The sequence below is a fragment of the Numenius arquata genome, chromosome 9 (genome assembly GCF_964106895.1).
Source record: "Numenius arquata chromosome 9, bNumArq3.hap1.1, whole genome shotgun sequence".
NCBI classification, from domain to species: Eukaryota; Metazoa; Chordata; class Aves; order Charadriiformes; family Scolopacidae; genus Numenius; species Numenius arquata.
Window position 1 is genome coordinate 10,690,156 of NC_133584.1, and position 118,716 is coordinate 10,808,871.

General features: G+C 40.3%; 2 protein-coding genes across 2 annotated transcripts; one reads left to right on the forward strand and one right to left on the reverse strand.

Moving 5' to 3' along the window:
- The first annotated feature begins 4,932 nt into the window (after positions 1-4,932).
- Positions 4,933-71,300, forward strand: WWTR1 (WW domain containing transcription regulator 1). The gene is made up of 6 exons (XM_074153227.1): positions 4,933-5,348; positions 44,000-44,136; positions 61,641-61,840; positions 69,055-69,188; positions 69,734-69,846; positions 70,949-71,300. Exons 1-6 carry the CDS (start codon positions 4,957-4,959, stop codon positions 71,131-71,133), a joined length of 1,161 nt encoding a protein of 386 aa, XP_074009328.1. The 5' UTR covers positions 4,933-4,956; the 3' UTR covers positions 71,134-71,300.
- A 9,407-nt stretch (positions 71,301-80,707) lies between these two features.
- TM4SF4 (transmembrane 4 L six family member 4) lies at positions 80,708-85,053 on the reverse strand. Its single transcript, XM_074153365.1, has 5 exons — positions 84,880-85,053; positions 84,521-84,610; positions 82,247-82,380; positions 81,009-81,198; positions 80,708-80,725 (listed from the first exon to the last, which is right to left on the reverse strand). The coding sequence occupies exons 1-5, from the start codon at positions 85,051-85,053 to the stop codon at positions 80,708-80,710; spliced, it is 606 nt and encodes a 201-aa protein (XP_074009466.1).
- Positions 85,054-118,716: the final 33,663 nt, after the last annotated feature.

A 118,716-nucleotide genomic window follows, 5' to 3' on the forward strand; every position in this document is an offset into this window, starting at 1 on the left:
TCAAGAGGTGTTAAGAAATACATGACACTGCCTTTTTATTTTTTTTTTTAATATATATATACACACACACACACTTATTAGGTGACAACTGGTACATTTTACACTAAAAGCAGTAGCAGGATGTCGGAATAATTAGGCTCTGTTTCAAATCACCCCAATGAGCTTGAGCAAATCATACACCCTCTGTATTGGACACAGGAAATTCAAGCTGGAAGACCCTCCCAAAATATCAAATCTGATTGTAATTAAACTATTAGCTTTGTTTTCTGGCAAAATCTACATCAGAAAACCCTCTCCATGTAGATGCAGTTTTTATTAACCAAAAAAAAAACTGTATCTTACTGTATCTTTCTGCATCTTTCTGCAAGTAAAATTAGTTAGGCTAGAAAAAGTACTTTTCGTGCCCGTGCAATTCTCAGCACTGTTCTACGCTACCCTACTGCTAAAGTTTGCAGAGCTATTCCAGAATAATTTTTTCCTCTGTAGCTACTCCTGTGTATTTTAGTCTTGTTGGCTGGGTAATTATTCTGGTATTGTCAGCAGCCTTCGTGCAGGGAGCCAGACTGACATAACTGTTCCAGAACAACTCTTGCCAATAAGAGCATACCGTGTTAAGCAATTTCTTTTCTTCTTTTTGCAATTCTGGACTCTTATTCTGAAGCACCAGAGCAGATCAGGTCCCAGTTTATTTTACATGACTATTTTAGGACTTATTTATCCCACAGAACTTGGCCAAAAATCATCTTCCAAATCCGTCTTGAGTAACTGAAAGTCTTAAAGACTAGCTTGTTTTTCTGTCCTTCTGTCCTTTAGACATAACCATCGTTTCCAGTAATGTGACTTTGTTTCCTGATTAATTTATGCAAAGTCAGCTGTCTTAGCAAACCTCATTTTCATCAGCAGTTTAGGCTACCTGAGACAAACTGATTATGGTGTGCCCGTGTATTCTGCTCCACTGTCTGCTTGGGAGGGGGCACGCTAACCTCAGTAAAGAAGTCGAAACAAGCAGCTCTTAGCGTGGTGACTTCTGATACGGCTTCAGCTCTTGCAAACTAGACACTACGGCTTTTCCCAAATCACTGCTGCAAACTGTTTAAGTGTAATCTGACTGTACCGATGCGGATGAGCAGTGTTTGTATCTCCCATTCCACTGGCTTTGCTGTAAGGGGAAGAACTTCTGAGACACAAACATTGGGGCAATTTTCTGGTTAGCACAGCTGTTTCTGAAATGCATGTCTGAGCAGTTATCTACTATAGATGTTCACAGAGCTTTCTTGCCAGTAAAATTACATCAACTTATAAAACAACATGAACTAAGCTGACAGGAGTTAATTTTTTTATTATTTCTTTTTTTTTTTTTTGCTAGCAGACTGTGTCCACATAGAGGTTTTGCTGGCTTGGAGAGGCTGGCGGGGGAGGTATGCTGACATAGCTGTTTTCGTGAAACTTTGCAATATACACCAGGTCTTCGCATTAAAGAAACCACATCAGAGTTGGCTACAGAGGGTAGGCTTTGTGTGCATTCTGAGGTGCCAACCGAAGTCTGAAAGCTGTTAGCTACCTGAGAAACGAACAGCTGTGAAATGCACACAGATAAACCCCAGAATCTTAAGCATTGACCCCGTTGTTAAAAAACACCATGTTTACTGAAGTATACTTTTCCAGAAGTCCCTTGAAAATTAGATTAATACAGAACTGTTAGCAAGAGCATAATATAGAAAAATCTCTATCAAACAATAACCAATTGCCATAAGTGCAAATAAAAATTATTAATTTGCTTGACAAACTGTATGTTTTTTAAAGTGTAAATGTGTATGTATGATGCAGGTGTATACCTTTGCATAATGAAACTTCATGTAACATGTTTACTGTTCTATTTTATTCTCTGTTCTCCATTTATTTTGGAGGAATAGAAGCTTTCTTTTTATATATGGCTCTTCCTCACTGAAGTATACGAAAGCAAGTAGCTGTAGTTAATGACCACTTCAACTCCCTTTGCGTACTGCACACCCAAACAGGAGGCAGGAACTCTGCACGCTCTTCCTGGTCTGCACTGTGTAACTGTTACTCAGTTACCCAGAAAACATGAGATTTTTCCAGGGAATCCTGAATGCTTTATTTTATAACAGACGTCATGCACGCATCTTCACCTATGTAGGCATTCTCAGAAAAATTTTAATGCACGTAGGGCTTTGACACAAAGCAATGATCATCAGCAGTGATCACTTTAGAATTTAATCCAATCCCATTGTGATGGAAGTGTAGTTTTCTTCCATGGACTTAAACACAGTGAATCATTTTCTATAAATGCTGGTGGTCATATCCTATTTTTGTGTTTAAAGAAGGAAGTTACTATTTCCTAAACAAAGAATAGTAACAACAATACTATGAGAATTTATTCTTACAGTTTTAACCACTTTCAGATTAGTGAAGAAAGATGCTTTAGCCTACACCAAGTGGTACAATAACAGCTAATTATATTAATCAGTAAAAAGTTAAGCTGCAGTACTCACATCTTTCTGAAGAAAACAGTTCTCGCTGTAATAAATACTGCTTAAGTTTAGAACAGATGGGCATATACTTACTCACGAGATGCCACGCCATCTTATGGAAGTGGTCTAATTAATGTAGATGAGATGGCACCATGAATGAGATTATCCGAGCCTTGCCTTTAATGGGCATGTCATCTGAAAAGGAATGTAAGAGGTAGATGGGTGTGTCTTTACTAGAGGATACAGAGGCCTGGAGGAAGCAAAAAAGCCCATGTAAAGGCTGTATGAAAAATCACTCATGTTCAGATCATTATCTGTACAATAACCACATGCACACATACACAATCATCTAATATCCAAAGGTTTTAAACAAGGAAATTGGGAAAAAAAAAAAAAGATATTTAGTATCTGCATAACCCTGGAGCAGATGCTGTAGTAAGCACAGCTGTCTGGGCTAGTAAAAATGCTAGCAAGCGACCCAGTAAGGAAGCAGCAGAAGAATGGTACAAAAGATAGCATGGAAAATTCTTAGGGAAAGGAAGCATAAACAAGTCTCAGGAGTACTGGGTTTCCTGACCAGAAATATAACAGATGTGGCAAAAAAAAACCCCCAACAAAACCAAGGAGAAGATCTGCCTTGCCAATGGAAACATGAACAGGAAATGTAAGGAAAAAGAAATGACAGGGAATATTTGTTGAAGCAAGGAAGTCAGGAAATGCACAAGCAAGATGTGTTCCCTAGAGCTAGCTGATCCTAATCCGGAGTTCATGTACAGGCTTAAACTGTGAATCTCAGAATCTGCATCACCAATATTAAAAGTAACAATGACCAAGGGACAAAGATTGTTCAAGGGTTGGATCCAAGTTCTAAACTGGAGAAGCCAAACGAAGTTCAGAATAGTTGATGCTGCTTTGTAAGAAATAAGTAAGAGAATGAAATAAGTTCAGAAAAAATGTACTTACCTAAGACTTTCCTAATGTAGATTCTGATTACTGAGGATGTGTTCTTATCAATCAGCACTGTCTGGAGTCTGTCCAAAATGCAGAAATAAAATGAAGAAATGCATTACTAAAATAACGTGTTTCTATAGCCAATGTGTGATACTTCTATGTGTGTAGTCATAAAAACACTGTATACTTCCTGTTGTAAAAACCAACATTGAAGTTGGAAAGTGAACAATATTATTCTTTATAGATGCAGCTACTAAATTTAAGCAGATGCTGGTCACATCACCATTCAGAAGTTGTTCCAAGTGTACCAAAAAATGAGACAAGATGAAAAGAAGTGGTATGTTTTACATTTACTTTATAGAAAGCCTCAGGAATGCATTCTGATGACAGCTCTGGTTTCTAGTATAGAATAGAGGACAAGTGACTGAGCGACTGTGGACAGGCAGTCAGGGTAGATCTGCAAAGTACCACAGCTGTATTTGAAGTACCACCTATGGATAATGAGTTGGAAACATTTATGATGCCGCTCTGCTCCGAATTTGTACCTGTCAGCAAAAGGCTAAAGCTTACCTAAACTACAACAAAGTCGTGACACGGAATACAACTACAAACGCCTTCTTCCTTTTCTCCCCGTTGCCACAGCATCACGAAATTATGCCATGAAGCTTGCACGTGAACTAAATTAAGCATCGTCTTGCTTCCAGAAATTGGTATCACCCATGAACTTCCTGACGAGTGGTTTTAAAGCAAAACTAATTAGAGTGACAGAAACTTAGGCGCACCAGGAGAGAAAGCGCCCCGAGGTTCCTTGAGCACGAAACCGGCGCTTTTCACCGCGCTGCGGACAGGGAGCTGCCGCTGCTCCGCTGCCCCGGGCGATGGCCGGGCTGGGCCCGCCGGGGGGCCGCCACCGCTCCCCGGGCAGCGGAGGGCTCCGGGCCGGCGGCGAGCGGGGGGGCCGCCACGCTCACCCGGAACCGCCTTCCTCCGGCCTCGGCCGGCTCCGTGCAGGACGGGCTAAGTGGCGGGGCGGGAGGGATGTGAGGACAGACCCCGGCTCCGAGAGACGCCCCGGCCGCGGCGGGCTCTGAGGGACGCCCCGGCGGACCCGGCCCAGCCCACGGCCCCGCCGCCGCCCCCAGGGCCCCTCTGCCGGCGGAGGAGCAGCCACCCGCCGCCCCACAGCGGTTCCGAGCACCCAAAGTTTCGGCGGCGCTTGCATAACTACGGGCGGGGCGGGGGCTGGGCCCGGGCCCGGACGGGAGGGAGGGAGGAACCGGCGCGGCCCTCGGCCCGCCGCTGCCCGGCCCGGGGGAGGGCGCCGCGCTGCCCGGGGGCTGACCCGCCCGCCCCTCCGCCGGCCGCCCGGGACGCCGACACTGCTGGGGCGGGCGCAGAGGCACTCCCCGCGCCGCCCGCCCGCTCCAGCAGAGCCCGCCCGGCTCCGAAGGGCACGTCCGCGGGGGCCTGAAGCGGCCGGGGGGAACGTCCGCGCCCGCCGCCTGCTGTGAAGATGAACCCCGCTCCCGCCGCCCCGCCGCCGGGGCAGCAGGTGATCCACGTCACGCAGGACCTAGACACGGAGCTGGAGGCGCTTTTCAACGCGGTGATGAACCCCAAGCCCAGCTCCTGGAGGAAGAAGATCCTGCCCGAGTCCTTCTTCAAGGAGCCCGACTCGGGCTCGCACTCCCGGCAGTCCAGCACGGACTCGGGCGGCCCGCCGCCCCGGCCCGCCGCCGCCCAGCACGTCCGCTCCCACTCCTCGCCCGCCTCGCTGCTGGGCTCGGGCCCGGCGCCGCAGCACGCGCACCTCCGCCAGCGCTCCTACGACGTGACGGACGAGCTGCCGCTGCCGCCCGGCTGGGAGATGGCGCTCACGCCCGCGGGACAGCGGTACTTCCTCAAGTGAGTGGGGCGGCAGGTGGGGAGCGCGGATGGAGCTCGGGCGGGCGCGGGGTCTCGGGACGGAGGGAGGTTGCCGGGGCCCGCTCCGCACCGGGGGAGGGTTGTCGGCCACGTTTGAGGGCGGCCAGCTGAGGGTAGCGCGGGGGTGTTGAGGGGGGTCGCCGTGCCGGCCGGACGCGAGCCGCGTCGTGAGGCGGCGAGAGGTCAGCGCCGTGAGGCGGCGAGGAGCCCCCGGAGGGACGGGGGGCAGCGGCGTGAGGCGAGGGCGGCGGGAGCCCCCGGAGGGACGGGGGGGCAGCGGCGTCAGGCGGGGTAGCGGAGGACGCCGAGGCTTTCCAAGCCTGAGGTGGGTGCGAGAGCCCGGGAGGAAACTCCTTCCCCGCTCCCCGGAGGGAAGAGGAGGCGGAGCGAGTCGCGGGGAGGGCCGCTTCCAGAGCCGGGGGGAGAAGCCCGGCCTCCAAATTGTCGGGTCCTTCTTTCTTTCCTGCTTGGCCAACACGTCCGAGATTCAGAAACTAAGTTTTTAGAAATGAGTTTAATAGCCGTTGTTCCAGGGAGTTTTCCAGAACGTGGGAACAGGACAGTGTGTGTCTGTGACCTGCCGGAGGTAAAACAGGCTGTGGACGGGGGGAACCCCCGCGCCAAGCTCCAGGCTTTAACTGGGGAACCGCCGCATTCGTATCCTGGGTGGTTTCTCACTAATGGAATGCACTGCTGCAGGACAAGTGGTGTGCATTATATTTATAGCATCCATATCTTTAGGGGCACGGGAGGAGGCTTCCTTATTTTAGTGACAGGTTTTGAGAAGTGTGGTATAACGTAACTGCCCAGTCCCTTCTGGCCAGTAATTTTGGCCAGAGTGTTCTATTGATGACATTTGGAATTCGATTCAAAGTGGTTTTTATAGGCCCCAAAATAGTAATAATTGTACTATGTGGTGAGGTAAGAGTGCCTTATTTTGGTAGAGACTCTATCTCTGCTCCAGATGGATTGCAGGTCAAGTGGCACTGTATTAACCTGGTGAATATACAGTGTCAAAAGGTTTAGTAATGAAGTGAAGCGGTTACTGATGAAGCATCTCACTAAGGATATCGGGGGAGTAAAACTGCCAGGGCTGCAGGTGGTCATTTACTCCTTCGCTACAGCCTTCTCAGTCAAAGAGTAGTATCTTGAGTTTGCCTTCAGCGCTGTGTGTGTGCGTATTCAGCCATAATAAATGGCCAACAGACAATGTGTGGTAGGGCTCAGGGGAAAGGTAGAGAATGTTTACTGTTTAGAAAAATGAATAAATGCATAATTTACATGATTCTATAATGATTTATTTGCCTTGTGACTTTGGAGTCTCCAAGGGATTACTCAAGAGCCTGGTCTTTGAATTACTATGCACAGAGTTTAGATTTTTGCCTCTTGTCACACTCTGAGTTACTAGCAAAGCACAAAAATATTTCAGTTCTTTCTGACGTTCTGTATGTTACTGTACATGGTTTATAATACTGGGTGGACATATACCAGGGCCCAAATTTAGGAGCTTTTTATTAATCTGGTTTATCACCTCAACTAGAGCTTCTTGTTCTGCAGTTTGCATATATTCTTCTCAATGGAACAGGACAGAGAAGCAGCAGCTGACTGACAGGAGCATTGTAGCAGATAATTCATAAATAAATATTTTATATAAGTTCTTGCTAGGGCTTGGCTGGCAGGTGTTTTCATATACCTCTGGCTAAAAATTACACAACATAATCTTTGTCTGCTGTTTGACTTTTGACTAATGTCAAAATGAGCTCGTGGTTTTGCCTTCCTGTCACATATTTCTGACGTAGAGACAGGGTTTTCCAAGCAGATGGATTCTCATTGCTTAGGCCAAAATGCAAGTCCTTTACTAAAAAAAACCCCCATGGATAAAAACCCCAGGTGTCTTTAATTTTTTCCAAATTCTGTCGTTAGCAGTAATATTCTGATTAACAACATCCTTTTCTTAGATAAAATTTTCTTTGTGTATGTAACTTGCTACCTGAGTTAGTCTTTTATTTCCCCAGTTTTATTTATCCAACAGAACTTTTCTTATTTCTATAAAAATTATTTGGAATAACATCTTTCTCTATACCTATAATGTATGTCTTAATACCTCAATGCTGCTGGGAGTAGTACTTAGCTGTAAAATTATCACATATAAATTATAATATTTGCAAGTAGTCCAGTGTTTTTCAGGTGAAAATAGTATTTTCTGCAGAAATTTAAGATTGTTTATGGAAAGCAGCATTTAAAACTACGGGCAGTAATACGTAGGGTTCAAGTCAGGTGATGTGCTTGAAAAGCCTATTTAGTCAAACCAGGGATACACCACCACACTTTCCTGCATTTAAGGCCTGTCTGTCAAAAAAAGAATTGCCATTTCTTTCCAGCTTAATGATAAAGATTTGTTTATAGTCATTAGCAAAAGAAAATTGAGAAACAAACTAAGAGCAAATGGCCAAATTAGGTCCTGTTTAAACCTTTATTTTCTGTTGAAGTTTAGAATGCAATTTATTGTATTTAAAGATATTTTCAGCAATTGTTAAACAAAAGTAGTGATGGGACTTTCAATGAACAGTGAGCTAACCGTGTTGACCGGGAACCAGCTCTAACTTGAAGCAGTTGGGCTTCTGCATGTCAGTTCCTGCAGAAATTTTCTGGCTGTGACTGGAAGAAACATAAGTAGCCTGGGGACCACTCCACCCTGTAATTAAATACCAAACCACAGAAGTGGGGGGTGGAAAACAGACTAATGAACACGCACTTACGGCAATGTTATCTAAAGCATTTTTCTGTGTGTGCATGTGTGGAAAAAAATTTGTGTGATTTATTTCTGATAAAAGGGGTTTCTGGAAATACAGGCAAACTGTCTTGTGTAGCTCTTATGTTGGTAAGTGGGAGTATCAGTTGCATATCAATCCACATGCTGAGCTGTGTACACATATTCTGGAAAAAGAATTTTTTCAAGTATTGCTTTCCACCGATTTGTTTTTAAGTGGTACAGCCTCATACTTCAAATGAAGACTGAGGTTTTAATGTTTTCTCAGTGTGTGTACAGTGCTTCTTGGCCAGACTCTGATTTCATTCCAGAAGGTAAACAGAATATAGAGAGAATAACGTTTGCACTGAACAGATTTGTGAAACTGTTGCTGCTGTTATCTTTACCACAGTGTGTTTTTTAAATTATTACTGTGAACATTGTCCTTAATAGGACATATTTGCCAGTAAATCCTGCTTAAGGGGAAAGAAGGCTAATTGCTTTCAATATTTTATTTACTTGACATACTTAATTTTTTTCCTGCTGGTTTCTGTTGGTGAAGAAACTTGATTTAACACGTGATCAGCTTTGTATTACTGAGCCTGGTCAGCAGGACAACAGGAGAAAAGTAATGTAAATACTATGAAAATACTTTTTCTGAAAATGGCAAAACGAGTAATATTAAGACAGTTGAAGTGCTCAAATGATTTCCAAATATAGCCTTTCCCTGAAAGCCATTTGTATTAATTCTGTAGAGATTGTTATATATTTGTATTTATATTTATATTGTGCTTGGTGCATTACAGTATTCATAATAGACTTTTCCGCCTCAGGAATGTAGTTACACTACTAGAAATAAGGGAGGAGGTTGACAATGCATGAGACAGTTAGTTGAGTTCTGATAAGAATGTGGAAAACACTAACAACTTTGTACGACACTTTTTGCAATTTGTCCCACAGATAGGACCACAATTACTTGTGGACATGATGCCCTGTAAGGTGGGGCTTCTGTGGAGGCAGCTTTCTCTGTTCCTTGTAGAAAAATGGTGCAAAGCAAGAGGCCGCGCAGCCTCTGGCCGGTTTTGTTGTCACGCATTAGAAAGAGACATTTACGAAAGCATATGGCTTTTTGGAGCATGTAATCCACACTTTAAGGGATTTCTTTTGTTCCCTGTCTCCAGTGGTTGTTCATGTGGGAGTTTGTGCCTGATCTGCTCCTCTTGGAAAAATAATAGGAAAAATAATTTTAGGATTAAAAAGAAATTGTTATATCCTCTTGATTTAATAATCTCTGGTACTATGTACAAGCAAGAAAAACAATGGAATTCCAAAGTTGTGTCTCAGAAAGTTATTTTAGTTTGCTAGCTAGCTTATTGCAAATATTAGGCCTTGGTAGGACTCTTGCTCAACTGAGAACAGAATAAGAGTTTTAGTAACTGACCTTATATGTTGTTTAGGAATAACTGCTTTATTTCAGTACAAAATATTGTCTAAATTTCTGGTAAGGGAGAGTTACATAGATAAATTTGAAAATACTCCCAAAATCATGTGTGTAAATCTTAAAAGTACAGTAGAAACACTAGAATCAGTAATCACAGGTGTATTTGATAAGTTTTATTAGAGAACTGTTGATATCGGAAGTTATTACTGGGACATACCAATAAAAACCATAGACACTAGTCCATATTCTTAGTGTTACATACTGCGTAGGCTGTTCTGTTCCATTAGAATTGCATACCAGTGACTCCAGTCAGAACTTGCATTTCACTCATCACAGCTTTAGAAGTTTCTCAATTTAATACTGAATTCAGAATGCAACCATATTTCAGATACATCTGTATGAGCTTAATTTAATTACTGTACTTGGCAAATATATTAAATAATAAACACTGAAAACTATAACAGTAATTATTTTATAATAATATGCATACAAAGTTAAAAAGCTTTTTTTAATATTACATGAAGGAAATGTTTTCTGGTTGTTTGTAGGCACCTTTTTGATTTATAATAATGTTTTCTTATCAATACATTCCACTAAATAATGAGCAAGTTCTCATGATTTATTCAGCTTGATATAAACATGTAACCTGATAGGAATGTTCAGACAGAACAAACAATGAAGTTCATGTGATCACTTGAAAGCCTACACTGATTTTTTTGGTTTTAAAGATGTTTGCTAATTTTATAATTTAGATGGCTCTTTCACAGGTGCATTTAAACAGAGTACATATTCTGCCTAAGAAAATTCTGTATCATTAGCTCTTAAGTACATCAGTACCAACATGGATTTATTTATTTACTTTTATTTCTTTTTGTTGTTTTGAAAGGTTTAATAGATTAACTTTCATATTCAGTTCTGCATTAGAAGTAGTGAATTGACCTAAAACCAGACCTGGAATGGTCCACACAGGGGAAAAAAAAAAAGTTTGACTATAGTAATTTAATTTCGTTGTGCTTCTGTCAGTGCAAAGGAGTATATGGGAGTAAAACCTTGAGAAATAAAGTTAAGCTTAGAAAAAAGTTATTCATATGTTTAGTTAACTTTATGGAAATTAAAGTGTTTTTTCTCTCATTGACAATTATAAATACTTGGAATAGATTTCTTTAAAACTGGACTGATTCACTGGAGGAAATTTTGACCTGGATAAACAAATAATTTCTTTTGATATAAGTTTATAAAGCATAGTTGAAAAATCGAGCTAATTTCTACATTGATGTTGGAATCCTTCTTAAAAAAACACCAAGGATTTATGAGCTACTTTTTTTTTTTTTCCTCGGAATTTGGTAGTAGCAATGACTACAGAGCTTCCAATGAAAGCTAATAATTATTGCTTTTCTGGTCCAAGATGGTGTCTTTTCATGATTAATGGACTAATTTCTCAGAATCTAAAATTGTGTCACCTGTGGTGCTTAATAAAATTTGGTGTTTAATGTGGTGCTTAAAATATGGTGCCTAATAAAATCTGAGGACAAAAGCAGATCTGGAATAAAATTGCTTTGAGGACATGTTTGACTTGCAGGATGTGATCCAGTTTCCTCTCTTGTTGGATTTTCTGAGTTAGGATACAAGCTACGTTTTTTGACATAGCTGTAAAGTGTCAGTGAAGAAAGCTTTAAGCAAGACTGCACTGACCCTAGAAATGTTACCAAGAAAGGGTTTCCTTTGAGGAAATATTTAAGAAACTTATTGTAAAGGGCTATCTAGACACAAAAGTTGCATTAAATCTAGGTGTATGCACTTCTAAATGGTTTAAGGAAATCTATGATAACCCTGCTATACGCACTATTGTGTTGATATAAAATTTGATATATTGCACTGATGTACACTTCTAAGCTAATAAATGAATAATGTGCATGCAGAGGATTTCATTGATTTAAACATATTTGTCTTAAATGAATCCTGTAGTCTTAGTGTTAAACGCTAAGTCCAGGAGTGTTTGGGCATTAATGGATGACAACTGTCATGCATCCATCTCAGGATATGAGCCGAAAATGCTCTTGCCTTATGCATTAGCATTAGAAAAGAATATAACTTAGCAGATTTTTAGAAAGGTGTGTATAGAATAGGTACAGGTGTTAATTAAGAATACTACCATGAAAACATTTTTCTGGAACCATCTGAAAGGGTATTGGCTTTACTAATGGTTTGGGTTGCTCGAAGAAAGAAAGATGAGCAGTAGGTATAATATTAATAAGTAGGTATTTTATAATTTTTGTGAGCATTTTGTCAATGTCTAAAAGATGGTCTGCCTGGCCAGCTTTACTCCATAGTTGGTAAATAGATGACAGTTTGCAGAGCCGGCTGCTTCCTAAATTGATGAATGTGTCCAACTTCGAACAGGTTTGACTACATAGAATTCGTAAAGTCTGTCCTTTCCAGCTTTTTACTGTTCACTCCTTCAAATCATATTGGACGAGTTGGAGGTTAGGCTTTGACTTGTTTCCTGTTTGGATGCTTTGGATGAAGTTGAAAATTGGTTTTACCCATAATTCCATCTCTTTGATTAATGAGGTTATTACAGGACAAGAGCTTCTTTGTAATAGCGTATTTAGTGCTCTGGGGCCTAGCGTGACTAGCAGATGCAAATTGTATGGAAGCAATTAAATCCAAAGGAAATGTCATGTGGACTGAATTTCAACATACAAACTTGTGATATTTTCCCCCTTCATTTTAGAGAGGTGGGTGTGATGTGGGGTGAGGGTGGTTTATGTGTTTTGTTTTGTTTTTTTTAGTTTGGGGATTTTTTTACATTGATTTAATCAAAGTCCAGACCTAGCGTGAATGCTACTACCTGTGACTGTTGTATGAACCCTTCAGGAATGTAAAACTTGGGAAACATTGCACTGTACTGCAGTATTCCCCACCTATGACTGTTTTTGAGGCAGATGTGACTGAAGCTACAGTGAAGAGACAGATACAGACTTGCTTAGAGAACTGAACAGAATGTATAGTGTTAAAACTGAAATAATTGTTTAGACTGTCACCACAAATTACTACAACATAAGGGGAGGCATGAAAGAGGAGTTGGCTATCTCGCATTTCCTCATGGCTAATAGCATGGTGCACATAGGCAGTTACAGTGTAAGCACAGCAGAAGTAGAGCTGCGAGTCCAGACACAGCTTTTCCTGCAGTAGCTTGTTTGTCTGCCCATACCCTGAGCAACGTCTGCTGGTCCCTCACTATTTTCTTGGTCAGAATGCTCCTTTTTGTTCCTTGGGTGTTACCTCTTGCTAATCCTTCCTGGATTCAATATTCTGACAGTCTTTCAGGTTTGTGAGTAGAAGGACACAAGTCTTGGAGCACAAGTCTTATGAGGAGAGGCTGAGGGAGCTGGGGTTGTTCAGTCTGGGGAAGAGGAGACTGAGGGGAGACCTTATCGCTCTCTACAACTACCTGAAAGGAGGCTGTAGAGAGGCAGGGGTTGGTCTATTCTCCCAAGTTACAGACGATAGGACAAGGGGTAATGGCCTCAAGTTACGCCAGGGGAAGTTCAGGTTAGATATTAGGAAATATTTCTTTACTGAAAGGGTTATCGGGCATTGGAATGGGCTGCCCAGGGAGGTGGTTAAGGCACCATCCCTGGAGGTATTCAAGAGAGGAGTTGACATGGTGCTCGGGGATATGGATTAGTGTTGGGCAGTGTGGTGGTGTGTGTGTGGGTTGTGTGTTGTGTGTGTAGGGGGTTTTTTGTTTTGTTTTTTTTTTTGTTTTTTTTTCATTGGTTGGACTAGATGATCTTAAAGGGTCCCTTCCAACCTAGGTGATTCTGTGACACTTCCATGGTACATTTGAATTTTTCCCTGTACCACAAGCAATCCTTTTTCTACCTGTGATCAATTTTCCTAGTCTCTCTACTGTTGGTGGTTTTATTAAGTGTTCTACATTTCTATTTTTCAATGACTGGTGAGCAATGGCAGAAGCATCACAAAATGGAATAATAGTCTTCTGTTAAGAGTTTCTTAAAGGTTCTATTAAAGTATATTGTATTTCTGAAATCAAAAACTGTCTTTGAACTGTGAGATTTCTGTTTATGTGAGATTATTAAAGGTCACAAGCAGACTTAAATTCTGTGTGCGTTTGTGGTTTTGTTTTTTTTTTTTTTAAAAGAAGTTCTCAAAACTTCTTGATTGCCGTGTATTCTTAGGCTTCACCTTCACTGTGAAGTGCCTAAGTAGAGCAGCAATCAGAGAAGAAGGAAGTACAAGTCTTTTGGAAGCTGACCTAGGTTGAAGGAAGCAGCAGTGCGGTTCCTGTTGTGCTGCAGAATGTGACTTAGGAAATCACGTAATCTCTGTGTCTTCATTTGTGGTATGTAAAACTAGAAGAATATGTTTTCCCGCTCTCTAGTAGCTCATGTGAAATAGTGTGAAACCCAGAAGTACCTCTAGTGATGTTGATGATGCAGGGCATATGCATTAAGAACTGATCAGTGTCTGTTCTTTTCCATGAAAAATTTCTGTGTATTGAAGAAGCAGACAATGTGCAGGAATAAACACCGAATTTTTGCTCTGTGGAAGTTGTTTCTTACAATGTAAGCTTACATCCTTTTGCAGTGTTACTATTCCAAGTGGATCTGAAGCTTGTGTTTCCATAGGGCAGCTCAGACTTCAACCATCAGAATATTGTAGTGGAGTCACTGGTGATTCTTCACCATTCTGCCAGCAGCAGGAGTTCGAAATCCCTGGAGAGGGCTGCAGATTGCTCTTTGATAGCCACCTCCTCTGGGCTTGTTTATAAAAAGTAACTCTAGTTCGTGTAAACTACAGCAGCACATTTGGAGCTGGAACAGAATTTTTCATAGGTGCACACTTCACAGATGTAAGAGGAAGGCAGCTTGCCCAGCTGGAGTTTGTTAGCTTTACAGGCCATATTTTCTCTCTTTACCTGATAAATGTCTCTTTACCTGATAAATCATTTGGGGGATGTGGGTTTGGAGTCTCCTCTTTTCAAAACGGAAGAAAGAAAAAGAACAAAACCAAGCTGTTTTGTATGATTGGTTTGTTTAATAGCCTTTTGTACACATTCAGATGCAAATGTGAATGTTGTTTTCAGAATTTTCTCAAAATACGGTATTTTCAAAAGCTTCAGGAATAAAAGTAATTATCACTTGAGAGGCTTTGGATTGTCTGCTTAGTTGGACAGTTTGGACAAAAGTAGCTTTTTTTCATCTTAACATCCTTTCTGTCTGATTTCTTTTAGAGCCACAGAGGAAGTTACATTGTGTGGATACGCTTCTCTGCAGGCTCTTGCCAGTGCCGTTATTCACCTAGGTTAGATATCTGGAGGCTCAAACAAAGCAGCCCTTGCATCAGTAAATGAGTACAGCCTGCTCTGTGTGGTCATCACTATACAGCTTTGTGGGGAATGTAGTAAAAGGTCAACATTTTTGAGCTTACAAGAGCAGAATTTAGTGTGGGAGTTTTTCACAAAAGGATTTTTTATTTCGCAGTTGATTTTGACACTATATTTTCCTACTTGTGTTTGTCATTTTACTCATGCTCCTGTATATATTTAAATAGAAATGTAACTGCTTTTGCCTTGAGAGGCTAGGAAGAAGTATTTTTTTGAGAATATATCTGGCTTAATTGCAGAGGCACGTGAAAAATGAGGATTTGATGTGATATGAAGTTAATGTGAAAATTGTGGGGCAGATTTCCATGTTGAATAAATGTGTGTATATGCAATCTGCAACTCCTCTGACATGGCAGCCCTGCTAGCAGAAGGGGTATAGTGATGCCAGTGATTCTTACCATCCCTTCATACTGCTGAGGATATACCCAATATAATTTTTTGACAGCATTTCCTGTAATGAAGAATTTTCCATGGGGTGATCTTCTCAGAAATGCTGCTGTCACTGTGTCTCAGCCCTGATATCACCCAAATGGTAAATTAAAATTTTAGACAAAACACCCTTTTTTTTTTTTTTTTTGAGGTAGCAGAGGGTTGTGCTGCTTTATTCATGTTTTACATTTGGCATTTTGATTTTCATCTGCTTCTGAAAGACTTTATGGCAGTGGAGAATCAATGAAATTATGCCACTGCAAGAGTGTGGACACTGTAAAATTGAGTAACTACAGTAAAAGAGATTTCTAGTGACACTATTTAAAACTTACTGGAAGTGGAACATTAGATGGTTGATATTTAAGAGAAATTAGGTTTTGCTAAAGATTGAGCACTGAGGGTAGTCAGTAAAGGTATGTATGTTGTAAAGGTGTCTTGTCAAAGCTAGGAAAGATCTTGGTTGGAGATTTGTGGCATTCCCAGGATTAAAAAGGCATCCTTCTTTAAATTTTGCCAAACTTAAAAGCAGAAAAATCAGTTGTTATATTAAAAAAAGAGGGATACAATTCCAATTAAAAAAGACATGTCTTCATGAAAATTTCTAGAGCTACTGACTTCATATAACTTTATCTTCTGTTTAGATTTCTTGAATTTTTTAAAACGTTTTGCCCTAAGGTCCCTCCAAAAATAGATTAAGAATATAAAAAGTTCAGTTTCAAAGTTATTCTTACAGCTTTGTAAAGGCCTCTGTACCCAACTGTTGGTACGAAGATTGTGTAGAGACAACTCCTTCATATAATCCACTTTACCTTTTTCTAGAACTTTTTTTTTTGACCCTGCTCTTCCTATTAAGACGGTTGCAGAAAATTCTCTGATAGGCTGAAATCTTGTTTTTTATGTTCTGCCTTTTTACAGTGTGCAGAGTGTTACTGTGTGTAATGAGAATATTACAGTAGGAATATAAATTTGTAGGCTTCTGTATGTCTACTGTAATTCGATGTACAGTAATTTCACAAATAATTTTATGATTCTAGTCCATGAATTGTAAAGAGGAGGATACCTCTTAGCATTAACCATGCCAATAGTCACCCAAATCTATGGAGAAACATTATTTTAAGCAGTCATCTGCAGTGATTAAATTATTCATTCTTATGTTTGTTTTCTTTCCATGCTCTCGGGACAGAGGGATCATCTAACCTTGATTCCTTAAATTCTGTTTAATTATATCAACAACTAGATCTACCATCTCTTGTGAATTACTTGACAGAAGCAGCCTTGCCATGATGCCGGACGTTTGGATGAAGTTTGATGCTGCTGTGGCGGGTCACAGTTTTCTCTTGCAGCATGGAAGTGTATGAACGGTCTATGAAGGGGTTTCAGCGCTACACATTCTGGAAAGCAACCTTTCCATGATCTGAGGTTGTGCTAGATAAAAGGAGTAATTCTTTTCATATCTGATGGTTTGCTTTTTTAAAAATGCTTCAGATTTAAGAGACCCACTAGATTATCATATGGAGAGTCTTGTGTTGATTTTCTTGTCAAATAATTGCCAAAACTTAGGCGTTGTAATTGATTCCAATATTCGGTGCAGTATATTTATAGTCAAATACTTCTCAAAACATCCATTACATTTTGAGGTTTTGACATGCTGTTTTTTAGCAATTATCCCAGCTCTTTCTTGTAACAGAGAATAGTACATCGAAAGATGAAAGAGGAGCATGCGTTAGCTTGCATCTAAAACAAATGTGTATGCAAGTAAGACACAGGAGCACTGTTAGTTACCGTTTTGTGCCACTTTTCCTGTAGATACAGATATACATTTGCATTTATTTGAATAGTTTTGGGGTACTGTCTGGTTTGCTTTACTAAAAGTATGCCTTTTGCTGAGGATATTGTCTCATGAACATTTCCTTTTTCTGTCAGGATGGCCTGTACTAGAACAATATTTTCAGTAGCCTTTTTTTATCTTGGAGAAACAAGTGTCTGATTCTTTTTTTTTTTTTTTTTTTTTTTACAAAAAACCAGGAAGCTGTGAAGAAGACAAAGAAATGCATACTATTACTTACAGTTTAATTTGTAAAGGTATAAAGCAAACTGGAAGTAACTCTTTTTAGCATACTGAGGGGATATTACAGTTTTACTGTTTTCCTCATATTATCTGAACTTCACGTGAAGAACTGTGCAAGTTAAAAAACAAAACCAAAAAACCAACTACACATATGAAAACTTCAGATTAAAGCAGCTTCAGCACAGCAGCAGGTATTTTGAATAGATCCAGTCTGTGCACCTTTGTGAACTGTGTTAACTATCAGAGTGTTCAGTAGTAGTGCTGCACTATGGCTGGTACAGATGCTGACTATAACAAAGTGCTTTTCAAAGCAAGAGAAAACACTAAATGGGGAAATTTGAGTCGAAAGTTCTTTCTGGCCTGTATGAATTTGAGATATTTTTTTTTTTAAATGAAATTATATGATTAATGGATAAAATGTTCCTATTAATTTTAGTAGACTGAAAAAATGCTGCATATTAATAATCATGGCTCTTTTTGCTGTAGAAATGATTAATCCTAAAGGCAAATTCTTCCTAGATCTGCATACAGATCTGTTATTCCGGCCTTCCTGTGTGCTGGAAATAACCATGGACATTTTGCACTTTTAAAGAGCAGAGTGACTGCATGCTGAAAGGGGAGTATTAAAAATCACATCCCACAGTAACCACTGCAGTAGGATGATGGTTCTAAGTGTATGCAATCCCAAGCAGTAACCAAGTGATGAGATGTTGGTGTTCTGGCATATCACTGGTACTAGTCTTGTATTTATCTCGCTGTGCGTAATCTGGTCTTCCACTCTGGTACCTTTTACTCTTCTTTTTCCCTGGGGGCAGTAGTCTTTACTGTTGCAGTGTATGTTGGTGAAAAATTATTCACTTAATGTAAGCATTGTTAAAATTTATAGATTAGGCCTTCATGTTTTACTACCCATGACAGTGGAAGGAAGCTTCGAAATCTAACAGGAATGCATCCTAAGGAAAAGTCAAGTTAAAAAAAAATAAAAAATCTGTTATTCTAATGCTTTTGCCCTCTGATAGATAGGAGATGAACTCCCTAAAAACTGTAATGAAATAGCTGTATTGAAAATATGTGAAGTTCAGTTTTCACTTCTGCAGATAGATAAAATAATCTGTGGAAAGATTATCTCGACTGTGTTTAAAGAGTGGTTGCAAAGTGCAGAACGATCAGAAATTAATCTGACCCTGTGTATCTGAAGTCTGCCTTTGGGGTAGTGTAGGGAGAAAACTGTAGATTTATATCCTAATGAGGAGCAGTGCCACTTGGTTCACATCCTTTGCAGATTCATTGTACAAAACCATTCAAATGTATTTGATAGTTTGTAACTACCAACAACCTGCTTGTCTGGTACTAGCTCAACTCACTCAGGCATCTTGATCCCAAACTCCGAAATTGCTTTTAGGCTTTGGATTGCAGAACACAATTTTTCTTATAATAATTAAATTTAACTGTTTTGAAGTGGTGTGTTGTTTTTTTTTTTTTCTTGATGACTGTACTAGGAACATTAGGGAAGAAAAAAGTCTTAACTAAAGTTCCCCTTGGGGCCGTACGGAAAGAGTGTATCACTGCAAATTTCCACCTGATACAGATACGACATTTGTCCTGACTTTGTTGTGCATGTCAGTGTTGCAGCTTGCCTTTTTAGATAGTGTTTTAGATCCTGACAGAAGGGAAGTGTTTTCTAGTTGGTCAGTGTCCAGCCCTTTTACAAAAAAGCAAAGTTGCGAAGACTGCTTTTGGTGTTTTACCTTAGGGTCTTCGAGACAAAGCTTTGCCAGTCTTTAGAATTTTAATCGATATGTGAAATCTTACATAAAGCACAGCTTTAAAAAGAAAAAAAGAGAAAAGAAAAAGAACAAGTGGTGAGAAATTGCAGTTTACTAATGACTCATTCCTTTGAGTCATTTGAATGAGTATTCCTTTGATAGTGTAATTCCAGAGGGAATATGCCAGAGTCTTGACCTGCCAGATCATCTATGCTAGACCTGTACAAATCCTGCAAGCTCTTCCCTTATACTGAATTCTCATTTTTAAGAACGTTTATTTTATTTCATCTCAAAATCCTGGTAAGATCACCTCAGTGTAAAGCATTCAAATACAGGTATTTCAAAATAAACATAAAAAGCTTGCTGATTTGGTTTAATTCTAAGACAATTTGGTTCTTATATGGCAAAGTTTTGCTTTCATGAATATTAAAGTAGTAATACACAATGCAAGCCGTGTGTAGGTTTCTTAAATTGTATGGTGAGTTGCTTTGAAAGGAAGATCATACACCTGAGTTTTATATGAAAAAAGTGCCTGTGTGTTTTAATTCAATCTGCATCCAGAAAGTAGGCAATAGAAGTACCATTTTTCAGTATTTGATATAAAGAGTTTTGTCTTTGACTTGTATGTTTGGAATTTTTTTTTAAAAAGTGAGCTGTAATGAAGGTTAATAGCAAACAGTTTAAATAAGCATAAGAAGTTGATGATGAATGTCTCTTAATATATTTTGTAATGAATTATTAGTCCAACGTGAAACAATTTCTAGTATATTTTAGCATATTGATTGCCAGTGGTTGAAACAGAACTGAAAGCTACCTGATTAGTGTTCCATTCCAGTCCATCATTCCAGTCCATTCCAATCTATTCCAGTCCATCATTGCATGATGACTGAGTACATTTGGTCTCTATTTCCATACTTTTTTAGTTCTTGGTAAGCCAGGAAATTTTAATACTAACTGGGATCTGGAACTGAGTCCCAGAAGTAATTAATTGAAAAGTGCTAGGTGAGTGGAATATTATTTATCATTATAAGAGACTTAAAAGATCTTTATAGAACTGCCACTGAAATTGGTGGGTATGATCCATTAGTTTTACTTCGTATTTTTGAGAGTCACCTTTAACCGATCAATTTCTTTGTATCACACCTCATCTTGGTGAGATCAAAATAGCTTTTTTTGTTGACATGACATTTGTGATTGGTGTAATGACTAGACTGTGTTTTAGTCCTTAATCTGTAAGCATTATGACGCTAATTCTACTTTCACTTAATGCTTATCTGCTTAAAATAATCTAAAGCAACAAGTTGATCACTTCAAACATAAGCAAAGCATACATACTTGTGCTTCAGTTCACACAGCTGGTTTGGCCTTTCCTTTCTGTATGAGGTCAAACCTCGGACATCGGGGCTAATTATGCCATAAAAAAAGGACTACAAATTTAAATCCAGAGTTGGTGAATGACATACCTTCTGCCATGATCACACGCATGTGGAGCCCAGGTTGTTTTTGCTCACTGTTGCTGAAAATCCTCAGAATATTTTTCTTGAGGTTAATAAAAAATCGAACTGGTAAGATACAAATAATTTCTTTTTCTATGTCAGTGAGAAAAAATAAAATGTTCTTCACAGATAAATCTAAATGCCGTAAATGGGAGCAAGTGAAAGAAGATCCCTTTTCAAAGACATCTACCCACTTTAAACAATTGCTGCTTGTGACCTGAACTCTTTACTTACAGAGTGTTTGAATAGTTTACTCATTTCTGGCTAACATTTGTAGGAGGGCTGATTCTGAGGCCTCATTAAATGAGTCTCTACTGAAATACAATGGGGTGTTTTGTAGTTCTTCCAGTGTTAGAGGCTGTGCTAGTGATGTAAATGAATATGAATATCTTTAAAGGCTTTTCTTGAAGAGGGAGAATGTGAGATTTGCTCATTTGAAGCACTTTTATTTTTACAGTACCTTATGTATATCTTAACAAGAAAATTCTGAAGAGCTCACTAAACTTGCAACCTAGAAGATTTTTGTTTGATTGCTGATGAATGCAAGTTTTAATTGTTAAACTTTTTGTTTAACTTATTTGTTGATCTTATTGTTAGCAGTCACATTACTATTAACTGGTAGCTTTTCTTTAGGGAAAGAACTGTTGCTGAAGACTTAGGAAATATCTTTTATTGAAGGCTGATAAATAACGGCCATTTTTTAAAGGCTATATAATTCAGCAGCGCACTCTGTGTTCCTTTAGCTATTGAGAATTGCAGTGCACCTAAGAGCTGCAGATCTGTGCCCTATTGCTTGAGAAGATACAAGCATTACTTCTCCAGTAGAAGAAAGTACCATCTTGGATATGCTCTGCTTTATCTTGCTGCAGGTGACCGCTTCTTACTTGCCCTGAAGTCATTGGATGTTTTGTCATTCGCTTCAGTGGAAATAAGACTGGGGACTTCAGTAGAATAGCTATGGCTAGATTATCTCTTTAATAAAATATTAAGCATTTGTTTAATGGGTTAATAAGAGTTGGTGGATCTGGCTGTCACTAAGCAAAGTATTGACTGAAATCAGTTGGAGTGTTGGATTAAAGTCCACAATATTTGGTACCTGAGAGAAAACAGCTGAACCCTTTATGGAGGAATTTTTGCTTTGTAGAAAGGTGAAAGAGAAGTGTAAGTATTTATCAGAAATTGTTCACGTAGCTGCTCATGTGCAGACAAAAGTAAGCCAGTGCTGCATAATATAGGAGATAATTGATTGCTGTCCTGGTTTCAGCTGGGAAAGAGTTAATTTTCTTTCTGGTGATTGCTGTGAAAGGAATGTCAATAATACCTATTGTTTTTAGTTGTTGTTAAGTGATGTTTACAGTATTCAAGGACTTTCTTCAGCTTCTCATGGAAGCCTAGACAGAATGATGGAATGGCCAAAGGAATATTCCATACCATAGGCATCACACTCAGTATATTGCCAAGGGTGGGAATCTGCAATCTCTGCTCGGGACAGTGCAGTGAGAGTAACCCGTGTCATTATTGTTATTTTTCCCTTTCTGCTATTGTTTCTATTAAACTGTCTTTATCTCAACCTACCAGGTTTTTTTTCCTCTCTTTCCCCTCCTTTTTTTTTTTTTCCCCTCTTCCCCCCGACCCTTCTTTGAGGGGAAGAAAAGGGGTGATGGGCGAGCGGCTGTGTGATTCTAGTTACTGGCTAGAGTTAAACCACAACAATTTCTGTAACTGCTGAAGGATACTCTCCAGCTCTTGCTGTGGGGAAAGTGCTTTGTTGCAGGAGTTTGGCCCAGCTCCTCCCCTCTTCCCCCAGTGTCATTCTGCTGATGCCAGGTGGGACTGTGGAAGTGGGTTTAGTTTTGAAGAATTGAACAGGCGTGTTAGTATGTATGACAGAGTTGCCATCCAAAAAAAAGCAGCAATTTTGGGTTTCTTTCCTGTGCTTGTCTGTTTTTATTTATATGCTTTATGTCAACAAATCAGTACGTAAGATTGTATTATGCGATGCAGTCTGTTTTAACGGGAATTAGCATAAGTACTGACATTGACTTGAGTGGAAATAACAGCACAGCAATACCCTTGGTGGTAGTGGAAGATAACTATGAAGTTGGAAAGTAAAAAATGAAGCATATACAGCTAGTTGAACCCACTAGATGGGTGAGACTTGACCAGATTTTAAAAGGAAAGTGTAGAAAATAATTTTCCCCTCCTTTTTGCTGGTTCAGTTGGCAGTGACCTACAGGCTGTCCCTTAAGTTACTTATAGTCTGCCTCTTGTTCGACTGTTAGTCAGTTCCCTCCCTGGCAGGAGCAGAGAGCTGCTCTGCTCTTAGGTCTTCATTCCTGCTGCTGGTTTTACTAATGGAGATAAGGGGCTGATAAGCGGCCAGACATTGAAGTGGCCTCCCACTCCTCTTGGTCCGGTATGACCCCTCATGCAGAGGCTGGTTGATGAGACAAGGAAATAGCTCCATTTCATTGCCTGCCTTGGCTTTGTTAAATGCAAGATCATAGATGACCACACAAAGCTATCTGTGTTAAGGACAGTAATGCCAGCACCCTCTGACTTCACTGTTGTAGTCGTGGCTCCAAGGCACATATCTGATGTATATCTCAGGTCACAATTCAGTTGTACCCAAAGAAAAAGACTGTGGGATTTTGTTTTGGCTGGTAGAAACTGAACTGAAAATGAAAATACAGGATATCTCAGTCAGCTAATAATCCAATCACTTTCATTATTGTAAATTATGAAAGTGCGAACATATGGTTAAATTTTACAAGTTAAATTTTTAAATAGGACTGCTCTGTTCCTCTCCTCTGAACTCAGTATGCCAATAAAACATCACAAATCTTCATTGAGATGACAGTGCTCCTTGCAGGTTATATCTTAATCTGAGTTCTCACAGATTTTCTATTGCTTCCTAGTAGTTTGGTTTTTTTTGGTCAAGAGTTCATTTTCATTTACTATTTCATTTAATTTGGATATTACAAATTCTTTGCCTGTTTTTTAAAGACCATAAAGGATTTTAAGGCTTTGAACTCAAAAAAAATACAGTCTATCAAATATATTTACAATATGAAATTGTAAAGGAGGGCAACAAAGGTGGTGAAAGGAGTAGAGGACATGGCTTATAAGGAGCAGCTAAGGTACTAGGTTTGTGCAGCTTGGAGGAGAGGAGACTGACCTTCCTCTTGGAGGGGGGCAGAGAGGGAGGTGCAAATCTCTTCTCCCTAGTGTCAGCTGATAGGACGCAAGAGGGTGGCTTAGAGCTGTGTCAGGGAAAGTTCAGATTGGGTACCAGGAAAAAGCTCTTCACTGAGAGTGGGGTTAAACGCTGGAACAAGCTCCCCAGGGTAGTGGTCATGGCCCTAAGTCTGTTGTCCAAGAAGTGTTTGGACAACTCTCAGGTATCTGGCTTAACTTTTAGGGTGCCCTGTGTGGAGTCAGGAGTTGGGCTTGATGATTCTTGTGGGTCCCTTCCAACTCCAGATACACTATGTTTCTGTGAAATAATTCCACATTTATTTAATAAGAAGTCCAATTGAAATACAGGGAGAATTCTTGCCAAGCAAGAAGCTGCTTTAAAATACTTCGTTCCTACTAGATATCGAAGATCAGGTTTTAGATACCAGATTTTAAATGGTTTATTAGGAAACTTCACAGCATTCTATGACACTGCCTTTTAAATGTTTTTTCAGTCAATGTCAGCATTTTTGGTAGCTACGGTACAGCATTCTACTATTAAAAACATAGTCACACCTTTTCTGAAAATAGCAAGCCTCTTTCTCTTCCCCCTGCCCTGAAGTTATATTTGTTAGCCAGGCTTAATGCATTGGCTAAACATTACCTGATCAGTTGCTCTCCTTTGCGTTACTAGATAAGCTTACGGTCTGTCTAAACTACTAATAATGTAGTTAATATGTGCTGCTTCAATATCACAGCATTATTCCTTTTAAATCCGGCGCAGTATAGTCCTTTGAAATGTACACAACTTCTCATACATGTACCAGTAATCCTCATAAAGGTGTGCACTTGTACTTCTAATTGAGCAGTGTACCCCATTGTAAATCAGTGAGATGACCCTACATTTTTAAATGTCTCATATTTTTACAGATTATTCTCAATTTAAGGGAAGTCTTGATTGTGCACATCTGTACTTAAATTTTAAAAAGACGGATTTCCTTTCAAACAGACTATGTTTGATCAGAATATTACTACAGTGTCAGAATTGACAGCAGTTTCTTATGTTCAGCTAAATCTTATTTGAAATTCTGGCCTCATTTTAAAATTCTCAAATTACGTACAGAGAGGACTAATGCAGAGCTCTCACCCTTCCTCAGCTGAGGTCAACTGTCAGCTACCAGACATTGTTTCTTTATTTTGGAAAGGTTTTGTTTGGGCAAAGACTTGGTCTTTTAACCAGATCCTGCTTTTCATCTGTTTTTCATGGCAAATAATCACATTTCCCAACCATTTGCAAACAGTGACTGTCTGGCAGGATTTCCTGGATACGCAGTAGCTTGAGATTGTAAAAGGCCAACTTTCTGAACTCTAGTGATTAGTATGGTTATTTGTACTGCCTTTTCTTCCATGGGAACTAAGCAGCTCATCATATGGAAGGTAGAAATAAGATCCAAGAAAAATTTGTATTCTAGTTAAATCACCTCCACCCCAAATTGTAAAGAAAAAAAAAAAAAAATTGAAATAGGACACCTCCTGACCTTTGTGTACTAAAACTTTCTGAAGAGCTGGCACCAATATATTTGGGAGTCAATGTTTTTTAAGAAACTCCTGAAAAAGTTATTTATAACTCGATCCCATTTTTGGCTAGTAGACTACTGAGGACCTTGCAGCACATAACCCATGAGTTAAAGTTGCGTGAACCTGGATAACCACTGCTGACTCTGAAAAGAACCATTTCTTTATTAAACTTCGTTTTATATTTTAGGCTGACCTTCAAAATTAGAAGCAAGAGGGTAATAAAAGCATGTAAACCCAGAGATGCTATGAGAAATTTGACCAATTTTAATTTGTTTCCTGTGAGTCAATTCACTGGAAGAAGCGATGGGATTTTTCTCATGTGCACATGCCATATAAGAGATTGAACCCTTTGAAATTTTCCCATGTTCTGAGGGGAAGCCTTCAGGGAACCCCTTACATGGGTAATATGGAATAGTAAAGAAGATGTTGATATTGATGAGAGGCAGGTGTTTGTCCTTATTTTCATAGAATCCATCAGATGTTTCTTCAGCTCCTGAAAGTGAGGGTGTTTTTTGAATATCAGGGCTCCTAAATGGATTTCTTCTTAATCTGACAGGGAAGGGGAAAGAGCTATGCTCCATTTTCCTGAGCATTCAGGATTTTGGTTGATTGTTTTCCTTTTCCTCACCTCATGAGGACTTACAAAGAGAGTAACATTCTGTTCTCCCTTCTGTCTGTTAAAAATTTTGTTTATTCTGAATTGTCTCTTGTTCTTACTGTATTCTCAGTAGTGATAAAAGTGGTCCAAACAGAGGAAGCAAGATCAGGCAGTCCTGATTCAAGTTCAGGGGCATCTCAGTATTAGTTTAAATGAAGTAGATTTTCTCCTATCGAATTTATTTTACAGAAGAAATGTCAAAGGTATCCCGATATCCTCTTTCTCTGCCCGTATTGTCTAGAGTCTAATTTTTTTCCACTGTATGGATGAGATCTAAAAGTTTTGGGTTTGTAGGGTTGGCTGGTTAGTTGATTGGTTTTTAAATACGTATGGATCCTCCACCCCTCTGGCTGTGACTGTCTGCAGGAATGTCATCGCTGCATGGTTACCACTGACTAGAAGGCTGGTTAGTACAGACCCTGGTGCGGGCGGGCAGGATTCTCAAACCTTTTGAAAATGCTTGGGCAGTACAACTCTTTGAAGTAACTACATGTCCACGTCCTTATATACATATTACACATTATGAAAGAAATTTAAAACTGTTTATTTAACTTCAGACACATAGGTTTGAAAGAATGCTTCTTGTTCTACACCAGATAACATTGAAAGGAGAGCAGGAACCGAAAAATGGAGTTTGGTGGTTAGATAAGCAGCATGAGGCACAGATTCTTTCTTACCGCTCTAAGTGATTCCATACTCTTTGTATAAGCATCTCTCTCAGTGGAATAAATAGATTTGCTTCCAAATCTTGTAACACAGCTGTGAGCTGCCCTTTTTCAGTGTCTGCTGCTTTTATTAGATAAATCTGCAAAACAAGTGTTCCATTGCATCACTGGCACGTTGATAAGACTTCAGCACCTACAATTAACAGTCACAAAGTTGTTCCTGACAATCTTTCAGTAACAAATAAAATTGTTTTCAAAAATACTGAGACATCCGAGGGGCTTGAAATCTGAAATAATGCTAGCTACCTTGTAGCCACTATTATCCGAAGTAATTTTGTTCACCTGAATAGTTATATCTGTGATATAGTGAATGAAGCTTGTTGCCTAAACGTTATTTTCAATTTCTTATGTTGTAACTAAATCATAGAAGAAAATGCTTTTGCCAAAGGAATTTTAGCAAACTAGTTAAAGTCTTATTGAAGAGATGTAAATCTTGATCTGAAGAATTAGGGATTTGGGGCTTTGAGGAAAACCAAAAAATGTATTTTGGTTCTGCATGTCTGCTGTGTTGTAGCCATTGGCATTCCTATTAAAATGCAAAGATTGCTGCCTGTGAAGTTCAGAGAACAGAAGCTATTTTGACTTTTTTTGGAGCTTAATAAATGTACTGACCTGAAAGCTGAGGTTGTGAGAATGATCTGTGAATGAGAGTTGCAGTACCAGGAACTGCTTTGCACAAATGTGTGTATTTTGAGCCAGAGTGCTCAGTTTCCAGTGAGGGAGAATCATCTGTTTGGGAAATATATTCCTCAAGCCAATTCATGTTATCGTTTGGAAACTCTGACCAAGCAGAACTGGAAAAAGAGAGCTTGTCATAGGAAAAAGTTAGAACAACTGCTGTGCATTTGTGGAAGGAAATTCTGGAGGCTGTGGTAACATCACTTTGTTGTCTTTTGAAGAAATGCTGTTCCCTGTATGATACCAAAACCAACAGGTAGACAGCATTGCAGATGTGCTTACTTTTGGAGTAGAAAATAATTTTTTCTGCAACAAAACCCTTTTACAAATGTGTGCTTGAATATATTGCAGTGATCTGAAGCTCTTGACAGTTATTCTTCAAATTACAGAACAGATGGAACATGACGATTAGTTAAATAGCAGAGTTCTATTGGTATTATGATGAGTTCAACCCTATTAGTTCTCTCATCCAAAGGGCACCACTATTAGAAAAAAAATTCTGTTTTTTTTCTGCACATGCAAAATGTACAATGCTCTGGAAACATTAATGGTACTTTTCTGACAGACTCAGAAGTCAAAACATGAAATAAAAATCTGGACTGCAGAAAAGAATTCTGGGACCAATTTCTGCAGTGTCATACATTTCTCTGCTTCTTGCCAATGCATTGGGATAAAATTTAAAAAGAAAATTTCTGTAACTTCATAGGGATTTTATGTCCTGTTTTGTTCTGGGTTGTTTGTCTGTTCTACTGTCTGTTCTTGCCTGGGGAAGATTTTGATTATTTCCCTATAAGGGGATTCTGCATAGTTGAAGGGGGGGTTTCTTGTTTATTTATTTATTTTTTTACTGGAATGCAGAATATGTTAAAACAATAGCAGCTTGTCTAGAAATACCAGCTTGGTAGTAAAGTAATATGTATTAGATGGGGAGCTACTTCTCCCTTTCTTGTTAGAAGAGAGTACCGTTCTATATTTCATCTGTGTAAACCTGGATTTGTTCATAAATATGGTTACTTTTGACATGGCTTTTATATATTGTTAAAGAGAGGCATTCACAACAAAACCTAGTTATAGCCCTCTGGCTCAAGTAGAGGACAGTTAATTATTTTTCATTCTGTAACCTGTTTAACAATTTCTGTAACTTCATTAGTCTGAAAATGTCAAGTATCTCTCACAAAAGCATATTTTGTCTCCAGATTATTAATTTTTTCCCAAAAATAAAATAAACATGCTTTTAATAGTATCATTAATATGTCTCCTTAAATAGGAGTGCTACAGGCACTCATCAAATGCATTAATGCTATTATATATTGTATACATTAAAAAATTGTATAAATTAAAAAATGTATACATAAAAAAATTAAAAAAAAAAAAAGAATGTTCTATATAATGGTTTCATTCAGTACCTATTCTTCTTTTTTTCAAGAATTGGGATTTCATCCAAGTTCTAAAGGTTGGCAGTAGAACTCAAAGGGTGTTTTGTTTCCATTTGTATAACTAGTTTAATGTGTTTTTAAGTCCTCTTCATATACCAACAATGGAATCAGTCAGTTACAGGGAAGCTTAGCAGGACATTCTTAAAGTTCTCTTCACAGTAGCAAATAATGCTGAAACTAATTCAGGAAAAGAGCAACTCTCTTCACTGCAGGAGTTATTTTAATTAGTACTTAGCATAGGATAATAAATATTCAAATACCTATGTAATGTTCCAGCTTCAAGATTAGAAATTATGATGAACATGCAGTAGGAGAACAAAGTCCACGGTTCAATCAGTTTAATAATTACATTGTGTCTCCTTGTTAAAGCTTCATGAAACTTTCATGAAACTTTATCGTTGTCTGAAAAATAAAGTGCCATGAATTTTATTAGCTAAACCTGCAGGTTGAAATACTGTAGACAGAGGCTTGAACCTGCTACGGTAATGAATAGTTCAACTATTGAATGTTAGTTATTAATTTCTGCACTTTCAAAGGAGAAGTGATTGAGAGATACTGAGGTTTTTATGTGTTTGTGGGCTTTTTAGTGATATAATGAAAGATAAAATCTTATTCTTTACAACTGTTGAAATGAACAGTATAAATAAAATCAAGAGCTTGCAGCTTTAAGCTCCTCCACCGGGTGGGTGTTTTATCTTCTTATATAGAAGCTGTGCACATGATCTTTTGCAAAATTTTAACATTTTGACTTCGAATAAGGCAAACTTTTTCGCTTTCCCGATGAACAGTGAGTAATGTCTGCAGATAATTAAAATGTTGATGCTTGAAAATAATACTTAACAGCTGTTCTGGCTGCCCACCACCAGTTGTGTCAAGGATATCATTGGGGGCCACTGGGAGTGCTTTGCAGCAGCTGTAGCCATGGGCTAGCTATGCTAGCTTACTCTGACGTGCCAGCGAGGGCTTTGAGTGTGAGTGCCGTAAGGCAAATGTCTTCCATTTAAGAGAGAGAAGTTGTAACAGTTCTTCATACTAAAAATCTAGTAAAGCATGTGTTCATTGTTTTCTGTTTTTGGTATAAAATGAAGATATCGCTGTAGATTTCCATTGACCTTTCCTGCTCTCCCTCCTCTGTCAGAAACCAGTAGCCCGCAACTGAATATGAAATAGACACTACCCCAGCTATCTCGAAGTTTAAGCTGCTCTGGCCTCAGGGTACTGCTGGAAGGAGTGGCCTGGCCCTGCCCTCATATTTCCAAACCTTTTTCTCCATTTTGTTTTTGACTAGCAGTTATGGGGCTGCAGGGGCAGGCAGATCAGTTAATCTAGCTGAAACAATCAGCAAGGTTTGTTTCCCTAGGTTCAGTGAGTTGACCAAGGCGTTCATTCATTTCCCCTTGCCGCTGCATGGCTGTTGGGAGTGATGGAAAGGCAATGGTGAGAGCGTGCCATGCCCCGTAGGCCACCCTTTTCAGCAGTGCGGTGGCCGTGAAACCACAGGGAGGTTCTGTTAGCCAAGTGTAGGCTACCTGCTTGTGGATTTTTAATGCCATCTACCAGGATTGAATTGTGACCTTAAACTGCCTCAAGTATTGTTTGTGATTTAGAACCACAGAAGAAAAAAGAAGAAACCTTAAATTTGTTTCCGTTTTATTTGCAACAGCCCAAGTGTCCCGTGGTCTGCCCCAGAGGCTTGGAAACATCAAGACGCATCACTGTTAGTCAAGCCACCTGTGCTAAATAGCAGGGAACGCACTGCAACTGTCTGATTTTCCTCCTTCAAAGTATTGTCCCATGAAAGGAGAATCTTAGCCATTTGTCAGGTTTACCAGTGCTCTGTACTATATGCCTGCAGCGGGCCCTGGACACAGGCCAGTGCCAGACAAATACTCTGTGTCTGTACTTAGCCAACCATACATACACCAATAATCTAACTCATCCTGTCTAGATTCTTGTGTAATACCATCACTATGGTTTTGTACAAGAACTTTTGAACAAGATACTACTTTATCACATATCTTCTTAGAGGAGGTGGGACCCATCTAAAAGTAAATGTATATTCCAGTTGTGTGTATGAGAGAGAAGGTAATGGGATTCTTCTTCGAGTACCTGGAAGAGAACCAGACCTATCAACTTTTCTTTATATGGTGTTGGAAAATGTCAGGCTAATAGAGAAATACTTGTTCTGCAGGTAATATTAATTTTTTATGTGGTTGTTACAGGTGATAAAGCTACAAGAGAAGGATAATATGTTGTCTGTGGGGAATGCTGTTTTTACCCATTATTTCCTAAAAATATGTTTGTGATTTATTGTGTTTTCGTAAGATAGCCCAAAGAAAGGCTCTACTCCTTAATGTTCTGTTCATCTGCTTTAGTGCTTTCTGTATGAAAATGATTTTTTTTTTATTTTTTTGTTTTTTAAATCTCCATTTAACTGAATGAAAGGGTGTATGTGTTTGGGAGAAAGAACTCCCTGACCTACACTAACCTCGCTGTGACTTCTGAATACGCCAGGCACTCACAGTGATAGCTGAAGTCACTGGATGCTGTGGTTAGAATACAAAAGTGATCCCCGTTTTGTAAGGTCAGGGCCTATATGTCCCAAACTTCTCCCTGAAATTACTGGATACTTCTAAATACATTGTACCCTGATCTGTAAAATGGGGACAGCCTTGCAAAAAAGAATGGTAATCTCTGAAGTTGCAGTGTGGTGATTTACTCATTATCTTTTAAAGTATCTTCTAATCTCATTACCTGTCACTAGAGCAGAGTTTGAGAATTTTGCACTAAATACAGGATGAAACCGCATGCTAGATAAACAGACACAATGCTGTTATTTTCTTTATGTAATTATCAGTAGCATCACAATGCGCAACCATAAGAGGAGCAAAAGAGGCTGACACTTGAGTGCGTTATTTTGGTTCATTGTGTTAAACTTTTCACATTCCTTTTTGTGTGTGTAATGTAAACATAAGCTAAAAGAAAAGACTGACAACTGCAAACCTAATGGCATTGATGCTTTGTCTGTACAGTCTGGCACGTAAACTGTCTATATCAATAAGGATTTTTCCAAACGTGTTCTGTGGGGGCTCATGCCAGAGTGAAGCTCATTGTCTTTAACAAGATGTGATTCAGATCATGATTTAACTCAGTCCCTTTTCCACTTAAGTATGCATTTAACAGAGCTATGAACAAGTGACAAGCCATAAAAACAGGCCTATCCTACTGAAATTATTGCATGATCTTCAAGCTTCATGTTTTTAAGAGAAGTGACCATCTCTTACGTGTTTGGGAGGTAGGTCTCATGTTGTGGGGACTGTTGCAGTCTGCTTAATGAGTTATCAGCTGTACGGGTGGGTGCATGATGTTAGGACATGGTGCTGTAGTTTCTGTAAAGCCTTTTCATGTTGTGATGAGAGGCAGAACTTGGTTCTTGAAATTTTCCAGTCTGTGGTGTGAGAGGGGGAAAAGAATTGTTGCAAAGGAAAAGGAATCCGACTGCGCACTACAGACAGAACAGTGTGTTCTCATACAGTTATTGACCCACGTCTTGCCCTTCTTTTGTGCATGTAATTGCCATGGAGAAGACAGAATATCTGCAAAGAAATATAAAATATTTGCATATATACATTACAATATATCCAGTACTAAAGGCTCATCTTTTGAAACTAAAGCTACTTCAAGTTGAGAATTAACCCATTAGTATTTTGTTAATAATTAAGAGTGCTTAATGGTGGATTCTTACAAAGAAACATTCCCAAATTCTCTTTGGATATCCACTATAGTGAAGGACCTTCATGGCCCTTACCTTGGTTTTCTTAGCATAGTACAATAGTGTATTGTCTGTGTACACACACAAATTCCATTAATTTCTGTGGGAATTGAACACATGCACATAGGGTAATTGTTTCTAAAGCTAAAAATCATTCTCATTCAATTAATATCTTTTCTCACCTATGACTCCTTGACATAAAGGTCACTTAAAGAATAATAGAGCGAAGATTTTTAAGAAGTTGATGATACTAGACTTTTACAAATGAACAAGATTCTGTGAGGTTAGTGAAGCAGTTCTCAAGAAGTACGTGTTAAAAAATCATGACTTCACACTTCAGTTGAGTTCTTTTAGCATTTGAAAATCTTGAAGTACTATGTAGTTTAACTGGTAAAATGGGTAGATTGGCTTTTCAAAATGTTGATTCCATCTATGTTACCATGAAAAATAAGTGAGTTAATTTCGGTACCTTTAGGCTTTCTTTTTTAATGCTATATACATGCACTTGGCAAGGAATAACTGTGATATGAAAAAATGGCAAGGCTTAAAATAAATTTCACTCAAAGTGAACTGCAGGTAGAAAAATAGCTGTTGCAATATCTTCAACAATGTCATATTTAGAAAAAGGGCTATAAAATTTATACTGCATGAAGCCTGGAAGAAACATTTTTTGAAATATTCAACATTTGGTAAAATCCAGGCAGTAGAAAGAAAATGTCTTGTAAACAGCTTTTATGTCAAAACCATTTTGGAGCTAGAAACATATTTATGTGTCTGATATCAGTCTCTAACAGTTAAGTGAAAACCAAACCAGACTCTTCCAAACTCATCTGTGAATAACCTGAAACAACTGTTCCCCAACTTGCTGAAATATAACAAAGATTTTGAAAAGCTAGACAAAGTTTATAGTCTTAAGAAAAAGGATCTCCATCCTGAGCACTGACAATGAAAGATGCACACTGCTTTTTTTTTTAACCTTTCTGAAGAAATTTACCAAGAAGCTGACATTTTTATTTGTTTGTTTATTTCTGCTTCTTAGTATGGCTATTCCCTTTCTCTCCAATCCACAGCACAGCTCACCAAACTCCCACATCTGTTTGGCTGTTTCCCTTTTGGTAGATAGGATCTATAATGCAGTCTGTACTAAATGCCGCCTAAAGCTGTTTTTGTGCAGTTGTGAAGTCAAACCCTAGTGAAAGGGCCTAGAGCGTGAAAGAACTTTAAAAGTAGAGCAAAGGAGAAAATGTTTAAGAATATTTAAGAATTTTGAGGGAGCTCAGAAGGCAAGGATATTTAAGATGTTTCTTTTAATGGAAAGAGTTGCAAGAAAACCCCTCCGAAGGTAGTGCCTTGTCTGCTTGAGACAAATTGTGAGAGAGGGAGAGATCGAGCCAAAGCTAGATATGCAAAGACATGGGGAGGGGAATAAAAGATAAAGTGCTGTGAAACTGGCTGGGTCAAGTGCGTCAACAGCTCTAAAATGAGAAGTCATTTTGCTCTGAACGTGGAATAGCAGAAAACTAGTGAACTGTTTGCAGATGGGACTGATGGGGTAAAAGATACTGTTGTATAAAAAGTACTGTGAAGGATGAAAGGAAGCTACTCTATTTGAATACTCTTCTGTAGGAGAGGAAATGAGGGACTGTCTCAGTGGTGGTTTACTGTCTGCCCTCCGGCTATTGACAAGAATGTACCAGGACTGATGAATAAAGAGTTGGCATTTATTGTTTGGTGCAAAGACAGAGCTAGTAGGTACCACCATAATAATGAGTATGGTAAGGCACACTATTTCTCAGTTGGTGTATGCAGATTGAAAGTCTTGATTTGCTCTTGATCCTCACTTTTTTTTTTATGAATGTACTGTATGAATCTTTCCCCAGACCAATAGCTGTTGAATATTTGAATTAGACTGAGGTTTTAAAATAAGTTTAATTTAGAAAATAATTGGAAAGAGTTCACTCTTAGAATCACAGAATAGTTTGGATTGGAAGGGACCTTTAAAGGTCATCTAGTCCAACTCCCCTGCAATAAGCAGGACCATCTTCACCTAGGTCAGGTTGCTCAAAGCCCTGTCCAGTGTGACCCTGAATGTTTCCAGGGATGGGGAACACCTGCAAGTGTGATATGTCCCATAGCTGGAGTAAGAAGGCTTCATCAATAGGCTCCCCTTGATCAGGTGGCCTGTAGTAGACACCACCCAGAAAGTTCCCTTTGTTCCCTTGGTCTCTAATTCTTCCCCCCAGGCTTTCACCCTACTCCCGGCTATTCTTTAGAGACAGCTCTTCACACTCTTTCCATTTCTTGATGCAGAGGGCAACACCTCCCCCGTCCTTCCTCGCCTGTCCCTTCTGAACAGCCTGTAGCCATTGACAGCTGCACTCTAGTCATGGGATTCATCCCATCAAGTTTCGGTAATGGCAACTAGATTGTAGCTTTCTAGCAGTAAAGTGGCTTCCAGCTCCTCCTGTTTGTTGCCCATGCTGTGTGCATCGGTGTAGAGGCACTTCAGCTGGGCTGTTGGCCATGTCGCCACCTTAGTGGAACACCCCTTAATTCCTTTGGGGTGTTTCACTAGTGTTTCCCTCTTGGCTCCTGTGACCTCAGGAGTCCCTGGCTCATCTCCATAAGACTTTAAGTGTGCTGCAGTGTAGCCAGCACATCTCAGAGCGACAGGCTGTGGGCCCTCGCTAGCACCTTGTCCCTCTAACCTTGGCATGTCAGCCCACAGCTTGTCATGGGCAATCCTGATGCTCCCCCCCTGCCCCTTCCAGTGTAGTTTAAGGCTGTGTCAATGAGCTCTGCCCCCTTGTGAGCAAAGACCCTCTTCCCCCTTTCAGAAAGATGAGTCCCATCCGATGCCAGCAAGCTTGGTGCCGTGTAGGCCATCTCATTATGGAAAAACCCAAAATTGTGGTGGTGACACCAGAAATGGGTTCATGTGCATTCAGGAGCACATGGAAATACACTTCTATTTAGCAATTACCCGTTGTGTTGTGAGGTTAGTCCTCCAAGCTCCTTCTGGGCAGGGAGCAAGTGTCTGAAGATCAGAGTGGTGCAATATCCTGAACCTGCCCCGGCTTGAAAAGGAAACGACAACAGTAATAGTAATAGCACGGGTTCCTTTCATCTCTGCCGTCACCTTATGAAATGATAAAAGACAATTGCTGGAAAATAGGTGAGAGGACTTTGCATGTTTAAAGGTAAGCAAATGCAACTGCCTGAGCCTACAGTTACCCCCCTGTTCAGGGTTCTTTTTTAACCCACTTAATTTTGCAGGGCTGCACTATAATCCAGATTCACAAAACTGTAGTGTCACTGAAGGATGGAGGCAGCACGCTGCGCTGAGGATGTAGGGGTGAATGCCCAGGGACAGTGCGTGATCTTGACAGACCACCTCTTGAGGGGAGCTGCAGGCAGGTCTCTGCTGAAGCCTCATCTCTGGAAAGTGTGACATTTTATTGAGCCCAACATAACAGTCCGTGAGGAAGTGTGTGAAGAGTTCCTGCCTTCACCAATCACTCCCACTTTTGTAGCACCTTAAGATGTGCTAATTTGATCCCATATGTTAATAATTATTTTGATTAGGTCTGTTTTTAATCTGAATCACTTTGCTGGTTTGAGTTGCTGTCTGTAGCCTACACCAGTTGAACCAACTGAACTGAGGAGGTTGCAGAAATGGGAATGAGCAAGGTGCAGAACTGACTGTGACATTGTGTTTGGCCTCATGAAGTGTACTGCAAAACAGGTGGTAACTTTAAACTCCACTGAATCTTTTATATTTTGAAAGGCTGAATGCTTAGCACCCTTGTGAGTTAGGACCCTACACAGATGAAGGCATTAACAGAAATTAACGTGAATTTTTCTTTGTTATTTCCACAAGTTGTCTTCAGGCTGTGCTGGAGCTGTGCTGAGCCGGTGGTGATGATGAAGGTGGGCTGCTCATGTGGGTCGTGGTGGGTCATGGTATCTCAAGAATCCTGGGCCAGCTGACTTGTGATTGCTTTCATCAGGATCAGAGAGAGCCAAAATTACTCGCTTCTGCTCAGGGGAGAAAACCTGCCCTGCCTTGTGAGACTGTGCCCTACTTCACAGGGACAGTCCCACAGGGCTCGGTACTGGGGCGGGTTCTCTTTAACATCTTTATCAATGATCTGCATGAGGGGATCGAGTGCACCCTCAGTGAATTTGCAGATGACACCAAGTTGGGTGGGAGTGTCGACCTGCTGGAGGGTAGAAAGGTCTTGCAGAGGGATCTGGACAGGCTGGATGGGCTGAGACCAACGGGATGAGTTTCAATAAGGCCAGGTGCTGGGTCCTGCACTTGGGTCACAACAACCCCAGGCAGCGCTACAGGCTTGGGAAAGAGTCGCTGGAGAGCTGCCTGGCAGAAAAGGACCTGGGGGTGTTGGTCGACTGTCGGCTGAACATGAGCCAGCAGTGTGCACAGGTGGCCAAGAAGGCCAACAGCATCCTGGCCTGTATCAAGAACAGTGTGGTGAGTAGGACCCGAGAGGTGATCGTCCCCCCTGTACTCGGCACTGGTGAGGCCCCACCTCGAGTACTGTGTCCACTTTTGGGCCCCTTACCACAAAAAAAAGACATTGAGGTGCTGGAGCGGGTCCAGAGAAGGGCAATGAAGCTGGTGAGGAGTCTGGAGAATAAGTCTTATGAGGAGAGGCTGAGGGAGCTGGGGTTCTTCAGTCTAGAGAAGAGGAGGCTGAGGGGAGATCTTATTGCCCTCTACAACTACCTGAAAGGAGGCTGTAGAGAGGCAGGGGTCGGTCTCTTCTCCCAAGTCACAGGTGATAGGACAAGAGGAAATGGCCTCAAGTTGCACCAGGGGAGGTTCAGTTTGGATATTAGGAAAAATTTCTTCACTGAACGGGTTATCAAGCATTGGAATGGTCTGCCCAGGGAAGTGGTTGAGGCACCATCCCTGGAGATATTCAAAAGACGAGTTGACATGGTGCTTGGGAATATGGTTTAGTGTTGGTGGTGCCTTTTTTTTTTTTTTTTTTAAGGTTGGACTAGATGATCTTAAAGATCCCTTCCAACCTAGGCGATTCTGCAATTCAGAGCACGGCCAAGGCTGCTGGCAGGGCAGGAAGGGAGAAGCTGCTCCTGTGGTTACTGGGAGCATCTCTGGTTTGTGTCAATAGATTGTTTTTACCAGCATGTTTTAAAGTAAGTTTCTAAGGCACTGAAAGCTGATGCACAATTTCTCTTTTGCTTCATGATATTGGTTACTGAAATACTGTGTGGCTTGGCTCTGGCTGTAGTTTTACCAGAAATTGCACTGCAGTACCATGAGCAAGCTCACACAATAGACTGGGATGTTGTGTCCCCAAGCTAATTTTCTTAAATTTAAAAAACTTTCCATCTGTATAAAAGTATACGTGTCGCATCATGCAGCATCAAACCACTGCAAGTGGACTCTTTCTTGAGACAAGCTTCCTTTTTGTCCCTTTTTTGTTTACAGGGAACAGAGGGACAGAGAGAAAAAGTTGGGCAATGATTTGGCTCTGCTTGCGGAGATGTAAACAGATTTCCCAATGTTTAGCAATGGCGGTGTAGCGGAAGCGGATGGTTGGACGTGCTGGATGGTTGGACGTGCTCCAGCCCAGTGTGAGCTGTGGCCCTGTTGGAGCAGTTAATGAGTCAGAACATGAGGGCTGTTGGTGCTGATGAGTCATCAGCTTCCCACTTGCCCTGGAGCAGTTTTACTTTGATGTGGCTCAGTCACAAAATCCACTCTCTGGTCTGTATGACAAAGCCCTGACAAGGGACTCCATACAAGTACTGCAGCATTAGCCAAACTCTAACTTTGTGTTATTTCAGGTGAGAGTGCACTTATGGAATAAGTAAATCAGTTCTTTCTCCTCAATTCCCTTTAAAGCTTTTTAGATGAGTAGATCTGAATTTCCTAGTACTAGAAAAAAACCAGTCTGAAAATAGAACCCACTGAGATACATTTGTTGTTGGAGTTAGTACAAGCAGAAGGAGAATTAGTCTAGTTCATGCTTCTCCTTGCTAATTTAAACTAACTGAGCTGTCTTGGCAAGGCTGCAGGGGAAGTCAGGGATTAGAGCCTACCAGTTAAAAAATGCAGTACACAGCAGTAGCTCAAATTCTGAAGAACATTGACATTTCGAAGTGGGAAGCAGACACCCAAATAGGAAGAATTTAACAAAAGCCTAAGGTACAACAGGTGGAACAGAATAAAAAAGTCATAGTAAAATATTGAGTTGTTTAGAGCTGAGCTTTGCTTTTGTTTTTTTTTTTCTGATGAGAGGCCCTGTTAGGATACAGTTTACCACTTCATGAGCTTGTGCATCGTAGGACTTTATAGGTGTGAGTGCCATGATTGGGGCAGCTTGGGGATGGAATTTGTAATAGCAGGTTCTGTATCATATGTGACAGATACTTGGTGTATCTCGTTTGAGTTGTAAATATTTAACTTTGCCTGATTTCAGTGGGAACAGTATTGGCCCTCAGCTAAGTATTCTTGAAAATCTTATTTTCAAAACTTCTTGTTTGCCTATGAAGGTACCTCATCAGTCTCATCTGAGATGCAGAAATAGAAGTTAAAATGAATGTCTCTTCTTTCCTACCCTGCTTAATTATGAATTAAGACCTCGTTGAGAAATGGCCTGCTCCGATACTAGCATTTATAATAATAGGAAATGCAAAGATTGCTTCTAAAAAAAGCTTGAAAATGAGAATTTGAATATGTATTTTGGGGCTACTTTGTCATGTGTTTGGATATTCCTCAAATAAGAATCTTATGAAAACAAGTCTAAGAAGTTCATTACTTTTCTACATAGCAGTTCTCCCTACTTCACAGTGACGCTTCAATATTGTAGATTAGGCAAGGTATCTTTAAAGTTTGGGGCTCCTCCTTTTTGGGTTCATACACATGTAATGGAGACACTTATCTTCAAGATTTATAGCAAAGAACTGTTTCACTAATGCTCTCCCAAACTCTTAGGCTGTCTCTTCGGATAATGTGTGTAGATGATGAACAGAAAATGGCATGCAATGAAAGAGGTAATCATAAAAGAGCAAATAATTAGAGGATTAGAGCACTCATAAAATTATTTTTCAGAATTGTTCTGACATTGAGTTTCAGCTTCATCTTTGGTCGAGCAATCAGTATAGTAATACTTGTTACAGAAACCGTATTTAAATGTGATTGGCAATTTTTATTCAAACGCATTTTTAAATAAAAATCGTGTTGTTGCTCCATCTCTTATTTTTCTCTCCCCCTGCCTTTTGGGGTAAAAAAGAAAGTAAAAATAACAAGGTAAATTGAAAAATATCCTTTACATAACTTTGGAGCTATTTTATGAAGAATTTTTGAAAGTGAAAATGTTATTAGCATTTGCAGGAAATTATGCAAAAATTAAAAGCATAAACTAGCAGTTATAGGAAAATACTTTCTTCTTAAGGGAAGAGGAAATTTCTTACAAGTTACAGAAACAAAATATAGCTCTTAGGACTGAATGGAAGATGTTTTTATGGTATACTTAATAAAGTATTAATTTAGACAGATTTGGTGTAACAGGTTATTTTTCTGTATAGATGCTGCTACACCAGAATTAAGTGTGTAAGGTGATGTATAACAGTATAATTCCATTGATAAAGTGGGTAAAACTAGCATACAGGTCAGTGCCTAAGGGGATACTTAGACTAGGTGTCCAACTCAGTGATACCTGATATGTCTCAGTGATCCTGAAAGTTAAAATCTTAATCTTTGTTCAGTACCAGCGTAAAGCTCAGATGTTGGGAGAAGTAAAAATTTTACTGTCTTCCAAGCGGGTTGCCCACGTAGTACAGTTTAGCAATGAAGGCAAGATTTCTAGCCTGTGTTACTTGCCTTTGCCTGGAGCTTTGTTTTCTGTCTTATTGTTGTAGGCTGTGTGACGTGTGCTAAGAAAAGAAATCCTTCTGGGATTAGTACTTCTGGAAATAATAAAACAAGGAACAGATGGATTGATAGAATCCCAGATAAGGATATTTAGGGGTTCTCTCCGTAGTGTTTTTCTTTCTTGTGTACAGATACACATTTCAGAGCTGAATAAATGGTCTTCCTCACAATGACTTTTCACACGAGTGAAATTATTTTTTTTCCAGAGCTGAAATAAACAGTGGTAAAAGGGTGTGGATTCACAATCAGAAATGCTGCTTTTCTGCCGCTAAGCCTCTGAATTGCCTCTCCCTTCCCCATGCAACCGTACAGCTGGTTGGACAAGAGTCCAGCAAAAACAGAATCGGCAAAACAGAAAAGGAGTAAGAAATTAGTATCAGCCATAAGGGTTTGCTTTGCCTGATCTGGCAGACTGTGGGATCACTACTGTCAGCCCAAAAAGAGGGATGAGAACACATGGCTGGAGACTTGGGACTTCCTCTCCGAGCTATGGAGCATTTAGTCCAGAGCTAAAAGCTACTCTTATGTCTGCTGATGGTGACCAAATCTCATCTGGCTGCTCAACACAGGGTACGTTACTGACTGTTTGTGAGACGGTTGTGGATGGGAGCCACCTTTCATGTGGTGACTGTAGACTGGTAACTGCCTCTGAATGGCTTTTGTTAGTGAAGGTCCTGAATTTTAGGACAGCTTTCTGCATTTTCGCGTTTGAAAGCGAAAGAAAGTAATGTTTAATGTTTTACCTATTGGCCTTTGAAAAAGAGGCTGTTCTGAATTGAATTTTGTCAGTTCTGATACCCAGGAGGCTATAAGAATCTAAAAAAGGCTAATTTATTTCAGTACTACATTTTTCTTTTATTCTCCTGTATTAACAGGAAGATACTGGGCCAAAATCTGTTATCCCAGTATAAATCCAATACATTTCAAGTGGAAAGAACTGGTCCCTGTTTCCGCAAAGGTTTAATGTAACCTTTTCCGATACCTATGTAGAAATACAGGGTGGGTATTTACATAGACAATGGAAGTTGGGAACGGGAGGCTTCTCTGGACTGAAAGCAAGCCCTTTATTTAGAATCTTAGTGCTGATTTTAGGGAACCATTGGGTTTTCAATTCTACTATCTTAAGTTGTTAAATAAGCATTGTCTAACATCTAACAGCCTTTTCTTTAATAACTGGATAAAACCAAATCGGTTTAGTGGTCATAGTAATAAATTCTAGTAACAGCCAGCCATTATTTGATCTTGAATCTTAATATCAATGCCATATTTGAGGGTTCTGTTTCAGACACTCTGTCTGCATGTTTTTTAATGAAGAAGATATGTTTGTACACTGCCAGAGTGGCACCAAGAAGGGCAAGCAAGGCCACTCGTGGATCCTGGCTATGACTGCTGAGAAGTTATCATGTTTACACAGAAGATTCCTGTGGTTTGGTTTGGTTTGTTTTAAATGCAGTTGGATTCCTCAAGGTCTATGATCCTTACATTTTTTGATCAGTGTTTTAGTTCCTCTGTAAGTTAAGAAGCATTGCTAAATGGTTGTCATTGCCCTGCTTCTCACATGTGTAATTGAAGAACAGATTGTTTTCTCTATAAAGAGAATTTCAACAAAAGCAGTATTGAGTTTTCAGCTACAGTTTCACTGCTGGTTGCTTTGCATAGCAATTTGCAGAACATTTTTATCTTTTCTCATGAGAACTTTTTATGTGAGAAGAGGCTTTATGAATTTATTAAAACTTGATTGAATATTTTTAATTTGCAACTCATTTCAAATGAAAAAGGAGAAAATCTGCAAGGCAATAAAGCTACATCCCAGAAAGATACTAACTTAGAAAATATTTCCTTGTTTACTGATTCTAGATTATGGGTTTCTTCATGTTGGGTGCTGGCTTGATTCTGCCTGCCTCACTGTGTCAATAACTAAGAAAGGACAAATACTTCAGGGAAAGCAAATGGCAGAGCAGAGCTCTTCCTCATAATCCTTTCCTGCCTGTAATTCACATTAATTTTGGTAATATCAGAGACTTACTGTAAAGAGTTTGGACTTGGTAATATCACAATAGACAGAAACTTGCTTGTGAAATGGTGATCAGTGGAGTCTGAAGGTGTGGAGTGGTCGCTGCAGTAATGGCAACGCTGATAATGTACGTGAAAGTAGCAACGGGGAGTTCGAGTTCAGTAAAGATGATGTTAGACTGTGTTTTTATGAAGGGTGTACTAAAATGGTTTTCCAGACACAGAATATTTAAATTTTTATCCTTCTTTACAAGTTCTTCTTGAAGATTAACCTCTTTAAAGTTTTCTAGCTAAAAACTAATAGAGGAAAACCCCTCCAAGTCCAGCTGGTAATCAGTAGCCTGGTTAGTCAGTTTGGCATAAAGCTGGGCGTAGAACCAGGCAGTCCCTCAACAAATACCAGACTATTGATTGCTGTAAGACAGTTCCTTTTTCTTTTCTTGTTTCAAATAGAATTATGTGCTGATCCTTAAAATCTTCGTCCTGATAAGTTTCTTTCAAAACTGCTTCATTTTAGTGAAAACCTTCAGTTGCAACAAAACCACAGTTCCTTCACTACTTTATTCTATGGCAAAAAATAATTTACAGAGATCACCCTTTATAGTTATCTCACTGTAAAGTCTGATGCAGTTTTATGCACTACTCCGTAGTTTTCAGGGTAATACAGATACATGAGGGCTCACATACTAGGGTGGTAGATACATTGACTACATTGCAATAAAAGCTGTTAGTGCCTTTACAGAGAAACTGGTGGTTGCACATGAGTCACGAGGACATAATCTACCCCTTTTGGTAATGAGAATATATTCTGATATTCTTGGAGACATACAGAGAGATTAGTTTTCATGGTGTGGTAAGGAACAAAGCAGTTGGATTTGGTGAGACAAACACTTGCTTTTCAAAATTCAGCAAAATGACCATATACTGCTGAAAAGTATGGCCATATATTTGAGTATGTAGAAAAAGACAGGTAGTACAGAAGTAAGCAACTTGTGGACAGTTAAATAATCTGGAAGATGAGTTTGTATTACAGGTTTTTCAATGTCATAATAGAATTCACCAGTTTTTCAAGTAAAAGTAATTATTCAACAGTAGTGCATAAAAAGTTAGAAGGGCAGGGGCAGAAGATCAGAGGAAAAATAAATGACAAGATGATAGATAATTTCAAGTGGGTTAGGGTGAGATGAGAAGGGTAAAAAAATCACAGCATAAGAAAAGCAAATAGAAAAGCATTATGCTTAACCATGTATATAATATGCTTGGGTATTTTATGTTAAGCTTGTGTTTTATCTTTTCTTTCTCAGTCACATAGAAAAAATTACAACATGGCAAGATCCTCGAAAAACTATGAACCAACCGTTGAACCACGTGAGCCACCATCCTGCAGCTACTTCCACACCAGTACCACAGAGGTCTATGGCAATGTCTCAGCCAAATCTCGGTGAGTATGGATGTCATCTCTATGGTGAAAACACAAGAGAGCACCGCCTTTCACTAATTTGTTTGCAAAAGTAATTTTTGCTTCAAGAAGGGTAGCTCCGATTCTGCTATCGGGTCTAACAATATGTTCTCCGCTTCCTTTTCTTATTTTTCCCTCTGTAGTTGGCAGCAAGTGAATTTGTACTGTTTGAGGTGAAGTTCTAACATCTCGTGCATTTTATTTTAGAGCCTCTGTGACAAATTTTTGATGTAGTATTGAACACAGAAAAATAAGCTCTTCCTGTGCTTTGTCATTCAGAGGTAGTATAAAGCCTCTACAAGCCCACCATGTAATTTTCAAAGCTTACTGAGAGAAGTGCTGTTAGCTAATCTGTCTGCAGTCCTTCCTGGGTTTCTTCAGGTCAGAGATTGTAGCTAGTTTGTTTGTTTGTTTATGATGGTGGGATTTTTTGTGTAGTTAGGTTCTGCACTGGAAGCTACCTGCAAAATACTAATAAGTCTATTTTGCAGTATGAATTATCCAAAGACTTACTATAAATAGTGGTTTCATTGCTGTTCCTGTTTAGCACTTCAAGCTTGAGTTTAAGCATCAATTTATGTTCCTCTGATTTTGCCAGAAATGAGCCTTAGTGAAAATAAAGCTGTGAAAATTCTGAGAATTTCAAAGAAAAGATGTAAATGGAAGAAAACGTGCTCATGTATAATTGAGAACTTCAAATAATCCCCTTCAAATAATTTCACTTCTGCAGCTTTAACTTTTATACCGCTCAAGAAGATGAGGAACAGATAGGTCAGCTTACAGGCTCAAGATCACAAAACTATGTCGAAACACAGTCCAGATTCTTGTTCAAGTTAATTTTTGATAAATTGGTCTCATGATTTCATGATTATTCATTCGCAGTGTGGTTCATCAGGGCTGTCTCTTCACATACCAAGAAAATGGTAAACATTTGGCTGCCAATGGTTACCAATAGCAGTAATGCAATAAACCTATTTACTTTTGTCTTAAATTTATTATAAACTCCTAGGCTGTCCCCTGAGGTAACTAACTTCCATTCTTCTGCCTTTCTCTCAACAGCTGTTCTGTTTGAGTATATTCAGTAGAAGTATATTGTATGTTGGTATGTTATGTGGTTTAGTGGACAGTAGCAAATTGTATCGTGAGAGTGGATATCGTTAGAAGAAACAGGAGTAAAATCCAAAAGGTTTAGGGTATACGGCAGTGTGTTGTACTACATGGTAAAACTAACAATTGCTCTGCGCGTGTCACTTCAAACCACAGCTGCGTTTAGGTCAGTCTGTTTATAGCAATGCTGAAATGGCCAAGAGGTAAGAATAGGACAGTGGGGTTTTTTGTTCATACCAGCTCCTCAGATTATGTTGACATCTGTTACATTCTCTCTAATTAAAAAACAAAGGGGGTACCATAAATCATGATGGTGTACAGCAAGCTTCCTGCCCCCTCCTCCCTTTTGTCAGTGGAAGTGAATCAAAGCCAAATCCTGTACTGAAATATAGTATACCGAATTTTAGAGGAGGGCCTTTCTCTCGATACAAAGGATAAGAAATAAAAGCATACACCTAATTAAGAGTCTGTTCTTGAAGGGACTTCAGGTGCCCAACAGGGGCATTTCCACAGACTTCAAAATCTGTCACACCAAATACAGACTATATTTCACTCAGTACCCTTCTCATTTATAGATGAGATTCCAGGTTCAAAGCCAGGCTGGATGAGGCTTTGAGCAGCCTGGTCTAATGGTTGGTGTCCCTGGCCATGACAAGGGGTTTGGAACAAGATGATCTTTAAGGTCCCTTCCAACCCAAACCATTCTATGATTCCACTGTTTCATAGGTGTTTATAGAGTGCTTGGCATAGTGGTTCAGATCTGTGACTGAATTTCCTAAACATCAGCCCACTAGAAATAGTGTGTAAAAATTTCCACAGTGTCCATGTTCATTTAATTGAGAAAATATTTTGTCAAAAATGTTTTGGTGAACTGTTTCTTACTTTGGTGGCTTTCAAAAGACGTGCTGTGACAGTTTGAGAGCAAGCAAATCTGTTTGTACAGCTGAGTAGCTCTTTCAGCACCATATTATTAAATTCAGCATCACAGTCCCCAATGTTTCAATCCACCTGTTTGAACACACCAAATGTGACACTATTTTATTTTAAAATATATTAAAAATATTTAATCTAGAAACTACATATATATACACAGAGAAATTACAAATTTGTAAAATCTGAAAAAAACACTAGTGTCTGAAGACTTCATGTCACAGTTTAAAATAGTTTTCAGTACTAAAGTAGAATGTCTCTATTTTGAAATTATCTTGGCCAAAAGGAAGGGCCTTTCTGCTCTTTTGTGATGTTAACAGTGTTACTGCTAAACCTGCTTTCTTGGGTCAGCTCAGACATCGAAGTGAGCGATTAGTTGGTCTGGCACTCAGATTTCTAAGCCAGAAGTGATTGTGCCAACATCTTACAGACATCAGAGGAGAAATGGAAACTGGATACCAAGTTAAGCCGCTCTTCTGGCTATAATTTTGTAACTTTTTAGCAAATGAAGTCTATGCATCTGTCTTGACATAGTGTTTTTTGGTACTGTAGGGATTGAAAGAAGTTTTTCTTTTGAAGATGTGCCACTTAAAAGGATTTAAGTATTCCAGGTCTGCATACTGGTCTGCACTTCCAATTACTAACACATGTGTTTTCCTCGCTGTGCTTCTTGTGAAGAGATGGAAAATATGGTCTGTTCAGTACAGCTTGTTGCTTTGGTTTATAAACTCCTCTCAGCAATATTTGCTGGGAAGTGTACAAAGGCACTTATAAACATTCTATCAAAAGCACAGAGTGTGACTAAGTGATACCAAATCATAGTATGCCTGTGCCTGAGACACAGAGAAACATACAGTGAAAGTTGATTGAAATTAGTAGATATACCTTAAAAATCTGCTGTATTTTTCTACCTTTTTTTTTTTCTTCCTGTGGTTTTATGTTGTCTGTTTATGAGCTACACATACCGGTTTTCTTATAACTTCAGCAGTGTTAGTTTTCTCACATTTGTTGTTTGAATGCAACAGGGAAACTGATCAGCCTCTGACTAAAGACAACCAGAAACACTGTATCTCTTGCGTCTTCATAAGTGCTTCATTAATCCCATTTACTTTGGTGCTGAATCTGCATATGTATTAGTTTTCTGCTCATTCTGAAACATAGTCTTGTTCATCTGATTGATAGAGTATTAACTATCTGTTGCCAGTCAACTCCATTATTGTGGTAGAATCAAAGACCATATGTGGAAGGAGGGGTATTTGTACACCCTTATTTTAGGCATCTATCCTAGGTCCCTGAATTAGGAGACCAAGCTCCATGGACTTCTGTGAAGCAAAGGAAAGAGAGCGCAGTTGCAGTGCACCTAAGCTAATGGTCAAACTATTGCCTGACTTAAATGACAAAATTGTTCTCTGGAAGGGCCTAAGTCCAAGCTAGGGAAGTTGTTCTGACTTAATGACAATCACTGGTGTAAGAAGATTGTGGAGGATGGTTTTTAGCGATGTGTAGCAAGATTTAGGGGGAAAATTAGGTCCTTATAAAAGTTTCTTTTGCAATAATTTTTAATTAAATGTTGCTTGTTGTGTAGTCTTTCTCTGTCCTACATTATGCAACACTCAAAAACCATTGTTATTTTCATCCTCTTCCTTCAAACTGTTTTAAAGAGATTTCTTTTGTGATTGTACTGTTCATCCAGTTAGTGAGCACAATCTGGTCTTCATTTAAAATGTTTTTCAGTTTTACAGTTTGCAGCTTAATTTGACTTAAAATAGTCAAACCCTCTGATAGTATTTATGTTTTCTATATAAATTAGCTTGAATTTATATGTGTGAGTTCCTTAAAAAGCCCGTATGAAAAGAACTGACTTTATCTACACAAAATCTGAGAGGACCTCCTGGGCAAAGTGGCATACATCATGGTACAGTCAGTTGTAGAATTTAGGCCTTACAGCAAATACCAGTTGCAGACTGCAGGGCATGGTTATTCTAGGTCCTGTGTGAATGACTAAGCTGTGTGTTAAGTAGTGCCCAGAATTTGGTGGTTTGAGAGTTTTGGATGCTCTGCTGCTTTGTAAAATGCCTTTGAGTTTATTTGGGCATGGATAGGGGTTTTCAATTTATCTAACTAGAACCTGTGGGTAAAAATGTGTGTTTGGTCTAACTAAACTCACTCAAGTCCAACCAGGCTGGACGTCCCTGATTCTCCACCGTCATCTTTGCCTCTCTCTTCAGAGTGGACATTCCAGCATCAGAATAACAGAAACGCATACTGGTTTTACCATTTTGTGTTTTCCACTTCTGGTGCACAAGAGAACTTGTGTTACTCATCAGACTTTGCATAGAGATGGGATTGACGGGTGGAAAGGCTTTTAAAAGCTGCAATCATGTATGAGCTGGCTGCCAGGGAAGAATTGATGAGGAGTGAAGCAGAGAGATGAGCAGAGCCATGTTTGTGTAGATCCCTTATGCGTTAGAGCTGAGCCATCTTCTCTCACTCTTTTTTTCCCTCATAATCTTTTACTTTCCATGTAAGTTTGGACAAGATGATCTTTTGAGGTCCCTTCCAACCTGGACTGTTCTATGATGATGGTTGATAACTTAATAATTTTTGAACTTGTAAATCATTATCTTAGTGCATAGTATCTATTGGCCCAGCTAATCCTGCCTTCAGAAAATGTACCTGGATCACTCTTAATTCTGAACGCTGACATAATACCTCCTAAGTTCTCTCAGGTTCTGTCAAGATGAATTCATTAATATGTATATATGCAGGGAAAAAAATTACGAGGTGCTTAATGTCATAATTCTGGACGTTTCCAGTGTTCCCATATTCTTTCTGCATCTGGACCAGATTGTTCTAATCTGTCTCTGTGCTGCTATTTTTTTGTCAGTTATCTGCTAGTGGCATCCTCAGAATGGTATTGTAAGAAACTATGAACTCATTCAGATGTACTGCATTGAGGGACAGCTGCTAGAAAGCAAGTAATGATGTTATGAGCTTGCAAAGGTAAAGATGCCTATTCTGACATAAGGAAAGAAGCTAGATGAGTTTTCACATGTGGCTGAGGGTTGGGGCTTCGCAAAATTTAAGGTTCTAGCCATCACAGAATCATTCCAGTGAGAAGGGGCCTTTGGAGATCTCTAACCCAAACTTCTGCTCAAAGCAGTCAGCTAAGAGCCTACAGAGGATGAAAGCAAGGACAGGTAGCCTGGGAAGAAAACAGAGAAATTGTCCAAGCAGCCAGGGATCAGGTTGGAAAGCTAAAGCCCTGATAGAGTTAAATCTGGCCAGGGATGGCAAGGGCAACAAGAAAAACTTCTGTAGGTATGTTGGTGATAAAAGGAAGATTAGGACAAATGGCAGCCCTCTCCAGAAGGAAAGGGGAGGCCTGGTTACCCAGGACATGGAGAAGGCTGAGGTACTCAAATTACTTTTTTGCCTCAGTCTTCACCAGCAGGTGCTCTATCCACAGTGCCCAAATCGCAGAAGGCAAAGGCAGGGACCAGGACAACGAGGAACCACCCACTGTAGGAGAACATCTGGTTAAAGACCATCTAAGGAACCCAAAGGTGCACAAGTCCATGGGACTTGAGATGCGTCCACGGGTCCTGAGGGAACTGGCGGATGAAGTTGCTAAGCCACTGTCCATCATAATTGAGAAGTCACGGCAGTCCGGTGAAGTTCCCATCGACTGGAAAAGGGGAAACATAACCCTCGTTTTTATAAAGGGCAAAAAGGAAGACCCAGGGAACTATAGGCCAGTCAGTCTCACCTCGGTGCCTGGCAAGATCATGGAGCAGATGCTCTTGGAAACTTTGCTAAGGCACATGGAAAATAAGGAGGGGACTGGTGATAGCCAACATGGCTTCACTAAGAGCAAGTTGTGCCTGACAAACTTTGTGGCCTTCTACACGGGGTCACAGCGTTGGTGGATAAGGGAAGAGCAACTAACATTGTCTACCTGGACTTGTTCAAAGCATTTGATACTGTCCCGCATTACATCCTTGTCTCTGAATTGGAGAGACATGGATTTGATGGGTGGACTCGGGTAAGGAACTGGCTGGATGTTCACACTCAAAGAGTTGCGGTCAATGGCTCAATGTCCAAGTGGCAACCAGTGACAAGTGGTGTTCCTCAGGGGCTGGTGACGGGACCGGTGGTGTTTAACATCTTTGTCGGTGACATGGGCAATGGGTTTGAGTGCACCCTCAGCAAGTGTGCCAGCAACACCAAGCTGTGTGGTGTGGTCGACACGCTGGAGGGAAGGGAGGCCATCCAGAGGGACCTGGACAGGCTTGAGAGGTGGGCCTGTGCAAACCTCATGAAGTTCAGCAAGTCCAAGTGCGAGGTCTGACACATGGGTCAGGGCAATCCCAAGCGCAAATACAGGCTGGGTGGAGAATGGATTGAGAGCAGTCCTGAGGAGAAGGGCTTGGGGGTATTTGTTGATGAGAAGCATCATTTTTTCCCTACTGAAGAAAAGAAAGCTCCTTACCTTAGAAGCTTGCTCAGTCAATATCCACCAGCAGGCATGACCCAAGTGACACAAGCAGAATAGTTTTAACTATTAAATACGCTGGTTCTCTAAGGTGAAAGACATTATGTATTACACAATAGAATTTAATGTGGAGAGCCTCTTATGCTGACAACTGTTTCTGTTGTATCTACGTTGACCTGTGAATCTGAAAAGTTTAGCTTTCATCTGTATTGCTAACAGTAATTTAATTAGGTCTGGATACAACTGGGGGTTATGGCACTTTGCCTCTGCTTTCATTTTTTTTAATCAGCCAGGAAATCCAACCAATAAAACAATGCAATAATCCTGTCCTAAGAGCAATAAACACATGAACCAAAGTTTCCATATCCTGCCATGATAAAAGAGGTGTAGCTGCTATTGTTTGAGGATGATAAAATGCGGTTGTGATTACCGTGTCAAAGTGAGTCTCTGGAGATAAGAACACAGAAGCTCCCAAAGCCTTTAAAAACAGGTGGTACGTAGCTGAGTGTTAACTAACATACATGAAATGGTGTAGATTTTGCAAGGCTTGGTTTGCATTGGCTGGAAATTTGGCTACAAACATGTAACATTGAGGAACACGTTTTTCCCTTGGTGTAGCCCATACCCTCCCACCACCTGCATGGTGGAAAGGCTTCCTGTTCCAGGTCATTTTTAATTACTGGATATCCTGAAAGAAGTGGACACAATTCATTTGTGGTCAATGTGAATAATTTTGGCACCTGCTTCTGGTTAACGAAATAATACTTACAGGAGAGCTGAAAGCATTGTAGAGGACTTGCACATTCTGTGGGAATGAGAATTTTATGACACAGCTCTGGAAAAGAACAGGTTTTTTTTGTTATTTGCAATTAAAACCTCTAGGAAATAATTTATCAGGCAGATTTCAAACTGAATCATTTACTTTTTTAAGAACAGTGGTTAATAGTTCTAGAGACTTAATAGGGATTAACTTCAGTATCAGGTAAATTAAATCCAGATATCTCAAAGGACACACACCTTTAAACAAGCAGCTCTCTCTCTCTCTAGTGTATCTGAAATGTTAAAGGTTGATGTGTTCAGAAGAGATGTTGGTATGCTTTCAAAATCTATTAATTTTTAATTTTAACACAAAGAAATTCCTGTTGGTGTAAGTATTCCCCTTCAAGGTTAGTAATCCAAACATGTCCCAGTGCAAGAGTGGCATTTTCAGACTTTCAAAGTGAGTGAAATGCAAAAGCTGAAGATGCATGAAACAAAAGTAAAAATAATTTAATAAATATTTTAAATACTAGTGGTCATTGGTAATTGGTCATTAGCATTAAAGCTGTTTTTCCAGTCAAGCTGCCCCCACCTGTTATTTTTTGTTATTGATGTATTTTTAAAAGTGCTTACAAAGTAAATCTAATCTTTTAAATAACTTCCTGCTAACTCATAGCTTTGATGCTGCACCTGCAGGTAATCCGTTTGGTTTTTTTTAAGCTTGAATCATTGAAGACAGGAAAGATTAGTTAAATGTGAGTATCACAGAACTTAACAGTTTAAACTGTTGAGAAATTTCTGTATAGCTATTTTCAGCCCTGAAATCTGAATAAAGGAGTCTCTGTGCACTGGGATAGTACAACCTTTTGGTTTAATACTTTACAGATTTTTGGAACAAAATGCACCAGAACTGAAAAGCAGCATTTTTTGCTGACCTTGTTGGAAGGCTAATGCTGTTTCTGGGAAGTAAGTGAAACAAGCAGTTCTTTGTTGGCAGAAGCGGACAGAGAAAAGGAGGGGAGCCCAATCTTTTTTTCTTCACAGTGTCGTGACTAAGTCAAAACTGTAATATGGCTGGGTTCGTTCTCTTTTTCTTTTTTTTTTTTTTTTAACCTCTGTAGACATTTGTTTTTCATCCGACTGTGTTGCATGACACCTGACACTGGCCAGTTCATATGAATTAGGCTCTGGGCTGCCTATAAACAGAGTAGAGAAAAAGATTCACAGTTGCATTCAGACACTTCAGACACTAAAATAATAAAAGTTGGTACAGTCAGTTCAATGCATATGTCAGAAAAAATTTACACTTGCGTGTTTTGGCCTCTGCGACTTGCAGGGTCTCTTGCCAACAAAATAATCCTTGTTTAGTATATATCCAGCAAAGCCATCAACAGAAAGGTCTCCTACGATGTCAGAAAACCTAATTCACTAGAATATCATTATTAATTTAAAAGCAAACAAAAGCAATAAAATACTTTTTTTCATTTTTCATCAAACTGGAAAAAGAAAATTACATAGGTCTAACTTGAGATGTGAACTAAATAGCTGTAATTCCATGGACTGCAATGAAATTGTGGCCACATAGTCCAGGTTTGGAACTTCGCTCTACGTTTTTACTTGCTTTCATTTGAGCTGGAAGATTGTGTAATGGCTGTTTATTGAAGAGACTTACTTCATTTTGCAAAATAAATTTGTTTTTCCCCAAGAGAACTGAATTCAAGGCCACCCTGAATCTGTCTGCTAGAATGATGAATATGTGCATCTGAACAGAAAGTATTTTACAGAACCACTTAGTTTATATTTAAGTGCTATGCATTCATAGGATTTGTACTGAATGTTGAGAGATGTTAGTTGTTTGGCTTAAATAAGTACGTTTTAATTAGAATAAATTACTTAGGGTTATAATATGGTGTGATTTATGCTGTTTACCTAGCCTTACTTAGCATGAGCAGCTAGATTTGCTGAAGCCTTTAGACCACAATGGAGTTAATTTTCTTAGTAATTTTCCTAGTAGCTAGTACAGTGCTGTGTTTAGTCTTTTAGTATGAGGACAATGTTGATAACACACTGATATTTTGGTAGTGTTTTCCCTAAGTCTGGGACTTTTCAGTTCCCCGTGTTCTACCAGTGGGCTCAGGTGCACAACAAGCCTAAACCAGAAGATAAGGAGGTGACAACCCTCAGCAGGGACTGCAAATCAACATGATAAGAGCAGTCTACCGCCAGCCTGGGCACAGAGAGAGCATCCAATAAGGTGTTAGAAGATCCCAGACCAAAAATCACCATTGCACTAAAAGATGAGTGAAGAGTGCGTGAGGGGTGGGTGTAGAGATGGCAAGGGTATTGTTGCTCAGGGATTTCTTTGTTCAGGGTCCCTCTCTGGAGACAGCCGGCCCAGGCTGACCCTGCTGCTGTATCTTTCTGTTAAATGACTTATTTTTATGAAATCCAATGCTTGAGATGCTGCTGCGGGAAGCCAGGGGTAGAGCCTGAAGAAGGAGGGAGCACTCCTGAGAGTAAGTGTGTGTGCGCGTGCAGAGTGGGAAGGGGCACCCATTGGCTCAAGTATTCCAGCAGCCACTAGGTTTGCAGGGAATGTGGCAAGATCATTTATCATTGATGGACTTTCTATGTTCTTTGACCTGGACATTTCTTAAGGTCTTCTGATTTTCTTGGGTGAGAATTTCTCGGAGATAATAGCTGTTGATGTAGGAAGCTGCAGTTTTCAGTATAAGCCTGTCTGCATTGCAGTAGTAAAGTCGTCTTTCTCTTGAGAGCATTATGCAGAGAACCCCAAACCCGAAATGGTCTCGAAACGATCCTCTCAAAGTTGGTGCTAATACAATTCCACAAAATGAAGTGGGTGCTTCTGCACTGCGGTCTGTGGGTTCCAGAATACTTCTTGAGAATGCATGTTGGATGACACTCTGGTATCTCTGTGCTGTATTCTCCAGAACACCTGATTCTGAAAACATGTCGCAAAGATGGTTTAGATATGCCTGCATGCTTTCCACAAGGTCCAGAAGGATTTATCAGTGTGGGCTTTGCACCACCTACAGGTAATGAAGCTGCCTCTAGACCCACAGTGGCCCTGGATATAGCACAGGACTAATCCACGGCTGTTGGATGCAGCTAGTACTGATCTGCGTAAGTAATAAAACTAACTTGTACTCTGAACATTCCATATAGTTAATATTTTGGAAATTCGCAGTATTTCACTGCTGGCTTATCTGGAGGATATTAATACTGGATGCTATCCATAGCAGCACCAACAGGAAGAACTTTTGCCTTGGGTAAATCAGGAGCCCGGACAGTGTATTTGGTTTTATCAGAAGTACTGGACTTGCTCGTGCTATTGCAGACTTCTTCACTGAAAATGACTGATATCCTTGAGGTCAGAGCGTGTAAATGTAGTGATTGTCGGTATCTCTGGCAGCAAAATTTTTAAAGTGGTTCTGTTCCTCACAGTCTTTGGACTGTTGTGTACAATCTGGGAATTTTCACCACTCTCTTCCCGTGCTTACCAAACTGTGTTCTCAGCCTGTCTCTTTTTTTTAATCCACAGCTCTTTTAGCTGGAGCCTTGTTTAGTACACTTGTTTAGCGCTACTGGCTGTTACTGTTTTCATTTTCCTAGATGTTTTGGTTAGGTTTTCCCTGGTACTTGAAGATGTTTTGCTAACAGCTATACTGTTTTCTTGAGAGCCACAGTCATGCTTTGTATGAATGTTTCCTGTCTTGAATCAAGGACTCTTCGTGTATTTAAGATTACCCATTAAGTTCCTATCTCTGTAGTGTATCTTCTACATTTGTGTTACTTTTAGTGATTATTCCCAGTAATACTGTCCCATTCATTTTTGTACACTTCCCAGTGGGATAATAACATCCTTCCACCCCTTTCTCATCTTTATCTTCTGTGGTCAGTTCTGTATACAAAGTGAGATCTTTATATCGCTGATTTTTTGCGAAGTATTGGCTCATACAGCTGCAGCAGTGCTGCTCTTATGCAGGCAATATGTCTTTGTCCTTTTTTCTTGTCCTCTGCCTCCTGAGGAGTATGTTCTGCACCCCTCTTTTGTCCTGGAGAATGCGTTGCTTAGTGTGACGCCCCAGTTGCAGGCAAGCATGTGTGCACATTCACACACAACCTTGGGCTCAAGAGTTTCTGAGTGTGAGGCCAGTGAGGCAGCTGGTTTCCTGCACAACAAGGAGAGTGACGGGGAACAGACCAAGCAGGGAAGCATAACGCATATGGAGGATTTATCTGCTGCCTGTGGGTATTTGCTAGCGCACAAACTGTGTGGATTTTTTTTTTTTTAGTGCCCAAATTGCCTACCACAGGCCAAGAACTGTGGGGAGGAAAGGGGCAGTGGCTGCAGAGTGACTGAGGGGGAAAGGAAAAAGCACTCCATCTTCCGTGCACAGCACATCTTTGGCCTCGTGGGTTATCCTGTGGGAGTGTTTCAAACTGGAGATGATGTGCTGCATTTCATATGGCCCAGGCTTCAGGAAGGTGATGGGTAGTGTTTTTCAAAAGGCTGGGGGGCCATCTGGACAGGCTGTTTTACAGAGGGACACGTTCCACATGCCATCACAAGGGAACTGCTAGTGTAGAAAAGCCCTAAAACTTAACACATTAACTGAAGGCTTGCTCATAATAATTTTAGTGCCTCTCAATGGAACCAATGCAAGAGAGTACTTGCAAATCTGCCATGATTTAATTACTCTTCAGCCAGTTCCCTGTCAGCTGTTTTATTACTGTACTTGTAACATCTTGACCCTTGGGATATATTTTTAGAGCAGCTGAATGCAGCAGTTGTTGTGGGAAGTGCTGCAGAACGCCTCAGTTTTTGGTTTCATTTTGTTTTCTGTAGTAGGTATAAAAAAAGAATTGCCTAACAGCCTTGTGTTTTATACTGTTTTTATTTCCAGCTAATAACTGTTTTGAGCTAGGTTGGATTAACTTAATGTACATTACGTGTGTGTATGCACCCACCCAAAAACTAGATTTGACTTCACAAAAGTAGACCACACATGTCTTAAATTTGCTTATGGGACATTATCGTGATTGTACTCGAGCATAATTCAAGTGGAATGATGCAGCTGATAGGACAAAAACCTGGACTTCAGCATCTGTGTATTTATAAACTGGTTTTGAATTGTATTAAGTAAAACTATGTTACCACTATGTCAATTTAGTGCTGCATTTTAAGTTAGACTTTACCGTAAACATACTCTATCCAGATACCTTGACAAAACTTGTTTGAAGGCACAGATATTTGACTTCTCTATGCTTAACGTTTCTGAGTCTATTCAGTTTGGCCTGCTATGAAAGTAGGTGGCTGATATTCAAACTGAATGGACAGTTGCCCAAATCCCATTTTTTCTTGAAGCAGTGTATGCTGGAGAAAGATGTGGTGTCAGCAGGTTAAGATGACCTCCAGTAATTTTGTGTCTAAGACCCAAATGAATGGCTCTTTAAAGCCATCCCAATTAGTGGTGGTTTTGAACAATCTATTTTTCTGTGAACCTGTGTCCGGAGATGTAGACCTCCAGACCTCTGAGGAGAAAGGCACTGACTGAAAGAGGAGCAGAGCCAAATAATGCAGGTGGTGGAATTGGCTGAGGGTGGCTAATACTCACTTCTTTGTCTTCTGTGCATCTCCTGCAGTGAAACTTGTAAAATTTTGCTGTAGCTATAGCTTTATCAAACCCACATCATGTAAATAACTTATTTTGGAAGTAGAATGGATTTTTTTTTTTTTTCTTAGAAATATGATCACATACTTGTGGCATACTTGACTTGTAGGAGATTGAGTGTGATGTAATTTCTATGCTCCTAATGTCAAGGGTGCAGGAAGGCTTACATTACTCATTGTAGTTCCTTAATGGTATGTAGCAATGGATAGTGTTGTTTAATCCAAGATACAGAGTTTATAGGTCCAAAATATTCTCTGTCCCCATGAGAAGAAATGACTTGGAGGGGACCATAGCTCAGGAAGAAGTATTTCTCGACATTTTCCTACTGTCTTGTTCTTTGCCTTCTTGCATGTATAATTTCAGCTGTGGTGGCAGATCAGTTGATGAAGAAGGGAATATTTTATATAGCAAAGACAACAAATAGCCATGGCAAACAGTACTACATCTCACGCCCTAGCCATATGTGTATCCCAGACACAGCATACAGGCTACTAACCTTTACTTAACTTTGACTGGTTCTATCATTTGCATGTGCTGCTTAGATGAAAGCAGTTTTCTTATGGAGAACTTACTATATTGTGATAATCCTTCAGCCAACCTGAATTCTTAGCATGGTTGTTCTATTCACTCAACCATTGACATGCCAAAAATTTAAGCATATGCTTATACATATGAGAAGAGTTAAGTTCCTGCCTAAGTGCTTATGGTCCTGGCAATTTAACACCAGATTTTCACTGATATAATTTCTATAATTGTATTTATAGTATTCCTTACTTATTTTAATATGAATAAGACTAGACTCACTGCATCTTAAAATGCGGTTCCATGTATTGTTTTCCCATTATGATTTCTGTACCCAGCTCTCATTCCTCCCTTTCCCCTTTTGGCACCGCAGCTTCCTAACCTTTCTGGGGTTTTACCACTGAAAAGTTACTGATCAATGCTGGCTTTGCTCCACCTTTCGTGCAACCAGCTTATTTTTCCCACTTGGACTCCTATGTTGGTTGCACATAAGCATTTTCATGGCTACGCAGTTACTTTTGCTAGGAACTGATCTAGCCAGAAAATATCTTGGTTTTCTCCCCAGGCAATTTTTAGTTTGCTGTGTGGCCACAGAAATGCTTTTGCCAGCTCAGTGAAGGGGTAGCATGTGGGCAGGAACAAGCAGCCTGGGTGTGGAAGAGGTGATAAATGGCAACGCTTTGGTTTCATGTGGAAGCGTGATGTCATTTGTGTGGATACAGCTGTTGGCGGACCACACATAAGCTGAATCTCTGAAAAGGTTATATTACTGCAGGGCTGCTTTTAACTGGGATTATTTCTTGAGCTGGGTTTGCCACCGAAGCTAAAATACCCTGCAGCTGCATTCTCAAATGGTTCCATAGTCTTTACATGCTGGACCCGGGTGATACTGGATCACTCGGGAGGAAAAATTTGATTCAGATCTGATGTGAGCAAGTGTAAATATTTATGTCAAACAAAGCAAGGCAAAGCTTATGCTTGTGTACCAGTATGGCCTAGAGCTTACTCCAGTTGCAGAAAGACAAGACAGTAGTACCTGATTTGGCAGAAAGCTGGTGAGCGTAAAGTCAACCTTTCAAAATTTTTTTAACTTGGAACGGGCAGAGTGAGTTAAGTTCAGCATTTTGCATTGCACGGGTAGCATACCTTTGATCCAGGCTGTAAAATCATCAACCCATTTTTTTCAGTGCACATTCCAACAGTGCTTACTGTACCACGTCCCTCAAGGTCAGACACGGACACAGCATAAATGTGTTCAGGTCTGAGAAGGATAGAACAGAGTTGAGATTTCAGTTCTCATGTGGCAAGAACGATGAATGAAAGATAAAAGAAAGATACAAATCTTAGTCCTTTGGACAGAAAAATATTGTGTCTCTTCTAGATGATATTTTAGTATCTGAAGTGTTCTTGTTAAAAGATATGAGCTTTGGTAATTATGCTGCTGCCCCATTAGTGAAAGAATCCTTGCAAAAATGTCAATTAACTTTTAAAGCAGTGCATGGCTGCCACTTGTAGTGCACACTGACTTCAGGTACTGCATGTGGTTTTTACTGGAAATGTGAAGGCAGGGAAGGAAAAGAAGGAACTGCTCACTCTCTGGTTCAGTAAAAGGTATTAGCTAGCATTGCTGGGAACTGATACATTTTACTCAAAAAGGAGGTACAAGCAGAGATTATGCGGTTTCCCCTCTTTGTCTCATTTTCCTCCTGTTTTTTCCAAGCCTGTTGCTAAGAGGGAAATATTTCTAGAGAGGAGGGGTGGCTCTGTTTCCATGGCCAAGTGATACCTGCTGTCAGAGGTGCCAAATGATTATTTTAGCTTTGTGGCATGATTACCAGAGTGACTGTGGGGCTACACAAAGACTTTCAGTTTCTTTCATAACAGTTCTCTGAATAAAAATGCCCATCCAACAGAGAATTCTTCTTTGATTTATAGTTTCTGAATTTGACAAGAAAAGATTATGTTGATTTAAGTAACATTAACAGTCTAAGCAACGTAACTGTCTGAGCAGCAGCCTTTAAGTCTGCGAGTGAAAGGGTTTGGCTGGTTTACATGGGTATAAATCAGATTTGCTGGCAGGTCCCGTTCCTCACCTGCCATCTATGGAGTTATTCACAGAATCACAGAATATTTTTGGTTGGATGGGACCTTTGAGATCATCGAGTTCAACCAACAAAAAAAACAAAAATGCACCAAAACCAAAAAAAAAACCCCAGAAAATCCCAGAACACCAAAACCAAACCAAAACAAACGCCCGCGACCACATACCACCCCACCCACACACAGACACAAACCAACCATCTCGGGCACTAGAGCATGCCCTGAAGTGCCATGTCTATATGTTTCTTAAATACCTCCAGGGATGGCGACTCCACCACCTCCCAAGATGACCTTCCCCAGACGCACCTTTTGAACTCCCTGCTGAAGGTGGGGAATTAATGGCTCGTTTCCAAATCTGAATACCCTAACAGATAAGGCTTCAGTTGTAAATCAAATATGCAGAAGAGTAATTTGGTTTTCTTTGTAGGACATTAACTATAAATATGGTGCTTGCCTATCCAGAACTCATGAGAGTTACAGATGCCTCTATTGTGTTAAATCAGGTCTAGAATCAGGTCTAATACACCTTAATCTCTAATTTATTAGACCTTTTTCATTTGCAAATGAAACCACGAATTGTAAATTCAGACTTACCTGATTTATGTAACTCCTGAGAGGAGTTACGAACTTGGCATCTTTTTTGGATTAATTTTATACAGGCTTGCATTTAAGAACTCATTAAACTTGATTCTTGCCTAATGTAGCTGTTTAAAGCAGCAGTGAATTTAGGCAGTTCTTTCTGTACAAGATTGCTAAAGACTTTTGCTGAGTTTGATAATGAAACTGGTAAAATGTATTAGTAACTTGCAGTTACACTGCTTTGCTATTCATTGTCATTCTCATGCTGTGCACTCATATCCAACTCACTGCATCCTGAAACATGGAATGACTGAGGCCGTTTGGGAAAAAGGGCAGTGTTTGTTCAAAAGAGACAAAGGCATCTGTCAAGAACAGTTAGCAGTGATTCTCACTGCTTTGCTTTTTTTATTTATGAATGTGGTACAGATGCAATTTAATTATCTTTTCCTTGCATTTCACCTGCTTTGAAAATGGGGAAGTATGTTAAGGATATTATGGAAAGATGTAGCTTCTGATAGTTCCTGGTGTCTTTTTATTGCACTGCTTTTCTGACTTCTGACAGTCCAGCTAGGTGCTGGATCTCATTAGATGCACTTCTTCTCTTCAGTTGCAGTTCTCAAGCTGCTTTTCATTACTGTAATGTGTGAGTGCCTGTGAGGTAAGGAGCGCTTAAAACACTTCTGTGAGATCTAAGAATAATATTAACCCTCATTTATAGATGAGTACACAGAGACTGTGGCTTGTCCATGATAATACAGGAAGGCTGCAGGGGAACAGGACTTCCAGTTAAGAAGCAAACCTCATAGGAACTGGAACATCTCTCATCTGCATGTCATTGAAAAAAGTGTGTATCTCCTTCATAGTGGTGGAAAACACACAGTGCTCATTATTTATGCTGGTAATTATTCTTACAATAATTAATTTAAAGGTATCAATAAAGAAAATGTTAAGATTGAAACCATTTTTACTAGTTCAGTGGATATTATAGGCACACATTTGTAGAGGAATTTTCAATTAAAAAAACTTGCATGTCATTTACTATGTATCATTAGGTAAATATTTGAACATAGCAGGCTGAATACTTGCTGTATTTTAAGTGTTCGTGTTTTATACACATATGAAATACTAAAAATTTATTAAGCAGTTACTAGCACCATATCTTGCCAGATAGTTATCTCTGTCATTTGAAATACAGTAATTAGCGCTATACTGTAAATGTGCAATGTGTGTTCCAGTCTCTCTGTTATCTTAAAGTACAAATCTACTTAACCAGCCACGATTTATCTTTCCTGCAGTCATGAATCACCAGCACCAAATAGCACCCAGCACAGCCATGTCACAGCAGAGCCGTCCTCCCCAGGCCCCGCAGCCAGGGCTGCTGAACCTGCCCAGTGCACTGACCACGCAGCAGCAGCAGCAGCAGAAGTTGAGGCTCCAGAGAATCCAGATGGAGAGGGAGCGAATTAGGATGCGTCAGGAAGAACTACTGCGACAGGTAACGCCAAGGATACTCTTTTCTTTTATTCAAGAGCCTTTAGTTCAATGCATCCAAATTTTTGCCAGGTACAGTTAGTAGCTCTGTTACTTTATGTACAGATTAACAGTTGTTTTAGGTAAGGGTAACCAAGAAGCTAATAAACAGGAACATTTCATTTTTTAACTCTAGCATTGAACAGAACACAAAATGGCCATCTGTCAGGAATTACAGACCTGGTGTGTCTTTCTTACCAGCTGTAATAGTAGCTTAAGGACCAAATTCTGTTCTGTATCTGTTTATAACCCTAGAGCAACTATCATTGATTAATTCCCAGTTTAATTTGGTTTGCATAATAGACCATGTTCATGCTTCACTGAAGATAAAGGCAGAATATACGGAGTTGTTCTTGACTCTGATCCCAACTCTGTAGCTTGCACCCTTTGCCTTTGAATTAAGATAAAATCACATTCATATCTTACATGAATACCTCTGCTTTTGAAGACTTTCCATAGATGGTTCTTTGTGGATATTTTGTTTATTGTTCTATTTCTTAAGTTTCAGCTCTATATAATGACTCATATTGTACAAAATAGATATGTAACTTCCTTTACAGTGCCTTAAGGAAATTGAAACTTTTAACAATTGTGTTTCTTCTGTTATGGACAACTTCACTGGTGGTGATGTGTTTTGCCTGGCATATTAATCAGCTTCCTTAGAGAAAATAACCTGTTTGTCTCAGGAACAGTGTGAACAAAGTACATTTTATCAAGAATAACACCATTGGTGACATTGCAAATGCTGCAGTTACAGTTCTGAGTACCTTTAAAAATGGTAAGTTTCACAAAATCACAGAATCACAGACTGGTTGAGGTTGACAGGGACCTCTGGAGGTTGTCATCTCCAACCCCCTGCTCGAGCAGGGCCACCCAGAGCCGGTTGCCCAGGACCACATCCAGGTGGGTTTTGAATATCTCCAAGGATGAAGACTCCACCACCTCCCCGGGCAACCTATGCCAGTGCTCAGTCACCCTTACAGTGACAAAGTGTTTCCTGATGTTCAGAGGGGCCCTCCTGTGTGTCATTGTGTGCCCATGGCTTCTGGTCCTGTCACTGGGCACCACTGGGAAGAGCCTGGCTCTGTCTTTTTTTGCCTCCTCCCTGCAGGGGTTCGTACACATTGATGAGATCCCCCTGAGCCTTCTCCTCCCCAGGCTGAACAGCCCCGGCTCTCTCAGCCATTCCTCACAGGAAAAGCAGCCGGCTCACATTGTCCCTAGCCTTCCTGTTGTCACCTAGGTAGTCATAGAAGTCCCTCTTGTTGGCTTTGGCTCGCCTGCCCAGATTGAGTTCCAGCTGGGAAGTTCCAGCTTTCCTGACCTCATCCCTGTGTGCTCAGACAATGTCTCTGTATTCCTCCCAGGTTACCCATTCTTACGTCGATCCTCTGTGGAAATAACAATTTTGCGGAATTAATATTTTATGCCTTCAGTCCTTTTGCCTTTGGGGTTGTACCATAATTTGTGGATATTTTAGGGTAATGTTTGTTTATACTGTATTTAGAAATACAGTGTGAAATTTCTTTGCAGCAGGTAGAAGCGTTTTGTTACTGGGCTATTGACGCTGATTGGCTGAACTTGTCTGATGATTTATTAGAGAACTGCAAGTTGCTGTAAGGTTTTGAAATGTAGTGTAAAATGCAAAACGAAGCCTAAGAAAAATCCTCACAACTAGATGCCCTCTCAGAAGGAGTAACAGAGTATATGGCATAGGTTGACAAGCCGCAAGTAAGTGAGGAGTGATACACTTTTTCTTTCAAGTCTGGAGGAGAATGAGAGGAAACACGTTAGTGATGAAAACAGACTGGAACATCTCAGTGACCTCTGGAAGACTTTGTGGGTAGCAAAGAAAGGGACACATCCGTTCTTTAAAACCCTTAGGTCTGAAATAGAGATCTGGAGGATCAGAGCAGATTTACCAGAAGGAGATGTGCTCACAAGGGATTTGTCGTCTTTTAGAGGCAGCAGTCATGAAAGCCTCAAATTAATGGCCAGCTTCTTGGTTTTCTCTCTGCAACCTTTGAATGTTGGCTTTGCTCAATATGTTGGGTTATGTTTGCGGGGTTTTTTTAAACATAATATCTCAGTAAAATTAATGGCAGAAAAGGTGTTTAATATTTGTAGTGATTTAGAATTTGAGGTGCTCTTTTTTCCATGCTTTTATTTCATAAGAATAATTTTTAATTGCATTTTACCAAAATATCTCTTTTAAAGAAGTAATATACTTATTACAATCACTCACCAAATCAAAGGTTATTAGAATTATATTGAAAGTGCTTTTTTTTCTTCATATACAGAAAGTGCGGTTGGATGTGGGTCTTTATACTTATACAGACTCCTAACAATAAGAACATGACTGTACTTTCCTTCCCACGTACAAACTGTATTTAAGTCAAATTTCTCTCCAGCTTCACCCTTGGAACCTTAATAACTTCATCTTGTGCAGACAGAAAGACCAAATGTAGGATGAATGTACATATTACCATATAGTAGGCTTTTGTGAAAGAGAGATTGATAACGAAATGAAAATGGATGTGCGGCGAGTAGAATCGCAAAAACATTAGTGAGAGCATTTGTAAAAACACTTTTTAACAATATATTTGCTTCATTTATATTTTTTACTTTTACCTCCTTCCTGTAAATGTGTGTTTAAGAACTTAAATAATTGCTCAACAAAAGCCATTAATAAAAATTCATTAATACAATTTGAGACTGTAGAGCACCATCTAGCTGCATTTGAAAAAAAAAAGTTAAAATTACGTACTTTTATAGCTTCTGCAGCAACATTGGGTGTCTTTGCATGTGATTATTCCCATGGTATTTGGTGAAAATATGTATATGCTCAAAGTAAAGCAAGTGCTCAGTGCTCTTGCCGAACAGGGGTGAAAGGCAGATATGATTCTGAATTTTTTTTTTACCTGCTCATGTCAGGGCTGAATTTGATTTTCACGGACCTGAGTCCAGAAGCTGTACAGAGACCAGCAGCTTGTGCCCATGTTCAATTTTCATTGCCCTTAATTTTTGGGAGTTACATTACGATACCTCACCTGTGTGTGCAGAACTATGTTCAAGGTGGTGGTCTCTGACCTGAGCAGTGATCACAAGTCTTTTGTGTACCTTCTCCTTTGCTGTCAGGAGCTCAGAATGTAATAGAGATGGGTGTGGGAAGAGAGTGGAGATATCTGGTATGAGCTTAGTCATAACTGTCAATGTGCCAATAACGTGTTTAGCTATTTTTACTCTTTGGCTCTATTCTTGCTTCAGGACAAGAGCAAATTAAGCTTCGAAACAGTTGTGCCATTAATACAAGGTTTCCCTGCTCTGCTGACTGTGTTTTACTTTGAAACTAATACAGGCACAACACTCTGCAGCTGTGCTGTGCTTAATCAAGCCTCCAATTTATTAAGCCCAGTACCACCCTGTGCCTATGGTGCTTGTTTGAGCTCCATGTTGTATAAAGCAGGACAGTGTGCAGTACTAAAGTGTGCAGTACTAAAGTGTGCAGTACTAAAGTGTGCAGAACTGGTGTAGCTCTTAAGGAACAACCCATTTCCCACCCCGGGAAAGCAAGATGCAAAATCCATCCTTTCTAAGAGAACTTTGTGAACTCCTGCCAGTAACCTGGGCATCCCTGAGCCCTGGCAGCTGGGAAGAACAGACAAATCCCTCCAGAGTTGTCAGTGTTCAAGTAGAGCTACTCCTGCCCTGAACCTTCACGACTGCTTTTACTTTTCTAGCCTAACCTGCCTAAGGGGAAAATGCTGAGTAAGTGTGCACACTGCTGCCAGCAGCTGTGAGGAGGCGCAGAGTCTTTCAGAGGGGAAGAATTCTTCTAGTGGGTCACAAACGTCCTCCTTTCAGCCTGGCAGCAGCTGCTGCATCCCCACTGCCATTCCTGCCTGCAGCTGCTGGGCTGGAACAGCACACCCGTCCGGGAGGAACACACACTCCTGGAAGCTCCCTCCTTAGGGAATTCGTTTCTGTCTTTGTCCTCTTCTTCATGTAGTTGGTAAAGCCTCTAGAACTGCAGACTTGAGTACATGTGAGAAGGGCAGCATTTCAGAAAACCAGTATGACGGCTTTAGTTTAAATGTTTTCCTTACTTAGTTTACTCATTCTGGAAAAAGTTATTTTTCTTTTCTACTGATCTGTTTTTGTCCGCTTTCCAAAGGAAAAGGGAGAATCTGCTTGCTGCTCACAAGCTTTTCTACAGGTGCATGACTTTTCCTTTATAGGTTTTCTTTGATGCTGCTCTCTGGTAGAACTATTGGTCGTCAGCCTCTGTCATCTCTGGTTAATCGTTATTATCAACTTTAATATTTTTCTGGGCAGCATACTTTTAGTTAAATTTTTCTCTTTCATGAGCTGGGAGCTTGGCAAGCTCTCACCTACCTCCCCCAACACTCACATACACAGTCCCCAACAAGTCGACACACTGATTTGTACTGTATGATCCATTGAGAAGTTGCTGAACAGAAAAGATTTTCCACCACCTCCTACAGGCAGAAAATTGTCAGGCTTATGTTTGATACAGTAGAGTTGTATTGGGCAATATAAGTGAATTTAAATCTGATAATTGAAAAAAAACCAGCATGACAGCTGGTATGAAATTAAGAAGATTGTCCAAAACAGAAAAGCAGGAAAGATGTATGTACGCACATGGTCATTCTTTGATTCACAGAGTGACAGGATAGTTGAGGTCAATGGACTAGACAATCTCTAGCAGTCCCTAACTCCCCTGCTTAAAGCAAGGTCAGCTACAGCAGGTTGCTCAGGATGGAGACTCCAGAGCCTCTCTGGGAAACCTGTTCCAATGTTCCATCCATCATCCTTATGGCATAAAAGAGTGGTACCGGGGCAGTATTTTCAGTGCGCTAACACATGTGCAAAGTAGCAAAAAGAAATAATTGCCATTAAATTAGGACTTAGTCACAATATTCTGAAAGAGGCAAATACTTGGATCTTGAACAGTATGTTCTCAGTTATTCTAGTTTTAGTAATAGCATTTGATTTTTAGAAATGGCAGCCACCAGAATGATAACCAACATGTATTTTCCATTTTGGCAAACTAGGGGAAGGGCTTTTACTTTTCTTTTCTTTTTTCCTGTTCTGATCCTGTTTTTATTAGTGTGGAACAATGTCTGGTGAGATTTGAAAATGCATTTCCCAAGTATCAGGAACATGAATTTCATTGCTGCATTGGATTTTAGCAAAAAAAAATAAATAATCCTAGCTAAGAATATCCTGTCTCATTTTATCTGTCTTCCTTTTCTTCTCTCCTCCTTTTTCTTTCTGTATTTCTTTCTTTCTGGCTACCTTCTCTCTTTTTCTTTCTTGATCCCTTTCTAGTGTTAACCTTGCTTGCATTGCTGCGGTTGCTATTCTTATATTTAAAAAGTACTTTAATATCTTCATGTAGACAGTTAAAAAAGCTGGTTTGCCCATTTTCTGAGGTTTGTATATTTTCAGACTCCACCTCATTTAATCATAAATAGAAACATCACCTTTAGAATTGTCACTTGGCAAATGTAGTGACATGCATAGGCTGTCATACATAAGCTATTAAGAATCTTCAGATGATTCTTAACACTTACTAAATAATTACACCATCTAATGTAAATTACTATTTCTCAGTATATCAATAATTTGATTATAAAAGAAACATTACATTAATGGGTACCAATATATGTTAATGTTACAATTACTCATTGGGAATTACTCATGAAGAGACCAGGCTAGTCCTCCTCGATGAAGAGATCAATTGAAAACATAGTAAAACATCATCCTAGAGCCTCAAAAACATGTTAATCTTTTCTGTACTTGGGGAATGAATGACTGATTCAGTGGAGGAAAGTTTTCTACAAGGATTGAAATTAAATATTTCCTTATTTCATAAAAAAAAAAGGTTGAGAAAACTAAGTAAAAAACAGATACAGCTTTATTATTACTAGGTTATTTGTTTGGCACATCTCCATGGAGCCAGACAACTTTTGTAGAGACCTCTGTACCACTAGATGTCATGGTTGTTTCACAGAGGTAATACTAGAAGAATTCATCTTTCAGGAAGAGTTCTGAAACAAGTTTCCTTTGGCTCTCATTGCTCATTTGCCGTCCTAAAGACGGTGTTCATGAGACAGGTCATTAGGCAGATGCTTCTTAATAGGTAGAGGGTTCATTCTAAAGATTCTTGGGTCAAAGTCTTGGTTCCAGTGTTTTTCTTCTAATGTGTTCAGTACTTTAAGGTTGCAAGTGATGTTCTGTATAGCAAATTATGTCATCTTATGACAACTCACATAGTTTCGGTGCCTGATTTTGCTCCCCTTTGCACCAGTTTAAACGGAGAGCGATTTCACTAAGGTAACCTGTTAGAAACAGATACGTGGGAGATTAAATTTGAATCTGTAGGTTTTAAACTGCTTTATCATTGCTACTCCAGCTCTCACAGAACTTGGCCTCACTGAACAGTCAACTGCAATTGTAATGTCAGCGTTACAGAGCTCTGGTTTGCGTGTGCAAACCCTCAGCTGGAGAGAGCTGGCCCATGAAGCGTGGACAGGCCGCCAGTACTCAGCTACAATGCGCAGGGCTGTCTGTGTTTCATGATGAGGTGACACACAAGGTGTCCGAAGTTACAACAGAGTTAGTTAGATTTTGTAGGGATTATCTCCGTAGCCAGCAAGGCTGTAGAGGAGCAGCCGTTCTGCGGGCAGTGGTGGCTGGTGAAGGTGTGACCTGCCCCTGGCTCTCTGCCACTGCCCTCCCCGGGGCTGCCAACCTGACAGCTCTGCCAGTAAAGCCAGTTGTACACGCACTTGGTGATCAGTGTCATGCAGAAAGCGTGAGGGTGATTTGAACAGGCAAACAGGCTCTGGTTTAGCATGAAGCTGATTCGAAAGTCCTCAAACACGTCTCGTAGCTGGGTCTGGCTTCCAGCTGTGGCAGTAACCCAGAGGTATATTCTGCAGCTTTTTGAGCCAGCACAGGTGGGTATGAAAGATGCCATCTGTCTACATGATGATTTTCTTCACACCAGCGTGAATGGTCATCAGTTACTTTGTTTAGAACTACTTTCCTAAACAAGAAGACCTGTATATATTACATGTTCAGTTGTTGCAAGACTGCAGTATTTCTGAGCTATTGCAATAACCCTTCCCTTATATTTATTTGCCTTTTCAGGAAGCTGCTCTATGCAGACAACTTCCCATGGACTCAGAAAGCATGGCCCCTGTTCAGACAGCTGTGAATACCCCTGCCATGACACAAGACATGAGGCCTATTACAAATAACGGGTCTGATCCTTTCTTGAACAGGCAAGTTCATGTCCTCTTCATTAGGTGATTGGTTCTGTTGCCTTCTTCGTGCTTTTAAAGTTGTCTCTCTCAAATGGTTTTCTATATCATCTTCTTTTGCACTTACTGTGAACAGGGGTTACTGCGGAGGGACTGACCTGAAATCTTTTAGTTTATACTTCAAGAAGCAATCTTAGAAAAATCAAACAAATGGTAACAGGTGGTTTTAAATTGTACTGCAGGTGCATGTAGAAGACTAGGTAAAACAGGTATATTACTTAGCCTAAAAAAAATGAGTTTATTTATATCTATCAGAACTGTTTTTGTGTGGAAAGATGTGTGTATTCATGTGTGTATTTCAAAATTTAAGAATGGCTTCACTTCAGTTGCTTTATATTTGGTCTGATGCAACATGACCACATTAGTGGCCAACATTTGAGAATGTGGCTTAATGACTCGGTATTTAATATGTAACCTACTGTGCTGTCTTTTTTTCAAACACCATGATCGGGGACTATGTTTAACAGAACATCTTTACTGAGGCTTTTTCATGTTTCAATTTATAGTGGGCCATACCATTCCAGGGAACAGAGTACAGACAGTGGCTTGGGATTAGGATGCTACAGTATACCAACGACTCCTGAAGATTTCCTCAGCAACGTAGATGAGATGGATACAGGTAGGATACTCTGATTTAGCTTAAACTATAATGATATTAATAACTTTGTGTTGTAACCGGTAATGTTTTATAATTGCATAACTGAACAATAATCTCTCACTTTCCCATGAGAGAACAGATTGAGACTGGGGGGGAAAATGCCTAAAAGATACTTATAGCCTGGAAGGTTCTTAGCTTTAACTTAGATCCAGATTCTACCCTTTTACCTTAGACTGATACTAAAGAAAATAAGTAAAAGATGGAAAATGTGAGCCTTAATTTGTGTTTTCATACCAATGTAAAGTAGGAAGAGTAAAAATCTGGTCTTGGCTTGCATTCTTGGTACAAATCATTGCATTTTCTAACTCTGGGAAATGAATCTCTGTAGTAAGTCTCTTACAATGCCAAAGTTGGGTTTGCCTTCAAACAGAATGTGTTTAGCTAGTTCAAGTTTTGGTATATATTTATTTTTATATTAGTATCCTCATGTTATTTAAAATACTGAAATAAGTTACTGTTAAATAACTTACTGAAATAAGTTAGTTAAGTGAAATTCTCAGCACTTACCTAAACTTCCTTTCGAAGTCATCAGAAGTTACAAAGAGTGAAAGGTTTCTCCATTAAAGATTTTCATGCTTGTTATTTGTTATTAGTGATTTATGAAAAAATGATATAATATTGCAGAGCTAGATTGCTGTAAATATTTTTTTAATTTCAACTTTTAAAATTTCACTTTTTTAAATTCTGCCCCATAGACAAGCATTCACCTTTGCGCAGAGAGCAGGGTGGAGGGTTTACATAAGACTTGGTTGCATTGCTCCCTGTGCAGAGTAGCGAACTCTGAACAATCCTGCTTCCCAGGAGGAAGGTCAGAGGCTGATTACTTTAAGCACTGCTGAAAAGGGCCGTTTGTGCTTTTGAGAGCAAAGCAAGGATATGAAAATAACTCTTACAAGAATATGTATTCTGCAAGCAAATGTGATTTTGAGGTAATGTTTGTAGAGGATAGAAATGCTCACAAGTGCTTATAGGAAAGAGGCAGTCTAATTTTTATATCAATTGTGTTGTTTAAAATTACCCACAAGAAGAGTTTGGTATTTCAAAAGTCCTTTTCTTTTCCTAGGAGAAACTATAGCACAGACAACCATGAACATAAATCCACAACAGACACGTTTCCCCGATTTCCTCGACTGTCTTCCAGGAACAAATGTTGATCTTGGGACTCTAGAGTCAGAAGACTTGATCCCTATTCTCAACGATGTGGAGTCAGTACTCAACAAAAATGAGCCTTTCCTTACCTGGCTGTAATCATTCAATGCTGATTCAGCCTACAATGCAATTCAACATTTCTTTTTCCTCTTGAGATAGAGGTAGAGTATCTGAAAAGCCTCAAGAGATGCAACTTACTGCCTTAATGACTTTTGTTACATCATCCTTATGGTCAGTTTAATCTCTGCCTGGATTTGATTGACACTAACTTAAATATAAAATACATATAAATATATATATATATAAAAACATATACACACATATACTTCTTCCTCTTTAAAAAAAAGCACACTACTTTATTACATACCTGTGTACTTTACATATCTGTCAACTTCTTTACCTTTTCAGACCAGGCAGAAATGGTTCACTTCAAGGACAGAAAGTGGGTGGTGTTTGTGCATGTCCCTGACTGGTCTCCTAGGTATTAACATCATAAACCCTTTATGAATCACAAAATGTAACTCTAGGTCACTTGGTTCCAAACACTGCACAGCATCAGACCATGAGAGCAGCTTTATTATTGTTTTTATGACAGTAGTATCAGAACCTTTTTTTTTTATCAACTTAAGCTTTAAAATCTTTTTATCTTTTGTAGTAAAAGTGTGCTGTATGGAATATAGATTAAATCTGATCCATATCAGCCATAATAATTCTCACTATGTATTTTTAAAGGCACAAACAGTACTATTGCAATTTATTTTTTCAGTATATTACTGTATAGTTTTTGGAAAACAAATACTTCCAGTCTGAAAGTACCAGAAATGTTTAGCAACATTTTTACACTACAATATCGTTGCAAAATAAACCAGACTGGTACTGACTGCTGCCTTTTAAAAATAAAGCAATGTATTATAAACAAACATTTTTTTAAAAGATCTTAGATTTTGATGTTTATTATATTAAGCACTACAATTTTTTAACTTAACACATGAATGAACAACTTTTTATATATAAAAAAATCTGTGGCAAATATCTTAAATGCAAAAACATGCTTTTGAAATCAGGTCTGAAAAATGTGGCACTACTTCTTAATGTCATATGTAGAGGGAAACTCCCCTTGCTCATACTGTTTTCAGTAATGTTTTTAACTGACAATGTCAAAATACATGTAGTTGTATACATGAAAAAAGATGGTAACTTTATCAGGGCAATGCTAAGGCAGTATTGTAACTTGTCTGGTAAAGTTGCGTAGTTCTTAAGTCTTCCACTTGTTGCAGTCGGTGTGCAGGACACAGGGCATGTTCTGCGCGTTGCTACCTGTTGTATATCCTACAAATGCTTCTTTATCAGAGGTTTGGGACTGAGAAGGCATCAAGGACATTAAGCTTGCAGTTCCCCTGAAATGCAAATGAAGTCCTAAAATTCTTAAATATTTTGAAATTATATTATTTATAATCTATGAATTTAAGCTTTTTATATTGAAAAATGTGTCTTTTTATGAAAGGCATTAAAACTTTTCTCTAAGCTTAACCCAGGCTATGTAGAGAGGAGGAAGAGATGTAACTCAATGTTAACATGTGTTTGCCAGGTCTAATGACACTTAACCAGGTCTTACCGATGCACCAGAATATTGATCACTACAGACTTTTTTTCATCTGGTTGGGTGAAGGTAGGTGAAAAGGTCAGAGATGAGGTGATGGGAATATGGAATAGGTTTGGAAGACACATGATTACGTGACACATGTAGATCCTTGCTGGGAGGGGAGGCTGCAGATAGAGATACACGGAAAATGAATCACCAGTGTTCAGTAAAAAAGGTAATAGAAGAACCTGATACAATGAACTACCTTGTCAATGATGAACTGCTGGGTGTACGTGGTATCAGAAGATGGAAAATTAAAAGCACACACACCGAAATTTTGAAAAAAGAGATGGAAGGCAAAGACCTACCATCACAAAGTTGTATTACATAGGGAAAAGTAGCTCTCTTCATGTTTGTTTGTGGTTTTTTTTAATAGAAAATGAGATGTGACAGCAGAGTTGTCTGCACAGAATTGAATTACTGAATGGGCATTGTGTTCCTTTTATTCTTTTGGAGGGGTTATTTGTTGGGGGTTTTAATTATTTTTGCTAGCGCTAACTGTTGAGATAGCGGAAATTTCTTTACAACAAACAGGGGACCGGGCAGGGCTGACCAATATTACTGTAATTATGATTAATCTCTCTCTTTTAAGGATTTCTTCAGGTTGTCAGCCTAAATGAAAAACAGATGGTCCTAAGGCTTTGTTCTTTAGTGACATGACTGACTTTGGGAAAAGAAACGGAGAAATTCTGGCATCTGGTTGTGATGCCAACTTGTAAGGCCAGCTCATCAGTCTGGCATGCGTGGCCTAACGAACTGAAAGCCATTGGTGCTAGAACAATTCACAGTAGCTGCAGGTCTGAGCTCTAGTATGATTCAGTTGATACTGCTCATCATTAGATTGTGTTTAGAAAATGCAGTTTGTTCATTTGCTAGTAAGTCTGTACTTATGTACGTATAGATTTTGTCCAAGCAGGTCAGGTTCTCAGCTGGCGTGAGTTAGCTCACCTGTGTTGACTTCTGTTTGGCTACACTGATTTTCATCAACTGAAGGACGTACTACTTACAATGAAAATTGATGGAGTTTTCTAGTAGAGTCACGTAAGATGTTTATCAGAATTGTGAAGCTACAAACTTGATTCATCTTTCATTGGTGTTTCAGGTGGTTAAGTGTCTTGGCTCAAAGACCTTAAAGAGGTAAAAAAATCAGGAACTATGTTTCCATATTACTTCCATAATAAACCATCAGCAGATTTGGAACAGGAAGGTGCTATGTGACAACGTTACTTCCAGTGTAAAACAACTGCCAAAATCTTAGGTCAGATCTTTACTCAGTCATGAACTAGATTATCATTAAGGTAAAAGTGATCCTTTACACTGTAAGCTTTTCATTTTTGTAATGGAGAGTATGTATCAGATAAAGTGCAGCAAATCTATTTTTTTAAGGTTCTCTTTTTTTAAAAGTTTCTGACTTTAAATAGGCTTATGGCAGAACTTTTAAGCTTTCAAAGCATATGTAATTCTTCTGAAACTGAATTTATTGCTGACAATATTTCCCTGTACTATTTCAGGTTTTGAACATTTACTTTACTAAATGTACACTGTCTACTTCTAGTATAAATAAAATAAATGTGCCAGCTGGACAGTTTTACTGTTGACCATTGCTGAGGGTGGCATACTTAAGTCTTGGTGATACAGAAGTAATGGGATGTTGTTATTTACAGTTTGTATTCTGGTAATACTGTTAGAATGTAACTTGGGGAGGGATTGGGTTTCAGTTTTTAAGAACAAATGTTTGGGGAAGGGAAGGATTAAAATGTCTATTTTAAATACAGAAAAATATGGGTGTTCAAATAAACTTGTTTCCTAATATACTACATCCATGTACATGCTAGTACTTTAACATTTTTATTACTTTTTTCATTTTGTTATATGACGTGTGTGAGCATTTGTTTTTGGTTTCGAATACCTTGCAACAGATTGTATGTATCAAAAATAATCAGATCAGACTGTTGTATCCAGGGTTTGGTTCTGGGTGGTTTTTTTTTTTTTTATTTCTTTGATCTTGTACATGAAAAACAAATATAAATGAGCTTAAAGATCTTGGATTGCATATTGGTTTATTAAATTGTTTCTTTCTTTTCTTTGGAGGATTTTAGTATGTGCTTCCCAGGGAACTGTATAACACTGCTTGGAATAAAGGTACAGACATACTATTCTCTGCGAAAGGCATACATTTTGAATGTAAATGATTAGCACTTAGCAAATTAAATGGGTTATTTTACCATTATGTTCCAGTTTATTAGTAGTTATGATCGTTAGTGATGGTTACAGTTTTATTCATGGTGCTTCCAACATGCTCCCCAGTGCCACTTTTATTTGTTTCTTTTAGTGGCGCTTCGTAATTCCTAATTCACTAACACAAATGTTCCGTTACGATTTGTTTAATACAGTTACCTCTAAGCAGAAGAGTTAGCATCAAGTCCATTTGTTGTTAAGTTCTTGTTTTGGGGACTTAAATAGTGCTTTTGTTTCCATCTGATCACTTAGAATTTAAGAAACTTCTTGAATGTGTTAAGACCTGTTGTCTTCTCTAGGAACAAGCCGTGAAACCTAAACATCCTGGGCTTGTATTTTGAGTATCTGCCCTTTGCTGTCATGGTACATAACATGGGTGATTTAAGATCCAACACAACTGCTACTGTTAATTAATTTTAATACTCTTCCCTGAATCATTCTCCTGTATAATTTATTCAAATTAATTGGTAGAATGCTTCTAACAATATCTTGCATTTACATAAAAAAAGCTCTGGAACCTCCACCAAACAGAAATGCAAAGTGTATTAGCTTCTGACCCTGCTTTGAGAAATACGTTTGTTAATTCATGGCCTGTTTACTCAGGAATATTAATCGAGTTTCTTTGGCAGGAACACTGAATGTGTGTTTGTTTATAAAAGTCTTTCGGTTTGTTTCTAAAGATGCCAGCTCACGTCTTGGAAGGTATCTCTCTCTCCCTCCAAGCTGGCAGTGCTCTGTGCAGATGGCTGCTCCCGTGGATTGTTACCCAAGAGCTGTAATAACACGTCAGGGGGGATTTCCTGAGATTGTGATGTACTGAAACCCCCAGCTGTTTCACAGGAAGCACGTCAGTACTCTGCCTTTCCCAGACAACAAGGTAACGTAGCAGTCCTGGTGATGGGCCTTCTCATTTCCCTGCTGGAGTTCAGGAAGCCACTTCAGGCTGCACCAATGGTGTCATGCCTGCAAAGGATTCCTGTGCCTATGTTTTCTTCTGGGTGAGTGGTGTCCATACCTCTGCTGGGAGTCCCGCCTCTCACGCTGCTTTCCATAGAGTTCTGTCAGGAGGGCATCCCGACGATGTTATTTTCAGTGGAGTACTCCAGTTAAAATCTTTCTTGTGCTTTTTTAATACCTGGTCCTCAAAGCTTACTCTTCCCTATATCATCAGCAATGCCTGTGTCCCTGTTGTGCTTTAACCCCAGCTGGCAACTAGGACTACACAGTCACTTGTTCACTTCCCCTTCCCCCCGAGAAAGGCAGGGAGAAGACAGAAAAAAGGAGGGGAAAGGGACAAAAAACTCATGGATTGAGATAAAGAGAGTTTAATAGAATGATAACGGAAAAGGAAAATAATAATAATATTACTGGTGCAAGAATATACAAGAGATAAGTGACACTCACTGCAGAGTGAACTGGTTGCCCAGCCCAACCCGAGCAGAGATCACAGATCCCACCCACCCCCCCCCCCCGGGCCAGCCCTCATTTCTATACTGAGCGTGACATCTGTGGTATGGAATTACCTTGTTCTGTCTATGCTCCTTCCCAGCTTCTATGGGAAGCTGAAAAGAGTTCTTGAAAAGCATAAACACCACCTAGCAACAACTAAAATAATATGCGTTATTTACAGTCCTTTCACAGCAATCACTAGAAAGAAAATTAACTTTCCTGGATGAAACCAAGACAGTTAAACTGCGTGTCGTCTCCTAGTGAAAAAGTAATTTGGCAAGAAAAAGCTTCAGAGGTGCTTTAGCTGGGGTTTTATTCATGTCAATCCCTGTGATACCAGCGTCTGCCCTCTGAGGTAATTACCGCACCTGTACCAACATGACAGAAGAAGTCAACCTCCCCAGCCTCAGGAAGGAGAGGTTCCAGTTTGCTGTCATTTGCCTTGTTGCTGGTTATGCTGTGAGTAATCTAGAAGCTGTGAAGGGGAAGCTGCAGTTGAACTATGGCCAGGGGATGAACATTCAAGATTAGAACGATGTTAGAAAACATCCTTTGCTTTTGGCTGAACAAATGTCTTCTTACTTTGTGTATGTTACTTCCTAATTTTAGAAGAGAACCTTTTGCAAACAGTTGCCAGTTAAATAATGCATCATCCCCTGACAGGTGACACTGTGCTGTGGTTAATGTGTCATCTTGTTGCAGTCTATTTATTTAGAGACAATCCATAAAGAGAGCTCCAACTGTATATAGTCTAGCCGTGCAGGGGCACCAGTTTTGTTAGGCTGAAGTTGAAGTGCTTGGGCTCAAAATCACACACATGCACTCCACATGTTGTAATCTGGGTTGTTAAATCACCTATGTGTTTCTTTTTAGGTAAACTCTCAGCTGAAATGATGCCACGCAATGTCTGGATTGCCATGCTCTGAGCAGCTTAGTCAAGCAGTCACTGAGCAGCCGTTTTTTATGGGTGAATAATGAAGCGTCAGATAAAAGTGTGCATCTCTCAGATTTTACAAACGGTGCTAATATTTTTCCTTTGGGCTACTAGGATTTCTACATCTGTGTAACAGTTGACATTTGTACACACTAAAACTGAGTGTGATGGGTGTCCAGGTTGGCCAGGACTAGTGGGGTCTGTTGCAACACTTTCAGTTCTCCCTGTTTGTGGTTCCTCTCTTAGCACCATCTTTCTGTCCCTGTCTAGCATTGTCCTCTCTGTACCTGTGACTTCTCTCCCAGGTGTACCACTGGCACCTTAGATCTTTCTCTGTTACAACAAAGTGTGATCAGACCCTCTCCTGGGTTTTACTGGACACTTTGCTCAGTAAAAACACAGAGAGCAATCTCCAATTACTGCAGAATAGACGCTGGAGATGTGTGATTCCCTTGAAATGAAATGCTAGGGGGGAGCCTCAGATGTTAACAATAACTAAATAGATTTAGGAACACTGTTGTTGGCACTATAAAATGCTAGACCAGCTGAGCTGCTAGTTCCAGTTTGTCTATGCTTTTTCAGTACACCCCAAGGCCACGGTGCAAATGCAGCCTAGATCACAAGATGGAATGTGCGCCTTCTCTCAGTATCTGCTATGTATTAGCTATGTTAGAAACCACCATGTAGTTGGGCATCTTGGAAGCATTGAACTCATGAAGCACTTGTTGGTTTTGGTTTTAGGTATCATAGCTTCCTGTCTGTTATTTCTTATCCCAAGTCTCCCACAAAGATTTATTAATATATCAAAATTGTACACTATGCAGCTACCCATCCCTTCGTTGAATGCTGTGAGAAACATTCCATGTTCGCAAAGGCTTTATATAAATAAAACAAGACAAATGTGAGATGAGGTGCAGGACAGCTGGTAACCACTGATGAAAGAATAGATGGGAGACGGTTGCATCAGTGGGTGGTGATATAAAGAGTACTCTCAGATTCCCTAGCAATGCTGCAGAACAGGTGGGAGAGACAGCTGTTTCTGAAGAGGTTTTTTTATAATTTCTTTTATCATCTTGCACAATTTATTACTGAGGCCACTTTGCTTTTCTTAATGTAACTCTTAGTACCTAAATCTAGCTGTTTAACATTTTTGCATATTGCTCGCCAGCTTTTAGTGTTTCTGAATACTTTAAGTTCTTCAGATATCTCTGGCATAATTACAGACTACATGAAATACACTTTCTGAAAGCACAGGCTACAGAATCAGTATTTCAGGAGGAAAATTTTAGGGAAGAGATGTGGCAAATATGTTGATGATCTACAAGTCTTGAGACATCCAGGCTGGCAAGCTGGTTTGTGAAAAATTGTTTTAGGAATTTCTTAAGAGGCGTATCAGTTGATCTGAATCCCTCAAACTTCTCCAATCCCTCGTATTTCCTCCTTGATTTTGTTGGGAAATAATTTTTTCTTTTTAAGACTGGTTCTTTCTAAAAAGTATTTTTGCCTTTCAACTCTCTTTTGCCTTTCATATCTCTTTCATAGCACTGTGCCAAACATAGCTAAATTGAACTTCTGCAGAAAGATGAATGAAGCTTTTGCACTCGTGTATGGATTGGAAGCTTTAAGAAGAGGAGTTACAAGGTACTCGACTGAATAGAAATTGTAACCTGTGTTGAAGTCACCAGTCCAGCGTTCAGCTTCTGGAAAGTTGTAGGAGAAGCTTGCAGGAGGACAAGGTGAATACTGAGCCGTGAAAGAACATCAGTTATGATGAAAGAGTGAAAATTTTTTGTTTTGTCAGAGGTGAGGACTGAAACATGATAGGAGTCTTCAAATATGTAGAATTTTGCTGTGAAGGGGAAGACTTTTCCATAAGCCTGCTGGGAAAAGAACAGTGTTGTGCCAGGGGGGTGCGTGATTACATGTTAGGAGTCTTCCTAACTTCCAGAACAGTTTGCAGTGTTATAAAATGCTAGAAAGATGTTGGATCTCTGAACTTAGAGATTTTTAAGAACAGGTGACACAGATATTTTATGAGTTATTTAAGTGGTGTTTGCACTACCTTTGCATACAAAGATAGGCTCCAGAGATGCCTCCTGGACCTGTTTATCTGTGACTCTAAGTCACCGCATCACCTTTGTTAGACGAGATCACAGTGGGTTGGTTAGTGAAAAAACTTCAAATAAAGGTGAAACAACTACTGTATGAACAATGGCTAAATATACTAATGCTCTTCAGGCTAAATAAAAAGACAACTGAGAGGAGACATGAGAGAATCTATAAATTAGGTATCACAGGGAAGGGGGGATAGGACTGGTTGTGTACTCTTTCTTGTAGGCAAGAACTAGGAGGCATTGCACAAAAGGAGCACGTGGCAGGGTCAGAACAAAGAAGGTTCTTCCCACAACATGAAGTTAGACTGTGGAAGGCATATTGTGATCCAAGAAAAAACTGGACAGCTTCGTGGAGAAGGAATCCCTCAAGAAGAGTGAAATGCAGAGGTAGAACCTTTGGCTCAGGAGGTCCCTGGAGTACAACAAATTGTAGGCTGGGAAGGTCTCTCTACAAGCCTTCCCTGTTCTACTTTCTGTTTTAGGTTTCATCTTCTACAGCCCTACTGTGTTGTTACATTCTGTTTGGTGAGGGTGACTGCAGGAAAATTGATTACAGATGAATAGAGAAGCCAGACTCCCATCGTGCTGAGAAATGGCTGTGAATTAGCCTTTCTCACAAAATTCCTGGTGTAGAACAGGGTATTGTGGTGTCCAAGATGACTCGTAACACCTCAGACTAGGCATCCGCAGCACTCTATGCTGTTACTGTTCCTTTGACCCTCCACTTACCTGCACAGCAGTGCTCCTGAATGCACCCATCTGTCAGGCACAGTCAAGAGAAGAGACCTCACCCTGAGATCCATGAATCTCTTCCGTAACAGAGACTCTTTGTAGAGAGCATTTAAATCATAACAGGTCTAGAAGAGAGAAGTCCTCACTTTTCCACCTAATGTAAACTCATATGCAAAAAAAGTTAGGCTTGTGATATTTCCGTGTGATAAACCTCCAAAGAAAATAGACACAGCTACTTTACAACTGAGCTTGTACCAGCAGCATTTGGCAATCCCCAGTTGGAAAGCTGACTTAGGAGAGAAAATATTTTGCCTGAGAATACCCTCTTTTTCAAAGGGAACTGTTTTACAAAATAAATATGAATGTGAGAGTTGTATTTCATTTATTTTATTCCATGATGAGGGGTTTCAGGAAGGCTAGAAAGGGAGTCAGGGCTTCATAACGTTAGTGGGGGGGAAGTGCCCTTCATTCTCATCTTCTTAGGCAGAGACGATGCATTGTAGGGCTGCTTTATGGAATGGTTGCAAAAGGGAGCCTGCCAAGCGAAGGGAATATTCATATTCTTTAGACAGTTCCATCTCCCTGGAAGAATAAAAATATGGAGGTAATTTAGTGACTACTATTCCTGTGCCTTTCAAAGGTTTTTATTTTTTCCCAGTGGCTATGGGAAGCTGTCAGATAAACACCATAATGTGGGCTGAGATCATATTTTCAGCACCTGACAACGCTGTAGGGTTTCAGTTGTACTTTAGAAATCATAAGCACGGTACTGAATGAAGGCTAGTTTAGTTTGTCAGCTAGTCAGGTGTATAATGTAACTGTCATTAATACACAAAATAATGAAAGAAAACCATCAGATGCTCACCCCACAGCATCCGCAACATTTGCAGTCCCCGCAGATTGTTCCAAAGAGGCCGTTCACCACCTGAATGCTGCAGAGCACTGCCTGGATCCCACTCATGACAAGCAGCAAGGAGAAGAGGGTCAGGTTCCATGGGACAATGTTTTCGGGTGACTGACACTTGCTCCACAATGTGTGGTTACTGAGGTAGTCCCTGGAGGGGGGGAAACAAAACAGTTACGAAGATGCTGTTAGCTCGTGGGGAGGGGGGGTGTGTCTGTCACGGCTGACAAGTTGTCGCTGCTGTGATGCTCTGCTAGCTTCAGTACTGCAAGAGAGACTTCCCATTATCACACTGGTACTACTTCTCGAGAACGCGATCCTGTTTGAGTTTCTAGATCGATTGAAGCAATTGCTTTGAAAAGCCAAGGCACCAGAAGGGAACAGTCAGAGGCGAGTACGCGTTAGCTACAATTGAACAGTTTCTGGTATTTTGGGAAGAAGATGACTGAACATCCGTTTGGCCAAGCATGCGCTAAGCGGGTGTTCATCTGTGCCAATATCTTCTGGTGAAGGCATTTTTGTTACTGATGGTTGGTGCTCTGCTGGATGGAGCGGTTCTGATGCTGGGTGGTATGTCATACACTCGCCAAGTGCACCCCCCCAACCAATGACAGTGCTCCCAAGGTGCTGCACCCGTTGTCGACTTGTCCTGCTCTTCTTGGTGACATGTCGCACCCTGTTTCCAGTTGGGCCTTTGCTGGCTTCAGCCCTGAGCAATGGGATCACCCAGGTTTCATGTCCTTCACACCGCCTCTCCGGAAGTGGTAAATATACATGACAGCAAACATGTTTGAGTTGCAGTGTGAGGAACAGACAACTTACAAATTCCATAACCAAGATGAAGTGACATGTAGATACTAATTATTTGAATACCATCAAATTTTGCAAAAAGATGTTACTGCTATTGTCTGGGTGGAATTTATCCCCGTACGCTGCCTATCATCCCAAGAATAACCTAGAAGGCTGTGCATTTCTCTATTGGTTCCTTTGAAACTCGGTAGGTTTGATTGTACTTGCTAGTCTTTACATCTATGCTCTTGAACCTTATTCTGTATTGCTATGCATTGCTGGTTCTTCTAAGAGCTTCTGTGTTTCAGGCAAACTGTAAAATTCCCATTTTTAGACAATGGATTTGGAAGTTAAATCATATCACAAAGTTTAAACGTGTATAATTTTTTTTTCTGTTTGGCTTGTCTTACCCATCGTGGAAAGGATAGGTCCAACCTGTTCCAGTGTCACATTTAGGGCCTTTGTTGATGGCTACTGCTGACAAAACAAAGCAGTATCCAGCTCCCAGAAGTCCAACTGCAGCAAATATTATAGAAGAAAACATCTGATGAAGAGAAAATTAATGTTATTTTTGTTCTCATTCAAACAAGGAAATGTAGCCGATTAATGTGAATGTACGTTCCCTAAATTCAGCTCTTAACAGTCAAAATAGTCAACTCCTGAACAGCTAAAATATATTAGTTTGCAATTACATAGTAAATGTATAAGGTGTACCTGCACTGATATTTAGAAGCTTTAAAAGAATTAGCACCATTTGCCTGAAGACGAAAGCATCGATGCTGACACAGTAGGTGGCACTCCTCCCCTTTGGACAGTATTTGTCCACTAGACTTGTTCAAGGTCCTGTGTTTCACTGGAATGGATGGCTTTCTCGAGACTGTAAGCAAGACTAAGTCTTGGACCACTCAAGGCATTAAAAAAAATTCTACAGAACTCTTTACAAGTTACCTTTGGTATCTTGGTCATACTGGGACCAAGTAATTGTATTTTTTTTTTCTTCCTGAGTCTCCCAGGAGGAGGTTTCATATTAGTGTACTTTGTTTCCTCACAGGTATTTGTCATCGTTAGCTCTAACAGTGCAATTGGAATGGCGTGGAAAGGATGTCTTTATTTTTCCGACTTCCCATTACAGCATTTTCACATACTCTAATATGTAAGTCAGTCATGCAAAAAACTTATGCCCTGCTTGAGTTCTGAAGCACTTGTAGCTGTAATAGTTTGTAGGTAGAGGTAGTTATTGGATCAAAGTGATACAGGCAAAAGAAGAAAAGAAACGTGATGTCAGGTCTGTGAGCTTTTGTTCAGACCTCATCACGAGACTCTAGCCTTCAGTGTTGACATGCATTTTTATGTTGATATATCTAATGGGACTAACTTAAACATTATGTTTATGTAGTAGACATTATAATAATGGTGTTTCTGCTAACGTACAAGAACAAATTCATTTCTCGGTCATGCTGTGGTAAGGCCACTCCGACTTTTTTAGTACGGTGTACTTAGTACTTATGACTGTATTAATAATCCCAGCCTCTCAGCCAGCTAAGATGAGTTGTCACCAGGGACGGCACGGCAGGAGGTGGGTCACTTGGTGGGCAGCACCACACACGCACAGTTCAGCTTTCATATGCCACCAGGAGCCCAGGCAGCAGCGCTCACAGCCAGTGGGTCATCCCTGGTGGGTCACCCCCAGGTAAAACCATGCCCCCAGTTCTGGTGCCTTATAGTGCAAAACGGCAGTAGTTCGGTAGTTGCTGAACTAAGCTATGTTCACTGCCAACAGAAAATTGTTAATACAGTGTGTTGAAGAGAAATATGTGGGCCTATTTCCCCCCACTGCCCCCAACGTTCCACCTGCTTTGTTGGGATTGCATGAAGACAGCCATCAAAGAGAGGGGATTTAGGGAAGGCTCCTTGTTAACCTCACAGCCATGATTCTTTCCCAATTTGTTTTTTTCCTTTTTATTTCAATTGAAAACCTGTTCCTTTCTAAAAAAAGTGTAATGACCTACTTGAGCCAAACAATCTATTTCAAAAGGACAGACCTTCCTAGTAGAAATATATTTTTTTTTTCTAATCTCATTTTTAAACTAAAATGCTTGAAATGTTTGCTAATGTCTGAAAGTATCCATTTGAAACTCTTCACTTCAGTGTGAAAGGAAGCTATAAATTCTAAGTGGAGCCTGGTCTACCTGGCTTTGATTAGGAGGTTGGATTTGGTGACCTGCCGAGGTCTCTTCCTACCTGAAATTTCCTATGAACCTCTGAGATACTCACAGCCCATTGTGTGCGTCTGCAATGAGTTGGGAATGTAGTGCCCAACTGTCAGAATAATTTTAAAAACTGTCAACAAAAAATGGCTAAAGAGATCTTTTACACTCTGCAAAACAAAGTGCAGATGTGTCAGAAATTTAGTTTTAATTGTGAAAGCAACCACAAGTATCTTGTGACAGCAAAATACAATAAGGCAGAACAGTTGTGATACTTGTGGCACAACATCAGAGGCATAGTACAATTTTTACAGCCTGATATTTCTACCTTCCAGCACTCAGACAAGTGGCAAGACTTTGTGTCCTACGCTCTGGGCAGCATCCGTCTAGTCTCTCAGTGACCATGAGCAGAAGATACATATATTGTACCGGTAATGATTTAGCTTTTACTTTTTTGCCATGTTTCCTCTCACTTACCGCAAACCTCTTTCCACAGCTCTCATTCCCACAGCATCCACAGCAATCATTATTCTTAAGGCCCAAAAATACCAAGGCAGGAAAGATCATCTACCAATAACAGAAATACAGTTTGAATCGGGATGAAATCAAATTACACTTGCTTTTAAATATAACAGTTCTATGTCTTTTTTTTTTTTTTTCTTATCACTAAATTAAGTTACTTATTGCAAAACTGTTGGATGACTTGTAACGTATTTGTTTACTCTAAAAGAATTTGCAGTGTTGGAACCTGCATTTGAGGTACTGAGGAAACTCAGCAACGCAAAGTCATGGTGTGGGTGGGGGGAAGGTGGGAATGTCTGAATTTGTGTACTCACCAATACACCAGATCCCAAGATCCCTCCGAAGTACCAAACCTCATCTGTAATGTGCAGATTGTTTTCAACCACTTTTCCTCCAGGGAAAAACAACAAGATGTTAGCGAGGGTACATAGCACAGCCAGGGGGATAAGAGTGGTTCCCAGGCACTTGGCACAACCTCCCGTGCACATGCTTGTTTAAAGAAATGCCAAACAATTAAAGGCAGAGGAAAAATCTGTCAGATGTTCTCAGAGCCGTTTTACAAAAAGGAGCTTCTCGGTGTACTTTACAAAATCCAGTTTCTGCTGTGCCGTTAGAGGAGCTGAGCCTGTAGAATGCTCCCTTCAGGGTTGTTGCTGCAACTGATCAGAAAAGCAGTGTGCTGGTTATTTATATGTTCTCGCAGCCGTGATGTCAATTTTTTGAACGTCCGTAAATGAAGTTACGTTCAGTGCAGCCTCTCGTTTTACTATGACAACCAATAACCCCTGTTAATATTTTACTAACGACGATGAGACACTTAATTATCTGGGCTTAGGTCATGGGTAGATATGTTTTTTAGTTCTGGATCATCATTTTTACAACACATGGTCCTTCTTTGCACTACAAAATACTTCTTTGTACAGACTGACATGAAAACACAGAATGAATCAGCTGATGTTGGTAACGGCTGTGTGCAATGGAAAAGTTCTACTGAATTTTCTTTTCTTTGCGAAAGTTGAGCTAGTCACTTGTTATTTGGAAGCACTCAGACAATTTATAGATTTGCAATTGGCAGTGAATTATTCTGGAGGCAGTGCTTTGCACCTGGTATCTCTGAATAAATGCGAACGATCAAAAAAAGTTTCAGTGGACTTGCTCCTTCAGTTGTGTCATTTTGTGTTCTCCCAGGGTAATGTGTTCTATCAAAGTCCAGCGTTTCATCTGCGCTCGGGCAAAATTTCCACTTAAAATGACACTGCACAGACTCCTGAGCCTCACTGGCTTAGCATGCGACATTCTGTTCAAGCAAGCGCCTCTTTTTTAAAGCAGGCTCTGCAGCTTTTGAGCAGATACTGGATACCTTCTCTTTCATATCTGGACTTGGTGTATTGTCCTGTACAACTTGTGTTAGGATGATTTTCACACCAATCTTCATTCCTAGCAAATACTGGTAGATGCAATTCCATTGCCGTCCCTGTGTGGACATGAGAATTCCGTGTATTTTGAGATGGACAACAGTTTCCACTTTGCTCAGGAAATTTTCCTTCAAATTTGAAATAAGCCTTCCTTTAAAGACATTTGAGGCTTTGTTTTGATCCATATAGTGGATTTCTGCTGCATCTTCAAAGACAGGCAGCCCAGAAGCATCTAAAATTTTACCATTTACAACCACAGAATCACATGAAGTACGTGATCTTAAACTGTGCAAAGCTGTCTTGGAGTGCCCAGAACTATGGCTTCAGGTTATGTGGCAATGCTGAATAATCTGGGTTTTGCAGCCTCTATCCTTATAGAAATGACATAGCTGAAAGAAATCCAAGTCAGTGTTCATGTAGAGTAATTCCCTGATCTGGTTCATCACGAGCCATGCCGACAATTGTGCGGATACAAGGGAGCTGGTAGAGCGGGGACAGGGACACCTTGAGCCACCACTGATGCTCAGAAATGTATTTGGAACGAGAGCCTGGGCCTGTCAGCTTCAGGCTTCTCTGCAGAAGCAGAAGGATTTAAAGCAGTTTTACCAGACTGGAGGGCCAGACCTAATGTTTTTTTAGGCAAATATCTTATAAGGTGACAGTAGTAATACTAGAAATCTTATTTAAGTATATATGCAATTTTTGTAGTTGTGAAGTACAACTGGAAGGGTTGTCGGCTTGTGAGAGGGCTCTCAAATGCCTTTTTTTCCTGAAGGTACCAATAGGATTGAACACAGAGTGGTACTGTCTCTGGCAGATAGTGTGTTTGGGGTTCTGCTGTAAAATAGGAATCAAACTTAAAGAAAATTAGTTAGTACTAATTTAGGTGTGGCACTGGGTACACTCCCATTGTTCTCAATAGCTAACTTCAGGAAGAAAGGGTCATGGTCTTGCTTTTTTGATTAAAAGATAAAACTATGAATCCCATTTTCATGTCAGACTTAAGACTGTATTTTTGAGCTTCATGTTTACTTTAGGGAGCCTGCTCTCAGAATGAGAAAGTTATCACAGTAGAAAATAATCTTTGCAGGTAAAAAAAGCAGCTCACTTATTTACTGTGCACTCACTTGACCTTGAGTGGAGCAATCTCTACAAAAAAAATCTTACTTTTGCCAAAATGTTCTTTTCTATATTTTGGGAACCAACTGGGAAAACGCTAAAGGCTCTCAGGTTCTTTGATGGGCTCATTGATAATCACATCTTTCTGGTATGTCTATTATTGATTTAATCTAGTTGGACTAGATGATCTTTATGGTCCCTTCCAACTCTAAAAATTCAGTGAAATTCAGTGAAATCAAAATAAGCATTTGCACAGATCATGGGAAGTTGGAAATGCTGTCTGAAAGTTTTTATTATTGAGAATTTATGGAGGTCTCAATAGCAGTCACTAAAACAGCTTTTAAAGGCTTGGGGGGGTTAAAATCATGCTTCATTTACAGAAAGACCACTAAGGAAAAATAACACTGTGATTCAGATGCCTGTGCAATATATGCCAACTTCTCCGTTAAGAAGTCCCTCTGGAGTATGTGTCTCAGAACAACGCTGTGAGAAAAGACTATGGTGCGAGAAACAAACAAAAAAGTAAACTGGAATGAGGTCAAATTGTGTAAGAGCAAAGGAACTAACTTATTTTTGTGTGGTGATACTGAATTTTTCAAATGAGCCCCAGATGCTCGTAGAAAAGATGGGAGATCAAAAGCCAGTGGGGCTGGCAATGATGTTGATGTCCCCAAATCATCTCTGGTTGGAGATGTTGGGTAGATGAGATTTATTGACTAAAATAGTAAGTAGAGCCAAATGAATAAATCTGTCTCACCATTTACCTTTATCTAACCTTGTCTGGGTATGACAACTTAAGGAACAGTATTTTGACATAATTTGTGAATGATTTAAGACGGATGGAAGTAGGCGTTCTTGGTCTGAAGTATCAAGCTATCAAGTCTGAGTGATAACATGGGTAATGGATCTGAATTATTTGGCTCCTATTGCCAGGAAGCAATGCTTTACAGCAGTACGATGGCTGTATTTAGCTTCTCTTCCTGTTTTATGCTCCGTAGAAGACTCCGCTTCAGTATTCTGGAAATCCAGCTGAAAAGCTACAGGGTAGTCAGTAAATAGACTGCTAGTCTCCTCTGGCCCCAATATCTAAGAAAATCGCAATGAAGCTAGTAAGCTGTTACGTAGAAAGTTTATACGTTGCATGACTTGTGGCTCTCTTCTCAAAGGTTAGTGGTACTGCAACAAGGTCACTCAGTGTCGCTATTACTGATTATGTTCTCTGATAAGTGTGAAAACCATTATGATGAGGTGAAAATGTCAGTGTTGGTCAGAAGATGCAGAACCTGGGGCGGGGAATAGGAAAATAAGACATACCTAAACTAGATAAAAGTTTTTGGAGGTTATCCCCTTTTATCTCATTTGGGATTTTTAATTCTTAACTTACAAAACACCAGTAAAAATCTAAGACATTGAAAAAGCCTAGAAGGTGGGACGATATTTATAAAAATAAGTGAAGCACCATGTGGGGACTACAATAAGTCCTAGAATCACTAGAACTGCAGAATGTTGACATCATCTCTTTGCCCTTTTAAAACAGGGGGTGGGGGAAATAGTGATGGGGTCAAATCCATCTCTTTTCCACCCGGACTTATCTAGAACCATGTAATTGATCTCAGTAGAAATAGAATGGGTCCACGTAGGGATGCATTTCACATCAGAGTACGTCAGATCTACACTTCAGTCCTATTCAGCTTGTGAAACACAGTTAAGATGGCCCATTTATAAAAACACCAAGGTAGGAATTTTTGCTCTTGTAGGTAGCATGTCCTCTTGTTTTATGATCTGCCTGCTGTATACTGACTTCGTACAGTGATGCTGCACTTTGGCATGAAAGACCTTTTATAAATCACATACCTCAAAGAGAGGTGAACATTTTATCATTCATTTAGCTACATGCATGTGACATACCTTTGTTGTTCATTCAGCTACAGCACATGGAGTTTTCCAACTGAACTCTGTGGAAGTTTTCATGTCTAACAGTGGCATTAACAGGTCCATAAAATTTGCCATTAAGCTCAGTTCAGTGGCAGTACCTCTCACGTGGCTTTCTGCCTTTAGCAAGAACCTGAATCAAAAGGTCTGCAAGAGGCAACATTCTGTTGGATACATACATATTAGAGAATAAAGACAGTTGGGTTTTTTGATTGTTAACTAGTTGATAGGTTAATTCTGTTGCAATTGCATGTTCATAGTCCAGATTCTTCTTACATGTCATTAGGTGGTTCTGTAATTGAAATAGTAGATAAACCAGCTGACACAAAGATGAGACATTATAGACTGATAAAAATACGCATCCATAAATCTGAAAAAGTTTTTGGATTGCAGCAGAATGAGAAACACCTGTCTATTGATGTTATGCCTGTAGAAACAAAGGTGGAATAAATTGCCCTGTTTAACAGGAGGTTGGGAGCTTTATGCAGCAGTATACAGGGAACTGTATCCTGTGTACTACAGATACAGCAGAGAGAACAGCAGTGATATGACTTAAATGCAAAGAACTAATAGCAAAGATACCATGGTGTCCATCTTATATTCTACTAATCAAGAAATAATCCAAAAAAGTCCTAATGAAACCCAGCTTTTATCCCATTCCTTATGCTGTCACAGCCTCTGCCATTTCTCCTTTAACTTTTTTCCAGTTCTGCAAGGAATCTCCATCATCTAAGTGACACACAAATGAAACGTCGTAGCTTTAAATCCTGGGTGGAAGGAACACTGCCAAGAGTTATAATCAATATTGAAGGAGGAGATGACAGTATCACCCTCTATACCTGTCATACACCTTCTCTCTCACTAGCGTAAAATGTTAATAACAATAAAATCAAACTCTAAACTGCAGTTTTGAACGATCCACCTGAGCACTGTAAAATGAGGTTAGCAGACCAATTAGTAATGTGGAAGGGAACCTGGTTCACAGTTTGTTTAGTGCTGGAGGTGCCATGGACAGAATGTTATCCTTCACTGTTGCTGTATGACTATTGCTTACACAAGACACCGCGGGTCCCACCTTTCAAAAAATAGTGAGTGACTGAATACATGGTGTGGTTCCCATCAGCTCCATACCTCTGGCACCAGGAATTCTCATGGCACTAGGAAACTAAGAACTTATTTAAACAACTCCCCTTCCCTTAAAGAGTATCAGAAGCCCCTGGGATGATGCTAGATACTCTCTCTACTCTTTAGTTGATCTTTTCTCTGGCAGACTATTCTGTACTCGATGATCTCAAAGGTCCCTTCCAACCATGAAGATTCTGTGTAGATGACTTGCTAGAGATCAGAAACCCGCAGACTTTTTCTATTGGACTGTGCCACAGAGTATGTTTCTCTGTATTTGGGGTTAAAATGTTGATTTTATATTTATTTTGTGATTTCTGGAAACTGTGCTACGTGATGCAAGACTGCAGGAAAGAGTGAATTATAAATGCTCTGTTTTTTAATTGCCTTCTTCACCGAAACATTAGATCATGTGAAACCCTGTCGAGAAGGACTTGGGGGTACTGGTGGATGAAAAGCTGGATGTGAGCCGGCAATGCGCGCTTGCAGCCCAGAAAGCCAGCCACATCCTGGGCTGCATCCCCAGCAGCGTGGCCAGCAGGTCGAGGGAGGGAATTAGTAAGACGAATTTTGGCTGGCTTCCCAAGTTTGTATATAATGCAACATGAATGAAGTCCACAGGTTCTTGGTGGGAAGAGCAGATCTAGTAGAATAGCCTGGACAGTGACAGTGGTTTTCCCCAGTGGACTGGAAGATCCCTGTCAAGCATGGTGCACTCAGTGCTGTTGGCACAGACGGTTTTAGGAGGAGCCTGTAATTGATGATTCACTGAACAGTTTCTGGGAGTTGTGCTGTATTATTTTTCTTACTGTGTCATTGTGGTGCCTCTCTTAGTCATTTTGCTAGGAGTAGTGGAGGCTGTGGACAACATAAGCTGTTTGGTATGCGTTTGGAAAGCATGACCCTTTACATCCCACTCTGCTCAGCTGCTGGCCATGTGCTGCTTTGGCCTGTGTCCTATCTAACCGGGGAGCTGGATCTACCTGTCCTCCTCCTCATGGAACAGACGCTGCTGGAGACGTTGCCACTGATTGTTAGTTGGGCCCCTCAAGGAGAGAGGAGCCTCTGGTCCCACGTGTGTGAAAGCAACATGTGCATGACCACTGAGGAGAGCATTTTGAAAGGTACATGCTCATAAATTTAGCATTTCATTCCAAGAACGACAGCTATTACGCAACAGAAAAGCAGACAGAGAAACAAATGAAGAAGTCCTGACTGACAGCACAATCTTCATATGGTGTTCATTAGGATGTCAGAGTTAGGCCAAAATAAGCAGCTTTCATGGCTTTCTACAGCCTGCTATTGCTTCTGTGGCAAAGATTCACAACTTGAAAACCCTCCGTACTTCACCTGATATGTTAAATAGACTTTCATGGCATTCCCAGTGGGTAGAAAGCATCTGTAGTTTGGCTCCCAGTTGTACCATAGTGACTCAGCAACAGGCATAGGGGAAATGTTGGCTGTAGCTGGAACAAAAATCTTGCTTATTTTTTTTCCCCCTTCCCTATCATACTAGAATGTGGCTTTTTTTGCAGCTGTGAATCCTGGCTTGCAGTAAGAGGAAAAGGTTTAAATTGTGTTGCATCCAGCACCCTGCCATCCCGATTTACTTAAAGTGGCTCGAAGGCAGATGCTTCTACCAGGCTCTTGCCAGGCTTTCAAGCTGAGTTTCTCATCAGTCCTGCTTTTTCCCTCTCACTCCATTTTCAGTGCCACGGAAGGGTATCCAGACTCCTCCAGTCAACTACATTCTTATTTATGCGTGATCTTTTTAAACTACTGCCAACCTTCATGTGAGGGTTTAAGTTACATCGACTTGTCAGCAGGGTTGCCTTAAGGGGCAGTGGTATCCAGCCCGAGGTGGAAAACAAAACTCGGATTGACTCAAGTCTTTTTTCCAGGGAAAAACCAAGTGACTTGCACACTCAGTTCCTCTCAAAAGGGTTCTTCCCTTCCGTTCTAGCTCACATTTTCCAACTCTGGTTATCTATCTGGGAGGAGGACCAGCGAGCCCATTGTCAAGCATTAGCCACAACTGCTTGTCCTAGAATAAATACTCCATTGTGGAGACTCGGAGGGCTGGTGACCAGGGTGGAGCCAGTCTTTGAATGTTGTGTCATCCTGTCCTGTTCAACAGCATTTTCCTAGCAATTCTGGAGTCACGATGGAAGGCACTCCTTTCTGGCATGCTTTGGTAGGTTGTTTCCTCCTCTCCTCATGCTCTAAGTCATAGAGAGTCCATGCTGTGCAGAGAAAGGTGAAATGACATATTTTCCTATGGAAAAACAACAGAAATGGAAGGCCGCTCAGTTTTGGTAGTTTCAGGAGGTTGTAAGCAGTGATGATACCTTATCAATTCTTTGCCTGGTTTCTTAAAACACAAAGAGGAAGCAATCTGCAAACTACGTAGAGGCTGAGAAATGACAGGAACTGATAATTTGATAGATATAAAGGATAAATATTAATGCAGCTACGTGCCCTGTGGCTATATATAAGCTTGCAGAGTGCATGGTAGCTGGTAAATGCAAAAGTTCAGTAATCAGAAGCAGTGATCCTGAAACAGAACCAGGTATAGCATAGATGGTAACCTGAAAACTAGAGTAAATAATCCTGGATGCAGCATACACTAGTTAACCATCCTTTTCTGGGATAGACCCCTGAGATACCACCAGTACTATTACCACAAGAAGTTCCATATTTTTGGTGCCCTGGATTTCTTGCTAATCTTGGTAATCAGATTTTGATTTTGTTCAGACAGATGAACGTGGCTTAACGTGTATTTTGATTTATCTATTCCTTTTTAATTGTAGATAGGTGTGTCTTTATCAGTTCTTGTGTCAATGACTGAACTCATTAGATAGTTATGACCCAAGGTTATAAGTCCTTGCTCTTGTTTATTTGTGGAGCTGCTTCCGCTGGGATATCTGGAGAGAAGTACTGATCCTGCCCCCAATTAGGCCAGGGAGGACTTTGCTACAAATTTATATGTAGGATTGGATTTGCAGTAGCATAGCTGAAACCAGGTCTGTTCAAGCCTCTGCTGCTGCAAGTAAATTTGTGTGTATGTGTGTTTATATGTATCTTATATACATGGTGACACACTGATCTCAAGTAAGCAACGCAGAAGGAGTTCCCTGTATAAAATTCCTCTGGACACACTTAACACGGTGTTGGATTTCTTTTTGTGTTGTGCCATTCCATTGAGGACCGGAGAGAGGCTGGTAAACTGTGGACCAAGTTCCTTTTCTTTGGAGAGAGAACAAAGAAGAATGAACTGAAAAATGTCTCCCTTCCTGTTACCCCAGTCTTCATTGCAGTGAAGGATCGCATTATACAAGCTCTCCTTCGGAGAATACAGGGAAAATCCCCAGCTCTGACACCAGTGTAATGAACCCAGGCAGACAGAGGGGACAGACCTGCTCCTCTTCACTGCTGATTCAGACGGGCCACTCCTGCTCTGTGAAATCCATGGGTACCCCGTGCATATCAGTGAGATGCTAGAAGAGCCAGGCTGCATAAGTGGGGCTGAGTTTGTGCAAAGTAGAAGCCACAATCACACCCTTATCCACAGCCTTGGTATGGGAGAAATTCATTCCCTCTTCACTTCTCTGTCAAACCTGGGCGGTAGCAGTGCGGTCAGGCATGTGAACCCAGAGAAGGGAAGAACGTCTAAGAGAAAACAAGGTATCCTGGGCTTCCCTGTCACAGTGTTTTCCTGTCCCAGCCCTGGCTACCAGACTTCCGCTGGGCTCCGAGGATGGGCTGGTAACACCCACGGTTTCCCTAGTACCTTGCTTGACCTTTGTTCTCTTCCTGACGTTTCTGTTCAGAGTTCTGTGACAGACACGGCTTGGCCAAGGTGGTATTTTAAGTTGCACATTGATATAATTGTGAATACAGGAAAACAAAATATGCTAATGCATATTTTTGAAGAGAAGTGGACTGGAAGGCATGTTAGAACTAAAACAAGCCTGGATCCATGTCCTGTGTGGACATTTCTGGTATCAGTAGCCAGGAGGTGGATAAGACTTCAGCTTCCAAGAAAGATCAAATTAATTAGGTAGGTCCTAGACTGAGTATCTACTACAGGTAGATAATTGCCAGCTTAGAGTGGGAGATTCCTCTGCCTCTTTTGGGAATGGAAATAGGTCATATGAAGAAACTTGAATTTTAATGTCCTATTGCAAGTCAAGTTTTTATTCCGTGACATCACTCTGATATCTGATAGCCTTGTCCTTTCTTATTAGAGAAAAATATTTGAAAAAAAGTTTTGATTTCTATTGGTGTCAGACATATGCTTAAGTTTCTGACATATTCATTTAAAGTGAAATTACACAGAAAATTATTTTACCAATTTTATTTTACCAATTATTTTACCAATTTAATTTGCTCTAACATGCTCTGGGCAATCCTGCTTCAGCAGGGGAGTTGGACTAGATGATCTTTATGGTCCCTTCCAACTCTAAAAATTCAGTGAAATTGGACTTTTACAGCTTTACACTTCTTTGCTCTTTTACTGTTTTGTAGTCATCTTCTGCTACTTTACGTTTTACTCATCCCTGCTGCCCATTCACCAGCTTTCCCGAAAATGCCCTTTTCTACATGGAACATCCTCTGTTAAGGTTTTAATAATGCCATTCCTTCATTCTCCTCGAGGCACACATGGGGACAAAAGTAACTGTCAACCAGTAGCAAAAAGGCGTGTGGCCCTTAAGCAATTTCTGACACTTCTCTGATTTATATTACTTTTAAGTAAGTAAAAATTATGTAACTGTGTATGTAATGCTTCTTTTTACCACTGTTCTGTGTCTTGAGTCTTGTGGTACTTATTTTTATTCCCTTGCAGAAAAGGTGTTTTGTTACATATTAGTCAAAATTGCTTTTTTGTAAACCACGATGTCTGTAGCAGAAAGCAAAGAACTTCAATACTGCTGGGGGTCATCCAAGCACCACTGAGACACTTTTAATAATTAGTACTGAGAACTAAAATTCCACCTGAGGTATTTTCCAAAATAGGAGAACAAAGGAACTATTTCCTTAAGGGTTACCTATTTCGGGGGGGTGGGGGGGAGTGTGTACTTCACAGTTTTGCTATGATTTTTTGTCAAGTCCCCATAATTAAAAAGATCAGAATTATTTACAGAGGTTATGCAGAGTTTACAGTTGCATATTCTTCCTGTCACCATGAATGCTGAAGGGCACAACTGTCTATCAGGCACTGTCATTCTCTTCCTGAGTATAATTTAGGTTTTCTTCTTCCTCTTGACCTTTCGGAAGCAGGCAAACAGGCAAGCGATGCCTGGGAAAGCATGCCAATTTCTTCAAGTTTGAGAAACAGATGAATCTGCCTCATGTTTTTACCAGATGCTTTTGTTCTTCCAGTGGATGAATGGGTTGTCCTGGCTTGCGGGGAGAGCACCACTGGATGCTTGGCTGTCTGTAACTTGTGCAACTTCTTTCTCAGAGTCACCATTTGTTGCTCACTTATCACATGTCTTCAGAGCCCGGTAGTGCTCGTCCTGACTCAGGATGTTTCTGAAGAGTGCAGTGATATACAGTGCGCCTCCATGTGTATTATCCCCACCAAAACCAGTGATCACCTGTCCGAAAGGAGGGTACTTCTCATTACGGATCATAAATTGCTGATTGTGTAGGGAGGCAGACCGAACAAAGACAAGAAGGCTGTCTTTACTGTGGAAGTGGAACTGGATCATTCCTATTTCCATTTTGGATCAAATTTGAGAGACTGTTACAGTTTTGAATTTGCTCAAGTTTAAGAACCGCTGCGGATCATATCTGCCAAGCTTTATGTCTCATGTTCTTGGATGGGATTCTGTACAGCTTTTGATTGACAATCAGAATGCTATTATGTACTGCATTCTTTTTAATCCAGTTAGTGTGAGACTGGGATGCTTAATGCCTCATATTTACCTTACTCATAACTACAAACATGCTTCCAGCTGGCATGTCCATCTCCCATGCTTATTTCACTGGCGGCGTTTGTTAATAATGGGGTCAGAGTCCATGTTTGCACTGCATTTCCTCTTCAGTTGTTTGTTTAACTATCCGCTGCTTGAATTCTGTTCAAAAGAGAGATTTTCATGACCAAATAGTATTTTCTTCCATGCTGAGCTCCTCTGATAGCAAGAATCAAGAAGTTCTAAAGGAAGCATCCAGTTGGAATTTTAGCTTTGGGATGCCTAGAACTCACAATTGTGACTTTTTTCTTTGTTTTTCCAGAATAAATACAATGTTTAATTTTTAGTTACACATTAAGGATCTAGTACCATACCCTGTATATGTATCCATGGTTCTCACTGTCTTCTTTGGGAAGCCTTGTTGGAGAAGAAATGCAGAGTTGTCTTACTAAAATCTTTCTTCATCCACAATTAATAGAGTGCATTGTTTTGCCCAACATGTCTCAAATTGCTGGTGGCTTGACCTTGCAGTCTCTGTTCTTCCTGTTGTCAGCATTAGGCTCTGTAGACTCTTGGAGTGCTCATCTGTATGGGCAACATGTGACTACATTTTTGTGGCCTTCCCTGCAGTGGATTTATTCCTTAGTTACTGCTGTAGTCGAGAGCAGAATCTGAGCATTTTGCCTTTACACTGTTGTTGTTGTTCATCGATTTCTCAGTTAACAAATCAATTAAAAAATGAGGCAGGTCATGCGATGCTAAGTCTGATTTCTCACCGATTCTGAAAAAGTTTGTATTCTTTTTTTTATGAACCACTTGCAAATGTATAAAATCTTGGGTGCTTTGTGAATTGCATGCTGTTTGTTGACAGCTCCATGCTATCCAAAGATAAGCCCATGGAGGGAAGGATGTGATGCGCTATTGCTATTATCAGACTATTACTACTTTTATTTAGCTTGGATTTCTTGACTAGAGTTTTGGACGGAGAACAGGACATGCCCCACACCTTCTCCCAATGTCTTTGCCCCTCCTGTTCTTCCTTTGCTGTTGCAGTTTTGATAAGCTTACCCTGTTCCTCTTCTCAGAGCGTTCATATGAAGGGTGGTGCGTTTTTTATATTCCTCTCGCCCTTCACCAAATCACCTTGCAATTATGAAATTTGCATTAGGTACAGCAACAAATTGGTTGCTCTGCAAACAGACATCCAGATGGTCTAAGGCGTATGAACTGGTTTGTATTACATACTGTTTCTGGCTGGTAATTATTGATTTGTTGTTATCAAATTTGCCAAGCTAGGAGTAGACTTATACTGCTGGTAAAAGTATCCACGTTGAACTTCAAATGATCCTCGGCACTGAAAATCTTGCCTCTGGGTATGCTCTGTCCATCCTTATAGCATAATTCTTGTCATTGTCTGTGTAGACAGGACTCTGTTGCTGAATTGTTACTAAACAAAAGGATATTCTTGCTGTTCCTTCATCTAGTTACACCTTCCTTTTTTTTGCAGGCAATGTTTGTCCCAGCTTGAAACTGAATTTGTTGTTACTCCCTCGTTGAAGGCCCATGTGGTTTTGAGGTATAGGATACTAATATCCTGTCAAGAGCAGAGTTGGAATATGTTAACTATTTCACAGATTTGTCTTTTATTATACTCTAAAGTTTCTTTTATTTCCTGAGATTTGACATGGACCATTTAATTTCATTTTGTCAACATGGTTATTGAAAACATTGCTGATAGGTTTTTCTGAAAGAATTTGACAGTCTGGGTTTCAGAAGTGAAAACAAATTTTAAACTTATATTCTAAATCGGATCTTTTTGTTTCAAAACAAGCAAGACAAATTTTTCAGGAACACGTTGTATTCAGTTTTATAGATGGACCTTCACTTGTGTGGTCAAAGTCAACACAAATCGTGAATTTTTTTTCACCACTTCAGTTTAAACTCTATCATGAAGTATAAAAAAAAGGTGCAAGACTGTGCTGATGCATTTCTCACTGAAGTGTGGAATATACAAGAAGTGAAGAGCAGCTGTATTTTCCTTTTCGTGTCATTGAGACAATACCAACTACATTTAAAGAGAGGAGAAATGGTTTTACCGTAAATAGGTTAATTAATGGAGGCTTTGCAGCAGCCTCTGTTAAATTGGTTTTATTTCCATGGCAACTCTCTCTGCTTCCTGGATAACTTCATTTCAGTAAATGCAAGACTGAAGTGAGTGGAAGATAGGCCTTTCTGCGTAGTAATAAGTGGGCAACTACAATAAATTTCCGTATCATGAACAGATAAATATAGGCACTTAACCTTATTGTGTAGGGAATGTAATGTTACAGGTTGCTGAGAACCAAATGTCAGCAAAAATAAATAGGTAATTGAGAGTGAGAGCCTATTGATAGGGCCGGTTCATCCATGCTAAAAGCACATACAGGATCTTGGCTGTAGGAAACATAATGCATTGCTTTTTTGTTTCCTTTCTTTCTGCTGTGAAATTTTATTGTGTTTACTAGTGTGACTACAGCCAGGTAACTGTTAATCTATTCTATAAAAACCCCTCTTACTCCTGTTTCTGCTTCAAATTTGAAGTTGGCTACCATGCAATTAAGGCCTAGAGAGAGGTTTACCTGGACATGGTTTATTTCAGAGATATATCATGCATGTGTTTAGGGATTAGTTTTGTTTTTCTGAAGGATGGAAGTAATCTAGTTGGAATGCAAAAGACTGGGTTGTTCCATAAAAATATAAGAACTGCAAATTCAGGGTGGGTTACAAAACTTTTTTTTTTTTTTTTTCAAACAGCAAAATAAAATTCTGATTTTTTTCGCATATGCCTTTCCTCTCAAAACTATAATAATTTATACGTCTAGCATATAATTTATGTCTAACACGTCTAACGATTTATGTGCTCAGACTCAATTTGTTAAACTTCTTTTGTAAATGGTTAAAACTGTGGTCAGAGTTGACTCACCTTCAGCAGATTAGTTATCGCTTGTGTTAATATTTAATGGTATGGTACCAGCCTGTACCCTGTTACTTTCAGAACACTCCCATATTGTTTTGAGAGATAATGCATCTTCTGCCTCAATACCAGGTATCTGTGATAGAGCGTGCTGTGTGGCCTCAAAGACCTGGTGCTTCTGTTGCATTTGTCTTTATGTAAAGGCTGCGATGGATTCTGACAGTGCAAATGTTAAGAGTCTTGAGAGCCTAACCCTGGTCTTGCTCATAGTGATTAGAAAAAAGTTAGAAATCAATTAGGTGAAAAAAAATAGGAATAGAAATAATTCTACTTAGTTATCTGTAACTCATTGTGAAAAATAATGCTGACGTTTTTGAAGCTGGCCTGAGGTCAAGGGACCGTAGCAGCCCTTAAGTTTCGTATTTCACTTTTTTCATGTCTGTGTTTCAAGCTGTCTTTTTCCTACATCTCCCTCTGTCCACAGTGCCTGAGACCAGCTGCGCCGCTGAGATGGGCTGCTTTCTGCTGCTGCTGCCCACCGCTGGTCACCAGAGCCTCGCCTCCCGTTCCTGTGCTATCACCCATGTCCCTGCTTGCTCAAGACACCATAATCTTTCTGCTGGTGAGAGACATAGATAAGAGAAATACTTAAGAAGGCACCTCTGTGCTGCAGAAACAGGGATCTGAAAAAACACCCCAATAATTTATAGGCTCTTACCCTCTTCAGCAGTTGGCTAAGCTGCTTCGGTTTCTCCCCCTTCTCCTTTTGTTATGTTTTTAACACTTTCGCAAGAGGACAGAAAATGCGTTCCCTGTCCAGAGGAGTGCCCTGGTTGTCCCCCTCCGCCGGGGCCAGCTGCCAGCCGCCGGGGCCAGCATGTGGGTGGCCAGAGCTTAGCCTCCTCGCTGGGACCACCAGCAGCGCAGTGTGGCAACTGGCTGGGGTCTGCCTGGGCGACCACCACCCCTGGAGGATGAGGCATGGCACTGGCTTGCTGGCAGCAACGCTCGTGCGTCTGTGCAGAGGATCAAGGGGCTGATCTGCCTGAAAACTAGTTTTTTGTTGGCTGTGTTTTCATTTCCTCCACTGAATTATTTTTCATCCATGGTAGTTCTCTGATCTGGTCCAAGCAAGGCCACAGGAATGCCAGGACTAATATCAGGGAAGAAGCAGGAATATGTAGCTGCAAGTAGAGAACAGGACTGAATTTCCAGCAACAATTAATTAGATCAGTTTAAGTCAACTGTTAAATTGCACCTTGAGACTGTGAAGCTAACTGTGGTGGTAGTGGGCCTCTCCAGGCAGTAACATCAGTCAGTAGTCAGTTACATTAAAGTTTTATGGATGGCTATTTTCATTAAGATAACTTTTTCCAATCATATTCACTTAGTCTCTGTGAGTTTAAGGCAAAACAAGGCAGAGCTGGTTGCAGCTTGTTCTGCACAGGAGGTCTGAATCTGGCCTAATTAGTGAGATGCTTCATCAGGAGGATGTTGCTGACCTTGGTGGAATTCAGCTCCTTTGAAATCAGTGTGGATGAGGGGCAGGTGGATGCAGGGGGGTTGCTGTTGGGGGTTGCTGTGGTGGTTCCAGCTCTTCCTTACAAGAGAAATCTGTGTACATGTTCGCTGCAAATTGTTCCCACTGCTGTTCTGGAAGGTGGGAGTGAAACCCAGTGTTTGTGCTGATGGTGGAAATGTGTAAGTTGTGGTGCTCTCAAGATGCTCTTTCTGTTTCTCTTGCTGTTCTGGCTGTCCCTGTGTGCTGTGCAGCGTGCCCTGGGTAAAAATCCACGAGCAGCCCCTTTGCCTGCTGTCCCTCCTGCTCAGCTGGGAGGCAATCACAGAGCAAACAAGGCCAGGGCAGGATTTTCCTTTTGGTCTTACCAAAGGGATGGCAGTGGGTGTCCAGCGTGGGGTGGTGGGCTATCCTGGAAGTGGGTCTCCCCAAAATGCCATCTGATGTTCCCTGCTCTGGGGAGGGACAGCCTCAAGCCATGGCTCAGAGAGATTGTACCTCAGCTGGGGTTCCATAGTCAGACTTGCTCATGGTTAGAGTATGTATCAGCATTGGTCTCAACAAAATTTGTGTGAGGTGTGGGTTAGCAGCAGGATACAGCTTTGGAAACTGGCAAAAACGTACTGTGGTGGGGTCTCCTGCCTTGTTTTGCCTAAACTAGAGGTGTTGTTTTGTTTTAATCCTTTTTAAGGTGTCTCTCTCTTTCTCTTTTCCCTTCTGGACTACTAGCAGTCTGGGGTGATTTTAGGAACCAAGAATGGACTTATATATCTGGTAGTAAGGGTTTCTTTTAATAGTTTCAAGTTCAGTCTGTGTGAATTGATTTTAGTGCTGTATGTTTGTTAACTTGTTGGTAGGTAATCCTTACATCATTTAGAGCTGGGAATAACTGTTTTCAAATTAAACCAGGTGTCTTTCTTTTCTTTTCCCTGGGGGGGGATTTTTTTTTTTTTTTTTTAAATGATGAATTAAATCAAAAACCTCAGTAAACCTTATAGCTTGGTTGTAGCAAAGTAGGTTCTTTGAGATCATCACCAGTCTGTGTCATAATGCCGTGCCAGGTTGTGCTTAATTGACCTGACAGGGGATTCTCCTCGGTTCCTCTGACTGTCATTACTGTATGACCTCGTGTGGGTGCTTCAGTTGCTGTCACGCCCTTGCCTTTTTGAGTAAAAGTATTGTATGCTCTTGCAATGTAATTATATAGAATAACTCAAAGCTACCTAACCTGCTACACGGTGTCATCTTTATACAATGAGGTCTATACCCAGATTCATCTTTGTATTCTGCTGGTTTTACTGACTTACCAGTCTCTTTAATTTGAGTGTAGAGCTCATCCTGTAAACTTGACAACAGCGTTGAAATGTGCTAAGCCATTTTATATGTGCACGTACATGGGATAAAATTGCCATTTTTCCAGAACTCAAGAGAGGGAGGAGCTCTGGTTGCATGGATGTTTCATCTTGTGCTTACAGGCAGAACCAGGTGCTCTCAGGCACAGGAGACCTGCACTTTGACTTTGTCAAAACTCGGGGGTTTTAATTGCATGCTTTTCTCTTTTTTTTTTTTTTTTTTTTGTCTTTAAATGGAAGTCACTGATGTGCGTGATTTTTTTCCTTAGTGTTTTAATAAACCATTAAACTTCATAGAATGACATTTGCCAAAGCATCACAAACTAGCATAAACTTTAAATCTCCCCACCTTTCTGCGATACAGACTGCACTCCTTCTTTGCAACCAGGCAGAGTTTAAGGACAATGCTGTCAAACTTGGATTTCTAAAATTAGTCACCTATGATTTCTATTGAGGCAACAGAGTAAGTGAGCTAAATTTCAAGGTGCTGAATATCATAATACGCTAATTGAAATCTTTGGGGTTTGGGATGTGAACTGCAACCAGCTCTCAGCATGGACAGCAATTGGAGTAGTTGCATGTTTTTCAAGAAACACTCGTAGCCCTCAAGCAGAAATCTTTCTCTCATTCCCACTACTTCTGCAGGCAGTGATGTTAGTGACTCCTTGGTACCTAGTCTGGCTCCACATTCCCTCGCTGTTTCTGTGCAGTCTCTATGCTGTGCTTTTCTGTCCAAAAACACTGCTGGTTATACCTGGCTGTAAAGAGCCACCTTCCTCAAAGCAAAGGGAGAAGTGAGACGCAGGTCATCCAGTTCTGAGGAACCCTACTCTCTTCAGGACAAGCCCAGGTGATGGCCTTCTGTATAGAGCTTTAACTTGCCAGATAACTTTGTATATCTGCCCCGACTTTGGCACTTGCACAGCGAACGCCAGAGTTCATCGAGGGCTTCCTGTGCTTCTTCAGCCCTGTTGTGCTGACAGCGGTCATTAGGAACACACAGGGGTTTGGTTTGTAGATTCAAAGGGTGAGAAATCTCTGGCTGGTCTCAATGGCCTGTACTCAGTGATTATCTTGCCCCTGTTCTGCCTGAAAGCAAGAGATCTCTAATACTGCTGATAGACCCTAGAAACAATACTTCCTTAGTGGTGGTACACTTTGGTGATGTCTGTAATGATATGGAGACATGTTTTGAGAACTGTTGTTAGTCTTTCAAAAGTAACAAATATGGAAGATTTAAGACAAAGACTTTAAAAAAAAAAAAAAAAATCATTATCCTGGACAACATTTCTGTCACACATACAGCAATTGTTACAATGTAGTCATAATAATGAAAAAAAAAAACCACAACCAAACAAAAAAAAAGAAGACAATAGAATGTTTAGTTCTACATGATGTTCTAGGGCATATGATACAAAGAGTTTGCTCCTAAGTTACTTTTCAGTTGGAGTGCTTCTACTCACAAGGTATAGATATGATCATATGTATAGGTATACCTCCCAAGTACTATGCATAGGAAAGCAAGGTTGCATTTTTAATTTCTTGCTGACTAGGTATTTGAGCTCTGCCTAGTTATACTTCCTAATATTCTTCATACTTCTGAAAACTCGTGTAGCTCTGTTTTATACTGAGGCTGTACAATAAAATGGTAGTTGGGTTGCAAAATGGTGGAAAAAGGAAAGCTTTGTATTCTTGCCATAGAAGTTACTACTTGTGCTGTCTTGGCAGGTAGGTCAGCACACTCTGCACACCCACCTGCTGGGCACGGCATCCTGTAACACCATAACGCTCCTTGCTCCCAAGAGCAATCATTCTGTCTAATCCAGGGCTTGCAGGAAAAAGTTATTAGTCATTTGTTAAGTGGCACACCCATTGCCTATTAAGAAATATTTTTAGAAAGAAGCAGAAGTCCACAGCATGGCTCACAGAGACTATTACGAAATATGTGGCTCTGTGCACACCCATGCCTCTAGCCTTTACTCGAGGAAACTTTTTAATTACATCAATGGGAATTGTGTCCAAGTTGAGCAACAGAGGACAGACGCTTAGGACTAATGGGCTACCTGTCGGGCTAATGAACTTCCTATTGTCAAAGCAGGAAAATCCATGTACTGAGTAATACTGAAACCAAAACATCCAGGTACATAGCAGCTTTGGAAGCAGGTGTAAAGCTTTACAAGACCTTTGTAGACTTAGCAAGATAATTTGGGTTAGTTCAGAGGTAAAGGAGGTGTTTACTTTAACGCTCAGCAGGTGTGTGTGTGTGGCATCTGAAACACTGGATAGGTTTGTACATGTGCTGTGCGGAGCCAGAGCGTGGCCTGCCAGGAGGATGTGTGCTGGAAGAGGAATGAGAAGTGCTTCATCTGTCTTGACATGGTCTATGGCTAGACCTGCAAAGGGGCCTCAGAGCTGGCACTGGTTCCAGTGGGTGTTGGGACACCTGCGCTGGAGCCTTGCCGTGGGGGAAGAGGGGATTCCTCCCTCTGGGGTGGATTTTGCAGCAGCAGGAGGCTGCGAACCTGGCGGCTGGAATATGTTTTTGGCCAGGAGGAGGAGTGGGCCAGGCCTTGATCCTGTCAAAGGGACGAGGGGATTTTGTGGCAAATCAGCGTGCAGAGGCACACTTTAAAAGCGGAGCAAACATCGCTGCTTCTGGAGCACAGCCGTAGAAGTTGGGGTGTCCAGCTCTTAACAAGAGTCGTTAAAATGCCCTGCCAACATTAGGAAAGCCACGGGCCTTCCTCAGCCTGAGGGAACTTTAAGTTACACACGTCTCTTAATCCACGTGCAACCCCTTATCAGTAGGCTGGTCTTGCTGGCAGTGCCGCCTTCTCGTTCTCCGTGCAACCTTGAGTAACAAAAGGGCTCCAGAGCCGCGAGGCTGCACCCTGGGCATCGGGACTGTGGCAGCGGTTGTCTGACAAATCACAAGTGTAGGTACATGCATATTTGGCAGGATTTACACGGCGTCTTGCTTCTGCTGATGTCCTCTTACGAGCAAGCAGACTCGCGGTCTCGGCTTTTATTCTTTGACAGGTAGTTTACAGATCCTGTGCTGAAGGCACACGAGGGCTCTTTGTAATTTTACGTGCTTCTCACAAAGGGGGTCGACAGGCTCGTTTCTGCTGCAGGCAGGTTCTGAGCTTTTTTGCCTCTTGGGAATACTAAGCAAAAACCAAAGGCCTCAATCTGACCCGAATGCACCAAGTATTAAGTGACCTTCAAGCGCATTGTGAAAAATGCGTATCTGTAACTAACCCGCAGCTGAAATCTATTCTGTGTGAAGGCCCAAGATTTTCCCCTCATGTAGAAATAATGATAGTATTAGCACTTTCTTACACTGGATTAGACAGCGGATTGGGTTACTGCTGCAGAACACTGTGCTGGCTTGTAATGCTTGTATCTTATTCTAAAAGATTGAGTTGGAGAGGCAGGGAAAGCCTCCGCCTTGCTGTTGGGAGTTTGTGTGTTTGTGTTATGAAGAAATACCTTCACTCAGTTGATTTGAATATAAATTTCTAAGAATGCTGTTTTTGTTGTTTAAAGCACAGAAAAAAAGCTCTTTTTTTTTTTGGTCTCTCTCTGTAGTGTGTGAAAGTTTGGGAAACACCTCCAAGTGGAGAAGGAATCACAGCTTTGACCCTAAACGTTTTGGAGAATTCTACCGTAAAGGTATGGCTTTTATATCCAGTAAGAGATATGAGAAGCATGTGTTTGTTTTTCAAGTCTGGCCAACTCTGAAGGTATGATTCAGACAGAGACGAATGAATCTGTAAAAATTTTCAGGCATTTACAGTACAAGTTCATTGAAGCCCAGTCAGAAGGCATGACTTCAAGTAAACTGTACAACGAATAGTTTTCTACTATTAAATAAAATGTGACTTTATTCGAGAGAGGTTTTTAGTATGAAACTGTTTTCATTTTTATGTTGAAAATATTATGTTTTGCAAGCTACAATAGGAACTTCAAAGAAAATCTTCAGTATGATTTAACCTATTTTTACAAACAACTTTATACCATTTCAGAATTCCTCATAGCTAACTACTGCGCAATGCTGTGAACAATACGATTAAATTAATACCTCGCATAAGTTATGTGAATAATGTCTGGATACACAATGCTCTTCACGCAGTAACACAGGACACTTTAAAACATGTGGTAAAACTCATGCATTTATACTTTTGTTGTTTCTTTCGGACATGGGTTATAACAAAGCTGAGCCTCTGCATGTGCTGGCTGAGGCCGTGAAACGCAGCTTCGCTGATGCGTTCTCAGTCTGTGCTGACCCTGAAAAAGTTCTGATACCTAGGAAAAAAGTCTGTCCAGATCCTACGCTAAGGAGCATTCTCAACTGATTAACTTTAAAAAGTATTTTCTATTCCCTTGCATGTATGGATTAGGCATGCAAGTACAGTCTGTAGTATGAGGAGGAACTCCATTACTGGACACTTTAATCTCCTTCTGTACATATGATGGTCATAAGACTTCCTTCAGAATTATTTAGTTTGAAATATGTCTGTCTCTGCTAAATAATTTGGCTCAAAAATTGTTTGTTTTTATAACACTAGTCCATGTATATATCTGTACTGCTTAAAAAATGAAAGGCAGTAGAAAAAGAGCAAATAACAATTGATAAATTGCAGCAAAGACTTGCTAGAAACAATAAGTCTGTAGATTTTAAATAAACTAAAAAGTATAGAAATGCCTTATAGGTCCATTAATGTCTTACCCTAATTTTAAACAAAATGCTTTAAGATGTTCAATTTCAAAATTTATTCCATAATGACTACATGATATTTCCTTCTTGCATAAGAATAACACTAAAAAATTTTTTTTGGATAGTCAGGGAACAGAAAAGAATGAGGAAGAATTTGGCTCAAACTTTAAATCTTGGTCAGCGTGATCAGAGAATCACACGGATGCTACGGCACAGCCCAGAATCATTAAATCTTTGTTTATCTGTAGGTGTCTGTGCCTCTTCACAACTGTTTTCTATCACGGAGGAGCAGTGAGTGCAGTATCAGCAGCATCCCTCTCTTAGGCAGAGGAGAGGAGGGGACCTACCCTCAGTCAAAGATTCCTCTAGCTCTAAGAACTCTGCTGCTTTCTGTGGGAAACGTTCAGCCCCAGCCGGGAGTTCAGGGTGGTGAGAACTGCACCAACGTGCGGAGCAGAAAGTGGAAGGTGAACCCAGGGGCAGGTGAAGAGGGCAGTAAAGCTCTCCAGACACACTCCATGTGGCTGTACTTCCCCGCCAGCCGGCCTCCAGCACTATTCTTGCTGTTTAATGATCATTAGTGTGTTTGAAAGGCAGAAATGAAATATTGGAGGTTGATGGGGTTTGTGGTCTGGACAAATTCAGTAAGGTCCATGCTTAGCGAGATCTTGTAGCTAAAAGTCATCTTCATGATTTGTACAATGCCAGACTTACTGAAGGAAAATTAAGAAAGTCCTATGATTACAGTGATTACTCACACACAGGTAGAAATTCACGTGTTTTAAGTACCAGCCTGTGTTAGTCTGGTTTTGTGTACTTTAGATAGATATGTTTACTTTAGTTTATTGGTAGGATTGTGTTTGAACTCAACCAAATATTAGTTACAAAGTTGAAATGCCTTATTGATATAGGCATTACGTGGCTATAAGAGGACTTTGGCACCATCCAGTACTTTTGTCTTTCATATGGTAACATATGTCATTTCAAAGTGTCTGTCTGAAACCTGGTGTGTCAGGTTTGTTTCGGATCATGGTTTATATTACCACGTTGGAGTTACTCTCCTAAACTGTCTCCAGTTCTGTACTAGTGCAAAGAGTCTAGACTAATCCAGCCCTTTGCTTTAATAAAGCAAGTATGGATTAGGATTGCATTTTTGTTGTTTCCCTGTATGAACATATCCTCTGGGTCCAGCAGGACAGGTCAAAAGATGGGATGAATTACGTATTGTAGGTATACAGTGGTTTATTTTTAACTGAGCCAGAATGTAATCTAAACTGGATTATTTTCTGCATTTCAAGCACTAAGAAGCCAGTTCTGAAAACGTCTTGCTGTTAGAACTGAGACAGTTTACTTCACTGGGGTGGACCCTCAAGGCAACGCCTGCTCTTCCCCCAGGTGCAACTGCATGGGCTTTGGCACAGGACTAGTTCCAGATGGCTGAGGATTTATGCTACCAGTGAGAAAATATTTCCCAATATACCGTGTTCTAGTATGTGTGAAGACTCTTTGAGAAGGTGATCAGAGTCCAAACTGTACTATTCTTGTGGGATAGGATTGTTAATTTTCAGATTTTTTATTTTTTTTTTTTAAATACATATTTCCTGTTCTTGTTAAGCTTTGTCTGACTGAAGGAACTGATTTTTGTTTCACACAAAGCCTTCTTTGTGCACCAGGAGAACAGGGGTGGAGCTCCAGCCTCTTCTGCCTGTGTTCTGGTTCTGTGTAGCAGATATGAGATTCCAGTAGAGGACTGACGAACACGGGTGGTGGCTGCATCCAGGAGGTGAGGTTGTTGCACCTTCTCTAGCCCCAGCAGGTCAGCATTGTGTCCGTCCAGAACTACTCAAACACAGTGTTGGTGAAGTTACATTTGGGGTGCAGTGGCCATAGTTGAGCTTTTTTGATTTAAGGCAAGGAAAGATAGAAATGTCTTCCATGACTTTTGAGATACTTAAAACTGACTCCTTTAGCAGTGCAAGGTTCTATCGCCCTGACAACTGTGTACCCTCTAACCCGTATGTATAGAGCTCATATGTAAACGATGGTGATAACTCTTCTGTGCTCTTTGCAAACATAATTTACAATGTTAAGGAAGTTCTTTGAGTTCTTTTCAAGATTTGCTTGTAAATTCTAGATCTTCATTTTATTTTGAGAGAAAAGTAGAAATGTCTTACTTTTCTTGGATCACCGTTTTATAGTCTTTGCACCAGTTAAGCACCCACATGGGAGTCGGATTTGCTGTTACTTATTTTTCGCAATGGAGAAATTCTTGTCCTCACTCAGTTTCTGTACTCGTCTTTTTGGAAGAATTCTGTTGCTGTATGTATTTCCTCCCCTCTGCTTTCCTTTTTTGCTCCCCTTTTACACATCTAAAGGGGTGGCCTGAAAACTTTAAGCGTATCAAGTTGTATGGTTCTCTTTTCATCAAATATAATTAACAGGAGGGTTTATTTTTAAATATGAAATGCAGCATAAATTACTGCATTTAAATATTAAATGTAGCAGAAATTTAATCATTGTTAAAGATCAATAGTAATATATAGGTTTGGCATAGACAGCAAGTTCTTACACTTTGTACTTGAGGGGGAAAAAATCCAAATCATGCCTGGGCAGAATTTATTCATTCAGAATCCTGAAACACCAAGATTGAGTTATTAATGATAAATTTTGATAATATCTATTTGTGTACGTTACTTAGCAATGTACTGTTCAGGCGTTTTTGTTTGCATCAGTGTAATTTTAACTGAATTAATTGGCCTTATTCTATGAAGAAACTGTGTCTCTTTTGTAAAGATAATTACTTCCTGCCAAAAGGAAAACGACAATACATAGTTCTCTATATGTGTCTGTTAGCTGGCTAATTCCTATTGATACTTGCAAAAGCCGTCATATCTTGTAGGCTATACAATGGTTCTTATTTTCCAAAGAATTTGTGCACAATGTAAACAAAAATGTATAGGTAATATATAAACTCTGATGTTTACTAATCACAAATATGCACATCTGTATTTGGGAGACTTACTGCTGTTTGAAGCAGGCCTGCAATTTTTTTTTAACCCTACAAGGAGAGCTAAATAGTATAAGTAGTACTAAATATTTGGGTTTTTTTAAATAGCTGAAATTGCCTTCACCTCTCGACAAATATAATGTAGCTGATGTTATATATGAGAAAGCATATAGGAGAGCAATCCACAAGGATGTTTGCGTGTATGCCTCCTGTCCAGTTGCAGGAAACTTCATTATAGCATTATGTTGTCTGTAACACTTATGTTGTGTAATTTTGAGAAGGAACAGACATTGTCAGTTTTTGATTCTCTATGAAAAGTGTAACTTGTGACTTAGCCAAAGAAATTACAGGTGCTACACATCTGTAAGTCATGTTTTATTATAGGATGAAGAGAACTCAAAGCAGTTCATTCAGCAGCTTGCAAGCCAGATTCTACACATGTCTACATTGGTAGCCTAAGGCACGTAAAAGAGAGAGACAGAGCTATCCAGATTGGGAGACTGAAAGTAACAACTGTAAAGAATTCCTCTATGCTTGTGGGATTGCTAGAATTGTAGCTTCCTCACCGGATCAAAAAATGTTTAAGAAGAGTCCTGATTACTGCACTAAAGTTGAGGTACGTAGATTCCAGTGTGCCCAATCTTCCTTGGCCGTGGGTCTGCCGCGTTGTGTGCGGGCAGCAGTTGTCACACTCACTGATGAGAGATTTTTCTGTCTGTATGTCTGAGCTCAGGCAGCAGCTGCAAGAAATAAACTCCTGAATGCACATTTCAATAGTGCCGCAATTGGCTGCAAGTGGCCAGCTTAAACCAGCAGCATGCGGATACGCGGGAGGGCTGGTGCATTCCTGATGCTTGCTGTGCGGGGCAGACAGGCTGGCCACTCCACTCCCAAACATTTCACAGGTGTTAAAATGGCAATATGTATCCTACAGAAATCCCTTGTTTGGGCCATTTGCTTTTCACTGTTTTCCCCTTCCATCTTCAGTTGAAAGTGTACATTACTGTTACGAGGCCGACGGTGACAGCATATGATGTGAAGTTTAGATATTTTATCATCAGTTACTTTATGGTGGCCACATCTGTATTTTATATAGGTGTTTGCATGTTGCTTTGAAGAAATCATCTAACTTTAGAAATACTATGAGCATGACTTTGTTTGCCGGGGTTTCTTTTTCCTTCTGATTTTGACAGACACGCAGCTGGAAATAGGCTCCTTCAGAGATACAAGTGGCCACAGTTAGTCATGGGCATGTCTGCCTTGATAGTCCCCTTTTAACCATTGGTATCTACTGGTGTGTACGCCGAGAATCCTCCAGTGACTGTTTTGCCGGCTGCTGCCACCAATCCTGTCCACTTCTCAGTACAGTCAGGGTCTCTGTACCACCTCCGATGTTACAGTCGCTGGCTAGCTGATCAGTCAGCCTTGCTGGCTGCCATGCACCATTACTGTAAGTTGGTTGTTCTTTCAACAACCTCGTCAAATATAACCAATCTCATCAGTTTGCTTATATAAGGTATATTATGTTTATGCTCTTTCAGAGTAGGGGAGGTAACCTCTCTCTCTAGGAGCCACTGAAAATGCCTCGCACCAGGGAAACATCCACATGGCACTATCATTCCCACCCTTGCGACAGTGCAGACAGTGAGGAGCTCCCGTCCTCTGTCAGTGATGGGAGAAGCCATGCAGCCACAAGGACGGTGCAGGTAACACTTGCTTTTTGGTGGTGTACTGGCAGACAGAAGGCTTTGCTGCTTTTTGCTCTGGAGAGTGTTTCAACTCTTCAGGCAGAACGTAGAAACCTGCAGTCACACCAAGCCCTCCTTCCTTGATCTTTGTGTATTATCACTTAGTTCACTGACCTGTGTTTGAGGGTGTATTTGCTTATTTTATGGTGGTAAAAGAGAGCCTCTCAATCTCCTAATTGGCAAATGCTACAAAAAAGTTGCGAAATACTCATGAAAGCAAATTTAATGCCCAGAGCTCTAAGAGCTGTGCCGTCCCAAAGGGAAATCTGAGGAGGAAAGCCCTTTCCAGTGATCTGTGCATTTTTTTATTCTATTTGGTTACCGCTGTGGAGTGTGCTAGTGATAAATAGAAAACATAAGTGAAGAACTGTTTTTCTTCCTCAGACTGCCACATGGAGTCTATAACAACTTCTGTCACTGCTTTTGTGCTTTCCTTAGATGTCGCACATCTTCTTTAGTTTAGTATGCCGGTTGGTCACTTAAAAAAATAAGTAGCTAAAGCAGATCTGGTGAAGAGTTGGGTTAAGCTTAGTCTGCTTTTTGTACATCTGTTTTGTTCACTACAGTAATCCTCTTCCTGTTTCCCTCCCTTTGTGATGCTCTTAAGGGCTGCAGGAACACCCTTTTTCTTCTACGGCTTTTGTTGTGTCATAAATGAGCACATGCCTTTCCTGTAGAGACTAGAGATGTTTTCAATAGAACATGAAGGCTCAAGAATAGGACAATATAGGACACACAAGCAAATTTCTGCTTCTTCAGCCTCTGTTTCCAGCCCTTGACTCTGCTGCCAATCAGATATCTGCATTAAACTTCTACAAGAAAAAAAAATCAGGCCTCCAAAGTTGAATTTAAAAAATTTCCACAAAGGCAGCTTATGTGCAAAGCAGCAGTCTTCCTATGAAGCATCAGAAAATGTTTTGTGAGATTTGTTGCATTGTATACCCTCCACCCCATTGTAGAACTTTGCTTACTCTTTTTAAAGGTGCTACTAAATATGTTGGAGTTTGGCATGGATCCTCAACAAGCCTTAGCTGCAGCCTAGCTTTCTTGAATGCCTCCAAGAGAGGTACAATCTTAGTTTAATGCTTGAAAAATAAACAGTTAGGCCAGGAGTTTCCAATTGTAGTGCAGACAGTAGCAGAAGTAACTGAGGACCATGTAACCAGCAGTTCTCAGCATTACCTGTACATAGCAGAGGAGTGGGGGTGTTCTACTGTACTTGCCTGCTGTTCTCGGGCATGTTGGTGAATGAGTATTTTGCTTGCTTAGCACATAATCTGAAATAAAATAAATTTGCCATGAGGTGGCGTGGAAACTCATTCCTGTTATGACAATCTTTTTTACATTCATTGCACATGAATCATCGGCTGAATTAATCAGCAACCCATTTAGTCTGCATATGAAGACCTATGTAACGGCTTTGTAATTGTAATGGTTCCACAGGACACATTTTAATTTTCCTGCAGCGTTATGTACGCCCCTGAGTAGCGCTCAATTAGTAAGCCCTATGACTTCAGCTTAGGGCAGAATGTAATTGATCAAAATCTTAGGCGTTGGAGAGTAACACAAAAAAACCCCAAGGTGTTTTGCCTGACAGGCAAGTGCTATTGAATCGTAGAATCATAGAATGGTTTGGGTTGGAAGGGACCTTAAAGACCATTGAGTTCCAACCCCTCTGCCATGGGCAGGTAGAGCAGGTTGCTCAAAGCCCCATCCAGCCTGGCCTTGAACCCCTCCAGGGATGGTGCATCTACAGCTTCTCTGGGCAACCTGGGCCAGTGTCTCACCACCCTCACAGTCGAGAACTTCTTCCTAATATCAAATCTAAATCTCCTCTCTTTCAGTTTAAAACCATTACCCCTTGTCCTATCACTCCACTCCCTGATAAAGAGTCCCTCCCCATCTTCCATGTAGACTCCCTTTAGGGACTGGAAGGTCACCCCGGAGCCTTCTCCTCTCCAGTATTGTTGACATGGCTGCAGTTTCCTCAAAGACAGTGCCTGTCTTTTTGGAGGAAACTGTCACCTGACTCACCTCAGATGCAAGGGAAAGGCTGTGATTGGGTTTTTGTTGGGGTTGGATTTTTTGTCCTCACCTTTAGAGGAAACTTCCAGTATTTTTTTATTGTTTCCTTTGTGCTTGTGGAGAGCAAAGAGTGAGACTACTTGTCTGCCGTGAAGATCTGTAAAAGAAGAGAGTTGGTTTACTTCCTTTTTTAACTTACTATATAGTAGTGCTCTTCCTGGAAGAGTTCTCTTTTGGAACTAGCACCTGACCCAAATCCAGTGCTACTGAGGCTGTCAGGATGTGACTCTGGAGAGGATGCCTTAGTTCAGTTCCTATTACTGCAGAGTGAGTTGTGCCCAACTCCTGGGCCATCAGTAGCTGTTGTTACTGAGCACTGTCATCTTATGCAGAAGGCAGGTGGCGTCTGTTGCTTGAAGATGGTGTTTCATGAGCTGTTGTAGAAGATTTGAGAGCCAGAGGTCACTGGAGCCAGGGGACACGACAGAGCCTGTCTGCTCATAGTCTGGTTATCGCTAGAGGGAGCTGCTGGAAATCTTGGGGCTTTTTGTCTTCCAAGGCTTGCAGAAAGTCCTGTGGGTGGGATCTGACCCCTGAGGAGGTGGCTGTGCAGTGGAATACTACTCTGGAATGAACGTGTGTACTTCTGCAGCGTTCACTTCCACATTGAGGTGCACTGGTGACATCAATACTGTTAGCTGTCATTATAGTTCAAAGGAATATAAAACTCCTAGTTCAGGAACTTAGTCTTTTCCCACCCTCCAAACCAAACTGCAGTTCATTAGAATATATATATCTAATAGAATTAGTAATATATTAGAATAGTAATAATATATTAGAATATATATATCTAATATATTAGAGTGGCACCACGTATCTGAGTTAGAAGGACCTTCCGAAAGGAGCAGTCACAGTAAAGCTCTGTTAGTAGTACAGGCACCACATTGCAGGCAGGTATTTTGTATGTCTACACAGAGTGCAGTCTCAGTTGTACTGTCCCAGTACATTTCCTTAAAAAAAAGACTAAGAATTAATTAAAATATAATCAATGTTAAATGTTATTTTCTTCTGCGTTTCTCCGTTAAATGTTGCTCAGATTAAAAGGGATCTTCTGCAGTCTGATTTATTCTTTAACTGTAGCTTTTAATTGTTCTTTTTTCAATTAACATTCTGCTTTTAAAAATGTGTGCTTCATCTGTATAGCATTTTTGAGGTCTTAATGTGCCCGGTGGAGGTATGTGACCATAAAATAGTTGACTAGAAGACTGACAGCTGGTTTAAGGACCAGCTGGTAGCAAAAGTTTAGTGCACTGCGTGCATATTGATAAATGAACTTCAGAGTTCCTATTTAAATGATGATAGCAAAGGTTGATGGGAGGGTGGGAGTGCAGTTTAGGAGATCTCTTTTTCAAGAGTCTTGTGGTTGTGTCTGTTTTGCTCTTCTGATTGCGATGTATGTGACCCAATTTCTACTGATGCTGAGAGATTTGCAAGCAGGTACAGCATGTTGCAATATCGGTCACGACAACATGAAAGACATGTTAATTTTAAACACCAAATTTCACGTTTTACTGCTATGGAATCAATACATAGACTGTTCCGAGCCAAGTAGTAGTTGTGGGATCATTCAGCACAAATAATTTTTAAAGTTTTTAACTGGCATAAACTGACTAATGGCTAATTCCAGAGACAAGACTTCATGAACAGTGCATGAAGCATATGCTCGTGAAACAAAATGGGCAATGAAATTTGTTGCTTTTCTTTTTTATTTCCTTTTTTTTTTTTTTTAGCCTATAAATCTAAAATATATGGTATGATAGAGGAAATCTTTGTTTTGCTAGATTAGAGGTAAGTAGAAAACTACTCACAGTATCACTGTATGGGAAACACAAAGATGCTTAATGATTGACTTCTGTACTACAGGAGCCAAAGACATAATCATGATATTGTTTTGTTCCATGTTTTCCCAACATTTACCACTATTTTAGGGATAGGCTAGAAATACAGAATGCAAACCTGTGTGTAAATACTACAGTCCAAGGGAAACAAGCTTTTGTTGGTCATTTTGTATGGCCAAGGTTTCTGCCACACAGGCTGTGGCAGAAATAGAATTTGTCTTATGTCCTACTTTTATCATAACAACACTGTTGCAAGAAGTAATGAATGCAGGCTACATCATGGTTTTTATGTCACCAGAAAACAGTTTTTTGAAGTGGCTTATTTGACTGTGGAATGACCTTACAGCAGTGTTGCCAGTCTAGGGTCAATAATAGTTGTTCTTAAGTAAGGCTTATGGGCTCTTCTTTAGAGAGAAGAATTTCTGTACGCTCATTTAGTGGCAGCTCTGCCCTGACTGTAAGCTTTTGAATCTCCAAGCTGGTTGGTTAAGTGTCAAAACTACTTTTGTTGCATCATTGCTGACTCCTCCTTAGGTCAGCACTATTACTAATACATTAAATCTTCTCTATATGCGTCAACGTGCGTTGTTGTGACCGCTCGCTTCATGCTGACTTCTTCTATGGTTCAGATCAATTTCTGTCTCAAAGTATTGGCAGAGATAGCAAGTGAGACTATGCCATGTGTGCTACAGCTGTGTGAGAAGTGATTGATTTCATGTTTGGTGACCTGTCTCATGGCAGCAGGTGGTTGCTGCTCCTCAGAAGTAGCTCATTACTCCATCCGAAGGCCTGTCATATAATTAATAAAAGTAATGTGGAAACTTTCTTCTGGCTTTGGCCAGGAGACCATAGACACCAAGGACTTCAAGGGAGTAGTTTCCTCTTGTGACTGTCCAGGTGGAGTTTGCTGGTTGACGTGCCCTGGTGAGGTGATGTGCCTGAGGACTATTGTAGCTACAGCGTAGTGATTTTGTGGTCGGTGCCTGGAAAACACTGGAGCACTGAGCAATGTCTCAACACTTGGACGTTGAGAAATGGATGGCAGCATGGACAGGTGTTGGTCCATTTGACTGAAGGGAAGTCATGGGTGTTCCTAAGGTGACTGGAAGCTCTGTCTGAGCAGCCAGCCGAGAGGCGTCCCTTCGTTCAGCTAACAGGTGACTGCGCATTCGTCGCGCACTCCCAGCAGTTGTCTGAGCTATTATTTGCCTCCATGAGCAGTGCCCTGCTAAACGGTGAGAGAAGAACAAATGAGAACAGCTTAGAAGGGAATACAAGTGTGAGTTCATACCCTGCGTCGATACACACGCATTGTGTTGCCCAGACTTTCCAAATGCGGCTGTACAGCCCATCCTATTATTTCCCAGGCTGTGTCTCATCTACAGATGTCACGCCGTTACCACACCCTGCCAGTGATGCCACAAGAGGTACTTCCCTCCCATTAACCTTTTGCCGATGGTGGGTGGGACCAGGAGTTTTGCAAGAGAAGTTAGAATGAGAAACTCTCTGGTAGAAGTTGTAGTGTAGGGTGTCCAAAGGCAATGATATTAGTAAAACCCCTCGATTCACATCTGACCCGTTTTCATAATGTAAAAAAATTTTATTTGCTTCAAGGCTTTTTAGGTTTTTTTTTTTAGATTTTTTTCAAGGTAATTGGAAGACATTTGTCATGTATCTGTTTCAGCTGTGTCTCTTGATCACTATTGTGTCTTTTAGCAAACCATGTCCATAGGTGGCTGTAAGGCAGCGTAAAGCAGTAGGACTGACTTTTTGGAGTGGTAGAAGAAACTATTGGGAAGAAAGACGTGATGCTTTTCAGTAAAGCCTCATCTATCTTTCCATCTTTCTGGCCTCTTTAATTTAAATCAGGAGACTGCCACCAATGTTTTCTGAGCAAAGAGAAGCAGAAATATTTATTGCAACTGTTTTATCCATTGTCTGGTTATAAGGAATGAGAACTTCTTTAGGTGCTAAAATAGTAAAAAAAAAAAAAAATCAATGTTCAGTTTAGGTAGGATTAGCAAGATTAACACTGGGCATTTGGGATAGCTGAGCTATAAAAATCTCATTTCCATGAAGGGAATAGCAGCCAGACTGTTCTGACCTTCTGACCGTGTGCCAGAGAGCCGAGGAAACAGGGTTCTGTGGCGTCCTCAGAGCACAGAAGCCTTACAGCACACGTGTGCAACGAGTTCAAATATGGTAGTGTGTCCAGTCAGGGAAACTGAGCCTTTTCTGTGTGACCCTGCTCTTGACAGCATGGGGACTCTGACGTGACGGGTCTGGGTCTGCCTCACCACTACTGCATTTATTTTGCAGCTATCCTTCCCTCCCAACCCCCTTCATTTCTTCTTTAGTAGAGGGATATGGGTGTTTCCAGGATTACTGTGGACATTAAAATATATTGGTGGAGTCCAAAGATCTCTTTTGTATGGCACTTTTCTTTGCTGTTGCAATCAGTTTCTTCTGTTGATTATGATGAATCACTTTGGGAATCTGGCTTAGGATGGAGGTGCTAGTTGTGGTGGTAGTTGAAGTCTTTCACCTTTGTTGGAGAAAGGCCCACTTTTTGGCGTCAGGAAATGCTAGTCTAACATCTTTATTTTGTGAAAGAAGCAGACTTCTGTCCTGCTGCAATAGAAGAGCCAAAGCAACAACGACTATTGATGTGGGGTTTTTTGTTTTATAGAGGGCCTGCTGGATCCTTGGACCCCATGTGAAATTAGGTTCGGCATTAGGTACCTCAATAATTGGACAAGGCACCTAAGTTTAGCCACTCCTCTGGCATGAAAGGCCAATGTCCTGCTCCATGTAACACTGTTCTGCTGGCAAACTTTATCCCGCGGAATTGATGATGTAGGGATACAAGCCAGTTGCTGCAAGTGTTTACAAACCAGCCCCCTTCTGCCGGGAGAGGATATGGAAGTATTTCACAATGGTGCTACCTGCTGGACCTTAGAGTGTGCTATGAAAACTGCTTCACTGATTATCTTGTCCTTCCTGTACCACACTGCAGTAAGTGCTTCTCAGCCACAGCTGAGGACTAGACCTACAGTCTAAAGTTAGGCTTTAGCCTAGAAATAGACTTTTATTGTCATTAATAACACTGGGTAATTGATTGCCTTATAATACGTGTTCTTTGTCCAGGACGGGCATCAGAGCTACAGGAATAGTCCTGTGAGAGAGAAGTGGAGTTTCCCATAGGCCGTGGGGAAGCACCTGTGAGTAAGCAATTCTCTTACGTCTTTAAGTGCAAACTGCAGTTCTTGTATAGAAGACTCAAAGCCCCATTCTGGTTTTGTTTACACTAGTGCACTCTGCAGTCTCATGGTGCTGCAGTATGTCCTGTGTTCCAGTTTGGGTCCTGCTGTTCCTCAGGTTGATGAGAAGCTCATATTTGGTTACTTTCATCATTTCAAACTC

Bases quoted from the DNA above. Each gene is read 5' to 3' on its own strand.
- WWTR1 (XM_074153227.1), top strand. From the start codon at position 4,957: ATGAACCCCGCTCCCGCCGCCCCGCCGCCGGGGCAGCAGGTGATCCAC. The intron at 5,349-43,999 runs GTGAGTGGGGCG...TTTCTTTCTCAG, and splicing joins GGACAGCGGTACTTCCTCAA to TCACATAGAAAAAATTACAA. The intron at 44,137-61,640 runs GTGAGTATGGAT...TCTTTCCTGCAG, and splicing joins AATGTCTCAGCCAAATCTCG to TCATGAATCACCAGCACCAA.
- TM4SF4 (XM_074153365.1), bottom strand. From the start codon at position 85,053: ATGTGCACGGGAGGTTGTGCCAAGTGCCTGGGAACCACTCTTATCCCC. The intron at 82,381-84,520 runs GTAAGTGAGAGG...TCTCTTCATCAG, and splicing joins GCTGTGGAAAGAGGTTTGCG to ATGTTTTCTTCTATAATATT. The intron at 81,199-82,246 runs GTAAGACAAGCC...CCCCCCCTCCAG, and splicing joins ACCTATCCTTTCCACGATGG to GGACTACCTCAGTAACCACA.